The sequence below is a fragment of the Strongylocentrotus purpuratus genome, unplaced genomic scaffold, assembly GCF_000002235.5.
Source record: "Strongylocentrotus purpuratus isolate Spur 01 unplaced genomic scaffold, Spur_5.0 spur5_scaffold_4, whole genome shotgun sequence".
In the NCBI taxonomy this organism is placed as follows: domain Eukaryota; kingdom Metazoa; phylum Echinodermata; class Echinoidea; order Camarodonta; family Strongylocentrotidae; genus Strongylocentrotus; species Strongylocentrotus purpuratus.
Genome location: NW_022145610.1, coordinates 27,873,192 through 28,017,370, shown reverse-complemented (window position 1 = coordinate 28,017,370; position 144,179 = coordinate 27,873,192). Strand labels below are relative to the sequence as shown.

The window sequence follows — 144,179 nt, the reverse complement described above, 5'->3', positions numbered from 1 at the left end:
AAACCTGGTTTGAGCATCTCTAGAGATGGATATGTTGCGCTTTATAAATATTGTTATTATTATTATTATAACTTTGTGACTGGCAAGTGGGGATGAAAAAAAAGCTGTGCACATCTTACGTGTACTAACTCTCTACGTGTTATAAGATTAAAAAAGTGGAGTGCTTTATGTTGAAGTACACTTTATAAATACGCTGCAGTTATTCTTGCCTGTTTACTTTACTTGACTAATGGCTTTCCAGCTACCTGTCAGTCTGCTAAATCGTATGTGTGCTTGTGATGTCACAGGTACTGTTATGTACACATGTAGTACCAGTCTACATTGCTTCAAGTAGAATTAGATTAGCACTTAGCTTAGGAGATGTCCTTTAATTTACTTGATCACTAATTTGTACAAACTTTGGACAAGCTTGCATCGAGTTAATGTGGAACATTATGAGTTTTTCTAAACTTCGTAGCATTGCATGAAATATATTTGCATGAATAAATTATTAAGCAACATCTTTTAATTTGTTTGAGAATTTATGTAGATTAATTTTGAGTTCATTTATGTTAGCATCAAACTTTGAGGCCAATATTTTCCCAAGAGACAAAATCATGGCATACTGCAATAAATCTAAATTAATTTCTCATAACATTGATGGCATTATTATTGTTTTTTTGTTTTTTTTTTAATTAGTAGGCTTGGAGCCTTTAGAAGAGAAAGAGAGTGTGCAGGAGAGCGAAGATATGTGCATTTCACCACCAGCTACCTCTTCCTCCAACACACCTGAGAGAGGGACAGAAACCAGACTGCTAATTAAAAACCAGGGAGCTAGGCAGGAGATGGGAGAGAGAAGGGGAGGAGATGGAATGGACCATGTGACCTTCTGCGTTCTTTCATGCTTCGAAGCCGTCTACACTGTACTGAAATACCATAGGTAAGAACATTACAGGTTCATCAAAGGTCATGCTAAAGTTCTATTTAGTCAATTTCAATAGAAAATGATTGCACAAGTGTAGTGGTGGTTATTTTACTTGACTGCCAAGAAAGTATAAAATCAATGCTTGTTAGTAAGCAACCAGAAAACCGACGGCTTTAGGTCCTCTCCGACGGACCTGGTAATGAGGATTAATTCCTTACCAAGGGGCACTAGCGCATCGCCTTGGTTTCGAACCCGGGTCACCGGATTACGAGACCACTGCTCTACCAACTGAGCTATCGCGCCAAGTTTTTTCAGTTACAGTCTAACATGTAAAAAACAGACTAAGACTTTCTTGTCAAGACAGTCACCCTTTGCTTCAAAATAAGTGTTGGACTGAGCGAAGAATACCAAATGCAATATTTTGAATACTCTATCAGAATTGTGGGAACAAATTCAATACGATAGCAGAAAGAGTCTGATTCTGTTAGGAAAGTTGAGGCTACTCTGAAATTTTACCTATTTTATTGAATGATATTATGATATATGCATAGCAATGATTTCCTGCCTCTTGTATTTCTTTTTACTTATCTTTAGATTGCAAAATATCTGTACTTCATATTTTTAAATAGGATTATCTATTTTAAAAAATAACTTTTTGCAATCATAGATTTGGTGTTACAACTTTTTTCAGGTTACTTTTTGGTAAGTGCTGTGGAAGTCACAATATTTTGGAAAGGGGCTATACCTTTTAGAAAACTCAGGCCATAAATATGACTTTATAGCCATATTAATATTTATATATAGTTTTATACATAATTGTCTCACCTGCGTAGCAAAAAAGCGAGACATAGGCGCCGCTTTTCCGGTGACGGCGGCGTCAACATCAAAAACTTAAAGTTTAAGTTCTTAGTCAATGAAACTTGGACTATGGGTTATCAAGTATCCCCAATCATGTGAGTAGTATTTCAGGTCACTAAGTTAAGGTCAAAGGTCATTTTAGGTCAATAAACTTGGACTTTGTTGTGGCATCAACATTAAGATTTTGAATTTTTTAGCATATTTTTAAAATTGATTGTCCAATTCCATGAAACTTGTACCCAAGGGTTATCAAGTATCACAAATCATGACACAAATTCCAGGTCAGTAGACTTGGATTATGTTTTCACAACTTAATATGAGAATTAATAAGTTTTTTTTATTAATTTGTTCAAAGTTATCGATCGTGGTACATTTAATAGTAAATAATTCTTCTGATGATTCTTTGTCAATATTCACTTCAAAATGTGATTATATTTAGAGGATTTCATTTTTGGGGGCCTGCTAATGGGCCACCCTGCCTATGAATAATGTTCCAACCTCAATTTTTCATCATATTGAATTGCGCAATACAGGCGACACCGCCGAGAGCGTTTCCCTTGTTTTGTTGTTTTATAATTCTCTCAAATGTTTAGATATTTCTCTAACAAAGTTGTAAATTTTATATTGTATAACAGGGCCCTGCTTACAAGCAATCTACTTATTAAGTGTATCCCTCCAGTTTTATGTTTAATTATTATTTTAATACAATGTGTCAATACTATGTTATATTTGATTTTTTTTTTTAAAGATGGAAAAATAAAATTCAATTGAAATTAAAAAATTATTAACCTAGGTCCTGTCTGTTTTGACCTTGTAGGGATGTGATCGTATGGTCCTTCAAGCACCTTGCCAGTGGCTGCCCTATAGAGGGCCTCCCAACCATAGGTGCTAGCCTGAACTACCTCTCTGTGGCGTTACCTCTCGTTGAGATCATCGTCCAGTCTCTTCTAAGGTACATAGTTTAACTCTTATCATGCCACAGGGCTAATCCCCATTGTGCCAAGCCCAAGGTACAAGGCACAAGGCACTGAAGCAATGGCTCTCTCGCATTTACAAAGCACTATAATGGTAGCGTACATGCAGCCTTATGGCAGGCTACTTGTAGCTACTTGCTCCCTCTATATAGAAAACAATGCCTAATCGGTGACCATTGGTCCCCCATGATCATTTTTTTTTCTTATGTTAATTGAGAGCTGAGTTGATGAGATAGCCACCTGTCAGTGACCTTCCTGGGTGGTCTAATCCCTCCTAGCCAAACTAGTACAGATGGGCTTTAAATGAATGCGGTAGAATACAGTGTTAGAGATATATAGGAGTGGGTTCTCATGGGGAATGTGACACCATTACATTGGGACTGCTGGTCTTAAAACTGGGGGTGACATGCTTTTGAGAAATAGCAATTTCAATTGCTTTTGTCACCCCTGAGGCCCTGACCAGCAGATTGTGTCCTTCTCTCTCTCTCTCTCCTCTCCACTTTCTTAAAACTGCTTGCATGTATTATGAAATTTCTATCATGTATTATCTGATTTTTATACTAACTGTATGTTTTCCGGTTGGTCAAATAAAGAATAATAATAATAATAATAATTCTTTAAAGTCCACTCCAAATTTTATTAAACCGAAAATGGAAATTCTTTTTGCCCAATTGATAGTGAGCCCGGCAGCCACCGAGCAGCATCAGATGGTCTTTGAAGGTGAAATGTTTCATGGTGGTGTAATTAACATTTATAAAGTTTGTGTTAAACCATGTGGGTAGTCCTGAAAAGGAATTTGTTTTTTTTCAAGGGGATAGAAATTAATGAGATAGTGAGGGAGAAGCGTCTTTGGTGTTATGTCCTATTTAATTACTTGAGATTGTGGGAGAGAAGTAGAGAAATTAGGGGAGAGATATATATTCTTCCTTGGGTGAAGTTCTGAAAAGGATTGGTGAACCTGGTTGTGAATGTACAGAGAGAGAGAGAGAGACAACATTCTGAACAGCTTGTTTGTAATCATGAGTCATCAAGAAAATGCTTGTTGCATTAAACATGTATTACAAGGCTTTATCAATCTCTTTTAGGAAGTTGCTTAATACATGAACCTTTTAATACTGCTGATAATGATAGAGGTATAGATATGAAGCCGGGGTAATGATATGATCGCAGGGCCCTCAGGGAGAACAGGAAATATCAGCCCTGATAATTACCAGATTTAAATCGGCTTCCTGATTTTTCTCCTATTTTCTCTATTTTCCCCAATTTTCCCCAATTTTCTTACTCAAAATGGGGGGTGGGGGGGGGGGGGGAGGGAATGTTGTTAGATGCCACCACCCCCCCCCCCCCCCCCCAAAAAAAAAAAAAAAAAAAAAAAAAAAAAAAAATTCCCTTTTTTTTTTTGTTCTCAAGGGGGGCATGGTTGAGGGGGAAAATAAAAACTTTTTTTTTTTTTTAGTGCTCACTATCATCCCCTGATATATACTGATTAGGCTATGCTGGGTAATTCATGCTTGTACAGCGCATAGAGAAACTTTTGTTTATTATGCACTTTATAAATATTGTATTATTATTATTATCATTGATTTCAGATTGATAGGTAGCTGCATCCCTGTTCCTCTGTCACGCTGTGCAGAGGTCGTCCAGTCTCTACATGCCTATGTACAAGCTCTAAAGGTGAGATCAATTCTCGTATTTAGCCGTAGGCCGTCGGGTGGGGGGGGGGGGTCAAGTTCATGAAACCTGAACAATATTTTAGTAAAGTTTTGAATTTGTTGACTTTACAGTCTCAATTCTCGCTATCACCACTACCGTATTTGGCCGTAGAGGGCAGCACTGGTCGGGTGGGGGGGGGGGGGGGGGGGGGGTGGGGGGGGGGGGGGGGGGGGGGGGGGGGGGTCAAGTTCATGACACCTGAACAATATTTTAGTAAAATTTTGAATTTGTTGACTGTACAGTCTCACTTGAAGCAGGAAGTGGCCTTGTGTAATCTTGTTCCCCGATATTGTATCTGTACATATGCTGACCTGTGCTGTAAGGGAGAAAGGTGGCCCTCTGCTGTCTAACATCATTTAGGTGGGAGGGTCAATTGAAAGAAGCCAATTGACTTGAGTTGCACTTGGAAAATGAGAGCTAATAATATTAGCTTTCAAAAAATACATTTAGTCCTGAAAATTGAACTTCCATTTTACTATCGTCTCGTACAGGTCCCATTCAAGAATAGATTCATGTGCCATAGATCTTGATGCTGTGTCCATCAAATCTGATGAATTTTGCTATAGATATCTGTGAGGAATCCTAAATTGAACCTAAATATCATCTTTGACATCTGTGGAAAATTCTTCACAGCTGCATTCCAATACCAGTAAATAATCAGAAAGTTTTGATAAGATAAAAGCCCAGCAATGGTCAAAGGGTAATTGGATAGAAAATAAGAAGATAAAAAGATGAAAATACACTTGTTACATAAATTGATGTTCCCTCGACTCAATTTTGGTGAAGAGAACTGTGTGTGAACAAGACCGGTACTCTCCATTCATACACATATGTAAACTCACCGTGTGCAGCGCATTCTCCGTCCCTGGATTCTGTAATCCATTCAAATATTTCGAATATTTCCCAAAGATAATCACATTTGCTAATGTAAACGATATAATTTTGCAAATATAAACTGCAAAAACTTAATGAAAACCTTGTCAGGGTGAAAATATTTTGAAAAACGGGCAGTCAGAGGGACCATTAAACAGACTATGCTATATTAAAGTACACTGATCTGTGTAGAGATCAGTGACTCCATACCGACAAGACTCGTATAATTTCTTGTAATTAAAACGTTTGATGAAAACATTTCTTGCATTGGCAATGCAATGGTAGTTTAAGAATAGGCCTACAGAATTAGAGTCCCCTAAATATTCATTTTAATTATAAAGAACAATATACTGAATGTCTTTTTTTATTTCCATTTCTGTAGTAGTGCTTACATTTTTTCAGAAGTTTGATTTGATTTTTTTTTTTTTTTTTTTTTTTTTTGGGGGGGGGTACTCGCTTTAAATTGTGGCCTACTCATATTCTTGAACTCTGATCTTTTCTTCTTTTTTGAAAAGATTATACCATCAATTTATCATTTGGCAGCGGTGGATGGGGGGGGGGGGGGGGGGGGGGGGGACATTGGAGAAATTAACTGACGAGCAAGCCGAAAAAGTCCTAGGCTTTCTCAGTTGACTGTTTTACCCCAAAATTCGCTGACATTTATTTTTTATTCAAACTTTTAATCATCATCAATGATATCATTGTGGCATCTCCCTTTCCTGCTAGCTTTTCTGTGTATTTATTGTTTGATAGATTGAGTAGATTTTGAAGCCTGCTGTTTGTAACCGACAAGTCACCACATTCATGTAGAATTGAACAAATCAATCAATGTCAAAGAATTGATTTATCATTGCTCTATAATTTATTATTCTTTGTTTTAACATTACCTGCATTTGTTTCCATCACTAATGAACATTTAGCAGATATACCTTAAATGTTTGTTTTGATTAATTACCTCCTCATTTCTGTCTCCCTGTTTAATAGCGTTAAGATATTCAATTTGTTGTAATCAAAGCCCAATATTATATTCATATTTTATTTATGCAAGAGAGAGAGAGAGAGAGAAAATACATTAACTAACAATTCTCATGAACAACCATGAATTGAATCCTTTTCAAGATGATTTCAATTCGCTGCCAATATTCGGATCTGAATATGGTTAATGCACTTAATACACCACAATGTAAACCGCATCCATTTTTCAAACCACATCCCATATGCCCGTAAACCATCTTCATCAAATATGGAGGTTCCCAAATAAGTTTGAATTAAAAAAATCGAATATACCATGCACTAAGAGGCTTCAGTTAAAATTATAAATTCTCTGTGACTGGCTTAGCACTAGTTTCTGAGGAGCCAGTCACCAAAGATTCCAAATTTTACCGTTTCACGCTCGTCACATGGTGCGTTTACAAACGTGTACGAACGGAGAGTACCGGTCTCGTTCACACACACAGTTCTCTTCAGCAGAGTGTCAATTAAAATTACATTTTATACTAACATGCAATCCTTCCACCGGGGAACAAGCTGATTTGGGATTTGTGTATTTTTATCCTAAATTCTGGCTACCAAAAAATATGTACCACAAATCCAGTCCAAAATCAGAAAATTTAAGCCCCAAATCTCGCTCGGCCCACGGTCTACTAGACAATACCGGGTATATGTCATTTTGTCTCCTGTTAAGGCACTTTATTAGAAACTTTTATTGATTATTATTGTTATTACTATCGTTATTATGATTATTATCAATATTATTAGTATTATAATTTTTTTCTTATTTTTTAAAATATTTTTATGCAGCTTGATTTGGACATCAGTGGGTTTCATCCAGAAATTTTGCACCAATTCCTCTTGACAGAAGACAACAGAGAAAGAATTGTGGTAGGGAGCCAACAATTTTCAGAAGTGTTGCAGCAGCTCCATGAATGTAGGGTAACATTGTGTCAGTTCTGAGACAAAATTTGTGCTGTAGGTTGTAATCAAGACTGAAACTGTAATTCCTTGTATATTTATTGTATTCAAACTGTGTGGGAGATTTTCCCTGAGCCACTCGCCCATTTTTTGTCTTTATTTCTGATTGATCTGATTGAATCAACAAGCGAGTTCGTAAATAGCCACTGGAGTCGTATGACCTCAACGTGTTATAGGTCACATGACCATAAACTCGCCCATTCACTCACACGCTCTGCGTAACATACATAGGGCTACGTGAAAATTTGTGCGTGTGTTCGTCCTTCACTGTTTAGTGTATGTTTTACCGGCTGTTCGCCATGCTTTCTATCTTTTTATTCATCGAAAATTCTTACAACAGTTGTTGAAATGGATTGTGGAGGCTCCTTCGATACACGATAAACATTTGTGGACCGTCACTCAAATTTCTCATAGAAGGGGACTCGGATCACGAGGAAAAAAGCGAATTCTCGTCGGAAGTTTTTGTACAGATATCAAAGTTGTATGGATTTAAAACTAAAAGCTTATCTGTCTGTAAATATTACTACTTTTTTAAATCTAATTTTGATCTGTTATTCTTGTATGTTGGAAGCATGGCGAATAAAAATCAATCAATCAATCAGGAGTATATTCCTTGTGGTGCAAGTCCCGTCCTATGGGAAATTTGATGATCTTAACACGCAAGGGAGACTCGCACCACAAGGAAAATATAAACAGTTTTATAGTATTTTTTAGTCAGATTCTTTTGATGTTAGTGATAAACTATAACAGCAAATATTCATTTAACAGCTCTAGGCAACTTCAATATGATCAAATAATATGACTCTAAACACTATAAAACTGTCTATGAATAAGCCCAATAAATCATTCGTATATGTATAGAGAGATATATAGTTCTCCTATGCAAACTTACCTCTGTGACAATCGTTTTCGAGGGTTGGCAATGAATATAGAATAAACAGTAGAAACAGACCATGAATAAAGAAATAAACAGCTTGGTCCATTGGTCCGACAGCTTAAACCGTATTATCCTTTAAAATAACTCTGAGATGGAATATAATACCAATACGAATTGCATTATGCAAGGTCTAGACATAACAGTCGAATCTCAAATTTATTTTTCTTACTCTTCTTTTACATTTCAAAGCGTTGCATGGGATCTCAATCCTATTTTTCTACATACATCAATGCCCCCATTTAAGCATACTCTGAATTAGGTCATGCTTCGAAAAGTCAATAGTGAAGGACTTTAATAGACCTACTAAATTGGCTTGACTAAATAAAGTAATAATCCATTAAACATGAACTTTGGTGGATACAATTTTGGAAGTTAGGAAATGTTTTGTCAGAGTAAAAAGTGTCCGTGGATCCGAGTCCCTGGGGACTTGGTTCACGATCATCCCGATAATACTTTACCGATGATCAGATTCCAAGTAAAGTTTACTATAAAGAACCAATTCCGACATTCAGAACTGATATTCAGTGATTGACATGTCAGATGTGACCATTCACAACGGAAAGGCCAGTACACAAACAAATTACAGTTCCTCTCTCAGCTCATTTTATGTTCATGTGACCTTTGAAAAAGTCGTTCCCGATTTTGGCGCATGCGCAGTGTGCAATTACGAACTCGCTTGTTGCAAGTAAACTTGAGACGGATGGCGTAGTCAACTCTGTAGATGAGAAACTGGAGATTGTTACGTTGTTTTTATGATTAATCGTAAAGGTTTATTAGACATTGCCCTCCCTGGTGATATATTCATCAATTGCATTCATGCAGAACATCAATTCTATATGAACTGAATTTATGGTGTAGACATTGCTTGTTACTATATCAAATAAATCATAACGGGTTATGAATTCAGCAGGAGTAAATCATTCAAGATGCGCATTCAGATTTGAATAAGTCATGTTTAAGATTCTGGTAAGTGGTATTATTTTTCTTGATTCTTTAGAGAGAAATTTGGCTCAGAAGTGCAATGTTGCAGTCAGTACATTATTATTGTCACCCAGTAGAAAAGCCCTTAGGATGAGAACTGTAGCCTAGGTCCCCATGTGCTAAGTTGTAACTATTTATGTGCTTGGATAGAAAGAGCACTCAGTACTTGCCATCAGTCTATGAGAATGAAGATACACTGATGAGCACATTCAGGAAAAAGTTACAGTGTGTACCAGTATATTGTAGGTCATTTTAAACCACATCTTAGGTACAATAATTTATATGTGGTGTTGCTTGGCTGAAACTGAAATTTATTATGCAACTCAGGAAAGTGATTTTAATTATAACTAACATCAATTGGAATATGCAACTTGGTAGAATAAGAGCGATAGAACAAAGTGCCTTTATTACATATACATGTACATGGATTTGAAGAGTATTCAGTCAGCGATGTACCGGTACTTTCAATATAAAGTTACGTTCTTTGAGAACTATTTTGTAACACAAGCAGGACATACAGGTGAGTAATAAGGGTTGTAAGTTTGTTTGACCCTGAGTTATACAAGACTCATGTTAAAAAGTTTCATGAGCTATGTGTCGGAGTGTCATGGTCGAGTGTTTTAAGGCGCTTGACTGGAGATGTGAAGGTCGAGGGTTCGAATCCCGACACGGCATTAATATCCTTTGGCAAAACCCAGGTGTTAAATGGGTACCCAGTAAGAATGGATGCGAAAGTTTGTGTGGTTGGACGAGCAAGTGTGCGCTTGTAGAATGGCGACTGGCTGGAAGGCTCCCCAGGGAGTGGAAAATGGGCACACATTGTGTGCGGGTGAGCCTGAATCTGACGACCGGGATAATATATCTGTAAAGCGCTTAAGCACATCGTTGGATTGATGTATTGAGCGCTATATAAAACAGAATATTATTATTATTATGGATGAAGTTTTGTTTGTAAAAGTTGGGTACATTATTGTTGCATTGGAAGTTTTATTTAAGGGCAATCCAACATCTGTAAAAAGCTCATGTGTATGAAAGCATACAAATAAGAGAAACAGAAGTTTGAAATAAATAAATAGAAAAAATAATAAGGGAGTTATGGATGTTTGAAATATGAAATCACTATAGAGAGCTATAGGATTTCAAATTGGCTATTTAGTCAGTGGATTGTGATGTCGTCATGGATACATGTAACTCTCCTGTTACACCAAATACATGTACATTCAGTTTAGTGGGAGGAATAAACCTTCCTCGTAGTTGCTAGATTAACTGATTATAATTAGGCAGTTTTGTCAGTGTACTATGTAAACAGTGTACATTTTCAGCGCATTTTCAGTACTGAACTGTTTTGAAGCGAGTCTCTGCCTTCTGAGAGAGTCTTGTGTTACATTGTTATCTCAGGGCCAGGAAAAGACTTTGTTATTTGTGAAGCTTTTTTACATGTACCGGTATATAATTTCTTTGCTTTCTTCCTTATGTAGTAACAAATTGACCAAAGCAGCTGAAATATTTCTATGATAAAGAAACAGATGTTCTATAAGTCATATATATGTGTGACAAAGTCATTTATTAGAAGAAGAAAATGATATGATACAAAGTAAAGAAATAAAAGAGATAATTGCACAAGTCTAAAGTCTGGCTATTCAATTGGTAACATTTTATTAGAGTATGTGTGCATTGAAAGTCACATAGCCCCAAACGACATGAATGTGCTAAAGAAGACTGCAGACGAAAGTACAGTACAAAAAAAAATCTATAAAATTGTCTTCAGAGAAAAAGAGAAGTTATTTTTTAAATGAAATGAAGTGAAAGGGGCTATGTGACTTTCAATCACGTAAATCTGAAACTCTCTCTCTTTCTCTATCTTCTTCTCTTTTACATTATTTTCACATTTTTCTTCTTTTCCCATTTCCTTTTTTTCGGCCGCCATAAAAGGGAAGGCCGCCGCCCCCCCCCCCCCCTCCCGATCCGCCACTGATTTATACGTTGATGCAGGCTATACGAATAAATTGCAGTATCCTATCCAATACGTTGCCGACCTTTTACTCAGAGTAGCGATATTATTTTATTAGTTTATATTAATTTTTTGCTTTCCTCTCTCTCCTTCCTTCTCCTCTCTTCTCTTCTTATTACCTCCTTTTTTCTTTCTTTTCTCCTTTTTTTTTCTCTGTCGCTCTCTCTCGTCCCCCTTTACTCTTCTAGGCCACCATAATAAGGGGCCATGGTCGATTCGGCTCTCCCTTGGATCCGCCACTGTTTCTTAAGCTAAACAATGATAAAATAGTGATAATGCTCACTTTCAGTAGTTTCAGTAGTACATTCCTTTAGATTTTTTTAAATTTCCTTTAAAAAAAAATTGACACGTTCAAAATAGGATCGTAGTCAGATCGTACAGTGTGCGGTGGAAATTATAAATATCTTATTATTATCATTATCATTGCTCAGATCAGGAAACAATTCATTGGTTCAATCAAAACTTCTTTTTACCAATATTCTTTCTATTTCCAAGTTTCCCACGAGCCCGTCTTTTGCCATAAAGACCACTCCTAAATCAAATAGTTAAAAGTCTAGACCAGTTTTGGAACCCCCCCCCCCCCTCAAAAAATGAAATGGAAGCTCTTATTACTTCTACGACGATACTCGGCAGGATCCATAAGTCAGGATGTAGTGCTGAGGAATAAACTATCTAGTTCTTGGTCTAGATCCTGGGTGGAAGCGCTCCCTTGAAGCCCTCCAGTGAAGTAGCGTCAAGGGTGATCTTCGAAAGTGCATTCCACGCAGTTACTATCCGAGGGAAAAATGAGTTCTGGTAGAGTTGGGTGCGGGATGGGATAGCCAGCAACTTCTTTGAGTGATACTGTCGTGTGTTGCTGGCAATCATGGGTGCTGTGTAATGGTGTGCATTGATGGCTACTATGTTGTTTTGGATCTTGTACATGAGTGGAGGCTTGCAGCATTTCTTGCAGCATTTCTAGCATTTCTTGCAGCATTACCAATCGTATGAAAGAATATGTTTTGACTAATACGTGATAGCCAAGACTGGGCCAAATTTCTCATCATGTTGATGATTCCTGAACCTAGCAGTACACACCAATACTTATATGCTAGATTTTTTTTTATTTTCATAGGTTTTTATTCATTATCAGGATTTTATTCATTTCTCTCATAAAGAAAAATTGTACATAATTGATAACATTGTATACAAAGTAACAAAATAATTTTTAGACACCTGTGGGCCCAGGGGCAGAATATAATGTCTTATCTTTGTTTAACTGTAATCCTGATATTTCATAAAAACCTTCTAAAGCATGTTCTATTTCCTTAACTGAACTCATATCTTTGATGAAGAGTGTTATATCATCAGCATACAATACTTGCTTTATTTTTGTATTTCCAAAATAAATTCCTTTTACCAATTGATTATTTCTATTCATATGAGCTAACATTTCAATGCATAAAATAAATAAGTATGGAGATAATGGGTCTCCTAGATGATGAACCTTTTCTGATCGATTCCACAACGTTTCTTACACATTGCAATCGCATGACCACAACTAGTCTTTACCTTTAAAGGTTTAAAAGGGGATTTTTGCGCGTTATGGGAAACCCCGGACCAGACCAGATGGTGTTTCACAAGACTAAGACAACGGACTCGAACTATGTCAGGCCATTAATGCCACTTGTTGCTTTAACCATTGGTCTCTGAATTATAATCTTTAGATGATAATTTTCCTTCAATAATGAACTATCAAAAAATGTAAATTCTGTAGATTTGAGACCCCAATTTGTAAGTCCCAATTGAGAGACCAATGCAAGGAATGGTGAGAGCAACCAGTGCCCCCCCCCCCCCCCCATTCAGCGTTATTTAGGGTACGCATATGCTTGTTCCCTCTCTTTGAAAGCACCCCCTATCTGAGGACTGCCAACATTTCTGGACCCCCTTTCGTGGGCTTTTCGCGGGCTTTTCCTGCCTTGGAGACCGCCCTAAATCCGGAACACTACCCCAAAGAACTCAGCCTGCATTACGTACATACATTTAGCATACACAATTTCTGTGCCCTTGTTTTCATTTATACCTTGTAAGAATAAACAAAGTCTGCAAATTAGTTCTATGCTCACTTATCTGCATAATATATACAACCCGAATAATTACTTTAGTGCCTGATATTGAGACTTAGTTAGAAATAAACCTTCCATTTATCTTAACTGACTTCACCTGCGCCTGCATGATGTGTCCTTTCACATACTAATGTACCTGTCATAATAAATGACTTATGTAATCAAACTCTGTAACTTTGTACTTTATCCTCGTAAAGATACTCTTTAGATTTAACGAATCAGAAGTTGAAAACATAGCATAGCATAGCGCGCTCCCTAGGGGGGAGGGTGAAGGGAAGGGAAGCGCGAAAGCTTTGAGGTTTCATCAAATTATAAGAGAATGAAGACGATTCGTGGACCATTCTCGACTCTTAATCCTTATCTAAATTCGGTTTCTGTTGATGTTTCATTAGAGAAAGAAGACGATTCGCTGTACCGTCACGGTCCTCGACTCTTAATCCTTATCTGAATTCAGTTCCCCCCCCCCTCCCCTCCCGCGCGAAGCGCGGAAGCTTAGACGTTTCATTAAATTATTAGAGAAAGCAGATGATTCGTTGTACCGTTCCCGACTCTTAATCCTTTTTCTTCCTACGTCCTCTTCCTTTCTTCTTTTTTTCTCTCTTTTTTTTTTTTTTTTTTTTTTTTGGCCGGCGTTTTTTTTGGGGGCGACCGCCCCACCGCCCCCCTGGCTACGCGCCTGGTGTCATCAATTGCCACTAAACTAAAGTACCGATTATGAGTGAAATCAGTTGAGTTTTGTACAATGATGTTTGAAATGAGTAATACAGCTGTGTGTGAATTAGGGTAGACTACAGTACAAAACTAGTCTACATTAGTCCCGGGATTTGATCAATTTTTCTATGTTCAAGATATTTTATAATCCCCTTTTTTAATTTCCCAGGAGTCCAAAGAGATAATCTTGAAAAATAGCCCGACTTTCAGGAAAATGTACGACCCCCTTTTCTAGGAAGGGGCCTCTTGCCTTGAATTACCGATCCCCGATTTTTTTAGCAAAGACCCCCCCCCCCCTACTCTCTCTCTCTCTTTCTCATTAGGGACTTTTAGATTTACACGACGAGAACGTGGACCGCACAATGTCACACGCGGCAGTCCACGCTCTTGTCGTGTAAATCTAAAAGTCCCTATTACCCTATTATATAGCTCAACCCAACCGTGTCCCTCTTTTTTCCGTTCAATGTTCAATCACACATGCATGGTCTGTAAATAGTAAACGTTCCAATCACTTCTCCAAGTTCGTACTACCAACTAGTTTATGTTCTCTTGATCCTCTGAAACTGCATGCCCAACAATATGGACAACTCCAGCGGAGAAACGAAGGATCAACCAAAGTTTGGACAATTAAAGGTAAGATCTCCCATAAATCATCATATTTGGCTTTTATCAATTAAGGGATGATAGGCAGATAGGCAGCATCATTCGAGGAATTTATTTCGCCTTGCTGAGTTTGGATCGCACTATACAAAAAGATGGGCGTGACACTAATAAAACGCGTCGATATGCCCCAGCGACAATCGCTCCGGCCGGCTTTTTTAGTCTAAGGTACTGGATTAGAGTGCGAACGGGTTTTAAATTTAAGATGAGCGTTAATGCCAGGCATAGGTTAGGTTAGGTGTTGGGTCCATGGTTGCAGTTAGGAATTTGGTTAGTGCAGAATAGAGCATTTGTACAAAACCGTAATAAGCCATCAAGACGAATGATGGATTCGTGTTCATGAAAGATATGTAAGCATTAATCGTTTATGCACCATCGGAACATTTATGATACACAGGAGGGAGTATTCTTTTCAGGAGGCAAAACAAAAGGTATTTGTGAAGCATCTCCATCACTTTGACAGTAATATTTATAAAAATGCACAAAGTAGAAATTATCCATATTTAAAAGCAGGGCGTCATTGGATTTTTTTTTTCAAACTGAATGACCTACCCTGCTTTTTAATGAATACATGAATAAATAAATAAATAAAAGATTCGTCGATGTTTGGGGGTCATTCGTGCAAATACTGCAATTAACAACTAAATTATTCATACCCCTTTGTACATTTGATTTTTTTTTTTTTTGGGGGGGGGGGTGGGGTGGGTGTGTATGTGTGTGTGATGATCGTAATGTATTTGCCAGCGTTACATCGTATAGCTGGAAAATGTGGTTTATACGGCCAGGGGCGGCGATCCAGGGGGACACGTCCCCCCCCCCCTCGATTTTTGTAGGGGGGATCGTCCCCCCCCCCCGGAAAATTTGAAAAAGTGCAAACAAAAATAATGTACAGCAAATACTGACTAAAGACTACAACACACTATTGGGCTTGGGAGGGCCCAGAGTGCAGCGTTTAGACAAATAAAAATGGAAAAATCTTCTGGCTTGGAAGCTATGCTCCCTCGCATAATATCCTTCAAAATGTTCAAGTATATATTGTAAAAAAAGTGAAGTGTGAAAAAAAGTATATTGTTTCTTTTCATACTATAGTTTTCCTTAGGAATATAATTTTGTAATACAACAAAACTTCAAAACCTGTGGGGCTAGTTACTTTCGTCGCCTTCACCCCTGTCGTTCACTATGCTCACTCACTCGGGCTTGGGGCAGTTCCCCCCCCCCCCCCCCTCGATAAAATTCAAACGTGGTTTATTTCTAATTCGATACCAGTGACTAATTTACAAATGTTGCTGAAATGGCATGATTTTCTCTGAGCTTCCGGGGCTCTGCCCCACTTATCCCTACCAAGGGCCCTAAGACGAGCCTCTGGTTGCTCAGCTGACCAAAATTAAATGCCTAAAACGCCTGAGGTTCCGGGGCTCCGCCCCCTGGACCCCACCAGGGCCCTAAACGGGCCACTGGAAGCTCATCTGACCATATTCAAAAGCCTAAAACCCTGAGCTTCCGGGGGCTCCGCCCCTACATCCCACAAAGGGACCTAAGGCGACCCCTGGATGATCATCTGATTATAAGTTAATGCCTGAAACCGCTGAGTTTCTGGGGGCTTCGACCCTGGACCCAACTCCGATTAGCGACCTGCATGCAAGTGTCACAAAATAAGATATCAAATATGCTAATCTGACCCTTATTAAATGCCCCAAAACTCTGAGTTTCACGCCAATTTACGCGCCACTTGCTTTGCTCTATTTGATCGCAAATACTTTAGCCCCCCCCCCCCTCCCTCTTTGAAAAACATTTCGCGGGGCCTGCATGTAACATGTAAGAGCGGTGATGATTTGGATTTTTTCTCCCCCCCCCCAAAAAAAAAAAAAAAATGTTTTTGCTCATTACGTCACTCTTCCCTCGTTCCTCGCATTTCGTTCCCCCCCCCCCCCCCGGTCATGAAAAGAAATCGCCGCCCCTGTATACGGCAATTAGTGGTGAACACTAATTGTTATCCGGCATGCGTGATGAAATTATTTCATTCCATTACGTCGAAAATGTTTAATTTGAATATGAAAAGAGGGATGCAAATAAGGGTGTGATGTGTAGGGGAAGTCATTCATGCTTTCCAAGGGCCGCTTACTAGGCTACATGCACGTTTGTTAATATGGAGTTCTTTTTTGAGGGTGAACTAAATAATAATTGGTTGGAGACGTTGTTGCGTCTGAGTTTAAGTTGCGGTGACCATAGGGTGTTTTCAGAGTTTAGTGCTGATTCAGTTTTATCTCTAATTTTCAAACCCGGGCATAATCAGGGGTAGGACATAAAAGTTAAATTAATTATGATTTAACATGATTAATGTTAAGAGGTGTAAAAACATTATGTAGGCCTATGTATTATTTTCAGGCAGGATTTTTGGAAGTTGTTTTCATACTTTGGAAAATGATCAAGTAAAGTGTTGATAAATAATGTAAAATAAATGCCGTATCTACGTCCCGGATCTACGTGATAGTAGCTCGGCATGGCTATATCCCAAAATATCGTATATTTTGTTATTTTGTCAGAGTGACATCTGAATGTGATGGATGCTATGGGCAGCCTGGCTATGGGTGATATAATGTGGTACACGATGTTAGATTGAACCATGAACTTAATACGGATGGACATTCAACGTGATTCTTTCTTTGATCCAATCATAGTCACCGCCTTCTGATTATGTGCATCTTAATAAGAACATTCAGCTGTTTTAACAATAACGACTGCGTAAGCATTTTCGGTCATTGACAAAGGAGCAGTTTCCCTCTCTTGGGTTTTATTTGGATGGTGTGCTAAGAGTGTGTCTTAAATAAAAACATCCTCAATGGCACTACGAACATGACGGACAAAGAAAGCGGACAAAATATACAGTTCCTCAGGTCAGTGGCCTACGGAGGATTTTTTCAAAGGGGGGGGGGGGTCTAACATTTTGAAATCGGGCCGAAAATTTCGCGCTGAATAAGCGGGGGGGGGGGGGTTGGGGGGGTCTCGAAATTTGAAGATTTTATATTTTTCTTCGTTGGGGGGGGGGAGGGGTAAGGTCACCTTTTTTAGGTCAGCCATGGGCATAATTTTTTTTTATTTTTTAAATTTTATAATAAATAAAAAGGAAAGGGGGGGTAGGGGATTTTTCTTTAAAATACACACATAAAAGTGGGGGTTTAACCCCCTAAACCCCCCCCCCCTCCTGCGGACTCGTCTGCCTCAGGTAGACAAAGAAACATCCCTTCACTGTTATTATGTAAAAATGTGTAGAACAGGTGAATATGCATGTGACACCTGTTCTACACAATTTTACATAATAACAGTCAAGGGATGTTCCTTTGATAACCTGTGGAACTGTATTATATTGTCCGCTTTCTTTTTCCGTCATGTTTATAGTGTGGGGAGCAGCAAAGTTGAAAAGCAGACGATTTTGGTGATATGAAAATTGTGTAGGTATTCAGAAAAATGAGATATAGTCCTACCCTTTGATGTACAATATTCCTTACGAAAATGTACAAGAGATATATAATGGCATGATGTGATGCCTTTTAGCATGATATGGGCGCAGCCATTTTCTTGAAAATGTGACGTACCAGTTGAAGTTGTACATGTATCATTCACCAAGTTTTAGTTGGAAATAATGTTTAAATCAATAACGAAACCTTTACTTTTTAATGAGGAAAAATCATAACTGAGAAGATAGAAATTACATTTGGTGAAAAGGTAAATAACAGGAGAACAAATGCAACTAAATTCATTTTTAAATACTACACTACAGTAGTTGACAAATCTATTTCATTTATGAGAAAATTTCACACCAAAAGAGCACCAACTTATTTATGAAATTTGTGTTCTGGCAATTGTAGTACAAAGTATACGTCTGGGAAGGAAGCATCCATAAATTTGAATACATTTACTTGATAAACGACTTCGCATAGTACGTCACGTTATCAAGAAAATGAGTCGACGCAAAATTTTCCCACCCAAAATGGACCAATTTTTTTTTTTTTTTTTTTTTTTTATATGTGCTCTTGCCCCCTCCCCCCCCCCCCCCCGCTCATTCGCCGTTTGCCGACTGGCTGATTCGCCGCTAAGTATTTTCTCAAGATTTGGGTGTCCCCTCTTGCCGCCCACTGGATCCGCCCCTGGTCAAAATCCTCTTGTACCAAATTTAGGTTGAAGCAATGAATGCGGGTCAAAAGCCATTATGTATGTGTGTTATCTTGTTCCCCACCAAAACAAAAAAAATGTTTGGTCTTCACTGTTACACCATATCACAAACACTGATTACACGTAGGGCCATGCATCTCAGATTTGTAAAACTTGAAAGTTAACGTTAAAATCACCTCAAACTCGAGGAAATGCTTATAACAAGCAAAATTGATGATATTCGTTTAGTTATCATGATTACAATCTTGACTTTATTCGCATCCCTTATTTACAGTAACCCTTCATATTGAGTGCTTCAAAATGAAAGTTTATTTGGGACGTTATCTTTCTTATGAAAGTCTACTTATCACCATATGTGTTCTTTCTTGCATTCGACTCGCTTTTCATTCGTTATTCGAGATGAACACCATATGCTTCTTACGCGTGTGAAATAGCGCAGCGGACGCGTGAGCATCTAGAGAACGATAAGAAGTTAGTAGACTGTTCAAAATAATTAAAGGTAATCCTCTAGATTGGAACAAGATTATGTAAAAGCCTTGATTCATTACATCATTTTTAAACAATGAATCTGAAGCACGAGGCATGATTTAATCTTTAAAATGATTTAAGACCAAAGAAGCAAATTGCCTGATCCATCAGCCCAAACTTGATACAAGATGATTTTGACAACTCTTTTTAAAGCCCCTGGTCTCCAGTCATCTTTGGAGAGAATACTTTGAATAGGGTATTATTGGACATTATAGTGAATCCAATTTGTATTCATTATTACTCAGGAAGTATTCATTATCTTTTTCTCGAAAAGGCTCCAAATAGACATTTACACCATTCCCAAACAGTGGCGTAGAGTAGATCCTGCCAGCCAGTATGAGGAAAGTGACGTCAGTGGGGGAGGGGGGGGGGGGCGTGGCTGTATGGGGGTATCAATCTTACTCAGTAAATTCAATGCACATTTCGATCCCACGAGGTTGTAGGAAAGCGTCCTGTCAGTCCGTCACCTTTCTTCTTTAAGGTGTATCCGTATCCGACACATGTCTATGATTTAACCTTTTCCCCTTTTTTGTTATAACAGTTTCTGCTAGGTCTGAACATTAATTATGATTGTTATCATGTATTCACCTATTAATTCCTGGAGTATTTTGTTGATGAGGAAAAAGGCCAGGGGGATACTCACATATATAAGGACATACGGGGTGTGCCGCTCTAATGGGTAACTTTTTCACAAAACAATCCCTAATCCTGGGTCATACTTTTAACAAAAATACCATTAAAATAGGTCCATTTTTTTCAAAATTCACAAAATTTGCGATGAAAAATGCCCCATAATAATGGGTAGGGTTTCTCTCTCTCTCACTCAATCCCTCACCCGCTTTTTAAAATTTTTATTTATTTATTTCTAATCATTTGTCAGGGTAGCCCATTCACCAATAAGTAGTGGTCTTTTATGGGGCCCTGAGTAAGTACAAAAGATGATACATTTCATCGGTTGGGGATAATCATAAAATGTAATTTCTAAAGCTTCTACCAGCCTTGAATTTTGTGGGCAAGCTTTCGTCCACTCCTGTGGACTTTCATCCCGGACTTTCTCAAGCTTTAAATATTTTTAAATTGTTATATGATATGATAATTTTCACATATTGACTACAGTTTTGTTTTGTGGGGCTGTTCAGCTAAGTGTCATTTGGATAAGTTACAAAAGCTTCACAATCATTATGCCCGTTTGATACTAAATGTAGATATTTTGACACCTCGTAGTCCCGCCCCTCCCTCCCCCCCCCCTCACTCCGAGAACGGACGGACCCCATGCGTGTTGCCAAAATGTCCTTTTCGTAACAAAAGAAAAAGGTCGACCCGTATTGACTTTACACACCGGACTTTTGCTGAAAGGGGGGGGGGGTGCTGAAAAAGGCTCGTATACAAAAGAAAAAGGTCGAGCCGTATTGACTTTACACACCGGACTTTTGCTGAAAAGGGGGGGGGGGGAGGGGGTCGGTTGGAACACGCATATGCGTACCCTAAATAACACTGAGTGGGGGGGGGGGCGGGCGGGCTCGTAGTACATTAGTATCCTGTCTAAGATGGCAATCAGTAATGTTGATGAGAGAGTGCACCACCAATTTAGAATATGGATGTATAAGGTGATAAATAATAAAATGGCGAAATAATATATTAAGGATATCGTGTGCTATCGAACGATAAACGTTCATCCTAGGTATGCAACTACCTGTCCTCTATACATTGAAAAACACAGAACCGAGTACTTCAAAATATTTTACTGTTATCAAGGCTCCGTTGTATGTAATGCATTACCCCCCCCCCCCTTCTTTACGTTTATTAAACTCACTGGATTCATTAAAAAAAACACCTGCAAACTCCTTTCTCTTACATACTTTAAAATTTACTTATTACTTACATGAATATTATAGTTCCCCCGCCGCTCATTTCAACATTATATCTTGTTTAATTTGTGTGTTCATTACAACTTATGTATGTTTATATGTTTTGTAAATATGTTTTTGATTATGTTGATACAGGGCCCCTTGGTCGAGCAGTTTTTATAACTGAAAGGGCTATCCTGTCAAAATAAAACGACAAATAAATTATTTAAAAAAAAAAATACACTATAGATACCGAATTCTGAGGTCGGGCTCAACTTAAACCGCGGTCTAAGTGTGATTTAAGAGCAGTCCAATCCCAGTCTAATTATTCCCTTTAGATTGGACTGGAGTTCAATTAACTCGATCAATGTAAAGTACGGTACATTATGCCATTCCTCGATCGGACATACGCAACAATCCAAAATCGATAAGTTCAAGGGCATGTCGGGCGGACGTGTCATTATTTCCGGACTCCAGTATGAACTTATTTACATACAGCAACTAAGAGCTCATCTTCTCAATGACAAGCTACGAAAGTTTGGAAAGAGGTCACAAACAATTATACTTTGATTATACTGCTTCCATTTAATTTTGTTTAATGCAACTTGAATTCGGCGTAAATAATCATGAATGAATGGTACACACCAATAAGAACTCAAACAACAACAACAACATTGATTATATTGAATAAATATTGAATACTGAATAAATACTGAAATTCGAACCCACAACGTTGTATTACGCTGTCCTTTATATACCGATTGAGTTAACGATGGGTTGATGACAGGTGGGTTTGCATGCTTATTATAACCCTGTCGCTAACCCTAACGGTTACCATGTGCGCATGCGCAGGTTGAGCTAGCTAGCTGGACCCTTCGATCGCGAGTTCATACTGGGGTCCGACTTGCGGGACGGGGAACGGAAGGTGACCAGTGAAGGCAGTGAGGTGCAATGTTGTACTCCAGAATTCCCAGAATGCCAGTCCCACATGGCCTCTATTTATTATATTTGGGCACATCTAGAAGGAGGGAATGAATATTCATGGCCTCCTCCGGTCCTGGATGTGCCGAATAGGGGCTACGCTGGATTACAAGGCTATATTGCTTTAAAATAAGTTTACAGAGGAAGTTAGTCCGACGTATAAATTTTCTTTTCTAAAACGCGATCATTGACCTAGTCCAGAATCTGCCCGGTCCTTGATTTAAGTCGTCGAAGATGGCATTATCAACAAACTCATAATTATGCTGGGATTTTTTGCTAGAGTGTAAAAATGCGTAAAATCTAATCATACGTTAGGCCATGTAAACAAAAAAATATACATGTTTAGCGTCCCCGCCCGCTTCCTTTTAGGGGGCCGCTTTTTTTTTTCTTTTTTTTTCTTTTTTTTTTAAAGAAACATGAACAACACTGCTAAAATGGATCTATTTCTGATTTTTAAAAACAAAAATATGCCGGCGGCCATCTTGAAAAAGGGCCTCCTCCTTCCTATTTTTCAAAAAGGCAGTACGCTAAACATGTTTGTTTTTTAATATTTGGCCTCATATACTAAGACTGAATTGGAATTGTATGATATTACAAAACCAGTTAAGCTGCTTACCAATAATTTCGTTGTCATGAGACCCTATTCCCGAAAAACCACAAACGTGCATTCCAGATGTTCTTTCCCCGACCTGTCAAAATGTCATTTCCGGCTCAATGCATAATTATTTGGTTTTCTCTTTTGACATTTCTATTTCTAAATAGAGGTAGCCTATTCGTCAATGAAGCTAGTCTTCGGTTGCTTTCTTTGCCTTTCTGTGCGGTCGCTCGTTTGCAACACATGCAATTTTGCACAAAACACTAGGCGCCAACATTATTGACGGAAAGATTGCTTTGTGCAACACAATGGCATTGCACAATTAATCTTGATAACCTCTATGACAACCCTTTAACACCGGCATATATTAATCATGCACTGGAAACTGTTCAATAATCCTGAAGCCTTTGGTATATCTATCCTATGATAAATATAACGTATCACAGGGAGCTTATTAATTATGTGTGACATAATAAAGAGTAAAAGTTAGTCCTACTTGAGCTTGTGACCACCCTGGTTAGAATTCGATTATTCAGTCAGAAGAGAAGGTTGTATTATTTTTTGGGGGTAGTTGTTTGCTTGTTCGTTTGTTGATTTTAACTATTCCTTTATTTCTTCCCAATCAGACAAGCGTTTCAGAATGTATAACAATTATATCTTTTGATTTTGTTTGTATGTTTATTTTATTTTAGCACGTGGCAAACTTCAGCCAATTATTGCTGTTCTTCAGCATGGCCATGCATATAAAAAGCAATCACAATTTTACAAAGAAACATATATCATAGATTAACATGGTTTACATACAAAGTTAAATACAAATATATGTATATTTACAAATGGGTTAGAAGGCGAGAATCCAAACAAGTCCTAATTCAGAAAAAAAAACAGAAAAAATAGAAGAAAAACATATCAATTGTCAAACATGACATTACAAATATTTATAAACTCCTTTTGAAAGCATAGTGAGTTGGTTTATATTTAGTTTCTACCGGCAATTCCTTCCATAGTTTTGCACCATAATAACTTGAACCTTTCCTTTTTAAGCACGTTTTAATTCTTGGTAAAGTAAATATATTTAAAATTAAATTTACTTAAAAGATAACCCGGGGTTAATTGGTCTGCAATTTTATACATTATACATAGAACATGTATGTTACCATTGTTACGTCTCTCAACTAAGGTATCCAAACACAAATTGTCATACAAACGTCTTGTTGAGTGTCTATTTTCCACTCTTATTACTGTTTTAAGTAATCTATTTTATAAAATTTGTAGTTTTTGAATATTTTGTTTCTTCGTATTATTCCAAACATTATCACAATAATCTGATTTACTTTGAGCAATTGACTTATAAAAGAGTAAAGCAGTTTTTTGTGAGATGCAACGTCTTATTCTTTTTAACAAATACAAAATCTTCACAGTATTTTTGCAGAAATGTTTCACGTGTTTATCCCAATCTTACGAGTTATCAATGTATGACCCAAGGTATATATATATATATATATATATATATAACACAAGTTTAAACGTTTTATGCTTGTAATCGCAGTTTAGTTTTTCTACACTCAGACGTTGTCTAAAACGACCTTATGTTTGGCATTACTTACATATTGGGTATAACTAATTACCAAACTATATTAGAGGGTATACATTATATTTACATCACCCCCCCCCCCCCTCCCAGGACAATTACCCCCTGGAAAATTACCCCCTGTTTATCAAAGAGGAAGTCTAACCTGATAATAAGTAGGTTTTGATATAAGCGTCCACGGGGACTAATTGTCCTGGGGGCAATTTTACGGGGGGGGGGGGTAATTGTCCCACTGCTAATTGGCCGGGGGCTGATTGTCCAGGGGGTAATTATTGTCCTAGAACTCATGAATAGGTGGGGACAAGTTGAGGTAGAAAGTCAATTGGTGTCCTTTGAGAGAGAGAGAGAGAGAGAGAGAGAGAGAGGCGGCCGCGTCATACCAAAAGACGTTAAAAGATGGGAGTTGTTGCTACCTTGTTTGGCGTTCAACAATAAACTGGGATAGAGCAACGTCGATCTGGCGCTGCTCAGTGGCTGCCGCGGGCTCACGATGAATTCTCGCTACCCCAAATAGCGATTCTGCCGAGATCCGGGGAAAATCCTGAAAACGCGCATTGCATTATGGGATAGCTTTTCGACATTACAGCTTCCTGTGCAGGCGTTCGTGATCACAACCCTCTCTTTCACGGTAGAGTTTAACGGCCTTTTGTGCTAAAGTCACTAATTCTGCCCGAAGCTTTCCATTGCATATTATAATCTGTACAAATTACACTGATTGGCATCGATTTTAGCGTGCGTGAAAACTCTGCACAGCGAACACAGGCGCTAGCGCCAGCGGGATGGGACTCTATACCGGAAGTTGTAGTGACGACCCGAGAGAGTGAAAATTACCTCGTCTCGCGAATTTCGAGATTTTCGTACCTATTTAGGGTAGCGAGAATTGGGCAAAAAGAATTTCCGTTTCGGTTTAATAAAATTTGGAGTGGACTATTAGGCTATTATTAGATGAACATATCCCTTGAATCACTATTTCACTGTTTCTGCTCTAATTAATATATTCAAACTCGTTCTTTCTACCATCTAGGATGCAGATGGCCGCCGGGATGATGTCAAAAGAGAAAACTGGGGCGGTCGTTTTGACTTCGCGATATCTTGCCTGGGCTACGCCGTGGGACTCTCCAATATTTGGCGCTTTCCCTACCTGTGCTACAAAAACGGAGGAGGTAATGAATGACACGACCAAACGAAAATGACCGATACCCTAGTGGCCTAGTCTTAACCTTACTACTAGACCGAGATCAGGTAGCGTTTCACGAAACGGTCATCAGTGCAAGTTCGCCGACTTCCCATAGAAACATTAACACGCGTTTCAATGAGATGTACTCGAACTTGTACTTGTGATCGTTTCGTTAAACGATGCCCGGACTGATAATAGCCCCAACAGCACAAATGTTATACATTACTTTAAACATTGTTAACTTGCCGAAACTTTGTAATTATCATGGTTATTCGTCGATTGGCGGCAGGGCTATGTGGTGCCACTTGTTCTTGTCTCTTATCCCCTCTCTCTCTCTCTCTCTCTCTCTCCCTCCCCTCTCTCTACCTGCCCCTCCCCTCTCTCCCTCCCTCTCACTCCCTCTCCCTCCCTCTCTCTCCCTCTCCCTCTCTCTCCCTCCCTCTCCCTCTCTCTTACTCTCCCTCTCCCTTTCTCTCACTTTCCCTCTCCCTCCCTCCACTCTCCCTCCCTCCCTCCCCTCTCCCTCCCTCCCCTCTCCCTCCCCTCTCCCTCCCTCCTTTCTCCCTCCCTCCTCTCTCCCTCCCTCCCTCCCTCCCTCCTCTCTCCCTCCCTCCCTCCCTCCTCTCTCCCTCCCCCTCCCTCCCTCCCTCCCTCCCTCCCTCCCTCCCCTCTCTTTCTACACACACACCCTTACACACCTTTTCTCATTTCATGTTTAATAGCCATATTCCATATACATTGTTACCGGCAATATCACATTTATTTAATATCCTTTCTACAGCTAGTATCACACACACAAAACAATAAAGTTTAATACACAAGATGGCAATATTTATGTTCCTAAGTCTCCAAAACTTGGTAGCATTATTGGACGCAAAATGACCCCAAATACTTTTTTTGGGACTTACAATAGGGCCTATATAAATTATTGTTTTCCTCTTTGATTGCTCACCACGATTATACAATGTAGATTATTCTCACATGCATCCGATATTTGTGAACATACATACGTCTTTAAGTATATATTTAGATATATCAAATCTTTAAGTACATTTTGGACAAGTATCATGAAGTATATATTTAGATATATCAAATCTTTAAGTATATTTTGGACAAGTATATTGAAGTATATATTTAGATATATCAAATCTTTAAGTACATTTTGGACAAGTATCATGAAGTATATATTTAGATATATCAAATCTTTAAGTATATTTTGGACAAGTATATTGAAGTATATATTTATATATATCAAATCTGTAAGTACATTTTGGACAAGTATCATGAAGTACATATTTAGATATATCAAATCTTTAAGTATATTTTGGACAAGTATATTGAAGTATATATTTAGATATATCAAATCTGTAAGTACATTTTGGACAAGTATCTTGAAGTATATATTTAGATATATCAAATCTTTAAGTTTATTTTGGACGAGTATCTTGAAGTATATATTTAGATATATCAAATCTTTAAGTATATTTTGGACAAGTATCTTGAAGGATATATTTAGATATATCAAATCTTTAAGTATATTTTGGACAAATATCTTGAAGTATATATTTAGATATATCAAATCTTTAAGTATATTTTGGACAAGTATATAGTATGAGAAGTATGTCTTTAGACAATTTTTAGATGTGGTATTTCTTTAGTGTATACATTATAATCATTCTCTAATGCATCAGCCTAAAAGGATTCCAATAAAACATACTTATGGAATTGTGGACTTGTTGAATATAAAAGAACTAAACTAAACTGGTTTAGTACGAAGCCCTTCCCGCATGAGTACTCAATCATGAACCAAATAGGCCAAGCTGAAGGGTATTAAGGGCGAAATAGCCTTGGGTTCAATACACAAAGAAAGCAGGAAGAATGGTTCTCAGATGGTATAGAAAACGCTGCGGGTGATATAGTGGTATCGAAGAAAATATGTCGTGTTTTGTATACACTATTTGATTTGTACAAATCAAACTCTATCTCCGAAGTGGCTAAACTCCGCACCTTAAAAGAGATTACAAAACCACTGATTATCTTCTTTTTTTTTTATATAAAAAAGACCATTGTGCTTATGTTTATTTTCCGGTCTGTTTTTGGTCTTTTTCTGGTCTACAGCATTTCGTAGAGATGCAGTGATCCGCTTTTGTAACTTTTATAGGAAAAAAAGGGGAATTCAACCATAACAGACAACTACTGAGAGAAACTGCAAAAAAAGCATTGACCTAATTTCCAAATTGTATTGCGATTTCTAACTACTGAGAGAAACTGCAAAAAAAGCATTGACCTAATTTCCAAATTGTATTGCGATTTTAGTCATAGCCCCTGGGTTGTTCAGACTTTCCCACGCTAAGCCCAGTTGATCGTATTTTCACGCGACGAAAAGATGACCGCGCTCGTTGCTTTCAGGAAGCCTAACATCATTTCATTTCAAAAAGCTGATAATCGTATTACAAAAAAAAAAACGAGTTCTACCAAGTGTTCAAAAGAATGACAAGATGGCCGCTGTTTGCCTCGATGGCTCTAAATGTACAATACTCAGTCATTACGTAACGTCCTGTCTATTCTATACAGGTCAATGAACTATATACTACTCTGACAGCAGTCGGTATAGCCACAATCAGGGTGCAAAACCATTTGCAGTAGGGTCCAAAATGAAGTATGCAATAGTCTAGAGCAGTTTCATCAACCCCAAATTGTTCATCCATACCCTAAATTGTTCATCCATACCCTAAATTGTTCATCCATACCCTAGGGTTAATACCCTGTAATATCCTGGAGGAAACTATCTTAGTTATCTTTTTATGAACAGCAACACAACAGGGGGTGGTAGGTGTTACGCCACCACACAAAGCTACTGAATTTTGCACATCTTTGGGGAATTTCTTGGCCATTTGTGAAATATAAAACAATTCACACTCACCTCACGCCATAAATTAGACGCAGTATACACATCAGAGGTAACACAAGGTCAAATTTGATAAATGCCATTTTGTTTCCAAACATGAAACTTTTTAAAAAGCCTACCAAACATTGGTAAATGAGTCAAATCCTAAACTTTAGTTCTATCTGTATACATATAAAAACAAATCAAATTGCAAGGAAGGCTACTTTCATATCATATGTTGTCCAAAATAACTTGTGCAACAAATTATTACAAGCATCTGCCGTTTTCGATGGTTGCACAATAGAATATACTGGTGTGCGGTTACCTCTGATGTCCGAGGTTCGAAGCCGCTAATATCATTGGAAAGCTTGAATAGTGAATTTTGTCACAAATAAATATTCTTAATATTTCACTTTTTATTTGAACTAACAAGGGGAAAATCGAACAGATGATAAAATAATACAAAAGCCTAATTGTGTCAAAATTTCCTTACATTGTAAAATAGCAGCTTTAATTTGTGAAAAAGAGAAACAATTCACAGTCCTAAAACCTGCAATTTGACACTTTTCCGATTACTTGCGGCTCACGAAAATAAAAAGTGATTATGTACAGTTCTTTATGATGGTATATGCCAGATTAGTACCCACACATGCCCAGTCGAGTAATTTTGATTAATACTTCAGAAAAATTTGCTCCATTTCCTCTCGCTTGCCTCCTGCAAAGGTAAGCACTGTGTACTTGCTCATATTGTCAGACGAGTAGTAGCGAAAAGTAATTATCATCACAAAAGAATATTTCCCTTTGAAAGTGGCCCGTTAGTTCGCAGCTAGGCAGGAATCTTTTGTCTACGTATCTGCAAGGAAGATCCAGTTAAGCACATGCCTAACATATTTTCTCCTGGCGGCATCGAAGATGGTACAAAGAGAATGAGCTAGATAGGACTCCATCTCTTAAAACTTCTTGGATATACAGTGCGTCCCAGAAAAAACGAAACCGAGAATATCAATGTTTTATCATAACTTAGTCACATTTATAATTACTAAATGACACATATTTGGAAAGCTTAGATCCTCCTCTTTCATTTGATGCAACTCATTATGATGCATATTCCACGCATAAGTGATTACAATGAATTTGAAGAGAGGAAACCAAAAAGTCATTTGGCGGACGGTATCTGAATTTCAAAGAGGAAATCACATTTCTAGAAAGTTGAGGTTTTGCCCTTTCATATGACACTCGATCAGGAAAAATGAGCAAGGAATGGCAAAGTTTTGTTTGTTTAAAGTAGTGCTTGCATTTCCATAATTTTATCAAATGAATCTGTTATCACTGGGTGCCTGCCGTAGCAACAAACAAGAGTTGACAACAGACTCAACTCTGTTTCGTTGACAATCAACCGTAGACGAAAGAATTTATGCATGGCTGATTGTCAACAAAAACGGAGTTAAGTCTGTAATTTCTGTATTGATCTCGTATTCAAATTCAGAATAGGAAACCACACCTACAATGATGGTCTTAAACATTTGATGTTAACTTACTTTCATTAGGAGTGATATATCAGTAATCATGATGTTGGAATGTAAAAGGAATACTATTTCATCCTTTCTCTTTCGCCCCCTCTCTCTCTGTCTGTCTCTCTCTCTCCCTTTCTTTCCTCTACTCGAATATAGGTGCATTCCTGGTACCTTACTGCACACTGCTCCTCTTTGTTTGTATACCCCTGATCGTTCTGGAGTTTGCCATTGGTCAGTACAGCTCTAGCAACTTTGCCAAGGTATGGCGAGCATTACCAATCATGAGAGGTAAGTCCTTTAGGATTTTGTTTTTCGGAAAAGATAATAATTATTTGGCTGTGACAACAATAATTACACGTGAGTCCATATCATACCAATTTTCTTAAGCTTTACGAGATGTTGGGGGGGGGGTGTTTGTCCGGACGCTTTACACAAATAAATAGCCGTCACTTTTGCCTTTCGATTTAACCCAAAGTATCCATCAACTAGCACTAATCTCATAAAAATCGTTCTTCATAAAATTGTCTAACATGTTAAAAAAGATTTATGAAATATTGCATGTTAACATCTTCAAATTACTGATGGAAACTAACTGTCGATCTGGATAAACACTTTGTCCGAACAGACAACGTCCGGGAATTTTAAGGGGGGTAAAATACCAAACATTATTTAAGGGGCAATATATATTCTTTGTGTACGCCAAGTGGGTAAGGGGGAAGGGCATGGGCCAGCATACCCCTCCCCCCCCCCCCCTGCACTCTCGAACTTGCCACTGAGCTGTAAAACCATATTATGACAAAAGGTGATGCTTATTACATTAACCAAGGTTTGGTTGTAGTAAATCTAGAAGATGAACTTCTTTAACGTTCAGTTCAAGTTGACGACTAAATGAGGGGCTGGGGGGGGGGGGGGGGGGTAACACTCCAGTCCATGGACCTTTATTAATTTAATTGGATGCCAAATCCTGTACAAATTGCTATGAAATTGTTTATAACGAAATTAAGAAATGAAGATCGTTCTGTCACGTAATTGATATTTCCTTTGAAGGTCCAGTTGTAAAAAGGTCAAGGAAGCCGAAAGCCCACTTGATCGAAAGCCCACTTGATCGAAACTAGACCTAACCGTCGATCCCGAGGACATTCGGTCTCGTCGCACTCGATATTATTTGTAATGAGAAGGCCTACGAGACCGACACCTTTGGGCCTTCGGTCTCGTGAAACCTTTATCAAGTGTGACATGTACGACATTGCAGCTTAGTAAGAGATAGCGAAATGATGGATCTTTCACATTCATTCTTTTGTTCATCAGGGATTTGGTACTGTCAGATGCTGTCATATATTGTTGGAAACGGCTATTACGGTGTTGTAATATCCTATGCCGTCTACTACTTCTTCGCCTCTTTGACGTCTCACCTGCCATGGGTTGGGTGTGGTCACAAGTGGAACACGCTCTACTGCAGCGAACTCTTCGACGACTGCCTTAATCAAGACGGGATTATAATTTCCAATGGGAGTTGTGCCAACGTGACTCTACTGTCCGATGAAGAACTTGCTGGGTACAATGTCACAGTCTTTAACGACACTTTTTTGGATTTCAGCAACTATACGGATCCTATAAAGAACATGCGCGTTCTACCAAGCGAGGAATACTGGACGTGAGTATAATAATAATAATACTAATCATAATAATAATAAGAATAATAATCATAATAATAATAATAATAATAATAATAATAATATCTTTTAGTCCACTCCAAATTTTATTAAACCGAAAATGGAAATTCTTTTTGTCCAATTGATCGTGAGCCCGGTAGCCACTGAGCAGCACCAGATCGACGTTGCTCTATCCCCTTATTGTTGAACGCCAAACAAGGTAGCAGCACCTCCCGTCTTTTAACGTCTTTCGGTATGACGCGGCCGGTGTTCGAACCCACGACCTCCCGGTAGTGAGGCGGACGCTACACTGACTGAGCCAACACACCCTTAATAGACATAGTTATATAGTGCCCTTCGCATCCGAGGCGCCATTTTCCTAACGTAGATCTGCGTCAGCTCCTGTTGCAGCTTTTGACGTCTCGTGTACAACAGCCATTATGTTAGAAATGTTCCTGGAATAAGGGGCGGATCAAATAAGGGGGGGGGGGGGATGGCTGAAATGTGGAAATTGCTTTTTTGCCCCCGGAATTGTGGAATTTTCCAAAGACTGAAACTGACTATTTTTCTTTCTAATCCAGACACGAGCTGTTAAGGGAATCGTCCAGCATTGAGAAACCAGGTGGTGTTGTATGGCAGCTCGCTCTCTGTAACCTCTTCGTCTGGGTGGTCATCTTCCTCATCATCGCCAAAGGTATCAAGACTTCTGGCAAGGTAATACATTACGTACCAGCACTATCTGTGGTCAGTGTTCTAGGGGGTGGGGACAGCTCAACCCCCCCCCCCCGATTTTCTCGAGGCACATGTAGAAAATGAATGCAAGAACCCCACCTTTCCTCCCCCTCTTCATCCGCTAAAATCTTCAAAAGCCCCGAATATTTTCTAGAATCGCTCCCGACTGTGTAGTGACAGCAGCCCCTCTGCACTTGTCCGAGAGTCCACGAAATCGAAAGTCAACGAGATCAAAGCTCGGTGAGACTGAACTTACATGAGGCCAATCGAATGAATTTGTCTCGTAAACCTTCGATCTTGTGGACCTCTCCTTTCTTGAACCATCAGACTTCTACAGACAGGCGTTGATTCATTAATTGTATTCTAATTCAAAGTTAAATAAATAATAATAATAATATTGGATTCTTATATAGCGCACGTATCGACCTTGCAAGGTCCTCAAGGCGCTCCAACATTACCCGGCTATGCTAGGCTGCCGATTTCGACGCTCACAGCATTTTAAGGAATTCCTTCCTCCCTGTTGTATAATGAACTTTATAGGAAATTAATTGGTTATTCTATATGATTTAACTGATTCTATTACTGGCAATTACCTTAATGTTAATTTGTCAACTCAAACTGCCGTCTGAATATGCATGTACTTTTCATCCCGTGTTTTATTAATGTTGTGTCTTGGGAATCAGGATTTGCAAATGATTGATAATATACTTATGTTGTAAAGTTATTATAAGTTGTGTCACTGTGAGGTAGAGGGTATGGCAGTTAATAGAGAAATGAGTTCTAGTCGTGGTTTTTTATATTTTTTAACCATTGTACTTTTAATGTGTAATATTTGTATTTGTATATGGGATTGTGCAATATCTTTTTATCTTTCTACATGGTTACCTATGAAGGCTCGCATGCCTCTGGTCAACAGTGAAGCATTTCACTTTTGCGAACCCTGGCCCATTTGTAACCATTTCTTTCCTCTTCTCCTTGCTTCCCATTTCTTTCTCCTTTTCTATTATTTCTAAGATTATTGTATTTACTATGTTGACTTTGTATATACTGGGAATTTCTGATTTTGATGACCCAATAAATAATAGTAATTATAAATAATAACTACTTGTCATCGTAGTAAAAAAAAAACATGAGGTTCATTGTCAAGAAAGCGCGATCTAGTGAATCTTTGATCTCGTGGACTTTTGTAATCTTGTTAGCCTTCAGAATAATTGCCCAAAAGGTTTATGAGACACAACTTTTTGCTATTCTGTCCCAGTCCACCTGGGAAGTTCCTTAGGATAAATATGGATCAGGAGCTTTCGCTCTTAGGCACGTAGTATTTTGTCAAATTTTTGTTTCATCAACAACTATGCCTACTGGGTGAAGTGTGGTCCAAATTACCAATTGTGTTACTTAACTCGCTATCGTTATATAAATAGTTCTTTAAAAATCTGGGAATACATCGAAATAGAAATTATATCAACAACCCTTTTTTTAGGTGGTGTACTTCACGGCACTGTTCCCGTATGTAATGATGACAGCTCTGCTTATTCGTGCTTTAACACTGGACGGATACATGGATGGAATTCGCTACTTCGTGAAACCTACATGGAGTAAGATTGTACACCCACTGGTAATGCTCACTTTATTATCATATAATTACATATCTTTATTTCCAGTTTACCATATAATATCACAATTTGATTACAACAGTGTTAATTTCTACCTATTAACATTTTCTGATTCATACTTTTTTAGTATACATTTGTTTATTTAGCATGTTGATGCAATGTACCTGAATAATGAGTTGAGTTTGTGTATTATGTTTTAAAAGGTCTTTACGACATGTTTATTTGTATGCATATTTCTCCTTATAATATGGAACAAACGGCAACCTTTGAAATAAACGTCAGATACTATCTATTATCATACTTAGAAAAATAGTTAAGCAAACCTCAGAACACCTATCTGTTTGTCATTTTCTCAGCCTTGGAAGGATGCAGCTCAACAAGTGTTCTTCTCATCGGGTTCAGGAGGTGGCAGTCTTGGTACCATGGCCTCGTTCAACACGTTCCACAATACATTTGTCAAGTAGGTGACACATTTCAAATTAAACAGAAGCGTTTTGTCCCATACGCCACAGACCTTATCAGTGCGTTGTGGCGTGCGCCAGTAATCCAGCTAACAATTGAAGTTACAAACTGATTCAGCCGAGGACGCAGGTTCGAAACTGAGTCACGTCTTTCGCATGGTGACGTTAAAAAGGTCGGTCCCCAGACGTATATAATCATGTCTGATTGATACACATCTGTAAAAACTCAACATACACTGTGCCTGTTTGATAAAACATGTTTACAATAACAAACGCTAATTTGCTCTCTGCCTATCAAATGCCACCATTTCAGTAGTTTACAACAGTCATCGTACCTTGTTCAGGTCATTTTAAACTCATAATTAATTAGGCTAAATTAAATTCACTTTGAAAAACTGCCATCTTTTACCAGTTGACCGACACAAATACATCTTCAAACGCTAACGTTATTGTCTCCCTGTGTAGTGATGCGTTGATTATGGCCATTGGAAACAGCTTGACCAGTCTCTACTGCGGGTTCGCGGTCTTCGCCATCTTAGGGTACATGGCAAAGCAGATTGGAGTTCCAGTACAAGAGGTCGTCAAAGGAGGTAGGTCTTCAAGAATTCAACATTAATCTATACGAAAGCTTTGTCAAGTTTATCGGTTGTCATATTCCAGTTGTCATTTTAGTCAGATTTATGTGTTTGTACATATTTTCTGTATTTTATTATGTCTTCATCTTTATTTGGCGCAGAAATTTTTTGGTCTAAGGCTGATGATGTACATCACAAGAAAGTAACTGTGAAGCACAATGAAAAAGAAGAATATTTCATCGAAGAGTGTGGAAAAATGACAGCATTTATCCCTATTTTTAGATTAATGTTTCAAAATTAATGATGGTCTCTTTACAATCATGCCAATAACAACTACAGCTAACGATGAAAACAAAAGCAAGACAAAGTGAGCCCAACACAATTAACCTTTGAAAATTTCCTTTGTGCACGGCCACAAGACGAAAGAGAATACAAGTGTACAACATTAGATACAGGTTTATAAAATGGGTTTTCAATTAATTTGATTCTTGACTCTTCAGCCATCACCACAACCGATTGAAATTATTCTATGATGAAAACGATATTCCTGTCTGTTTCCTCCCCAGGGTTTGGTCTTGTCTTTGTGGTTTGTCCTGCAGCCTTGGCTAAGTTTCCTGGTGCACCTGTTTGGTCAGCTTTATTCTTCGGAATGATTTTCCTACTAGCATTAGACAGTCAGGTGGCTATACTTTCCCTTTTATTTCGGTTTATCATTTCATTATGTCTCATGTTTTACAGAGTAAAGGTCCTCTTTTACCGTTTGATCTTGTCGATTATTTTTATTGCGATTTTTTTTTAGTATATAAATTTTGTTACGACCCCAGAATAAATTATTATTTAAAAATTTTTTTTTTTAAATCACATTTTTAATAAAATCAAAGTTCCATGGATATTCTATGAAACTATTAAAATAAAATGATGAAAAACACCTGTCATATTCACACAACCTAGGCTTTTGACACATCCTTCTTTTTTTTTGGAAATTGCTTATATACGTGTGAAAGTCATAGAAATTTGTTTGCGCTAACAATATCATTATTATTATCATGCCCTTTTGGTGTTGTTGTTGTAATTATAATTATTATGATTATTATTTTGTCATTATTATAATCGGTATTATTATCGGTATGATTATTATCATCATTATTTGCTATTATCATTGTTATCATAAATATTATTATTCTGAGTGTTCTTATTGATATCATTCCTTCACGGCAAACTTTCCTTTAATTCAAATCTTCTTCTTATTCGATAGTTTGTGTGCATTGAGGCGATGGTAACTGTCATCTTGGATGCGATGCCGCGGTTAAGAAGATGGCGGGTCTTAGTATGTGCATTCCTCTGTTTTGGAACATATCTCACAACCTTCTCCTACGTCACGAATGTAAGTGAAGAGTCCAGTTCCAAGTTAAATTTATTTAAATTTCATAAATTTCTATGTACTCAAACAATATCTACTGAAATTTGACATGCTGGCTGACACATGCACCGGAAACAGAAACAAAACAGCTGTTTGATAATCATGGCAACATTATGTCACACGTATACGTGCCAGGGGATGCTCTAGGCGCCTACAAAGTACTACAGTTTGAGAAAAAGTAGTATTTTTGTAACAATAGGCCTATTGAAACTTTAATGGAATGATAATTATTATAATATAAAAAAGGCAGGACAATTCGCTTACGACATGTTAGCTAGGACTCTAAATAGTTTTAAGCCTCTCATGTGAAGTAAACATAATCTTGAATGAAATTAAAAATAATTGATGAATTAACACGATCGAAAAGATCTCTGATTATGACAAGCGTGATAAGGGTACGTTGTGTGTGTGTGCGTGTGTGTACGTGTGTGTGTGTGTGTGTGTGTGTGAACGCGCGTGTGCGAGTGTGGGGTCACTGAAAAGATCCCAGATCTCAAAAAGTATGATTATTGGGTTTCACATCACAAATATTAGTATGCTTTTGAGAAAACTCTTTAAGTGTGTGCGTGTGTTCGTGTGCGTGTGTTCGTGTGTGCGCGTGTACGTGTGTGTATGGGTGCGTATGTGTGTGTGTATGTGAGTTTGGGTGTGCGTTTGTGTGTGTGTGAGTGTGGGTGCGCGCGTGTGTGACTGGTACAGCTTTACGTAGTCACTGAAAAGATCCCAGATCTCACCAAATATGATTATTGGGTTTCACATCACAAATATTATAATGCTTTTGAGAAAACATTTATAATAAACTTCTAGCCTAAGATTAAGTTTTTATCCTTAAATTGTTTTTCTTTTCGATAAAGGCCGGGCCGTATTGGGTTGCCCTCCTTGACAACTACTACGCCGGCTGGATATCAATGATAACCGGAATCGCCATTCCGATCTCCTTCACTTGGGTTTATGGCTTCGACCGCCTCAAGAATGACATAAGGGCCATGCTAGGAAACAAGACTGTAGACCACTGGACATTCTATTACTGGAAAATAAGCTGGATGTTCCTGACACCGGGTATACTCGTGGTAAGTGTCTTTAAACATCTCACAACGTTTCCAGGAGGCATCAAGGAACTTCATATTGTATGAGATGACGCCTTTGAGTGGCCCTCCAACCCCGATCTGACACTATAGCTGCAAAACATCACAGAAAGAAGTAGCACCTTGAGCGGAGAGAAAAATGGTTCGGGCAGTTGCGTTGTCATCTCTTAGTCCTCGTACTCTGGTTTAATCGGTGATTCTTGTGTGACTTGTTGATCAGACCCAAAAATTAGGTATCTTGAACCTGTGATAAGTTGAACCTTTGATGTGCTGGGCCTTTGGTGTCCAGGATCCTTTCGTAACATTGATCTTTGGTGTTCCGGGCCCTGTAACACAAAGTTTAGCACTGGGTCATACGATTGACCTTTGCTCTGACTGCATTGAACACTATGTGCAATCAATCGCAAAAGTAAATCGTAAAAGTAAATCGTACGATGAATTGCTAAGCGTTGTGTTTTGGGACCCTGAACCTTTTGTCTCCTGGACCTCTGTTCATTGACGAGGACCTAGTTATGGTCTCCTGATCCTGTACACCTTTTAATATGTCGATGAAGCGAAAAGTACCCTTTATGTTCGTTGTCCTTCGTGTAATTCAGGTAAAAATAAAGGAAAGGTTATCTGACATTCGATCAGGAGACGACCACCTGCTCTATTTAGTAGAATTCACCTTCAAGGTTTGACATAAGGTTGCCATTGTTTATTTAGATAATGTGTAGGTTTGCGTCGGGTTTGGGTTGAACATGTAGTCTAGGGTTGAAGTTCGCAATATTGAAAGTGTGGCTGTGGAGCAATTTATCACCGATCACGTGTCGTACAACAAAGAATATATTCAAAAGTTCCATTAAGTGCATTCCAACTTGATTCTCTACATTGCATTCCAGACTCTGGACCAGAGCCAGTTTAGCAATGTTATCACCCTCTTCCTCCCGATGATGTTTCCTTGTCAAAGTTTTAACAATTCTTTTAAATTGCTCGAAATCAAAAGGCGAAGAAAATAACACATTTTGTCCAGGTGGTACGTCTAAAATTTGATTTGATTTGATTTATTCATTTCTGTTTGATTTTCTTTTTCTTTTGCATTTTTACAAATATATAACAAAACTCAAAAAGATAATCCTCAATTTCAATAATTAATCATTTAAAACCCCAATCTAACCACTATGATATTTCATGGGCGTGTTTAAGGTGATTTCGTGCTGTCCTGTAACACATTACGTTCTTTTTCCACATAATTATTTCATGAAACAGTAAAGCGTTTCTTGATATGACAACTAAATTGTGTGCTCTGTCATATTAATGTCATGATTAAATTATGTCATACGGGACATATTTGCCCTCATGATAACGTTAGATAAACGTCGATATTTTTTTCTTGTATTTCTAAGGTCATCCTGATATATAACATAAGTAATTGGTCGCTTCCAGAGTACAACGGCCCTTTCCCTGCTTGGTGTCACGTGATTGGTTGGTTGTTCATAGCGGGTACGCTAGTCTTCATACCAGGTGTTCCGATTTACGACATGCTGCGTTCATCCGGATCATTTCGCGAGGTTTGTTTAATAGCAAGTAGCTACAAGTAGGACAGTGGGGCTTTAATAGCAATGACTATAAGAAATATTATTTATGGTACGTTAATAAACACGTTATTTTCATGCCTCAACAATAACTCACCATCTTGCAAACTTCTGCCTTTCATGTTATATGGAATATATACCAAAGGATTCAAGATTAATTATTGAACTGTTTCAAGTGCAAGATGCCGGGTTAAAACCGTTGTCATCATAAGAAAAGCCTGGAAATTGAAAAGGCCGAAAATGCTTAATTTCGCAAAGCCATTGTGTTGCACAATGCAATATTTCCGTCAATAATATTGGTGCTATTGTTTTGTGGAAAAATTTACGTGTGACAATTAAGCTAGGTTATTAGAGATTGTGCGTCAATGGAATACTTTTGGGGGACATTGGCAAACATTGAGTTTTTGCAAATTTCAAAGAAAGAAGAGTAAAGGTAACAACTATCGCGAAACTTCCACGACTTGTGAATGCGTGTAGTGTTTGTGAAAATAGGGTACTTGCATTAATGTGTACACGATATGGTTACATTTAGAACCCGTGTTGTATATGTTTTAAGCATCTAGGGTCCTATTTTATGGACAATGTTATTTGATATGCAAAATAGAGGGATACTTCGGGCACTGCTAACGATCACCTATAAATATAGAGTAATACAATCGGGTATTTAATAAAAACTAATGAGTGCTATTTTTTGGACTCTGCAGCGTCTTCGCCGGCTTTGTCAAATCGATCCCAGCTGGGGACCCTCCCAGCCCGAGGACCGCCTGCTCGCTTACAGGATCCACGAGGAGTATGGGACCACAATGGGCGGAGTACTTGATATCGATGATCAGGAGATGACAGAGAAAAAAGGCAATATCGACTTCGAGTTAGAACCTTTCAAGACTGATGTGAGCCGAAATCATGGCAATGAAAATCACGATAATGGGCAGTATGGTCGGTTAGATCAATAGCTTTTGTGATCTTGATAATGACAATGGCAGATCTCTCTCTCTTTCTCTCTGCTTCTCCTCCCCTCTCCCACCCCCCATTCTCTCTTCTCTCCCTGTATATCTGTCTCTTTCTCTCTCCCCTCCCCCTCCCCTTTCCCCCTCTCCATCTGATTTTGGAGCCGCGTTTAAAACGTGACTTTTATTTTCCTACACCATTTATACTTTTTTATCATAAATCAGGCAATTGATTTTTGTGATTGGAATTCGCCGTGCTTACATTTTGGGAACGCCTTATAAATATATTTGTTAATGTTTGTTGTGTCAAATTATTGGTGCTAAGTAAATTAACAGGTAAATCGCGTATATATGTTGGTACTGTAAATAATATAATACTGTTTTCGTCTAAAATCGATTATCGTACAGCTTTAAACGATTGCTTCCAGAATTGTCTTATGGTGACCTGAACGACATTATTACCTGTCAAGAAATTTCTAAAATAATTTGTATGACCATCAAGGTTATTCTGTTATTGTAAAAACACTTATTATTGTACATTTTTGGTCTCGTTGAAAATAACTTCTAATAATTTGTAACACGAATTAGTTTAGTTGCAAGAATAAAACTAACTTGGTGTATTTATGACGTCGTGTATGGTGTTTAAAATTTGTGAGTGTACGATTTTCTTTTGTTTGTTTGAGGGGAGGTTTAAAAAATATATAACATTGTTATTAATCATCCAAAAAATTATTTTCTATGAAAAAAATTTAAAGGGCAATGGCGATTCCGCATGGTGTTTGATATTGCAAATCTTAGAGAAATATAAACACGTAATTATATTTGGTAAGATCATTGGTAAAATCCAGAGGAACGTGGGGAAACCGCCCTAAATAAAATGGAAGGGTGAAAACGACATCAAATGCCGAACCTCCCCTTAGTTATCTTTCTAATAGATCTCAATATGTATTTTATAATAATTCCTCAATTTTTTTTCCATTACACAAGGCGTACCACAATGTTCTATCCTAGGTCCTCTACTGTTTTAAATTTACATTAATGATCTTACACATACTTCTGAAAAATGTAATAACATTAATGATGTACGATGACGATAGCATTTTAATTTACACTGAATTAGACAAAGTAACAAAATGGTTCAAATCAAATAGATTTTTGATAAGGTTCCATTAAATAAGGTTAACAGTGTTAATTTTCTTGGTGTTTTATTGTTTATAGTATGCAATGGGACAATCATGTAAATTAAGTCACTCAAAAGGTATCTAAATATATTGGTATATTTAAGGATGTACGCTGACGATACCATTTTAATTTACACTGAATTAGACAAAGTAACACAATGGTTCAAATCAATTAGATTGTTGATAAGCACTGGCGTACTAGTGGTTGGGGGGGGGGGGGGGCTTGTGGGCGCCAGCACCCCCCAAATAAAAATGATATTTTGATAATGTACTGAAATTGTTTTGTCGGTGGGTGTTATGTGTACATGTGTGTGTATGTTCACGCTCGCTGCGCTGATTTCTGCTCTCATATTCAACAGCGAATTGCAAAATAAATACCAAAATAAATACCAATATTTTTGTTTAATATATGTAACTGCTCGGAATCTGTTATTGTGTTCAAATGGTTGGAGTGGTATCAACTGTGAATATCTTGTTTCAACCATACTTTTTCCACGGGACGTCCCTCCCATTCTCTCTCTCTCTCTCTCTCTCTCACTCTCTCTCTCTCTCTCCCTCATAACTCTTCCTCATAACTCTTTCATCTCTCTCTCGATCTCTCTCTATCCTCCTGCTCCTTTTATTTGTATGAATCGCTATGACGTTTGAATATTATATTAATTATTGAGTGGGCTTATTGTGCTTTCTAACGGATCCCTACAGCATGGCAGATCCACTGAGGGGCCTGGCAGAGCAGGATCCCAGGATGTTCTCGAGTTTATTTGACTTTCAAGAGAGAATTTTTTTTTTTTTTTTAGAGAGAAAAAGAGGTTATTTCTAAAATAAAATGAAAGGGCTCTTGAAAGTCAAATAGCCCTTTCATTTCCTTTTAGAAATAACCTCTCTTTACCTCTAAAAGACAATTTTATGAGGTGGAATGTTCAATCTGAGGGCTTTTAGTGCTCTTCAAAAAGAGCACACAATGGGGGCAGTGCAATTTGAACTTCATGAGTATGAAGGCATTTATCCAGACCTTCACAAAATAAATTTGTATGACTATAAGGGGATCTGTAAATGTTCATTGAAATAAAATGCGACACCCCCTCTTATTTCTCAGTGATCTAGTCTGATCAATGTGTAATTTTGCAAGTTAAATAATTTTGCAAGTTAAAATCTATATTGTGTGCCCGTTTGATAAATAAATATAGGAGTACTTAGCTTTCGTGGATGCTCGCGGTTACGAACAAGAAAAGTTATTTTACAAAAAGGTAATGGGTTTCGTGGAGAAACCTGCGACTGGAATAACATAAGGCAAACTCCCTGAACTTGATACACGTAGTGCACTGTCTGTGAATTTTAAGCCAAAAATAAGGAGTACATAATGTATACTCGTTTTTAGGCAAAGGGTGTTCTTGAAAATCAACAAATGGGGGGGGGGGGTCATTTTTTTTCTCCACTAACGGCACCCCCCCCCCCTCAATACGAAGTGACACATCCTGGGGTGTCAAATCACCGAAATATTTAACTTTAAACCCACATGTTCCTACACGAATATGGGGGTAACTGAGGCCTTACAGCCTAGTATAGTTAAATTATCCGTGTAATGTTGCCTGAATAAGATGTTCGGGAATTACAGATGTTACGCACAATGGGTATTATACTGTTTTGAATACTTCTGATTGTAATTTTTTTTTTACTTGACTAGTCAAGAAGTGCGACGGAGCAGAAGATTTGTGACGAAAAGGTCAATATTTTTTGTAAACGTCAGCGTTTAAATCATTTAGACGATTATGTTGTGACTCTCCAAAATTGAGGACGATCCCTTTTTCTAGAAAGGTGCCTCTTGCCTTGAATTACCGATTCCCGAATTTCGTAACAAAGACCCCCCCCCCCCTACTCTCTCTCTCTCTCTCTCTCTCTCTTTCTCATTAGGGACTTTTAGATTTGCGTGGACTGATACGTGTGACGTCCATTCAAGGCAGTGCATTAAAAGGACGTCGATCGTAGCAATCCACGTAGTCGTTGTGCAAATCTAAAAGTCCATATTATCTCTATAACTAGTGTAAGCACACTATTTAATATCTGCCTTTGTGATGTTTTTCAAACAGTTAAAGATAAACTCGAGTTCTGGTAAAAACAAGAAAATGAATTCCCACAAAATCATACGTAACTTACACTGAATATTCAAGATTACAAATAAATGTCATTTGTCAAACAATTATGGTAGAAAATGTATACTGGCTGAGTAATGAGCATAGAAAGATGGGTAAATCAAGGTAAGTAGGCCCGATACCATTTGCGTAGTCCCGTATACATCTGTCTGTATACAGTGCTTGTTACTTTATCAAGACTGGGCCAACTTTATTATGACTTTGATGACTCCATAACCTTGCAATACACACCAATACTTACATGGTACATGATCAACTTTTTTCTGATCCACACCTTTTCTTCAACAATGCAATCGCATGACCAGAACTCAACTTTATCTTTAACGAATCTTCTATAACTCTATGAAGAAAAAAAATATAGAAAAGAAATGTATGTAGTTTTCATAGTTCGGGCACTGCAGAGCTGACCTTTTAAAAAGCAGACAAATGATAGAAAGAACCGCCCGAATAAGAACTGTTGACTGGATCAGGCTGTTCGCTCATTCAAACCATGAACCACCCAACCGTGCCCCTCTGTTGCCTGTGCAATGTGTCACGTATGGTATGTAAACAGTGAACGTTCCAATCACTTCTCCTAGTCCGTACTACCAACTAGTTTATGTTCTCTAGATCCTCCGAAACTGCATGCCCAACAACATGGACGACTCCAGCGGAGAAACGAAAGATCAACCAAAGTTTGGACATTTGAAGGTAAGATTCCCCCAAAATCATCATATTGGATTTGTATCAAGGGATGATAGGCAGCTTCATTGGAGGAATTTGTTTCGCCTTGCAGAGTTGGGATCGCACAAGATTTCTAACCGAAGACAAAAATGGGCGTGGTATTAAAAAAACGCGTCGAAATGCCCCAGCGACAGTCACTCCAGGCATCCATGGTTGGGGTGCGATAGGGTTTTAATGTTTAGATGAGCGTTAATGTTATAAGCATAGGTTAGGTAAAGGTATAGACCAGTTCTGGTCATGCGATTGCTTTGTGACAGAAACGTTGTGGAATCGATCAGAAAAGGTTGATCATGTAGCATATCAGTATTGGTGTGTACTGCAAGGTTCTGGAATCATCAAAATGATAAGAAATTTGGCCCAGTCTTGATAAAGTTACAAGCACAGACACAGAAAGATGTATATGGAACTACGCGATATCTATCCAGTCCGGATAGATATAATAATTTACCAAATATATCAATGAGTAGGCGGTTTCCCGACAAAATGTGTATCATCACGTATTAGTCAAAACATATTCTTTCACAAGTCATGATTGGTAATAATAGCTTCCATTTCAGTTTTTGAGAGGGGGCGTTTTCAAAACTGGTCTTTACCTTTAAGTGTTGGATCCATGGTTGCAGTTAGGAATTCGATAAGTGTAGGAAAGGGAATTTGTACAAAACTGTAATAAGCTAGGAAGACGAACGCTGGATTCGTGTTCAGGAAAGATATGTAAGCATTATTCATGTATGCACCGTCGGGACATTCTATATATGAAACACAGGTGGGAGTATTCTTTTCAGGAGGCAAAACAAAAGGTATTTGTGAAGCACCTCCATCACTTTGGCAGTAATAATTCTAAAAATGCACACAGTAGGACTTCTCTATGTTGAAAAGAAATGTCAATGTTTTGGTGGTCATTTGTGCAAGTGCTGCAGTTAAAGGTAAAGACCAGTTATGATCATGCGATTGCATTGTGAAAGAAACGTTGTGGAATCGATCAGAAAAGGTTGATCATCTAGCAGCATCTGCAAGGTTCTGGAATCATCAAAATGATAAGAAATTTGCCCCATTCTTCGTAAAGTTACTAGCACTATACACAAAAAGATGTATATGGGACTACCCTATATCTCTCACAGACCATGAGAGAAACAAATTTACCAAATATATGAATTAGTAGGCGATTTCCCGGCAATTTTGTTATCATCATGTATTAGTAAAAACATATTCTTTCACATGATTGGTAATGAGAGCTTCCATTTCATTTTTTGAAATTGGGGCGTTTCCAATACTGGTCTTTACCTTTAAAAACTAAGGTATTCATACCCCTTTTTTATAGGTGATTAGGTGTGTGTGCGCATTGGCGTACGCAGGATTTTCTCGAGAAGGGTGTTTGAAAATGTGAAAATCTTGCCGACCGATATTTCGCTAAGTGGGGGGGGGGGGGGGTAATAGTTTTTTCCGTTTTTGCCCCCCGAAATTTGAAAATCGCGCCTCTTGATATTTCGCGCCGTCAGGGGGTAGTGAGTAACATTTTCATATTGCTCCGATTGTCTCATTTTCGCTCGCGTGAACATTGCCAGCACAAACCACTGACCTCTACTTCCTGTACGGATCATCGCCCATTCCCATTCATTATACGTTATGTACTAAAAGGCTGTATTGTCTGACTGTTCATGAATATTCATGTTTTTGCTTACCTCGGCTAAATGTTTGCTTTTACTAAATTGAAAAATTACGGTGGGGGGTTGGATGAAATGGACATAATGAAATAGGCAGAAGTGATCTATGATAATTCATGCTTTTTATGTTTCGTGTGCTCGACCTATAATCTTCAAATCGCTTGGCAAACTGATTCCAAAGTTAGACTTGTTTCACATGTGTATTATAGGCAATGACGAGCTTGCAACCTATTTTGAAAAATTACGGTGGGTGAACTTTCAAAAGTCAATGAGACATGAGGGCTCCAATGAAAGAGCTAGTGATAACGTACGTCGGGGTGGATGTGCTTTTCGTTTAAACAAAAAATGAATTTTTAACGATTTTAAAAAAAAACGTCCATAGGCTAACATGTTATCTGACCATGCTCTGACTATAGGGGGCGTTGTGAAATGAGACTAAACGGAGCAATATGTGCTTTCTTTTTTGCCCCCCCCCCCCCGTTATTTGAAAATCGCACTGACAGTTATTGCGCTCAGTTGGGGGGGGGGGGGTATGGAGCATCATTACATGTTTATTTGGCATAGGTAGACATTATTGAACGTTTGAGTTTGGTTTTAAATGAAGTAACATTAGTGCTAAAAATTACATCAGAAGGAAGGGAATTCCATAATTCGAGGACCGGTAGATTTAAAGGCAATTTGGATTTCATGAATATCAAAAATTGTCAATGTGTTTAATTTTGCAAATATTGGGCGTGACGGAGCTAATTAAGGGGAATCGGGGAAAATAAATATAGGGAAGTATTAAACAATTATAAAGCATTAACAGGTGCTTTTCTGTAAGGTTACTACGTAATTGAGATAATATACCTATGTTCCTTGACGTCTTATTACTTATAAAGAAACGGTTCCTTCAATGATAGATTATCATCAAGTATAAATCCTAAGAGTTTGACAGAGTTAACCAAATTTAAAGTTACATCTTTCATTTTCATATGAAAATCTAAAGGATTGTGATACAAGAGGTTTTCGAAAATATATAACATTAGTTTTCTCATAATTAACAATCAGTTTGTTGGCGTCGAACCAATCGGCTATTTTACAAAATTCATTTTTTTTTCCATCCAAAAATGAAGTTGCTATTGGTTGAAATGATAATTGTATCGTCTGCAAATAAGACATAATCAAAACATACATAAATCTTTAATATAAATTAGGAAGAGGAGCGAACCCAATATGGAGCCTTGGGGGACACCATATTGGGCTGTCGAGTATTGTGAATTATAATTATTACATGAAGTTTAGTTACGTCGATCAAGTAAGTAGCTCCGGAACCATTCGCACACTGCTCCCCTGATACCATAATGGGATAATTTATATGAAAGTATGTTATGGTCTATGAGGTCGAAGGCTTTTGACAAGTCTAGAAATATACCAAATGAGTGATTATTATTATTAATATTAGATAAATGAGTGTAATTTAAATCAATCAATGCATGCTGACAGGAATGTCCTGCCCTGGAGCCATACTGACAATTATTTAATATTTTATTTCTATCCAAATAAGAAATTAGTCTTTTATAAACAATTTTTTCCAGGATTTAAAAAAGACATGGTAATAATGGAATTGGTCGATAATTATAATATATAAAGTGTCTGTCGCCTTTTTAAATATAGGAATGATCTGTCCAATTTTCAAATTATTAGGTACTACTCCTGAACATAAATATAGATTAAATATATGGAATGGATTACATAGAATGGATTACATCTGCAACTGTTGACCGGGTGGTGAGACAAAAGGGCGCATGAAATATCCGGATTTAGAATGCCTACATCAGAAAATGGTATCGCAGCAAATGTTTGCTGTCCCTTTCAATGATTTCTCATCAATTATTGAATGTGTAATGAGTTTGAACAAGCGAACACAACTTTTTTTTGTAATTTCATACCTTTTTTCTAACTGTAAAAATACAAAAAGCACACTAAAGAAAGCATTAGCAAACTTTAAGTTATCGAAGATTGTAAATCATGGAATAAATGACGGGAGATTAAAACGTGCAAAAATAATCGGATTATCCTAAAATATTGAGTTTTTGTCAGGATCTACTTTTTCATTTACCAACGCTGCCACACAAATTATAGGAAGGGCGGAGTACTTAATTGAAAAATTGTTTGATGAACTATATATTCCCAATACAATTCTATTATTAAGTTTATAATTGACACTAAAATTTTGCCGGTAATTTAATAATTGTGAAACTGGTGCCTGGCCTCCGAAATTCCCTGCAGTGGAGTTCGGCGCATGGAACTTCAAAGCCAAGAGGAATCTTACGCTTCCCATTGTTACACTTTAGAACTTACACATGCGTTTGATTAAATTAGAAGAGTGTCCACTCCTTCTCTATCACCTCCCTTGTCAAAGGTACGCAAGACACGTTCCTTGGTGGGCTTTTCAACTGTGCCAAGGGGGGTTTGCTTGTACAGAAGTTGTAAAAAATCCATTACCCTTTCTTGTGATGCCAATATTCCTAATAAATTCATATTTTATGAATGAAAAGTATTGTAAAATATAGGAATGAGATTCCTTTTGACTTTTTACGATTCTGTTCATGGTTCGTTTACCATTGTTAAAATTGGATCAGATCCCGTATAAAATTTGGAATTTCCTCCAAAAGGTCCATAATAAAGTAGCATTATGATAATTCATAGATATTGCAAAGGCTTGATACATGCTCTCAATAGTGATATGAATTGACCATAATAAACATATTTCTAGGAATGGCAATGTGTGATTGAAAATATCTTGTCTGTTATTCACATGTAAGTACGTTGGCACATCAACAGTTAAAGGGCAATTTAGCTCTTGCAATAGGTTCATTTGTATGAAAACAAAATGGTGAAAGTTTGAAATACATCTGACAAATAATATCGGGGTTATGATTGATTGAAAAAACGAGATCACTAAATCTATGCGAAGCTAAATTTGGCAAATTGGTCAGTGATTTTTTTCTGTAGTTTCTCCTAGAGTAGTTGTCTGTCATGGTTGGATTCCCCTTTTCTTCCTATAAAAGCCACAAAAGTCACAAAAGCGGATCACTGCATCTTTACGAAATGCTGTAGACTAGAACTAGACCAAAAACAGACCGAAAAATAAACATTATAAAAGAAAATAGCTTATCGGTGGTTTTTTAATATGTTTGAAGGTGCGGAGTTTAAGCCACTTCGGAGATAGTGTTTGATTTGTATAAATCAAATAGTGTATACAAAAAACGACATATTTTCCATGATACCACTCAATCACTCGCAGCGTATTCTATACCATCTGAGAACCATTCTTCCTGCTTTCTTTGTGTATTGAACCCCAGGCTATTTCGCCCTTAATACCCTTCAGCTTGGCCTACTTGGTTCATGATTGAGTGCTCATGCGGGAAGGACTTCGTACTAAACCAGTTTAGTTTAGTTCTTTTATATTCAACAAGTCCACACTTCCATAAGTATGTTTTATTGGAATCCTAATAGACTGATGAGAATAATTATAAGGTATACACTAAAGATATACTACATCTAAAAGTTGTCTAAAGACATACTTCTCATACTATATCTAAATATACTTCAAGATACTTGTCCAAAGTATACTTAAAGATTTGATATATCTAAATATATACTTAAAGACGTATGTATGTTCATAAATATCGGATGCATGTGAGCAAAATCTACATTGTATAATCGTGGTGAGCAATCGAAGAGGAAAAACAATTTATATATAGGCCCTTTGGCAAGTCCACAAAAAGTATTTTGGGTCACTTTGCGTCCAATAATGCTACCAAGTTTTGGAGACGTAGGAACATAAACATTGTCACCTTGTGTATTAAACTTTATTATTTTGTGTGTGTGATACTAGCTAAAGAATGGATATTGAATAAATGTGATAACAACGGTGACAATGTATATGGAATATGGCTTTTATACATGAAAAGTGAAAAAGTGTGTGAGGGTGTGTGTGTGTGTGTTTAGAAAGAGGGAGAAAGAGAGGGGGAGGGAGAGAGAGGGGAGGGAGAGAAAGGGAGTGAGAGAGAGGGAGTGAGAGAGGGAGGGAGGGAGGGAGGGATGGAGATATATATATGGAGAGAGAGAGAAAGAGAGATATAGAGAACGGGGGGAAGAGGATAAAAGGCAAGAAAAAGTGGCGCCACATGTTGTTATACATGCATTATAGTCCTGTCGCTAATCGACCAATAATCATGATAATTACAAAGTTTTGGCAAGCTGACAATGTTTAAAGTAATTATTGTCTTGTCAGTCTGGGCATCATTTAATGAAACGAAAGTACAAGTTTAAGTACATTTCATTGAAACGCGTATTAATTTTGATTCACATATCTCTATGGGAAATCGGCGATCTTGTACTGATGCCAGTAGCGACGTTCATCTTATAGCTCATGAATAGTGGGGCAAGTTGAGGTAGATATAGTCAGTTGGTGTCCGTTCTGAGAAAGAGAAAGAGAGTGAGAGAGAGAGAGAGGGGGGGAGGGGGGGGAGAGATAGAGAGATAGAAAGAAAGACAGACATGGACAGAGAAGGTAAATGAACACGACCTCTATCTCCCTTGAATCACTTTTTCTGCTCCAATTAATATATTCAAACTCGTTCTTTCTTCCATCTAGGATGCAGGTGGCCGCCGGGATGATGTCAAAAGAGAAAACTGGGGCGGTCGTTTTGACTTCGCTCTATCTTGCCTGGGCTACGCCGTGGGGCTCTCCAATATTTGGCGCTTTCCCTACCTGTGCTACAAAAACGGAGGAGGTAAGGAATGACACGACCAAACGAAAATGACAGATACCCTAGTCCTAACCTTACTACTAGACCGAGATCAGGTGGCGTTTCACGAAACGGTCATCAGTACGAGTTCACATAGAAACGTGTGTATTCAATTTAAACCGCGTTCCATTGAGATGTACTCGGAATTGTACTTGTAACCGTTTATAGTCTCAACAAGACAATAGTTATGCAGTACTTGAAACATTGTCAATTTGCCGAAACTTTGGAATTATTAGGGCTGTTGGTCGATTGGCGGCAGGGTAATTTAATGCATGTATAACAACATGTGGTGCCACTTGTTCTTGTCTCTTATCCTCTCTCTCTCTCTCTCCCCCTCTCCCTCCCTCCTCTCTCTCCCTCCTTCCCTCTCTCTCTCTCCCTCCCTCCCCTCTCTCTCCCTCCCTCCCCCTCTCTCTCCCTCCCTCCCCTCTCTCTCTCTCTCTCTCCCTCCCTCCCTCTCACTCTCCCTCCCTCCCTCCCCTCTCTCCCTCCGTCCCTCCCTCCCCCTCTCTTTCTCCCTCCCCCTCTCTTTCTCTCTCTTTCGACACACACACCTTTCTCTTTTTATGTATAAAAGTCATATTCCATATACATCGTTACCGGCAATATCACATTTATTTGATATTCTTTCTACAGCGAGAAACACACACACAAAACAATAAAGTTCAATACACAAGATGACAAATTATGTTTTTAACTTTCCAAATGTTTGTAGCGTTCATTGGACACAAAATGACCAAAAATACTTTGTTTAGACTTGCTATAGGGCCTATATATTGTTTTCCTCTTCGATTGCTTTATGCATTTTATATTTGAAAACATACGTATAGGCCTATATATATAAATATATATATTTAGATATAGTATTATATATGAAATATGTCTTTAGACAAGTTTTAGATGGGGTATATATTTAGTGTAGACATTATAATCATTCTCCAACACATCAGCCTAAAAGGATTCCGATAAAAAATACCTATTGAATTGTGGACTTGTTGAATATAAAAGAACTAAACTAAATTGGTTTAGTGCGAAGCCCTTCCCAAATGACCACTCAATCATGAACCAAATAAGCCAAGCTTAAGGTTATGAAGCGCATTCATTTTTGTCGTTGGCAAGCCATGTGAAAAGAGATCGGTTGGTTGATTTCCAATGCCGCATGCGACAAAAATTGTAAAGAAATCTTTAATTCTTTGAAGCTTTGAAGCTTTATTCCTTTGAAGGAAATGAAACCCTCCCCCCCCCCCCCCAAAAAAAAAACGCACCTTAGAACGACGGATTAAATGTCGCATTTTATGTATTATTTTAGCCATTTATTGAAGGCGTCGTGGCGTGGGCCTGTAGTCCAGCTAACAAAACTGATTCAGCCGAGGACGCGCAGATTCGAAACTGAGTAACGTCTTTCGGATGGTGACGTTTAAAGGTCGGTCCCCACTCCCCAGACGTAAATAATCATATCTGATCGATACACCTCTGTAAAACCCAATACACACACAGGAGCTCTTAACGAAGCTTCCATTAGGCCCCAAAAATCATTTGGTTGTCCTCGATTGCTTTTCTGGAGAAGGGACGGGCGGGCGTTTTTTTTTTTTTTTTTTTTTTGGGGGGGGGGGGGTCTTTTTTTGATTTTTTTTTTTCCCCATTTAATAAAAAAAAAATTATAAAATTGTTTTTCAATAAAATGAAAAAATCATCGGGATGTCAAGCATTTAAACAAACGAAGTCAATAAAACACTTGAAAATGGTAAAAGACTATTTTAATGTACAATGAATATCAAGACCAACACAGAAAGTATTTTTGGCTTTGAAATACATCACATTTTAATTCCCCACTGTACTACTTACAGCTACTTGCGCCCTCTATATAGCAAACAATGCCTAATCGGTGACCATTAGTCCCCCGTGATCCTCTTCATCTTATGTTAACTGAGAGCTGATTTGATGAGATTACCACATGTCCAGTGGCCTTGCAGGGTGGTCTAATCCCTCCTGTAAACTAGTACAGATGAGCCTTAAAATGAGTTAAAGAATGCTCAAAACCTGATTTGAGTGAAAGGCATTTTTTCATAGAAAAAAAAAATGGCAAGTTTAATAATTTTTATCCTTGCAAAATGCATAAAATGATGTTTTGCGTTTAAGATTGCTCCCCCCCCCCAAAAAAAAAAAAAGACGAGCGGGCGGTCGAGGACAACCAAATGATTTTTTTTTTTTTGGCCTTTAAGGAGAGAACTCTCTTCTTCACAAAAGCTGGTGGTCATTACTCTGGTTCGAAAAGAGGAGAAAATAAGGGCCATTACACATTGCGAATTATAGCCCTATATCCCTAATAAATGTAGACTGCAAAAAGTTCTTTTAGCAAAGAATTAAGCCTTGAGTTTGACATGAAATAATCAAAGTAGACCAGGTAGAATATTTGACATACATTAATATTGGTGAGGCCATCAGACTTATAGATGACCAAATTTTTCATAATTATAACGCACAAGAAGATTGCTGGAAATTTGTTGGCGATAGATTTTGAAAAAGCTTTCGACTCCGTGTCCATTGTTTTTTGTTTTTACAAGAGGTGTTTTAATATCCCTTGGATTTTGACCATCTTTTAGTAAAAAGGGTAAAGGCTCCAGTGTACTACAACTCAAAGTTGTGTTTTTAATGGCAATGTATAAACCGGTTATTTTGATATTTAGAAAGGATTAAGGCAAGGGGACCTATAATCCTTTACTTTCTTTTGCATGATCGTATTAATAAAGTGTTTTCACATTCTGTTTGTATTGTAATAGTTACATTGTACTTTCATCTGTGTAAAATAAATATTACGAGGGAAATTCGTGAATAATAAGCTTAAAGTAGATATTCATAGATTATTGCAAAGTTGAAACTTTGATTTGACAAGGTTATCAAAATTCAATGCTTGGAAACATTCGAAGTAATGATTATTATAAATTACAAAACGCTTAAATACAGCCCCGGCATAGCACCTGAAGAGCTCTCCGAACGCTGCTGAGATGTGTGAGATCACAGTATGGACATGATTTGCACAAGCAGACCATGTCCCATGACATCTCACACATGTTCAGTGCCTGTGTTTTCATCTTCTCTTAAGTTATTTCTCTTACTTCACTACCGTCAGGCTAAATGAATAATCTATTGCCTCACTCTAAACCCCGCGCATGGTTTTATTTTGATGACAAATGCAGCGATACAAAAATAAAGGAATCTGTCGCTTGTAAACAAAATAAGACGCCATTGTATATTCAACTGCACACACCGGGGTATGTTCGGCGTTTCAAGAGGAAACAAATGCCGTCCTTAATATCATTCCGGGGGGTTTTCAATTTGAAAGTCTGGTTTCTTTGATTGTTAATTAACCCCTATCCTGTGTATTTACAAGCAAAAGATTTTAGTTATCAGAATCGGGTCATATCCCCTTTTGAATGGTTTGACATGCCATTACATTTACATACACTAAACTCATTATAATTTGAGAAATAATAGCTTTGCAATTATGTTCATTCTCTAGGGGATGTCGTCTGCTTGGGCAGTATTGGTCCATAAAGTGACGTCATTAAAACATCGTTATTTTTTCCGGCGAATCTCTCGTATATCCCAGCTGCTATGGAGGTGGATGCGTTTGTATTTTTATAAATCACCCGATATGTAGTTGACCTAAAACTTGTACGATGGCCATCTGTTAGCTTACCAGTTTCTAGTAATACATTAGTTGACACATTTATGATTTTCTTTGAATTTCACCTTTAAGGTTTTGAAGGGCGAAATAGCCTTGAGTTCAAAACACAAAGAAAGCACCAAGAATGGTTTTCTGATACAAAGAAAGCACCAAGAATGGTTCTCAGATGGTATAGAAAACACTGCGAGAGATTTATGGGCATCAAAAAAAATATTTTTTTTTTTGTATACACTAGAAGAAAAATGGTTTTATCCTCAAACTTAAACTTGATTATGTATTTATGCATTTGTAAAGAATCGAGTTGAACAAGGGTCTCACTGGGTCGGGTTTGACTGAATAGACCATTTTCGTATGTAACGTATAGTGAATGGAAATGGGCGATGATCCGTTCAGGAGGTAGAGGTCAGTGGTTCGTGCTGGCAATGTTCACGCGAGCGAAAATGAGACAATCGGAGCAATATGAAAGAGAGAGAACGGAAGAGAAGGGAAAGGGAAAGAAAAGAAAGGTACGGGAGATCAATTGTGATTTTTCCCACCACGCGGTGTGGATCGGGGGCGAAAGGCCTTTGCCTGCCCTCCCCTGGCAAACAAAAAGAGAGAGAGAGAGAGAGAGAGAGAGAAGGAAGGAAAAGAAGGGAAAGGGAAAGAAGAGAGAAGAGGAAGAAAAGAAAAAGGAGAAAAGAAGGAGATCGGGGGGCGGAAGGGCCTTGCCGCCCATGCTGTTGCCTCACCCCCCCCCCCCGCAAAACAAGAGAGAAGGAAGGAAAGGGTAAGAAACAAAAGAAGAAAAAAAAGAAGGGATATCAGTTGGGAAAGAGGAGAGCTAAAATGGAACACAAAAGAGGAAGAAGAAAAGAAAAGGGTGAAAAGAAGCAGAGATCAGTTGCGATTAATCCCACCAAAATCGTGTGGATCGGGGGGAGGGGGCGAAAGGCCCCTGCCACCCTCAGCAAACTTAAATGAGAGAGAGAGAGAGAGAGAGAGAGAGAGAGAAGTAAGAGAAGTGAAAGGGAAAGAGGAGAGAAAGGGACAGAAAACAAAGATGAAGAAAAGAAAAGGAATTAGGGAAGATCAGTTGCGATTTTCATTGGTTCTTCTATCATCATTTTACAATTATCATTGTACAAATGTATTTATATATTCATTTATTTATTCCTGTTTGATAACAAAAATATGAATATAAACTCATAAACTCATAACAGCAACAAAATTAAATGTAGGAGGAAACTATCTTGCTGGGAGCAAGAAGCGCAAAAATTATCATGCATTTGCATGTACATGTCAGTGTATCATTAATATAATTCATATTGTTTAATTACATCTTGTGAAATAGTATGCATTCAAGCTTTGGGGATTTTTTGTTGGTGTATTTGTATGAAAGAAAGCGTTTGGAGCTTATAATGCACATGTTGCAATTTCAGGTGCAACTTAGTGTTCAAATATGGAGCACGCACGGCCAGGCACTAGTATAGGAAATCTTCAAATGTTAATCAGGTATATGACTAAATTACTTGTCTGTTGCCTTACGAAAAAGTTTATATTTAGTCAGGCCTGAATTGAGTCGCAAAACAATTATTATGTTAAAAGGAAAAAAACATATTTGATGACATTCGAAATTCCCCAATAACCAATACGATTGGAGAGCGAGTACTCGTTTTTGTTTTTCTTCAAAACTTACTCAACTATAAATAGCTGGCCCGGATACTTGAGCCTCTCACAAAACGCAAGTATAGGCCTGATGTGTCGTCAGTGGCGTCGCTAGTCCTTTTTCAGTGGGGGGGGGGGGGGGGATAGAGGTCAACGATTCCCGACAAAACAAGCCACCAATTAATTACCGACAAAATTAAATGTTCCAATATCTACAAATTTAACCCTATAAACCCGGGGCCAAAGGCTAAATTGTTATGCGCAAATGGTCATTGTCGTCGACGACATCAATATACAAATTATTTCGTGAACTTAGTAAGCATCATAGCTATATATTTTAATGCAGGCGCGTAGCTAGGATCTTATTTCAGGGAGGGGCGGTATTGAGCAAACGAATCACTTAAAGAGTGCGCAAAGCGCTCCCTAGGTGGGGGAGGGGATGGGTGAAAGGCATCCCGCGCGAAGCGCAGTAGCTTAGACGTTCCATTAAATTATTTTGAAAAGAAGACGATTTGTTGTACCGTTCTCGACTCTTAATCCTTGTCTGAATTCAGTTTCCCCATCCCACACGAAGCGCGTAGGCTTAGACGTTTCATTAAATTATTATAGAAAGAAGAAACCGTTCTCTACTCTTAACCCTAATTGTCTGAATTCAGTTTCTCCCCCTCTCGCGCGAAGCGCGGGAGCTTCGACGTTTCATTAAATTATTAGAAAAAGAAGACGATTCATTGAACCGACTCTAAATCATTGTCTGAATTTTCAAAAAAAATTCTTTGTCCGATAAAAAGTCACAGTTCTAAGGGGAACAAATTGCTGGCCGACCGACATAAAAAAATACCACCGACTTCAACCCCACACCCCCCCCCCCCCTTTAGCGACGCCCCTGAATGTAGAGTGGCCTGAGCCGGCAGGCACAGGGCGTGGTTCTAAACTTACAGAGACACTTCGATGAAGACACCTTGTTTCATGATTGCGTGTGTTGAACTGCCATGGGCTTTACAACTTTAAACCTCCAGGGTTTATTTTGCATATATAGGGATTTACATGATCATTTACATAATAAAAGGAAATAATGAATATTCAAATATCATAGGTAGCAAATAAAGGATGACTAACAGAGGAATGAAAACAAACAGATAGGAGAGGATGATCAAGCATAATGATGTGCACCAATCTATGAATGTGAATTACTAAGTAACCTGTTCACACTACAGCTCTACAATAACAAAGCACTTGTAGCTTTACTTTTAAGCAGTCGAAGAAATTAATAAAAGTAGGCCTACTTGAAGAAATCGTTGAATTATAAGATTATTATCAGTTTATTTTATTAAGTATGACAAAACACACATTTAACACCTTTGGAAAAAATAATACCCCAGGAACGTGAAAAACAAAACTTTTATTGTCACACATGCCTATAATCGGACATATTTAAAAACAGAAATGTGGCACCACCCAAAAATATAATTCTGAGATCCTTCTTTGTCTTTAATTTGCACCTGAAAATAAATTCTTTGTTCCTCGTCTATGTCATCGCGGCGAAAAATTTCAGACTTTTCTTCTTTTCATGCAGCCTCAGACAAATGTGCCAAAGAAGTTTTGTCTTCTTGTGTTCCTGGAAACAAAGTTTGGGCAATAGTTTTCAAGTTCAGTTTATCTTTACGAGATTTATATATGTGTAATATTTAGCTTTGGTTGAGATTTATTTGGGTCATTGTACTTATCAGAGAAGTTTTGATCCGTTTCAAGACAGAGGATGTTCTCTCGCAAGTTGCCGTTGTAACCGGGATTGTAAGGTAAATGAGAAGAAGGATGTGCACCTCTGAGAATGATCTCTTATAGATTGGACTGTTGTTGAAAATCTCACAGATTGTTTTAATGTATATTTGATAGGTTTACTCTCTTCGTCGCACACGTCTTGGAGGCTTGTTAGCTGCCGAGTTAATGCTACAAAGTCAATATCTCCGGCATACACTTCCCTCAACTCATCAGCACGAACAGAATATTGGGGAGGGGGCTCATGATAACCGAGCCCGGCCGATTTTTTTTTTTTTTTTTTTTTTTTTGGGGGGGGGGGGGGGGGTGGCTCAATGATATCCGGGCCCCTCAAAAATATCGGGGGGCTCCGTGATGTTATCCGAGCCCCACACAAATATCGGGGGGCTCCGTGATGTTATCCGAGCCCCACCAAAAACACTTGAGGGGGGGGGGCTTATGATATCTGAGCCCCACCAACATATGGGGGGGGGCTCAATGATATCAGAGTCCCTCCAAAATATTTGGGGGTTTAAATAATATCCGAGATCTACCAAATATATTTTTTGGGTCAATGATATGCGAGATCCGATGTCTGAGCCCCCCTCTCTCCTCCCTAAATAGATATTTATAAAATGTTTATATTTGAATGGTACGTCTGTAGATTATAGGTATACATGAGTTTCATGCCTAGAATATAATAATTGGGGAGGAGGGGGGTTCATGATATCCGAGCCCCGCAATAAGTCTCGGGGCGGCTCAGTGATATCTGAGCCCCACTTAAAATATTGGGGGCTCAATGGTATCTTAGCCCCTAAGGACTCAATGATATCTAAGCCCCACCAAAAGATTGGGGGGCTCAATTAATGATATCTATAAGCCCCGCCAAAAATATTGGAGGGGGGAGGGGCTCAATGATCTCTGAGCCCCCCCCCCCCCCCAATATTTTTTTTGGGGGGGGGGGCTGTGCCCCCTAATCCCCTCCCCCGGTTCCTAAGCCTAATTACAGTTCAATGAAGTCTATTTTTTGAAACTTAAAGGGATTGGGTAACTTTGTTTTAGGTTCTGAAACAAAAAATCCTGGAATGATAGTTAGGGCTAGTTCTGATCGGAAAACGACCCAAATATCGGAGTATGGCTAGCTGCCTTTTCCTATATACGGATCAGAGAAAAAATACTTTAAACATTTCGGGGGTTACTTTTATGACTTTCGGGGGCTCTTTTTGGCATTTCGGGGGCTAATTAACCCCGAGCCCCCGTGTATTTTTCCTCCTGATACGGATAAGTGAGTGCCCTGATGGGTCTACTTCTAACTCGTATTTTTAGCCCTTCTTTCTTTACTTTTTCCTTTCCTTTCTTTTTTCTTTCCTTTCCTTTCTTATTTTTTCAAGGAGGGGGGGGGGCGGGTCCATCGCCCCCCGTATATCCGCGCCTGAGTGACACCCACACAACTAACCTTATTTATTACCGAACAAAAAAATGAAGAAAGAGCCCCTCGACACCATAGGTGTAAGTATTCAGCCAGTTCCTTCCCCCCCCCCCACCAATATAAACTTTAAAAGTGATTTTTTTTTTTCTAATTTGACCAGTGATATACAGATGTTGCTGAAATGGCCTAATTTTCCGGGATTTTTCCTCGCTTTTTAGTAAATTATACTTTTTATGCGTTTGTTGGAGAATGACATATATCACAATGTACAGTCAGGCAAGAAATGTGCTTATTTACTAGTTAGAGGCCGACATGTCAGGTCCCGCGGAACGGCGGGCTTGGGGGCTTAAGCCCCCCCCCCCCCCCCCCCCCCCCTCCTACCCCCACACTTTTGAAAAAGTATATTAAAGAGAATTAAATAGAAAGAAATAGAAAAGAAAGTATGCTCATGTAACCGTAATTAAATGCCCATACCCCTAAGCTAATTCCGGGGGCTCTGCCCCCTGGACCCCATCTTGGGCCCTAAGGCTGGCCCCTGGATGCTAATCTGACCTTAATTGTAATGCCTAAAACCCCTGCGCTTCCGGGGGCTCCGCCCCTTGGACCATACGCCAATTAGTGACCTGCCAGTGTCATGAATATGGTATTAAAATATGCTCATCTGACCGTAAGTACGAAGCCACGTACAATCGATTACAACAGTAATTGTGGGGCCAATATCACGAGTATGCCTTCATAGAATAAATGTTTTAAAGAAAATATTCACTTCTACTTTTAAAAGGACTGGCCCATTTGCTTTAAAAAATTGTAGAGAGTTATTATTATGTAATTTCTAGAAAAAATGCCAACCACATGATTTACAATGAGTCTAAATACATTGATTTGCCGAGTTTCTTCCTTTTATCAAATATACACGTAAAACAATGGGGGGACAGACTGCGCGGATAGCAATCCGCACGGATCGTCCCTCGGACGATCCGTGCGAGCAGAAAACCCGCATATTATGTCCGACGGACAAACGAAACTGGTAGGACAAACGGCGCGGTCACACCGGCGAATGCCAATGCGCGGACCGTGGGTCGCGCTACGATAGCGCGATCCACGGTCCGCCCACGGTCCCCCTTGCTGTGTAAACATGCCCAAAGACGTACATAGAACTGTTAAATGATTTCACCTGTTTGAGATGCTAGAGTAACAAGATGGTTGATGTTTGCCTCGATGGCTCTTAGTGTACCATTCCCAGTCATTACGCAACATCATGTCCATTCTATGCAGGTCAATATACAAATGATGCATGCGCATGAGTTCATTATACGATCTATCCGCACTCGAGTTGAGGCTGTGTATCTATTGCACGAAGCCGTTAGATACACACAGCATCAACGAGGGCGGATAGATCGTATAATAAACGAAAGGAAACATGCATCATTTGTTTTATACAACGAAACTCCTAGATCCTTGTTATTTGATGTAAATAAAATTAATTCAAGATTGTTTCGTGACAGTATATGGCTGACAAATAAATCTCAAGTTTTAATACGTCTCAATTTAGTGCGCACACATAAGTATATAGATATAGCAAGCGCACTTACCTCTACACCCATTTACGCATAGTGCTGCGCAAGAATAGGCCCATGCACACACAGTATTAAGCGCTCTAACCCCTACGCGCACTCCTGCGCGCTCTGAAAACGAGTTCAATAGTACTGGAAAATATTGCACTCCTTTTCATGAAAACGAGTGCAATAGGCTCAGTAATTGAATCACACGTGACCGCGCATGACCAATCATTTGACTAGGATCTGGGAGTGAGTTGTATAATGAATTATGTTCTACGCTGACATCACTTTTTCAATCAAATAAGAATAATCTAAAGATGGGTGACAATTTTGAATAAGATTATCAGCTCACTTTAAAAAAATATATGTTAGGGTTCCTGAGAGAAATGTATACATTTTTTTAAAGTTCGTTGTTGTTGCTTGCACCCAGCAAATAAAGACCGTGTGCTCGATCTCGTGATTTAAAACAAGTCAGAAAGAACTTGGGCCTGGAACGAGCGGGATTTGAACCTGTCATATATTGCTTGCCAGGCAGCGACACAGCCACGATGAACTAAAAACAAATACCTCGGCTCGATCTTTTCAAAAAATTATCAGCTTATATTTATTGGATTTCAATCTCCAGTTGAGAGTTCAGTTAGTGTAGACTACTGACCCCAAAAACCTGGTTACTAATTAATTTCAATATATAAACGTTTCTTTTCATAACCCTTATTACTACTACTCTTTTCACATTGGTTTTGCTTAACCCCGTACTTTGCTTAGCCCCGTACTATCCTTAACAACGGATTATTTGTTTTGGCTTTTCACACACGATGTTTTTAGTCCCGTACTAGCGCCTATTCCGGAATAAGAAAATTCATGCTCTTCTCACTGCAATTCGTTAACCCCGGATATCGTGAATGTTATGATTTGAACTACCTCGCATTTGGCCTGCTGCAATACGCTCTATTGCGTAGTACCGGACTATTTTTCGTTTTTGTTCTCATTCATTTGCTTGGCACCGCAATTGCGGGGTTAGCCCTGCTATTTTGCAGGGTTAGTTAACCCCGTACTATATGTGGGGTTAGCCAACTTTAGCCCACTTTGGTAAAAGCCAGAAAGTGGAATAGCCTTAAACCCGTACTATAGGTGGGGCTGAGACCCCTCCCCCCTTAACCCCACCTATAGTACGGGGTTAAGCTAATATTGCCAGTGTGAAAACAGTATAATTATCTTATAATTTACCTGCTATAAGTAATGGCATCTTTATAGATTACATACATTGCAAGCTTCTGAGTAAGAATTGTTCAAGAAGCATGCATACAATTAGAATTGGAGAAGTTTGTTGGTTTTGTTACTTATGATAATTTCGGAATTTCGGTATTCATCTCGTATTCAAACTCAGCATGGCTCGGTGTAAAAATGTCAGAGGAAAAAATGTCAGAGGTAAAAATGTCAGAGGTAAAATGTCAGAGGTAAAAATGTCAGAGGTAAAAATGTCAGAGGTAAAAATGTCAGAGGAAAAAATGTCAGAGGTAAAAATGTCAGAGGTAAAAATGTCAGAGGTAAAAATGTCAGAGGTAAAAATGTCAGAGGTAAAAATGTCAGAGGAAAAAATGTCAGAGGTGAAAATGTCAGAGGAAAAAATGTCAGAGGTAAAAATGTCAGAGGTAAAAATGTCTGAGGTAAAAATGTCAGAGGTATAACTCTACTCTCTATATATATACATCTCTCTCTCTCACTGTCTCTCTATCTCTCTGTCTCTCTCTCTGTCTCTCTCTATCTCTCTCTCTCTCTCTGTCTCTCTATCTCTATCTCTCTCTCTCTGTCTTTCTCTCTCTTTCTTCCTCTCCTTGAATACAGGTGCATTCCTGGTACCTTACTGCACACTGCTCCTCTTCGTGTGTATACCTCTGATCGTTCTGGAGTTTGCCATTGGTCAGTACAGCTCTAGCAACTTTGCCAAGATATGGCGAGCATTACCAATCATGAGAGGTAAGTCCTTTAGTCCTTTAAGACTCCATAGACCTACATTATTGTATGGGACGCCAAATGTCAAAGTCTCAATCTCGTACAAATTGCTATAAAATTGTTTAAAAGGAAATATCAATTTCGTGACAGAACGATCTTCATTTCTTCATTTCGTTATAAAGTCCACTTGAAAAAATTCAAGAAAGCCGAATGCCTACTGGATCGAAATGAGACCTAACCGTCGATCCCGAGGACATTCGGTCTCATCGAAAGCGATTTTATTAGTAATTAGAAGGCCTACGAGACCGACCCCTTTGGACCTTCGGTCTCGCCAACCTTATTAAGTGTGATGTATGACATTCTAGTTAAGTAAGAGATAGCGAAATGATGAATATTTTGCATTCATTCTTTTGTTCATCAGGGATTGGATACTGTCAGATGATGTCATTCTTTGTTGCTAACGGCTACTACAATGTTGTAATATCCTATGCCATCTACTACTTCTTCGCCTCTTTGACGTCTCACCTGCCATGGGTTGGGTGTGGTCACAAGTGGAACACGCTCTACTGCAGCGATCTCTACGACGACTGCCTTAATCAAGACGGGATTATAATGTCCAATGGGAGTTGTGCCAACGTGACTCTGCTGTCGGATGAAGAACTTGCTGGATACAATGTCACAGTCTTTAACGACACTTTTCTGGATTTCAGCAACTATACGGATCCTATAAAGAACATGCGCGTTCTACCAAGCGAGGAATACTGGACGTAAGTATTATGCCCTTTATAGACATAGTTATATAGTGCCCTTCGCATCCGAGGCGCCATTTGCCTGACCACTGGCGTACTGACGGGAGGGGGATGTTGTGAGGACAGTGCCCCCCCCCCCCCAATAAAATAAAATCGTGGTTTATTTCTTATTTGATAACATGATTTTCCGGGTTTTTGTCTCATTTTTGCCCATTATGCCATCTGGTGGTGATACATTTTTTTCTGAAAATTCTGGACAATAAACAATGTCGTATTTCCCTTTTTGCTGTGTATATAGTAGCGACACGTATGATGTCTTTTGGATCACCTTGGTATTACAAAGATCTCAACCATTAAGTTGTTCCCTATCATGATTAATTTTAATTTCCAATGAATACATAGTTGGTATTTATTTGTGAAATTACGGACGAATATCAAACCTTTTAGAACTTTTCTAAAGACTGAAACCAGCCATTTTTTCCGACCCAGAAACGAGCTGTTACGGGAGTCGTCCAGCATCGAGAAACCAGGTGGTGTTGTATGGCAGCTCGCTCTCTGTAACCTCTTCGTCTGGGTTGCCATTTTCCTCATCATCGCCAAAGGTATCAAGACTTCTGGCAAGGTAATACCAGCACTAACTGTGGCCAGTGGTGGTTCTAGTGGGTGGGGACGGCTCAAGCCACCTCCCCCAATTTTCGCGAGACACATGTAGGAAATGAATGCAAGAACCAAGCCCCTCCCTCCCCACCCCCATCTCCTAAAAGCGTGAAAAGCCCCCAATACTTTTTTCTAGAACCCCTCCCGACCGCGTAGTGACATCATCTGCTCATGATTATTCGGAGAAGCGGGCAACAACCCATCTACACTTGACTGAGAGTTTTTTTTAACCATCAGACTACTACTTGTTCAAGGTTCATGGTCAAGAAAGCGCGATCTATAGTAAGTTGTTGGTGGTTATTTTGTACCTGACTGCTAAGAAAGCATAAATGCTTGTAAGTAAGTAACCAGATGGCCGACCACTGCTCTACCAACTGAGCTATCGCACCTCTAGTGAACCTTTGATCTAGTGGACTTGATAGTCTTGTAAGCCGTCAGACTAATTGCCAAAAGGTTTATGAGACACGTTTTTATGTTTGTTCAGAGCTTTCTTCTTTTTGCCATTCTGTCCCAGTCCACTTGGGAAGTTCCTTAGAATACACATGGATCAGCAGCTTTCGCTCATAGGCACGTAGTATATTGTCGTAGTTTTTTCTTCACCAACAACTATCCATAATGGGTGAATTCAGTGTGGTCCAAATTACCAATTGGGTTACTTAACCGACACTATGAACATGACGGACAAAGAAAGAGGACAAAATATACAGTTTCTCAGGTAGATAAAGGAACATCCCTGCACTGCTATTATGTAAAAATGTGTATAACAGGTGATGTGACACCTGTTCTACACAGTTCTACACATGGTCAAGAAAGCGCGATCTATAGTAAGTTGTTGGTGGTTATTTTGTACCTGACTGCTAAGAAAGCATAAATGCTTGTAAGTAAGTAACCAGATGGCCGACCACTGCTCTACCAACTGAGCTATCGCACCTCTAGTGAACCTTTGATCTAGTGGACTTGATAGTCTTGTAAGCCGTCAGACTAATTGCCAAAAGGTTTATGAGACACGTTTTTATGTTTGTTCAGAGCTTTCTTCTTTTTGCCATTCTGTCCCAGTCCACTTGGGAAGTTCCTTAGAATACACATGGATCAGCAGCTTTCGCTCATAGGCACGTAGTATATTGTCGTAGTTTTTTCTTCACCAACAACTATCCATAATGGGTGAATTCAGTGTGGTCCAAATTACCAATTGGGTTACTTAACCGACACTATGAACATGACGGACAAAGAAAGAGGACAAAATATACAGTTTCTCAGGTAGATAAAGGAACATCCCTGCACTGCTATTATGTAAAAATGTGTATAACAGGTGATTATGCATGTGACACCTGTTCTACACATTTTTACATAATAGCAGTGAAGGGATGTTCCTTTGTCTACCTGAGGAACTGTATATTTTGTCCTCTTTCTTTGTCCGTCATAATCATAGTGTGACTCCCTATCGTTATAGAAATATCTTTTTAAAAACTGGAAATAAATCGGAATAGAGATTACATCAACAACCCTCTTTTTTTTTAGGTGGTGTACTTCACGGCACTGTTCCCGTATGTAATGATGACAGCTCTGCTTATACGTGCTGTAACACTGGACGGATACATGGATGGAATTCGCTACTTCGTGAAACCTACATGGAGTAAGATTGTACACCCACTGGTAATGCTCACTTTATTATCATATAATTACATATCTTTATTATCATTTTACATATCTTTATTTCAAGTTTACCCTACAATTTCACAATTATTATTACAACAATTCCTACCTATTAACGTTTTCCGAGTCACGCTTTTAAGGATAAATTTGTTTATATGGCATGTTGATTTATTGTACCTGAACATTAAAGACTTTGTGTATTATGTTTCAAAAACTTACAACAAGTTTATTTGTATGCACATCTGTCCTGATATGTAAATTAGAAGTAACGGTTATCTTTGAAATAAACGTCAGATAACATTTATTATCATACTTAGAAAAATAGTTAAGCAAACCTCGGAACACCTATCTGTTTGTCATTTTCTCAGCCTTGGAAGGATGCAGCTCAACAAGTGTTCTTCTCATCAGGCGCAGGAGGAGGCGGTCTTTCTACCATGGCCTCGTTCAACAGGTTCCACAATACGTTTGTCAGGTAGGTGACAAATTTCAAATTCAGCAGAAGTAATTTGCCCCCTACGTTACAGACCGCATCAGGGCCCTTTTTTGTAAAACATGTTCTCAATTAAAAAAAAACTAAATTTCTATGACAAAGTTGCTCTCAGCCAATCTAATGCCACGATTTCAGTAGTTTACAACATTTATTGTGACTTGTTATTAATAACATGTTTTATGAAACAGGGCCCCGAGATTGATTTTAAGTATATCTGATGAATGTACCAAACTGATAGCTTAAACCGGACAAAAAATTAAATATATTGACATTCATGTGTATATCTGTAAAGTGCTTAGAGACATTTGTATTAAGCGCTTATATAAGCGGAATATTATTATTATTAATTAACGTCTGATTTACTAAGGTGTTAATCGTCATTACCAAATCATTTGGAGGCGACTTAAAGCCGGCGGATTTTAAACTCATAAATAATTAGGCTAAATTACTTTGAAAAATCTGCCATTCTTTTACCAGTTGGCCGACAGCCCGACACAAGTCATTTTCAAATGCTAACGTTATTGTGTCCATTTGTAGTGATGCGTTGATCGTGGCCGTTGGAAACAGTTTGACTAGCCTCTACTGCGGGTTCGCTGTCTTTGCCATTTTAGGGTACATGGCAAAGCAGATTGGAGTTCCAGTACAAGAGGTCGTCAAAGGAGGTAGGTCTTCAAGAATCCAACATTAATCTATACGAAAGCTTGGTCAAGTTTCTCGGCTGTCACATTCCAGTTGTCATTTTAGTCAGATTTATGTGTTTGTACATATTTTCTGTATTTTATTATGTCTTCATCTTTTATTCGGCGCAGAATGTTTTTGGTCGAAGGCTGATGATGCACGTCACAAAGAAGGAACTTTGAAGCAAAATGAAAAAGAAGAATATTTCATCGATGAGTGTGGAAAAATGACAGCATTTATCCATATTTTTAACATTAATTTTTTAATATTAGTGATGGTCTTTTTACAGTCATACCAATAACAACTACAGCTAATGATGAAAACGAAAGCAAGACTAAGTGCAAAAAAAGCAAAACAAAATTAATCTTTGAATATTTCCTTTGAGCACGGCCACAAGGCGAGAGACATATTAGATACATGTTTATAAAATGTTCGATAGGGTTTCAATGACTTTGATTCTTGACTCTTTGACTGATTGAAATTATTCTATGATGATTCAACGATATTCCTGTCTGTTTCCTCCCCAGGGTTTGGTCTTGTCTTTGTGGTTTGTCCTGCAGCCTTAGCTAAGTTTCCTGGTGCACCCGTTTGGTCAGCTTTATTCTTCTTTATGATTTTCCTACTAGCACTAGACAGTCAGGTGGCTATACTTTCCCTTTTCTTTCTGTTTATCATTTCATCCTGTCTCATGTTTTACCAGGTCTTCTTTTACCGTTTGATTTTTCGTCTTTTCGATCATTTTCATTTCGAATTTTTAGTAAAAACATTTTGGTTACTGAATATGAAGAACGACCCAGAATAGATGATTTTAAAAAAAATCAACAAAAAAAAATCACATTTTAAGTAAAAGAACAAAGTCCCATGGATATTTTATGAAACTATAACAGAAATTGATGAAAAACACCTGTCATTTTCACAAGACCAAGGCTTTTTTTTAATATGTAAATTGCTTATATACGTTTGAAAGTCATTGAAAAATTATGCTGCTAACAATATCATCATTATTATTGTGCCCTTTTTATGTTGTTCTTAGTAATATTATTATCATTATTGTTTATTATCATTGTTATCGTTATTACTAGTATTATTCTGAGTGTTGTTATTGATATTATTATTTCACGGCAAACTTTCCTTTAATTCAAGTCTTCTTCTTATTCGATAGTTTGTATGCGTTGAAGCGATGGTAACTGTCATTTTGGATGCGATGCCGCGGTTAAGAAGATGGCGGGTCTCAGTATGTGCATTCATCTGTTTTGGAATATATCTCACAAGCTTCTCCTACGTCACGAACGTAAGTTAAGAGTCCAGTTCCAAGTTTTTTTTATTTTATATATTTCCATGTACTAAAACAAAATCTACTGAGCTGTGACATGCTGGATGACACATGCACCGAGAGGGACCCGACAGAGTACAGACCTACGACGTGGCTCTTACTTTTGCTAGATATTGGGAAGTAGCCATGCGATGACCCGAACTGACTGCTATACAGAAACAAAAACGAAACCGGGCTGACCAGATTAAACTTTTTAAAAAAGCAGAAACACGAAGTTGCAAACCATCCAGAGACTCCTAATAAATTGCGTTACTTATCAATTAATTATTTCATTACAAATCTTTATTCTCAGTTTTCTTAAGAAGACTATAACTGATTTTCTTATAAAATTGAAGATATTTATGGCGTATATATTCAATACTGAATGAACGCCGTAAAAATTTTACCAACAACAACAACAGAAACAAAACAGCTAAATGATAATCATGATAATATTATTTCACACTTATCCGTGCCAGGGCAAGGTCTAGGTGCCTACAAATTTGAGAAAAAGTAGTATTTTTGTCACAATAGGCCTATTGAATTTTAAATGGAATGATAAGTATTATAACATTTAAAAGGCAGGCCAATTCGCTTACGACAGGTGCACATGAGGAACTTACTAAGAAACTGGAACTCTAAATAATTTTAAGCCCCTCTTGTGAAGTAAACATCTTGAATAAAATGTTAAATGATTTAAAAAACACGATTGAAAAGATCCCTGATTGTGACGAGCGTTATAAGGGTACGTTGTGTGTGTGTGTGTGTGTGTGTGCGTGTGTTCGTGTGTGCGCGTGTACGCGTGTGTGTGTGTGTGCGTATGTGTGTGTGTGTGCATGTGAGTTTGGGTGTGCGTGTGTGTGTGTGCGTGTGTGCGTGTGCGTGTGTGTGTGCGTGTGTGTGTGTGTGTGTGTGTGAGTGTCGGGTGCGCGCGTGTGTGACTGGTACAGCTTTACGTAGTCATTAAAAAGGTCCAAGATCTCACCAAATATGATTATTGGGTTTCACATCACAATATTATTATGCTTTTGAGAAAACTCTTATAATAAAGTTCTACGCTAAGATTAAATTTTAATCCTTTAATTGTTTTTCTTTACGATAAAGGCCGGGCCGTATTGGGTTGCCCTCATTGACAGCTACGCCTCTGGCTGGATCTCAATGGTTACCGGAATCGCCATTCCGATCTCCTTCACTTGGGTTTATGGCTTCGACCGCCTTAAGAATGACATAAGGGCCATGCTGGGAAACAAGACTGTGAACCACTGGACATTCTATTACTGGAAAATATGCTGGATAGTCGTGACACCGGGTATACTCGTGGTAAGTGTCTTTAAACATCTCATAACGTTTCCAGGAGGCATCTTGTATCAGATGACGCTCTTGGGTGGCTCTCCAACCCTGATCTGACCCTATAGCTGCAAAACATCACAGAAAGAAGTAGCACCTTGAGCGGAGAGGAAAATGGTTCGGGCAGTTGCGTTGTCATGTCTTAGTCCGGATGATCATAAGTCCACAAGAACGAGATTTTTTTTTTCTTGCACCTTTGTCTCGCTCCTCAGTCTTAATGGTTTAATTGGTGATTCTTTTGAGACTAATTGATCAGACGTTTAACGAGTAGACCCAAACATTAGGTATCTTGGACCTTTGATGTGTTGAACCTTTGATGTGCCGGGCCTTTGGTGTCCAGGATCCTTTCGTAACATTGATCTTTGGTGTTCCGGGGCCTGTAACACAACATTTAGCACTTGATCATACGATTGACCTTTGCTCTGACTGCATTGAACACTATGTGCAATCAATCGCAAAAGTAAATCGTACGATGAATTGCTAAGCGTTGTGTTTTGGGACCCTGAACCTTTTGTCTCCTGGATCTTCGTTCATTGACGAGGACCTAGTTATGGTCTCCTGATCCTGTACACCTTTTAATATGTCGATGAAGCGAAAAGTACCCTTTATGTTCGTTGTCCTTGGTGTAATTCAGGTAAAAATAAAGGAAAGGTACTCTGACATTTGCTCCGGCGACGACCACCCGCTCTAATTAGTAAAAGTCACTTTCAAGGTTTGACATAAGGTTGCAGGTTGCAATTGTTTATTTGGATAATGTGCAGGTTTGCGTCGGGTTTTGGTGGAACATGTAGTCTAGGGTTGAAGTTCGAAATATTGAAAGTGTGGCTATGGAGCAATCTATCGCCGGATCATGTGTCGTACAACAGAAAAAATATTCAAAAGTTTCATTAAGTGCATTCCAACTTGGTTCTCTACATTGCATTTCAGACTCTGAACCAGAGCCAGTTTAGCAATGTTATCACCCTCCCCCCCCCCCCGATGATGTTTCCTTGTTAAAGTTTTAACAATTCTTTTAAATTGCTCGAAATCAAAAGGCGAAGAAAATAACACATTTTGTAAAGGTGGTACGTCTAAAATTTGATTTGATTTGATTTATTTATTTCTGTTTGATTTTCTTTTTCTTTTGCATTTTTACAAATATATAAAAAAAAAATCAAAAAGTTCAAATCCTCAATTTCATTAATTAATCATTCAAAACACCAAACAATCAAACCACTGTGATATATCATGGATGTGTTTAGGACATTGGTAATTGTAACAGGTTATTTCGCACTATCGTGTAAGACATTACGTCTTTTTTCCACATACTTACTTCATGAAACAGTGAAGAGTTACTTGATATAACCACTAAATAGTATGCTCTGTCGCATTAAAGGGATCCGGTAACTTTGTCTCAGATTCTGAAACAAGATCCTGGATTTAGCTCATGCTGCAATGATAATTATAAACCTTTAGGTCAGTCAAGACCCCATGACTTTTACAAGCCGATCACCTGTCTGATTATCAAGATATTTATGATTGGAAATCGAAACCAAATTTTGCGTTTTCCTAACGGTTTTCATAAAACTACAGTCTACCGGGGAAAACGAGTATGGTAAAACCGGTCACTCAAAGATTTTTACTTTTTTGAGGCACTTCTTGATTATTTTAAAGCGCAATTTGTTTAGGGCTTCAATATTACACCATATCACAGACACTGATAACACGTAGGGTCGTGCATCTCAAATTTAACATTGTTTAACGATGCCTTTAATACCATTTGTAAATTGAGTCATACGGGACACATTGAGCGAGATCGCCCTCATGATTCCGTTAAAATTAACGACGATACTTCTTTTCTTGTATTTGTAGGTCATCCTGATATATAACATAAGTAATTGGTCGCTTCCAGAGTACAACGGCCCTTTCCCTGCTTGGTGTCACGTGATTGGTTGGTTGTTCATAGCGGGTACGCTAGTCTTCATACCAGGTGTTCCGATTTTCGACATGCTGCGTTCATCCGGGTCATTTCGTGAGGTTTGTTTAATAGCAATGACTATAAGAAATATTATTTATGGTATATTAATCTAAAAAAAACTTTATTTTCATGCCTCAACAATAATTCACCATATTGCAAACTCTTGCTCTTCATGTTATATTAAAGGGATAGTTTTGTGAGATAATGAAAAACTGAATGTCAAATTTGAAAGAACATACAATTTAAATGACAAAATCATCTTTTTTGATCAAAATCGGTTCAGAGACGGCTGAAATATCCATAAATATAACGACGATAATTTGAAAAAGCCATTAAAAAAAAAGAAATAGCGCCTTTTACGTTGTATTTCAGCCAATGCAGATGTTGGCTTTTTTGTTGGCTTTTTCGTGTTGGTTATATTACGCACAACCAGCCGGCACATGTATTGTTATTTTTAAATGATCAATTAATTAATGGTCATCGTATTTTTGAAAAGTGCAGCTGAATTGAATATATACAATGTACGAAAGGCTTCAAGATTAATTATTTAACTGTTTCAAGTGCGATATGAATCTATAACGAGTTAAAAGCGTTGTCATCATAAGATCAGCCTGGAATAGGAAAAGGCCGAAAATGGTTAATTTCGCAAAGCAATCATTCCGTCAATAATATTGGTGCCTATTGTCTTGTGGAAAAGTGTACGCGTGACAAATAGGTTGCCTGTCTTAATGTGTACAAGATAGGGTTACATTTAAAACCCAAGTTGTATAATTATGTTTTATGCAACTGATGTTCTATTTTATGGACGATGTTATTTGGTATGCGAAATAGGGGGAACCTTTGGACACTGCTAGCGATCACCTATGAATATGAAGTAATAAAATCGGGTATTTAATACAAACTAATGAGCGCTATTTTTGGACTCTGCAGCGTCTTCGCCGGCTTTGTCGAATCGATCCTAGCTGGGGACCCTCCCAGCCCGAGGACCGCCTGCTCGCTTACGGTATCCACGAGGAGTATGGGACCACAATGGGAGGAGTACTCGATGTCGATGATCAGGAGATGACAGAGAAAAATGGCAATATCGACTTCGACTTAAAACCTTTCGAGACTGATGTGAGCAGTAACCGCAATCATGGCAATGGAAATCACGATAATAGGCAGTATGGTCGGTTAGATCAATAGGTTTTGTGTTCTTGATAATGACAATGGCAGATCTCTCTCTCTTTCTCTTCTCTTCTTCTCCCCTTCTCCCCCTCTCCCCACCTCCTACCCCTTCTCTCCCTGTCTCTCTGTTGGTCTCTTTCTCTCGCTCCCCTTTCCCCCTCCTGTCTGATTTTGGAGCCGAGATTAAAATGCGACTTTTATTTTCCAACACCATTTTCACGTTTTTAACAATATTATATCAGGCAATTTATTTTAATTGGTGAAAGGAATTCGCCGTGATTACGTTTCTGAAACGCCTTATGAATAGATTTTATGTTTGGTTTTCAGTTAAAATAACTTATGATAAGTAAATTAACAGGGAAATCGCGTATATATTATGATACTGTAAAGATTATAATAATTGTATTCGTTGAAAATCGCTATCGTACAGCTTTAAATGATTGCTTTCGGAATTGTCTTATGGTGACCCATAACTAAAACTTTTGAAATAACTTGTATGTTCTTGAAAGGTATTCTTTTATTGTAAAAACGCTTATTATTGTATATTGCTTTTTAGAACGCCTTATGAATAGATTGTTATGTTTTTTCAGTTAAATAACTGATGATAAGTAAATTAACAAGAAATCGCGTATATATTATGATATTGTAAATATCATCATTATTGTTTTCGTTTAAAATCGTACAGCTATAAATGATTGCTTTCGAAATTGTCTTATGGTGACCCATAACGAACCTTTTCAAATAACTTGTATGTTCGTGAAAGTTATTCTTCTATTGTAAAAACGCTTATCATTGTATATGCGTTTTTGGTCTCGTTAAAATTAATTTCTAATAAAACTTAAAACGGATTAGTTGCAACAAAAAATACCTTGGTGTATTTACGTCGTGCATGGTGTTTGAAATTCGTAAGTGTGCGGTTTTCTTTTGTTTGTTTGAGGGGGATTATGAGTGTGGCGAAAGGTTCTCAATAAGTTTTAATGTGGGTAAAAAACAGATAACATTGTTATTAAGCACGCAAAACATTATTTGGTATGAACATAATTAAAAGGACACTGGGCATTCCACATGGTGTTCGAAATTGCAAATCTTAGATAAACATAAACAAGTAATTATATTTAGTACGATCATTGGTAAAATCCAGAGGAACGTGGGGGAAACCGCCCGAAATAAAATGGAAAGGTGAAAACGATATCAAATGCCGCCGCTCCCCTGCAATTTTGATCTTTGTAAAAAATAACTCCTTGCATCTTCCATAAAGGCACCCCAATTATTGTGTCGAAAAAATATTTTTAAATTAGGCAATTTACAGCTATATGGTACTTTATTAAAGTTTATTTAATCATGCGATTACTGGGACAAAACAAGCAGAATAGAAATGAAAGGTTCACACCAAAATATGTTTCGTGCTTAAATTTGACTTCAGTTTCTTGATGCACTCTGTAGAACCGAACATTCCTTGCATGATTAATACATATTAATGCTGTCAATATGTAATGGGTGTAAAAGATGATTCGACCACTAACAAGCAATGGTCAAGTTCACGCGATTTTCTTCCCCACGTTACCGACTACATGATGATTGTATCAATTTCCAACCTCTACTAGAGCTTGTAATCAGATTATTTGACCAAATATGAAGTTAAATGAAACAGTATCGATGTTCATATATAATGCACTAATACAGGCTTGGTAAAGTATGGTACGCAAACGATCAAATATCTCAGACCGACCATAATTATTATTATTATTATTATAATTATTATTAGACATTAAGCTACGCTATGCATAGTACACTGTATCACAGCGCTTACAATAATATGCAATATAACATTATAACCACAAATCTTGACATAACAGTGAACAAACAAAAATAATAGCGAATCAAATAGGAAATGAGTAGGTTTTAAGAAGTTTCTTAAAAACATCCACTGATGGAGCAGCTTTAATAGTGGAGGGAATTTGATTCCACTCATAATGTTTTGTTTTTTAAATGAACAAGACACACATAAACATGCTAGATACTTTACACCAAGAGTGATTCACACAAGGAATAACAACACGACTGCAGAAATTGTATTGTTATGCTTATGCTATTTCGTGACACGATTATGCAGGTAAAACATGTAAACATTAATATCACTACATTTCACGGGTTCTTAATCCTGCTCTTTCACTGAAAATGTAATACAAATATAATATTTAAACTAATTATTTAATTAACACGATCGCAAATATTTCGAGAAATCAACTCGGAGAGCATTTTCAAAACATTTTCTATGTTATATTGTATATCACATATATACCACTTTGGAATACGTAATTCTTTATTGTTATGTTCGAACATTTCAAAAGGTGACATATAAGGATACTGAAATTACCTTTGATTAATTGATTTTATTCGCCGAGCCTTCAACATACAACATAAAAAATAACAGATCAAAATGAAGTCAGCTTGAACAAGAGAACCTGCAAAAGCCGTGGGGCTTATTTCCAGTGGGGTCTCCGACATACATGTCGAAAATAAGTAAATAAATAATAAATAATAAGTTAAAATTATATTATTTTCAGACAGGTAAGAAAAAAAACTTATTAAAGATGATAACGATGATAATAATAACAAAATTAAACTGATAATAGAAATGATAAATGTAGTAGAAGAAGAAGAAGAAAAGGAAGAAGAAGAAAACTTTGATAATCTTGGCTATCGTGTTAATTATACCACTCTGCCGTCTAAAAAGTGTATACATAGTAGGAAGGAAGAGAAAATATAAACTGTAGAGAGACAGTGTACAGCAAATTAGCATATGTTCGTCTATTACTAAATGTATAGATGACGATGTGTCACGCTTGGAAGAACCAGATGCATTGTTTGCATTTTTATATTAAAAGTAATACAAATACAAAGGTTTGGGTTCATGAATTTGGTTCAAATGAACATATTGGAAGCATATACGATCCTACAATATTCAGTGATCGTTGTTGCGGTTGAAATCGAGTTTAAAGTTATGAAATTGTAAATAATAAATTCTTTATGTTTTATAGCTCCCTCTCAAGGTCAAGATGTTAATTAAGCTATAAAACAATGTTTCTTGACTAAGATCGACCGATTAGCTAATCCCGTTGGAAATTATATTTCACAACTACATATCCTGAAATGTTTATGGTCGCAGCTGCCATTGTACGGCCATATGCGCTATTTGAAATTTTTCAAAATTTACCGGGAGCACCTGTAAATTCTGATATTCAATTTTTCTCGAAAGCAGAACATTTTTAGGGGCTAAATTTTCTATTGCTTATAATACATCCACATAGGCATCCAAATATATCAAAATTGTAAAAAATCACTATCCACCCAATTTTCAAAATTTCCCAAAACTTTGTATTACCTTTAAATGGGAAATGTGCGATTTTACAGAAATATTCATTACGTAATAATGACTTGGCTGCGTGTATTTTTCATTTATCTGATTCTGCGAGTGCACGAAAGTGTGTCTGTTTGTGCGTGTGTGTGGGTGGGTGTATGTATGTATGACTGACTGACTGACTGACTGAGTGTGTGGATCTGCAAAGACCGAATTAATACCCAAATCCAAATTGTTTTATTCGAACATCACATAGGCATCAATTTGGCGCAAGTCGATTTTTGCACTCTCTTAAACAATGTCTCCTGTTCGTCCAAGCGTGACCACAAACTACACAAAAATGATACCAGATGAGTTGGAATAAAACACTTTTTTATAAGATGTATAATAATTTACTTTTCATGAATTATTGTTAAAATAATTAGCAATTTTCTAGGTGAAAACTTTTTTGGACTCGCACTGTAAATGTTTACTCCTCCCACCCCTCCTCCAGCGTCGTACCTGTTCTATTTTAGGTTTTATTTAGAATATGATAGAGGAGTAACCACGACGCCTCATCAATAGGCAAATCATTCAACACAGAATCGAAAGGAAAAAGGTTAGCGCAACCAGAACCACCACAAGAAACTTCAGAACACCAAAATCGAGACTTCCGTGACCTCCAGCGGATTTTGGGACCATCCTGGTCTTAGTGGCATAGAATGTGTTGTTCCACACGTCCATAATGGCGTCACGTGCACCGGACCAGGCGTGGGGGCCAACAAGTCGGAAGGTGTAGGGGAGTGCTGGTCCCAAGAAAGTACGGTAGGCAAGGACAGGATCTGTTAACACCATGGACCAGAACTTGGGCTTGGCACCGATGCGATCTGCTAACATTTCTTGGTACGGGATAGACGGAAACTGAAAAGAATAATTAAAAACAAATCATATTCATATTTTGATTTTAAAGTCCAATTATAAATATCAATGTTATTAATAACCACTACCATGTCCAATAAATGTTTAAATGTACCCGGATAAAGTAATTTCAAGTTTTTCATTGTTAACAATTCTTAAATGTGATTATTATAATTTGGCTAGCTCAATTTTCTCTCAACTAAGTCTTTGAAGTTATTTCTTGGTTGACGTCCGTGTGAACTTTGATCTAATATCATTCCCTTTTATTTGATAACCAGTTGAATATCTCACAGTATTTGGGAAAGATAACGCCATACAAATTATCTTTGTCGATTGTGTCTTGTTTTGTATTATTTCAAAAATTCTTAGAATATACACGATTGCAAAGACATTCCAAAAAATCATATCCAGACAAGATAGTAGCCTTGTCCAACATCTTTAAAAGTGTACAAACTTTACAATGGCGCATCGCGTTAAAATGCATACGATTTCTATGGAATACAATAAGTTTTTGAATTTGCCCTTGCTTATAATTTTCAGTCTTTGCAATCAACTTCATTATGGACTTGAAAAGGAGAAAACGATTATACATCTCTTCTTACAAAGTTCTTGGGTTTTCCAAACCGGTTCTGCATAAAGTTCTTTCTTCTCTTGATGTCTGCGAACATGACCTCTTGGGGAGGGATGCTAGCACACCCCTTGAAGACCCGTGTGGCGTAGCGTGCCTGCATCTCGAAGACGGGGGCGTGAGCTCCGATCGTTTCTACAAACCCCACGGCGGCGAAGGTCTGATGTTTCAGGCGAGGTGGGAAAATGTACAGGTACAATTCCAAGTCTTTCATACCATCTGGAGAGAAAACGACAGCATCAAAATGATGCAAGTTGACGACCATTGTCAGGATTGGTTTTACAATTTATCTTGAAGGTTTCGGAGTAAAGGGGTATAAACTGGGTAAAATAAACCAAACTAGAATTTCGGGGAGGGGAGGGGTTCTATATAGGGATCTATCTCTGTAGCATCTACGGTACCAAACTAGTTATTTTTGTCACAATTTACTTGAAAATCTGGCAGAGCTCATTGGATCGTTTGACTCGTGGGTCGCAATTTAATAGAGAAAAGTCATGGAGGAAGCCAAGGAGCAGCAAATAAAATAAAAGTGATCATAAAATCTCAGTGACCACCATTTCAAAGAGGATTGCCGAAATTCGCATAAAAACCAGAAATATTAAATATAAATCAATAAAACTTGAAATATGAGAACGGGGTATGTGCCAAATCAATCGGATCCCTCAATCACATACACAAGCACACATACACACACACACACACACACACACACAAACAAACACATGCAGGCAAACGCACCCCACCCGCACCCACACACATACACTGTAACCCACATACACATGCATTTTTACTCTGTACATACCGCTGATGATATCGTTGTCCACAATGGGAGCTCTGAGTTGGTAACCCGTGGCGTACACCACAAGGTCCAGATCATCAACGCTCGTCCCATCGGTGAAGACCACACCCCTCTCGGTGAAATGGTCGATTCCAGTCTTGCACACTACTGCACCACAAAGAATTCTAGAACCAATATCATCATTGACCATAACCTGTTGGGCAGAATCATACAAACAACGATAAGCATTTCTTAATGATGATAATAATAATAATATAAAGCACTTCATATTGCGCCAATTATCTAGTAAAAATATTCTGGGGCATGTTATGAAATTATGAAAATTAGGAAGAAGAGCAAAAAAGGAAAGAAAAAAAGAATGGAAAATGTATTCCTAATTACATTCACGTACTGTATCAGTGTATGCTTTCGAAAACAGGTCTTGACTTCAGGTTTAACTTAAAAGAATCAACAGTTTCTGGAAAACGTATATGAGCCGGTAATATTGCTTCCATAAACAAGACAGGTGATAATGATGAGAATACCAGCAATTGTTTAAAGGACGACAATAGCTGCTGGAAGAAATTGCTCTATAAGTTGGTAAAAACGGCTTCAATAAGGCTATGCCTAGCTAGACCATTTCGATTTGGAGTACGTGTCAGGGACTGTTAAATTATAATTCCTTTAAACTCACGGAAAAGTCCGATTGAACGACAGGGGGATGGGTCTACTTCGACTTTGAATATCCTAACAGGGTTAAGAACTGGTCCTGAGATATCACATTTCCAGAGTGAAAACTTTTTTCCTGTCATATTAAGAGTGTCGGAAAGGGATCAGCCTAATCAAAATAGAATAATCACTCTTACTACAGACAACAGGTCTACCACAGACATACTGAACGGATAGCCGAATTAAAACATACCGGAACATTACAAAAAACAGGGTGTGATCTACAAAGACCTCTGATTGGCTGCCACAATCAATTAATTAATTAAACGGAACATGGGCCTTTGTTACCAGCCGGTTTACAAACTCACGAAAAACTTCCATATGCCAATGTTCATTCTCCCATTAATTGTCACATAAGAGTCTGTACCAGCAAACTAAACATGGCCTACCTCTGAGCAGAACATTTTATTGACAGACTTGAGACCAAGGTTGTCCATGTTAACCCTGGAGTAGATATGGTCGACGACCTTCTTCCGCCGGAGCCACTCGGGGATGAAGAAGTTGATACGCCGGTTGACCGCCATATCTCGAGGCATTCCGTCAGGTCCCATCCGCTGGACGACCCAGGTTCCCTTGCGCATGCTCAGATACGTCTGTAAGTAGAGGGAGAAGAAGGAAACGGTTCACTACGTCACGTATCAACTAGAGATGACAATAGGGACTTTTAGATTTGCACGTCGACAGCGTTGACTGCAACGTTTGACGTCATTTTAAGGCACTGCGCATGCGTCACGTCGTCTCAGTCGGCGATCGAGAATGCGTCAACCTTGATTTTCCTAAATCTAGTACGGTACTAGTATATGCCGCGTGCGCATAAAATATACAGTTCCTCAGGTAGACAAAGGAACATCCCTTCCCTGCTATTATGTAAACATGTGTAGAACAGGTGTCACATGCCTATTCACCTGATCTACACATTTTTACATAATAGCAGTGAAGGGATGTTCTTTTGTCTACCACAGCAATTGTTGAGGGTAGAATGAGGAACTGTATATTTTGTCCTCTGTCTTTGTCCATCATATTCATAGTGTTACTTCCTGCATGCATGTATATCATCGAGTGCAATCTAAAAGATTTCTATTTGTAGTCAACATGGGCAGCTGAGTAAGTTGACACGCATGATCAGTCAGAAGTTTTAGAACAATGTCATTTTACTAACAATGTGTTTTGTCAGGGCCCTACACACGCAAATTAATATTGTTCAGCTCCGTTTAAGCAGGGACGTGATAGAGAAGGACTGGAATCATGCCGCTCTTCTTTGACCCCATGCTCCAAGCCGCCGAACAGTTATGCGCCAAACTGTTGACCAGGTGGTGAGATAAAAGAGCGCATGAAATTTCAGGATTTAGAATTCCTACATCAGAAAATGGTATCACAGCAACTGTTCGCTGTCCCTTTCAATGATTAGTCTCATCCATTGTTGAATGTGTAAAGAGTAGAGCAAGCGAACACAAACTTGTGTAATTTCATCCTTTTTTTAACTTCAAAAATACAAAAAAAACGCGAAAACACGTATTGGCAAACTTTAAATAATGTTATTGAAGATTGTAAATCATGGATTACACAACGGGGACATTAAAACATGCACAAATTAACGCTTTATCCTAAAATATTGAGTTTTTGTCAGGATGTAATTTTTCTTTTACCAACTCTGGCACAAAAATTATAGGAGGGACGGAGTACTAAATTTGAAAAACTGTTTGATGCACTATTCCCAATACGATCCCATATAATGTTTTTGATTTACACTGAAATTTTGCTGGTAATTTAATATTTTGTAATAAATGTAAAACTGGTGCCTGGCTTCCGAAAGTCCCTGCAGTGGAAGTGTGGTTCGGAGCATGGAACTTCAAAGCCAAGTGGAATGATACACATCCCATTGTTACGCTTTAGAACACACGAATACGTTTGAATAAATTCCAAGAGTTTCGCCTCCTTTCTTTCACCTCCCTGGTTTAAGTTAGATGCTATACAGTGCGTCCCAGAAAAAATGAAACCGAGAAGTATCGATGTTTTATCATAACTTAATCACAACTATAATTAATGAATGATACATATTTGGAAAGCTTAGAGTCTCCTCTTTCATGTGATGCTATTCAGATAATGCATATTTCACGCATAAGTGATTAAAAGCAATTTGAAGGAAGGAAACCAAAAAGACATTTGGCGGGCGGTATCTGAATTTCGAAGAAAATTTCACATTTCTAGAAAGTTGAGTTTCTGCCCTTTCATATGACACCTCAATCAGGAAAAATGAACGAAGAATGACAAAGTTCTTGTTTGTTTAAAGTAGTGCTTGCATTTCCATAATTGTATTAAAGTAGATATTCATTGCCGTCCTTAATATCAATCCGGGGGCTTTTCAATTTGAAAGTCTGGTTTCTTTGATTGTTAATTAACCCCTATCCTGAGTATTTACAAGCAAAATATTTTAGTTATCAGAATCGGGTCATGTCCCCTTTTGATCGGTTTGACATGCCATTACATTTATATACACTAAACTCATTATAATTTGAGAAATAATAGCTTTGCAATTATGTTCATTCTTTATGGGATGTCGTCTGCTTGGGCAGTATTGGTCCCTGTTATGACGTCATTAAAACTCTCGTATATCCCAGCTGCTATGGAGGTGGTTGTATTTTTATTTTTATAAATCACCCGATATGTAGCTGACCTCAAACTTGTACGATGGCCATCTGTTAGCCAACCAGTTTCTAGTGATACGTTGACATATTTGTGATTTTCTTTGAATTTCACCTTTAAACGAATTCGTTTTCACTGGCTGCCTGCCGTATCAATTGACGAAATTAACAAAAGACTTAACTCCGTTTCGTTGAAAATCAGCCGTATACGAGAGTCTTCATGAATGGCTGATTGTCAACGAAACGGAGTTAAGTCTTTTGTCAAATCTGCTTTTTGCTACGGCAGGCACCCAGTGAAAACGAATTCGTTTGTTAAAATTATGAAAATGTAAGGGTCGTAATGAAAGTAAAAGATACCGCGTAATATGCGGGCAAAAGCGTTTAGTGTTGACTTAATTTGTGTTCATTATTCACATTTTTGTCGAAAAGGTTTTGTCCATGTGGCACATAGAGCAACACAATAATCACCTCCTATTCTGGCGGTTGGACAACCTATCATCGCCTCGATGATCTCGGGGGCTTTTATCATATTCCCTATCCCGACGACAGGTTGTCCCAGCGCGAGAATAGTCGGTAATTATTTGTTAAACATCTTTTGTCGTTAGATTAAGATATTTCTTCCAACAATTTTATTAAATTCTACCTCTCTATTTTGTTGTTTGTACTTACCTTCTTTGAAACTCGACTTGTATCGACTGCACAATCGCCCGCTGAATGTGAGCCACCTGAAAACACAATATAAAGGGAAATAAGAGGATAAATGTTTAGTATTTCTCATTCCTTTTGATTGTCCAGTCAAATACATACTGCGCACTCAATGCAGCCTTCAATAAGCAAAGGGGGAACAAAATAACTGTGGTATATCTATCGAGAAGTGGTTTTTCTATCCAAATCGTCAAATTTACTTATTTATATATTTATGGTGATTTATGCAAATAAGGTCATAAATCACATTTTCCCCCATAGATCATATATTATTCATATTTAAGGATTCTTTTTCACTCAATATATTCATTAGACCATTTAGAATAATAATACGACAAAAAAAATTGGAAGAGCCAGTTTATGTTTTGATGATTTCTTATGTATTTCATTGTTTTCTTAACTTATGTATTTTATTGTTTTTGTTGTTTTATTTCATTTATAACTATAATTCAACTACTTTGACTCCCCAAACAACCACCTAAACTTTAAACAAGACCCAATAACCCATGTTTGATTTATTTTTAGGAAAAATGACATTTCCGTATGTTTTGTACACAAATCACGAAAATGAGCGATTTTCGGGCTGACATGCAAAGACAAAGGGTCACATGACCTTCTAACTGTAGGTCCGATTTTCAAAATAAATACTTTTAAAAGATGCGCAAGACTCGAAAGGAAAAATTCAGCGAGCGGCGGGGCGCCATCCATGTGCGTTCCCGATCGAACAATCGAAAAAATAATGCCCCCCCCCCCCCCGACCTTATTAGGATTAATGGCCTGTCACATAAAGCCGATGTGCATCGCCGGGACTAAACGGGAGCACTCAATATATTATTAACAACGGCGAGAAAATCTGTCCTGACGATGTCATACCGTTCTTAGCGAATTGATACCGTTGCGCCTCCGTACCAGTACCGATCCTCATTTCAATGAAAAAGGCTCATCAATCAAATATGAGTCTAAACTAATAAATTATAGAGAGGGATTATTCTAGGGAAATGAGTTTTATGTCTTTTGGTAATCTGTATACCATTACCAAGGCTTTGGCCATTGAAAAAGCTGGGAATGGGTTTCTATACTAAAAGCTGGGCAATATAATATTCGACTCTTACACTTATATCTACACTATCTTGAACTAAGACGTTACTTGTACTTATACTTACACATACAGGTACATGTAGGCCTATACTTTATATTCGTATTACAATACCTCTATAGTTTACTTACATTTTCACTTATTAAATACTATCAACTTATACCTAAACTTATCCTTATTCTTATCCACCATATACTTACCGACGACGAGGACATTCTTGCCATTCGCCAGCCCGTCAGCCTTCTTGTACTCGTTGCTGTGCATGATCTCTCCCGTAAATTCCTCTTGCCCGGGGTACTCCACCATGTTCCGATCGGAGTAAAGTCCTGTGCAGACCATCACCGCATCGAACGTCTCCTGCTTCACCTCCCCGCCGTTACAAGCAGAGGTGATTGTCCACCGACCTGTGATGTCATAATCAGTGGCCTTCTCCACGCGCTTCACGTCAGTGCTGTACCGGATGTGACGTTCGAGGTCAAAATGATCGACATAGGCCTGAATAAACATGGAAACAAGACTTCGCAATTTTAGTCTTCGATATAGAATAATGTCCAATACACAATATTTCATTTGGAATTCTAGTACAGCTTATATTTGAATGTAATGCTACCTAGAACGTAAAATATTTCGTTAAATGAATAATGCTTCTGATTTCAGCTTGTGTTTGTTATGATCATACGTATGGAACATAACTTTACATGAAATATGGGCTATCCAAAAAAGAATTACCACCATCATCTTTAACTCGGATAATCATCATAGATGTGTACTGAAAGACTGAGTAGCACACTGCTAAACAATATGAAGACAGGCCGGATCTCGGATAGTCTGTGAAGGGATGTTGGTTGATTTCCATTATTTCCATTATCCCGACGCCTCCGGCCTTTTCAAGGTTCTCTCATGCAGTGAAGGCGTAGTCCCCCTCCCCCTCCCCTGTTAGACAATGGAAGGTTTGCGTACTTACCTTGATATAGTTGATGAACTCCTTTCCTTGGATGTACGGAGATGATGCCTTTTGGTATGGAAAGTCGCTGAAGTTGGTCATGTTCTTACTGGAGTTGAGAACCAGGCAGTGATAAAGAGAGCCTCGGTTATGCGTCTTAACAGGCTCATCATGAAAGATCCACACGCCGCCTGTACATGATGAAGAAAAAGAAGACCTTCGGGTTACAGTTATTTAGTTAATCTTTTTTCTTCCCGGCATCCATGCGACTCTTTTCCAAATATACTCTTGTTTTGTATTCAATGATTTTCTTTGTTTTTGTCGAATAAATAATAATAATAATACAAATATAGCGGTTTGCAGATGTATGTTGTGTGCCCCAGGAATCTAATATGTATTCCTTGTGTTTATGTTGTATATGAATGAAGATCCATAGGCCAAATACAGATATCAATAACTGAAAAATAATACTTAGAAGCAGGAATGCCCTATGTTTTTTCTAAAGATCTGGAAAATGATCTTCTACTTTTGAATCTTTCCAATAGATCTAGACTTTAGTTTCGAAGCAGATGATATTTAAATTTACCAATTCTCGCAGCCCGAGGGCACACGTTTGTTGCTGTGGCTTCGAGCATATTTCGAAGACAGTCAGTACATTAATAATCCATCTATTCGAATCCTTAATCGAATTAAACATTAATGAATAAGAATACTTTAAAAAATCACCTTCAAGCTTATTAAAATACAACAGTACGTTATCAGATACAAATCTATATCGATATTATACTACTTAATCTAATAGATAAAACACTTTACTGACCAAATGACGACTCTCTTTCGAAGCACACAGGTTCGAATCCCTCCTCCAGACATTGCTTGAGAGATACCAGGCCGCTGACCCCGCTTCCGATGATCGCCACCGTCTTTACACCCATGGCGAAGTCTGATCAATGTTGACGTCACAACAGCTCTCTGACAAGCAACGAATCTGAAAGATAACATAATGCATATCTTTCATGTAAACCGCTCAGGTTTTAACCCAACACAAGCTTCTTGCTATGGAAAAGCATAGACCGTGTTTCCATGTATTATGGCTAAGAGGTAGAGCGACGGTCTCATGATAGGGAGGTCCTGAGTTCGAAACCAAGCCGATGCGATGATACCCTTTTGTGACATGTATATCATCTGAATCTCAAATATTTCGAGCGAGCGAAAAAATATTACTTCTATTATTGCACAAATGTTATTTAGCGATCAATAGATACTAGATAAAAGCTTTATATTCTGTCAGTTCGGTGCCAGGAATCATCCCAATGTATCACTTTTTCGAGAAGTGAAGAGAACAGGAGGGGGGGGGGACGCTTTGTTTTGGTATAAATTTCATTTATATATCAAATACAATAAATATGGTTATATTCGAGGACCTCGCTGACTGAAACTATCCCGTTTCTAAATTTTGCGAGTGAGCGAAGCGAGCGAGGGAAAAATACACTTTATCATCTCTGAAATGTTACTTCTTCATCAAAAATACCAAAAAGTTTATAATCATAATTTGGCATTTTTCGGTTACTAATACTTTGTTTCTATGAGGATGACGATATTCTAAAAAAACTTTTATGAATATAACTAAAATACTCTTCGAGGCCGCCCGGTTGAAAAATAATAATAATAGTATTTAGCTTTTATATATCGCTTAATACAATTGTCTCTAAGCGCTTTACAAATATACTATTACCCCGGTCATTGAATTCAGTGCTTGCCCGCAACACTGTCCTAGACCAGGCTTGTACTAGACGATCGAAATTTTAGGGAGCAGAATTAGGCCGGTAGGGGATTAACCCCTTACCCCTTTCGATAGGGAAAATGTTGCATGTTATAGTGAAATGGACACACATTTCTCGAAACAGGGAACTGTAATTTAAGAAAGGGTGCGGGTACCCCATTCCGGAATTAGGTCAAGTGCAATGTGCATTGCCACATAGAAATAGTCTTACCTTCAATAATATTCAAATTGTCAAATGTGATCAATTGCCAAAAATGCAATTAAACTACTTGTATTACAATGTTTATAAAATTGTTTACAGATGTAATATCTCTTTAATTTGTTATATTGTCTGTTTTCTGTATACGTTTGAGCATATGAAATGAATAAATTCAAATTCAAATTGACATTTAAATACACTAATACAAAATTGTATATAACTTAATAGCTAAATTAATAGATAAATAAAAAATGAAAATATATAAATAAATGAATATAGATATAAATAAATGAATAAGCATTTTGTGTGGACATGAAAACATATATAATTGAACCCTATGAATAATTTTGATACATTTGACTTTGAAAAATCGAAGAGAAATCGAGGAGCATGGATCGTTAGGAAAAGGAAACATCCAGCATTAATAATAATAATAATAATGTTAATAATGAAAAAAATATACGAGATTTGTAAGGCGCCGAATCCGTCTGTAATCAAATGCTCAAGGCGCACTTCTGCAACATACATATCAAATTACATTTCGGAGATATAACATAAATCGTTGAACGTGTACATGATATAATGATATTACAATGTTGACATTAAAATAAAATTTAACTGATAACACACCCCAAAAATGTGACCTCCCCCTACCCCCCCCCCCCAAAAAAAAAATATATATATATATATATATATATATATATGATATGTATATAATATTTTTATAACATTCCTTACAGAACAATACCCGATTAAAGAACAGAATTTTACAGAAGATCGCTCAAAATTATTATATTAAAGGAGGCATATCTAAACGATAACTTGATAGCGTAACGTATTCACTAACGGCCTAACACAAGTATTGAACAATTATGTCTCCTATTGAGTGGGGAATGTATAACAAGAATAGTTAAAAAATGAGATAATATATAAGTTATATAAGTAATACGATTATATAAGATAATATCAGTTATAACAGATTTTTCTCAAATCCATTATGTGGAAAAACTTGTATAATTTCATGTGGAATTTAAACAAAGTAACCACTTCCAATTGTTATTGATCGCTCTTTCAAAAGAGACTCAAATGGTCCGGCATCAATTTTTTTGTAGATTTTGTTGTTGTTGCATTTTCTTCTTCCTTGATTAATGAATTTTTGCCGCCTATAAAACCGGTATAGAACAATCCCCATTGCAGGTGTTTCAAGAATGCTAGAACATATTAAATATCATATCAAATGCTAATCATGCATTACACATAAAAGCGAGAAGAAAATAAACCTTATAAATGCCACAAATTATAATAATTCACGCAACTCCCACAAGAAAATAGAGTGTTCACACAACGTATCCTGAAGCAGGAGTTCTTGTATCCTATGTGCAGATGTTTCAAAAAGCCTTGAGATTGTTCAGCACAATATGAAAATGTATCGACAAATTTATACACGCAAACAGAAAAAGAGCATTATACAGGCAATGTCATTCATCTAGCAAGCCATAAAGAAGGGAAGAACGGTAGTCAAAAACCTTACTCTGGGGGACATATTCTACATCATGAAGCCACTCTCTTAAGCAGATAACTACATACAAAGGCTTTAAAGGAGGACTGCACTATGTGTAGCTACTTGTGCCCTCTATAGGCTCTATACATCGTCCAACAATGCCTAAGTGGTACCCGTTGATCCCCCACGGTACCCTTTTTCTTAGCATTGATTTGATGAGATAACCACCTGCCAGTGACCACGCAGGGTGGTCCAAGCTCTCCTTGCCAAACTAGTGCAGATAGACTTGAAATTTTCATGACCGTTTCCAATAGAATCATCGCAACAAAGAAAAAGAGAGCAACAGAAGCATGGGTGTCGATCCCGGGGGGGGGGGGGGGGGGGGGGGGGGGGGGGATATATCCCCCCCCCCCCAATATTTCAGGTGGGGGGGTGGCCTGTACAATCACCCCCCCCCCCCCCAATAATTCACCATCAAAAAAAAATTAATGATGAGAGCCCGATGAGAGTAGTTAATGGTTATTACTCGCAAGATGACCATCAATATACATATTTTGCTATCTCATTTTCATAATACATACATGTAAAAATAGAAAACGAAGTGAATGAGACGACCGTATATGAGACAAGAATGAATTGAATTCTCGCTCATACGGCTTCATCAGGAATTGGTGAATTTATTCAATTTATTCAATCAACAGCATCATAAAAATGCAGTGCGCCAAATCAGTGCAAAGCCGCAGCGTTAAAAAGCAACGAGCTTAGTAAATGTTAAGTGCAAAAAAGAAGAAGAGAGTGGGAGAGAGAGAGATAATGAGAGACAGAGGGGATAGAGGCGCGTAGCCAGGGGGTGGTGGGGGTGGTCGCCCCCTCCCTCCTCCCCCAAAAATGAGAGAGAAAGATATAAGGAAGAGGACGTAGGAAGAAAAGGGATTTAGAGTCGAGAACGGTACAACGAATCGTCTTCCTTTCTCTAATAATTTAATGAAACGTCAAAGCTTCTGCGCAAAGCGCGGGAAGTGGGGGGGGGGGAGGAACTGAATTCAGACAAGGATTAAGAGTCGAGAATGATACAACGAATCGTCTTCTTTTTCTAATAATTTCATTAAACATCAAAGCTTCCGCGCTTTGCGCGGTAAGGGGGGGGGGAACTGAATTCAGCATGGATTAAGAGTCGAGAATGGTACAAAGAATCGTCTTCTTTCTCTAATAATCTAATGAAACGTCAGAGCTTCCGCGCCTCGCGCGGGAGGGGGGGAAACTGAATTCAGACAAGGATTAAGAGTCGAGAATGGTACAACGAATCGTCTTCTTTCTTGAATAATTTAATGAAGCGTCAGAGCTGCCGCACTTCGCGCGGGAGGGGGGGGGGAACTCCCCTCCCTGCACCAACCCCTTGGAGGTGCTCACTACCGCCCCCCTGAAATAAAATCCTGATTATATGCTTGATAGGATAATAACCTAGGTAGCAAGCGCATGTGGGACCCACATGGATCCCATATTCTCTAAAATGTTATCTTTATTGAGGGTGACTTGAAAAATTTAAAAACTTGGAAGGGAGGGGTGCAACCTGCCACACGCCTCTACCTCTTGGTTGCTTTGATCCATTGCCGAAAATATTTTGGCACCTATCTTCCCCCCCCCCCTCCCCCCCCCCCCCCCCAACTGAGGATACAAATCGACACCCTTGAACAGAAGCATACTAAAGCAACAAATCTATTATCATTCATCAAGCAAATTTAAAAAATGTATTCATAAATTCGTATCTTGAAGCTAAGCTCTTGCACTGTTTTTACCGCTCCCTAATGTTATTTTAAAGGTTTGAAGACATTCAATACCGAAATATATCGTTACAACGCCACACATATAAGAAGGGAAAGCTTGAATATCCAGCAAGCATGTCACGAAAAAGAATGAAAAATGAAATCACTTACCGTACCTTTGGACACTAATATGGCTTCGTGTACTTGTATCCTACAACTTCTTTTATTCTTACTAGCTCTAGGGGAAGACAGTGTGTGCCTATAAACATGCCGATCAACGAAGAATGACAATATTAGAAGATGACCACATAAAATTCACAACGAGAATTTTTTACGAGAACTAGATACGGGTATAAAATATTTAATTCCTGGTACTCTACTGGGAAGGGTACCCTCTCTTTTCCCATTTAGTTTCATTTGTATTAGATGTCACGTTATCGATTAAAGATAATAGTATTAGGGGTGGTTGACGACCTTGCGGAACAAAATAAACGAGATAGATTAAAATTGCATTTATATTTTAATGTAAGAAAAGAATATCACAACCGTTGTGATTTTCTTTTTCTTACATCAAAATTATACTGTATAATTATTACATGCTTTCTTTAACACACTTGGAATTAAATAGCACGAACATTGAGCTGTAGCAAGTAAATTAAATTATCATAGTTCCCTTCAAGTAATTTTACCCCCTCGATATTACATTTTTAATCAGTTTTTTGAACTCATCGGTTCGCGAAAGTTTGTACGCGAATGTCGTCGAATGGAGAAAATTGCCACTAAAGATGAGGATTACCGCAGGGTCCTCGCTCGCTGTCTATATAGGAAAAACAATCTCGTCTATTTCGTAGTCTGCTGCAGTGGCGGATCCACGGAGGGGGCCCGAGCCCCCTTCCCCTTGGGAAAAAACTGATAAAAACACGTTAATTTTACCTTTATTTGAAGACGGGCCCCCTCCCCTGGTGCTCAAGGGGGGGGGGGGTGCCATCTTCAATATTTGGGGCCAAAATTATTCACCGGCTGGCTGTTTCGCCGCTAAATATTTTCTCACGAATTGCCCCCCCCCCCCACCCCCCCCCCCCTGCCGCCGGCTGGTTCCGCCCCTGGTCTGCTGGAACACCTTTATCTCAAGTCCGCGTACGGCCCGGATACGGTATAATAGTTGCTTGTGAAAGCCCGTAATATACCCGGGGAGAGCCCTAGTGTCAAAAGTGGTAGATCCGCTTGGATACAAATCGGGAAATTGTCTGGAAATCATTGAAAAACCCATTGGAAAACGGTTGGTATCTGGTCAGAAGATGGAAACCTCCTGCGCAGGGGCGTACGCAGGGGGGGTGTTTTGGGGGTTCAACCCCCCCTTTGGTATTTTTATGTATGTAAACCCCCCCTAAAAAAACCTAAAACCCCCCCCCCCCCCCCCCCTTTGTTTTTTTGTTTTTTTTTTTGTTTTTTTTTTTTATTTAAAAAAAAAAAAAAAAAAAAAAAAAAAAATTATACCCACGGCTAACCTAAATAAGGTGACCTTTCCCCCCCCCCCCCAACGACAAAAAATGTCAAATTTTGAAATGTCGAGACCAAAAAAAGAAAAAATGTGTCCTCTTACCCCCCCCCCCCCCCCCCCCCCCCCCCCACTGAGCGACTTTTCGGCTGGCTGAGTCGTTGCGATTTTTTTTGACCTCCAAAAAAAAAAAAAAAGTGTCCGCTTACCCCCCCCCCCCCCCCCCCCCCCCCCCCCCCCCCCCCCCCCCCCCACTGAGCGACTTTTCGGCCGGCGCGATTTTCAAATTTTCGGGAGCAAAATATTTTAAAACCCCCCCCCCTTGAAAAAATCCTGCGTACGCCCCTGCTCCTGCGTAAAGGAACTGGCTTTACATCGCCAAAAATAACAAGCGCGGCTGCTTCATACCCGGAGATGCATATGAGCTATATAGGCAAAACCTGTCTTTGCTCTTTGAAAGCTAGCTGCAATCTGCCTAAATATGACTGAACTGCAAGGCATGGCATTAAAACTTAATATATGCAAAGGCTGCTCTAAAGAAAAGAAAGGCAAGTTTCACTGCCACACACAGTAATGAATTCCGACACACCCATTGTTAATCTTAATGAATTCAGGACTTTTTTTTTAGTGTTTTGTTTTTCCCGGAATCCATATACATACAAGTTTTAAAAACATACATGTAAAACACATTTCAAATGATAAGAAAGTAAGTAAGTAAATGTGTTACGTATATAGACAAACGGTTGGATAGCCCAATTCAGGACCATTTTCAAAATGGTCCTGTTCTTCCATGGGGTCCAAAAGCAAAAATTTATATTAATTTACACACAATATCAATTTTCAATCATATTAATTTACCAATGCATTATCACCCTCAACGATCCCCTCGCCTTACCACCCCCTCCCGCCACCCTCTCGATACCGCCAATCCCTCCCGCTACCCCCTCCAAGTCTTCAAGGGTATATTACAAGGAACAATAAACAATGTTATGTACATTCATAATTGGTATTAATATTACACATTTCTCTGTCATAACATTTCGAACTAAACTTTTAATTTCTTTATTAAATATAGCCAAACTTCTTGATTGCCGAGTGAACGGTAATCCATTATACAATTTACTTCTGCGATACAGAAACGTACGCTTACAATTCTGTGTTTTCGGTTTAGGCAACACTAAATTAGTACTTCTAAGGGCATAGGTTGTAGTCTTAACAATAAACTTCTCTTTCAAATATACAGGTGCCAAATCGTGAAATATTTGATACATCAAATAATAATATGCCTAACTTGTCTATTTTCTAAAATTTCCCAATTCAAAATATTATGAATTTCACTAATTGGTTTATGTTCAGATGATTTAAATTTAAAAATAATTCTACCAGCCCTGGAGGTTGTTTCACAAAGATCCTAAGTTGGACTTAACAATTATGGAAAGCCGTAAGCATCTTTGAAAATACTATGTAAAGTTTTTTCAAAAGGCATAAAATGTTCATAAAACTGTCATATTTTCTATTATCAAGGAGATTTCATGTTCTTTATGTGGAAATTATGAAAAGTCTAAAAAAACTAGAATTTTTGCTTTAGAATATATTTCATCGTAAGGCTACAAATTGCTCTCTATAATGTTTAAGTCCAACTTAGAGTTAGGTTCGACTTAGGATCTTTGTAAAACACCCCCCCCCCCCCTGTTCTGTAGTTTTTTGTAACATATCTACTTGAGTCCAATGCCATAACAAGTCACCGTAATCTGGAGTTAATGTATTCAGGATCCCACAGTACCCTGGTACGATAAATGAAAAGAACTATCCAAAATATGGGCAATATTGTGACATTAGGTCGTATGTACAGTTGTACATAATCTTCTCTTATGTTCGTCTGATCTTTTAGTTTTATTTTGTGGTTCACGCTATTGTACATATCAGGTCTTATATTTGTGAGAAATTTGAAAGTTGGCACAATGGTAGACCCTATTGAGGACTGAAAACGCAAAACTTTTCAAGGTCATTTACTTATTTAAATATGACGTCTTCTAGGCGCTATTTTGTAAATTTCGCCATACCCAGATGGCGTAATAATATCAAGGCACTTAAACTTATTTACAACCTATCAGATTTTTAAAAAGGTTCCGGTCATTTTCAACCTTTTTTAAAGGTACATGCATACCGGAACCTATACCAGCAAATTAAAAAAGCAGATCAAAAATTGACCGGGTTCGGAATTTGATGCAACAATAAAATAGCTGCACCGTTGTATGCTAGACACATGAAACAGGCAAATTTAATGTATAACTTGTAATCTTAAAGGGATAGTTGATTGCCATGTAAAAGACCGCAAATGTCTTCAAAGCTCATGTTTGTTGCTCTTATTCTTATATATTGGCATTGGCTGGAATAAATCGTATAAGCACTAAATCTCGTTTTGCAACGGCTGTTTCGTATTTACCGAATATACCAACTTCTTCTTCTTCTTCTTCTTCTTCTTGATTTGTTTTTGTTTGGCAATCAGTCACAGTTGACTATTTTTGCCACACACTATTTATTGAATTATTTATATATATATACATATGTACAATTTCATGTCATAAATGACTATTTTTAGGATTAGGGTTAGTAAAATTAATATGAGAATTGTGATTTAAGGATATTTCAGCCGTCTCTGAACCAATTTTGGTCAAACAAAGATGATTTTGTCATTTCAATTGTATATTCTTTCAAATTTGAAACTCAGTTTTCAATATCTCACAAACAAATTATTTTGTGTAGCGCCCTCTGCAACAAAACTCAACTATCCCTTTAAATTGAAAATAATTGGTGAATTGAAAGGAGGCTAATAATGGCGTAACAACATCAAGACGTACACTTCAACTTAAAGGGACTGTAAACTGACGAGACTGCGTGTCTTTCCCGTGGCCTCACTCGCCGGCAAAGCGGTATACGACTAGGGACGACGCAACCGCAGCAATCACGTTAGTGCAACATACGCGAAATCGACGCGTGAGGAGAACTTCGGTCTGTTTCGCGAATGTTTACCATGTAGAGATTAATTGTTATATTTTGGCTTTAATGGCGTTTTCCATCGTCGTTGGATGATTTTCGCCAGGCAGAGTGAAAAGGCGTAGTTTCTGGTCCTCTCTTGATATATTTGCTATGTTGGGTCGACGATAGCCTGTGGCGTTGTGTTTATGAAATTAATAATGTTAGTAAATTTGTAGTAGTTATTTCACCTGTGTTGTTATGCAGCTAGTTATTTTAAAGAATTAATTAGGAAGGAACGGATGAAGTGGTTGAATATTAGTTGCGTTCAGTTTTAATTTTAAGACGTATCGTTTGAAGCCTCTCTTCGTATACCAGCAAGTAACACAGTCACGTACGTCCTTAATAATAAATATTTATTATGATGCTAATGTTGCAGCGTAGAGTATAGCTGAGCATCACAGTTCGTTGTACCTTCCACATCCTTTTAAAAAAGCTACCACATTTCCTATATATTACTTTCCTAGATTTTGATTAGGGGTCTTTTGTGCTCTGTACATTCCCCTTCTTTGTCTTTCATATTTTGGGCATAATAATAAAAAGAGCTTAATTGTTTCTATCGCCTGGCATTCTTCACATTTTTTATTTTATTGAAATATATTTAATCAGGATAACAAGAATCAGATATACATTGTAGATAAAAAAATCTGTTTTACATCATGGTCCTGAACAGGATCAAAACACGGAAATATAAATAATGAATATCACCAAAGCTCACAGGCAAAGGTAAGAACAGTAAAAAAAACTAACATATAAGCATAATACGCATTAAAAATAGTAAAAAGCACCCCCCAAAAAAAAAAAAAAAAACGACAATGTAATAAATGAAATTAACAGCGGAAAGAATATCAAATCACTTTAATAAAAGGCATAAAAATATCACCCTAAAAAATAGAAGAGGAGAGAAGATATAAGGAAACTGGTAAAAAGTAAAGGAGGAAAGAGGGAAAGAAAGAAAGAGGGGAGAGGGAAAGAAAGAAAGAGGGGAGAGGGAAATGGAGAGAGAGAGAAAGAGAGAGAGAGAGAGAGAGAGAGAGAGATAAGCCATGTCAAAGCAGTAAATGAATCGGCATTGTATTACACAGGTTTAAAAATTTTGTCCTTGTACATACGTTTAAAAACATCGATAGATTTAGCATTTTGAAAAGCAGAAGGTAAACTATTCCAGATTTTACCTCCAGCGTATCTAAAACAATTCTTAAAACATTCAAGATTAGGCTTAGGTAAAACAACATTCAGCGTATTGGCAAGTCTAGTGTTAAAACCATGTCTGTCAAAAATCATTTCCACTTCATTGCATAATCGTATTGGGGCTTTTCCATGAATACAGTTGTACATTATACATGATAAAAAATAGTCCCGTCTAGTATCAATGGATTGCCATTTTAATGAATTCATTATACTCAAGCTATTTACATCATAATCAATATTCCCTACGACAATACGTGCAGCTCTTTTTTGCAGTCTTAAAAGAATATTTCTGTTTTGTAAAGAACAGTTTCCCCATACGGAACAAGAATAATCTAAGATTGGCTGTATGGTACATTTGTATATTTCATTCAAAATGGAAGAGCTTAAAAATTTACTGAGCTTTCTCAAAGTAAAAATCTTATAACTTAATGATTTGGTAAGAGATTTAATGTGGATATCCCAAGATAATCTATCATCAATTTCAATCCCTAAATATCTGATACTTCTTACTTGTTCTATTGTTTCAGTATCAATATGTACATTCAGACTTAATTCATCGTTACCTCGTGTGTTACTACTCAACAGCATAACATTACTCTTATTAGTATTAATACGTAATCTATTTTTACAATACCATTCATTTATAGCATACAAATCTGCTTGGAGCTTAGATGTAATGACATTAATATCCATATCAGAAACATATAAGACAACATAATCAGCGTATATATTACTTAATACTTACTTAATACTTAATCGTACTTAATCGTAAGCAATCAGTTATATCATTTATAAAAACAAGAAAGAGTGAGGGGCCTAAAATACTCACCTGAGGAATTCCTATAGTTATGTCCTTTGATTCGGACAGTTTAACATGAAAATAAACTGCTTTTTCCCGACCAGATAAAAAACTAGAAAACCATTTAAGTTCAGTATCTAAAATACCATACTTATTCAATTTGGACAGCAAACGTTCATGGTCAATACAATCAAAACATTTAGAAATATCAAGAAAACATGCACCAACTTTTTCCTTTTCATTAAAAGATTCGTACCAATCATCAATGACTCTATGTAGACATGTATTAATTGAATGATTTGGCAAAAAGCATATTGGTCAACACTAATAAGATGATTAGTCTGCAAGTAAGATAAAAATTGAGACTGAACTTCCTTTTCAAGCAGTTTAGCAATATGACATACAACTGAGATGGGTCTATAATTTGAAATATTATTTTTATCGCCTTTACCTTTATAAACAGGCGTAGTTCTGGCCAATTTCCAATCATTAGGTAAAAGTCCACAATTTAAACTTTCATTAAAAAGACAATTAAGAGAAATATTAATATAAGGAGCTGAGATTTGAAGTAATTTTCTATCAAATTCTAAGATATCAAGGCTACTCTCTTTCGACAATAGAGAGAGATTATGTTTAGTTTTCCCGGGACTAATTGATTTCAAGACGAAGGTATGTATACTTTATTTATTACTGTCTAAATCAGATGGTAAAACAGAGTCTTCTTTCCCCCTTCCAGTAATTTTGCTTAACTCCTTCCATAACTTCTTACTATCATTACTGTATCTCTCAGATACTGAATCAAAATATTCTCTCTTCTCTTTTCGTATGAGCTTGGTGACTGAATTCCTGAGATTTCGATATTCAGTCAATAGATATGGAATTTTTAATCTATCATATTTTTTCTTTAAGTAGTCTCTTTTATAAATGAGTTTAATAATATTAGAATTTATCCATGGGCAGTGCCTAGTTTTAACCCGACATTCTTTTACAGGAGCATGTTTGTTACAACAAATTAAAAAAGCCTGTTTCCATTCAACCCACTTTTCTCGTAGGGGAATACAAGAAGTACAATTATTATTAAGTACGTCAGAATGTTTTAAATCATCAATAAAAGCATTCTCGTTAAAATTCTTATAGTCTCTAAATCGTACTACATTATGAACATTCTTAGAAGTATTGTTGACATTTATACATGTGTATATAAAGTAATGATCACTTAAGGATATCTTAGCTACGTCACTTAGTATAATTATGCTTATCTGGTACAGAAGTAAGAATACGGTCTAAACATTTAGAAGAGGTGCCTGTAACCCTGGTGGGTTTATGGATCAATTGTGTTAATGAGAAGAGATTTTCAATCATATTTCAATTTTCAATTTCAATTTATTTTCCATCTTTAAAAAAGAACAAATATAACATAGTATTGACACATTGTATTAAAATAACAATATAAACATGAACATGGAGGGATACCCTTAATAAGCAGGTTGCTTGTAAGCAGGGCCCCGGTATACAATATAAGACTCATAAATGATAAAACAGCAAATTAAATATAAAGTAAGATTATCACTAAAACTTGCAGCATCAAACTTATAATCACAATTAAAATCACCCAATATATATCCTTATCTTCAGATGCTACTTTCTCAAAATATCCAGCATATTATCAAAATAAGAAGAGTCAGAATTCGGTGGTCTATATAAACACCCAATGATAAGTTTATCAGATTTCGATGATAATTCAATCCAAGTAGCCTCTACGTTAATACTTAACAAGTTATATCTTTCTGAAAAAACAATGGTATGACGAACATATATACAGGCACCACCTCCTCTAGTGTTGTTATTCCTGTAAGTGATAACCATCAATTTTAACTACGCTATCATCTATCATGTCACGCAACCATGTCACTGCAGTCTAGTCACACCGATGAAAATACCGATTGAATTTTCCTAATAAGGAAAATTCAATCGGTATTTTCATCGGTGTGACTAGACTGCAGTGACATACCGATTGAATTTTCCTAATAAGGAAAATTCAATCGGTATTTTCATCGGTATGACTAGACTGCAGTGACATGGTTGCGTGACATGATAGATGATAGCGTAGTTAAAATTAAAATTAAAATTAATTGTACATAATATGTAAACAAAGGTGAAACCGCAGTTTTCCCCCTGTCGGTTTCTAACTGCCGGTGAAATTCACTCGCTGTGGCGAGCCCTTGCCGGAAGTGAAGAATTATTACGTAATAATTAAGCCCGCGCTCCATCTAGCTAGCATGCAGCATGTTCAACCATAAGTCAACAAACACAGCTGGTTACGATAAAGCGCGCGTATACTGCGACCTTTGACCATTTTAATCGCTGTTTTAATCGCTTTTTCTCCCGAGCGTTTTCTAACTGGCAATTTCATCGGTGTCACACCGATAGAATGAGAATTTCTCCTGCTCTTGAGCAGGAGAATTTTACCCTTTTCTAACTGCACCGATTTTCATCGGATGCATCCGGACGCATCCGATGAAAGTGGCAGTTAGAAAGCAACAGAGGAGAAAAAGGCGATTAAATAGCCGATGAAAAGAAGAGAAATAGGCGATTAAATTCTCCTGCTCAAGAGCAGGAGAAATTCTCATTCTATCGGTGTGACACCGATGAAACGTGCAGTTAGAAAACGTTCGGGAGAAAAGGGCGATTAAAACAGCGATTAAAATGGGCAAAGATCGCAGTATACGCGCGCTTTATCGTAACCAGCTGTGTTTGTTGACTTATGGTTGAACATGCTGCATGCTAGCTAGATGTAGCGCGGGCTTAATAATTACGTAATAATTCTTCACTTCCGGCAAGGGCTCGCCACAGCGAGTGAATTTCACCGGCAGTTAGAAACCGACAGGGGAAAAACTGCGGTTTCACCTTTGTTTACATAAGGAAAATTCAATCGGTATTTTCATCGGTGTGACTCCGATAGAGTGCAGTTTTTGATCGCCTATTTCTCTTCTTTTCATCGGCTATTTAATCGCCATTTTCTCAGACATTATTATATCAAGATTGATCTTAGAGGTCCGAAAACGAATTTCGTCTATCTTCCCATGAAGACTTCGAACATGACCAATTTTTAATCCTTTTACTTTGGAGAGTTTACTAGCACATTTAATTGTCATGCTCTTTAGGAAATGAAAGTAAATCACTTTGCTTCAAAGATACTTCGCTCTCAAAGGCACACTCTTCCTGGCCTGCAACCTAGTAATGGCACATTTTTTCTTTGTGTCCGTATTGTAAGCATCGTCGGCATTGAAGCTGGACACCACGTCTGCATTTATGTTCACGATGGATGAGTTCGCCGCAATAAGTGCAGCTCGCTGAAGCGTAGTTGTAAAAGGTGGGCGGGGCTGCTACCGAAGCGTAGGAGCGGCGTTGGCTCTGGTTGTATGGAGAGGGGGGAAATGCGAAACCTTGATTCTGGTAGAGGTTATGGTTAAAGAATGTAGATGGTCTGGGATGATGGTGGTTGATTGTCGGTTCATTCAGAGGTGGTTGCATAGGACGCGAAGGGGGTTGTAGAGGCGGCTGGTAACGGGATTGGTCCAATTGTGGGTTCAGTCTACGTTGAGGGAAGGGTGCTGGGAAGTCTGAAGTGGGCGGGACAAACTGCATACGTTGATGAGGAGGAGGGGGTTGCGGTGGATACATGTATTGAGACTCAAAAACCGGCCGATGATATCTGATCTTGTTGACGATCTGACTTCTGGGCGGGTGGTGGGGTTCTCCGCTGCTTCTAGGGGGAGGGGTTGGTCTTCACATTCTTAGGAGCATCGAGAATAGCTTCAACTGCATGTTGGACTTTCCTAAGATCTGATGACAGCTGGTCGATTCGTTGATTTATGCATTTACACTTCATGCAAATGCGTTCTTTCTCATCACATTTCAATCCACACAATTGGCATTCCTTTGTTGCGTCATCAGACAAATTGATGAATGACTCATCACAGGTAGAGTTATATAATATAGGTGATGTTGGTGACGGTGCTTGAAGATCTTCGGAAAATTCCGTAACTTCTCGGGTGGCAACATACATAGTCCAGTGTAGTGTTTTCTATTTAAATATTTATAGTAATTTAGGTTACATTTACCAAGTCTGAATTGGCGAATTAATCTTTCATCCTTTTCGGTTCAAACCTTTGATTGTGAAAACATTATTTACATTTTTGTTGATGCTAATTATACAAGTGTCTCCCTTTCTTTGCTTTTTCCCAGAGGTTTTGCCACATGGATTTGTAATAAATGTCTGGTTCTCTTATATTAAAATTCACTTTTGCTTTGGTTTACTATGATATATGTGTGTTGTTTGTTCGAAGCTTGTTTTGCCAACAAATCAGCTCGTTCGTTTCCTGCTAAAGGCCGCAGTGGGCTCGTACCCATTCAAGGTTTAGGTTAATACCGAAGGAATAATTTATAGCCAGTAATTTTTCGTATAGCCTATCTCAAAAACTATGCTGGATTCTTCCACATTCTTGATGGCTTCTAAAGCTGAGACTGAATCTGTCAAAATCACAACTGCATTTGGATGATATTCATCTATCCATTCAAGTGCCATTAATATAGCTCCCAGTTCTGCTCTCAAGATGGATATAAATTATGAGATTATTTAATTATATTTATTTATTCGGTCTTCTTTAAAATACAGGGCAGTCCTTTCAGAGCCACAAGGCCTGCTTTACAAAGGAGCCATGTAGGTGAGTGACAAATTACATGGTAAAAATTACAACAACAACAACAAATAAAAACATATACATAATACATAATACACAGTTATTTACTACTAGATATAGAAATAACACAGAACACGTTTTAGTTTGAAAAAAAAACAACCTACATAAAATTCATGCTTGGATTTAAATGAGCCAAATAAAGCAAGGGAATATACTTATATTTATGAACTAAACGAAACAAGTTCACTTAAATTGATTGCACTGGTACGATAAAATCAAACAACTTTAAAACACACTAAAAGATAAGTAAATTTGAAGTCAGACTGAAGAGTTTAAATAAAAGTGTGGCTAAAAAGAAAACGGCAGATTAAAGTGGATTGCACAAAAGAAAGTATAAGCACACAATGGATAGTTTAACGAGACTAAAAGATAATTATACAATCAAACAAGCTAAAGAACAAACACAATGTGTCAAACGGAAGGCAGTGTAAGCACACAATGGATAGTTTAACTAGACTAAAAGAAAATTATACATGTTTTAAAGCATCATTAAAAAAAATGAAAATATACCTACCAGCAGATAAAAAATGAACATGATTGAACTATCATACAGTAATATAATAGCTGCACCGTTGTATGATAGAAAACATAAAAGTACTTTTTATTGATAAATTATCTTAAATTGAAAATGAATCGGCGAATTGAAAGAGGAAGGGGGCACACCCCGCCCGTGGCCTCTTGAAAGTGTGTCTATCTTTAAAGTTTAGATCCAAAAATTACCTAGAAAATGTTCTCTTCTCCATTTACCCTTTAAAAAAAAAACTTTTGCCCCCTGTATACACGAGCCTGGATCCGCCCCTGATTTAATCTATCGGAACATGTTATGACAAGCTCCCCCCCCCCCTGAAAAAAATCCAGAGGGACCGCGAGGGCTTGTGTCCATCGTGTCCCATATATTTGCACTAAAAATGCAATTTGATTTGACAGATGAGGCATATTTCTTGCGATTTCTTGTAATCCTTTTACTTCTTCTCTGAGTAATTTTCCCTTGAATGCAAGCGCGCCCTCTATTTTCTTCAAAGTCAAAGGTAACATCATTTGTAAAGGGGGGTATCGATGTATCTCACTGAGCGGCAAATGCTTACGAACGTAGCGAATTGTGCTTCGTAAAAGGTTCGTAAAAGGTTGCAAGTAAGTTCGCAAACAGTTTTCATTGTCGCAAACAGTTTTTGAACATGTTCAAAATTTCTTTGCGAATTTATTTTTCCGCAAACAGTTGCAAGCCTTTGCAAACGGTTGTAAGATGGTGTCGCTGAAGTCTTTCTGATTCGCCAATGCTAGCGACCACGTGACCATACGGTTCCTACATAAAATTGGCCCCTGGAGTTAGCAAAAGGTCCCAAACATTCACAAATAATGGCAACAGATTGGCAAATAGTTGAAAATATCTTCGCAAAAACTGTCGCTAACATTTGCTTACAGTCGTATATTGAATAGTCGCCAACTGCCTCTCGCAACACTTTCGCAAACAATCGCTCAAATGTTGCAGTAGCTTACCATCGCAAAAAGTCGGTAAATGTCGCAAGGCGAACCTTGATTTTTGGCAACATTCGTCAGAAAAGTTGGCAAATCAAAAATTTGCAACGATGGTTCGTAAACATTCGCCACTCAGTGATAGAAAATATAATTCGAAAGGGCAAAAACTATTCCCTTTTTACCGCTATGTCGCTTTTCCCTTTCGTAAACTGTCACTGAGAGGAAACATGTACTATCTCTCTCTCTCTCTCTTTCTCTCTCTTTCTTTCGCTCTCTCTTTCTCTTCGCACGCTCGCGGATGACGAAACAATAGGGACTTTTAGATTGAGTGGACGAGAACTCGACGAACGCCGACTGATCATGCGTGCCCATGCTGACTACAATTAGAAATCTTTTAGATTGCACTCGACGATATACATGCATGCAGGAAGTAACACTATGAACATGGCAGACAAAGAAAGAGATCAAAATATACAGTTCCTCATTCTACCATCAACAATAGGTCATTTTCGTAATGTAACCAAATTTAATGCATAAGTCTTTGTGAAGTGCCCCAATACAAATTATTTCATTCACCTGATAAGAATAATAGTAATTCAATAGTTAGAATGCAAACTGCATAATCAAGTGTTGCTAGGTAGGTCAAGCCATAATGTTTGTCCAACCTGGCAACAACTTATGTATGCAGTTTGGATTCTGTCTATTGAAATACTATTATTCTTATCAGGTGAATGAAATAATTTGTATTGGGGCACTTCACAAAGACTTATGCATTAAATTTGGTTACATTACGAAAATTGCCTATTGCTGTGGTAGAACATCCCTTCACTGCTATTATGTAAAAATGTGTAGAACAGGTGAACATGCATGTGACACCTGTTCTATACATTTTTACATAATAGCAGGGAAGGGATGTTCCTTTGTCTACCTGAGGAACTGTATATTTTATGCGCACGCGGCATATACTAGTACCGTACTAGATTTAGGAAAATCAAAGTTGACGCATTCTCGATCGCCGACTGAGACGACGTGACGCATGCGCAGTGCCTTAAAATTACGTCACACGTTGCAGTCAAAGCTGTCGACGTGCAAATCTAAAAGTCCCTAATACTGTTCAAATGACATCACGGGGATGCCCTTTTCCCGATGTGTGTTCTAAGCCTTTTTTCAAACCAATCCGGTCCAACTTAGACCCCCCCCCCCCCCTCCACATATACAAAAAAGAATAAGAACAACGGAACAAGAAGAACAAGAACAAGAAGAACAAGAAGAACAAGAACAAGAAGAAGGAGAACGAGAAACAGAAGGAGATTTGAAAAGCTTGAACCGAAAAAAGTAGTGGTTCCTTCAATAACAAAACGTTCAGGTAATTTGCTCATTCTACGACTTCATTTCACATTGTGGTTATACATGTATTATGTACCCCAAGACCCAAGTTAAAAGGTAAAATATTGTTGAGAATGTAATCTTGTCATGAAATTGCATAGCTTCTGGTAATTTTATTTGTATTTTAATTTTAATTTTATCACGCTAGGTAACTTTGTTCAAGTATTCCCAGTTAGGTTTGTGTCGTTGGGATTTCTTTCCTAGCTAGTACCCTTCCCAGACCAGGGTATAACGAACACACTTTGAATATGAATCTAGTTAATAGGGCTCTGTACAAACGATCCCCTCCCAGGCTCCCACTCACGCCAATGACAATAACCTAATCTCGAATAAAACGAAATAAATAAATAAATAAATAAGTAAGTAAATGATAGCGTGGACTAATTCTCGGGACTTGAAATTAATGGTGTGACCCCGGCCCCCCCCCCCACTCAGTGTTATTTAGGGTACGCATATGCTCGTACCCTTTTTTTGAAAGCACCTCCTATCTGAGGACTGCCAACATTTCCGAACCCCCCTTTCGCGGGCTTTTCGCGTGCTTTTCCTGCCTTGGAGACCCCCCTAAATCAGGAAAAATGCTCAATGTACCCCCCTAAATTCGGAATAATTTCTCAGGAGTCCAAAGAGATGAGAGAAAAAAAGAAAAACACCCCCTTTTTAAAGAAATCTCCGGGTGAAAAGTCAAATACACCCCTTTTTTTACAATTCTCGGGCCGGACTTTGTCGCACGAAAAGTACCCCTTTACCGGACATTTTGGCAACACGCATGCGGTCATTCCGACCTCTGAGTGGGGGGGGGGGGGGGGGGGGGGGCCGGGGGTCAAAAACTGTTAAATAAGGAGGGGGGGTGGGGATGTCGGCAAAACTAGACTCTCTCTCTCTCTTATCGGCAAATTGAAATTGGAACTACCTGTTCACTTTCATCACTTTAATTTTGTCTTTTGAATTATTTGTTTTCTTCTAGTGGAAATTCTACATGCATCTTGCCTGTTGGATTTGCTTGAAAAGCTGTAGTAAAAATTAAAGGTCTCCACATCATTAGTTTTCTCGAAGGTAGTCTCATGATTCAGGCTTGTATTTTATTACGACTCAAGAGGTTAACACTATGCACCCCCAAATGAATAATATAACAATTTGATTAAATGTGAAGTATTAGGAAAGTATTTTTTTTTAATTACGGAGGATTTTGATTATCATTTTTTAGAAATCAAATATAAAAACATTATACAAATAATAAAATACTTGTAAGCATAGACTACAGTAAAACCGGCTTGTTATTCGCTGATTCCGAAGTAGATCGCTAAAATCTACTCGTGTATGTAGCGTAGGAGCGATCAAACTACGTAGCAGCTAATTGCAATGTTGTCAGATATCTACGTACGTACGTTCAGATCGTAAGCTCAAGTGGACACTGGTCTGCATCTGCATCTGTATGATATTTCAAAATGGGAGATTAGCAATCAAACGATATTATTTCTTTTCCATCACTCTCTGGCCCTAAACCTCACAGCCGAGTGGCAGCATGAAGAGCTCTGTATCATTCAATCTTTGTTTTGCCTTCCTGTTGTTTGGAGAATTTGCGACTGGAACAGGAAATGTTGATAAAAAGGCTCGCAGGTAAGACAACACAATTCACAAAACAATTTTCTCATTGTCATTGGATCTTATTGATGAATGGAAATTCAATTTAAAATACAGCTACTTTAAAAGACTAGGATACTAGGGGGTGGGGAGGCTACTGCTCCATGTGCATTAATTCCAGGGAGCTCTGATGCCGAAGGCGTCGGCGATCCTGAGCTCGTACAGGAAAACAATTCAAACAGCGGGTTGGACGGGGGGTCACATTTTTTCGAAATGTGAAAAGGTAACAGCCTAATTACAATTTTGACTTCCAATGTTTCTCTGGGCATCATTCCAACCACTAAAAATTATAATTTGAAGAAGTCTTTGATGGGAAAGAGGGTGATTCTTAGCCTTAAGGGCTCCCTCGAAATGTTTTTTATGATATTGATCGAGGGAGCCTTAAACTAGGGTGTCTGATCGCGCACCCGATGTTGTGTGCTAAAATTCTTCCCATAGAGATTACACGCATCCCTATGCAGCCTACGTGCATTGCGCGACCATGCAAAAAAAGTCAATTTTTTTTTTTCAAATCGAGATTCAAACCTTTATCAGTTGTGATCCTGAAGGTGATAATCAATGAATGAGGTGTCATATGAAAGAGCAGGTGAATTCCAATATTTCCAAAGGGGCGTAGCCCCCGAAATTCTAAAAATATCTTGGTCAAAACAGCAATTTAAACATTGTGTCCTGGCTAACTCTGAGGTTTGTCACTTTTGAGATATGACGCCCCGATCGATAAGTAGTCCCAGTCCTAAGGAACAATTCTATGTGATTATATTTTCGCTAGCCCCCAGGGATCACAACTGATAACAGTTTAAAAATACCCTTCTCGCTATTTGGTGGATCAGCTAATTAGGAGGCGTGCGCTCCGCTCAGTCCAAACCATGGTTACATCGCGTAACATCTCCGCGCACGAACGAAACCCCAAATTCATAGTGACTGAAATTATGGTTGGCAATTCCCTCGATAAACCCGGAAGTGAATACACGTTATAGTCAATGGCAATATCGCGGAGACAACGTGCGTTGTCTCCGCGATATTGCCATTGACTATAACGTGCATTCACTTCCGGGTTTATTGTGCGACGAACGCCAACCATACTAGTCAATCGCACATGTCGCGGAGACAGCGTAGCTCAAGCTGCAAGTCGCGGATTGGCTTAGCAGCATGCGTACGATATGCATACGCTTGCATATCGCGCGATACAGCTGTTTGGCTAAATTTAGCAAAACAACATCACTCTGCGTGGACGTCTTTTTCGTCGATTTTGACCAAAATGATATGAATATACCAGCGTGTTGGAGGGGCTGTAACTTTTGATAGAAACATCGGTGAGACTTGAAATTTGAAATGTATTATTCTGATAACATTTTTTATTCAAATATCAAACAAAAATGGTGAAAAACGATCCCAAATTGAAAATTGAAAAATCGTTCAGACACCCTACTTAAACGGCACCCAGGCATAGGGTCCCATGGACAGGTAGGTAAACAACATCTCAAATGTGTCCAAAATCCCACTTTCCCGCACCCGCCCAATACTGGACAGTGGCTTTGATGAATTTTATGTTAGGTGTAATCGTAATGATATCCTGAATTTACAAATCAGAGGTAAAAATAAGCTCAGCTCCGTTTTCACGTGTACCGTGTGAATTCACGATCTCTACACAATGGTGATGACCTCTGACTGGCACTTCGTAAATGTTCTGCTTCCGTATGATGCGCTGAATAACACTCATACAGCGCATTATACGGAAGCAGCACAATCACGGAAGTGCCAGTCAGAGGTCATCACCATTGTGTAGAGATCGTGAATTCACACGGTACACGTGAAAACGGAGCTGAGCTGCATCGGTCTGGTAAGAAAATTGCTATTATTTCCTTATTTTTACCTCCGATTTGTGAATTCAGGATATCATTACGATTACACCTAACATAAAATTCATCGAAGCCACTGTCCAGTATTGGGCGGGTGGGGGAAAGTGGGATTTTGGACACATTTGAGATGTTGTTTACCTACCTCTCCATGAGACCCTATGGGTGCCGTTTAAGGCTCCCTCGATCAATATCATAAAAAACATTTCGAGGGAGCCCTTAAGGCTAGTGATTCTTCGTCCTTACCCAACGATTCATTGATGTTGTATCGTATTGTCAATGTTACATGGCCAGAAATACATCATGTTTATGCGATGATTACCAATTTGATGGTGACAGCTGAGTTTACGGTAGGCCCCTATTAGCAATTAATTTAGTGTCCTCAGGTGCATGTGGGGAGTAAACTTAATTTAGCCCCCCCCCCCTTCTGCATGCACCTTTTTACATTAATCCCTATGTTAGAGGTCAGCATTTTACCTTTTTCGGAAAAGGGAAAAAATGGGGGGGGGGATGATCTACCAAAATAATGGATGGGCCTTTGTCCCCAGAGAAGCACAAATTTGGCTGGTAAAAACTGCAATGTTGTTGTCTTTTGTTAATATTGTAGTAAGGATTCTGAAATGAGGTTCTGGTAATGTTGATACGTCTACGTCTACACATGTACATCTATGCTTGAATAATAATAAATCTTAATTAGAGTCTATCTAGGATTTTTTATCCTTAAATAAGAATTAGAATTTGAAAGGGCATGCATGAATCCATTCATCTTGCAAATTGAAATAAATTTAACCATACCAATTGGCATAGACTATGTACCTTGATATAAATCTATTCATGTACATTTTCCCCCTTTTTTCTATTTGGATATATCTTGTTTCTTGAATTTCCATTCGTAATCAATATTTTATGCGTGTTTCTCACAGGGAAGAGGTTCTGGAGATGTTTAGCCATGCCTATGACTCCTACATGGTAAGTTAATGATGTTCTCCTTGATAGGGTCAGTGCAGTATGGTATGTCAATGAAAAGTTAGTTGCATGTAGGCCTACTGAACATGTATGCATTATGCAATGACCCTTATCCCTGAATGAAGCAAGCTTTAAACTTTTGTATTTTCAAATTTATATGTGAGCTGGTTGGAAAAAATACATCTTTTAACTCTCAATTGACTTGTGTTACATTTCAGAATAACATTTATTTTATAGGTTAGCACCTTATTAAACATGTACTGCTTCCCTCATCATGCAAAAGCCATATTTGTTCAACTTGAATTATAAGTGTATTTAGAATACTATCATGTTTAGTACCTTGTTGGCTTTGAAACTAGAAGAGAGAAACCATGCCCAACTTTGTCATTCTACTACAGTAAAAAAAAAATAATAATAACAACACTAGAATAGAAAGTGCAGGATGTCAGCTAAACACATGTCCATGTTTTTCTTTTCTCCCATAGACATATGCCTACCCAGCGGATGAATTGATGCCACTCAGCTGTAAAGGCCGGGTCAGAGGTCGCGAGCCAAACCGTGGGGACGTGGACGATGCACTCGGAAAGTGAGCATTTTAGTTTCAGAAAACAGTCCAGAAGCAAAGACTCTAAAGGCCCAGAACCTGTTTCACACAGCCTTTTTTCAATGACAAATAACAAAAATCAGTGACAAATCTGCTGATAACCAATCAGAAGCAAGGATTTCACTAGCTTATAACAAAAACTGTCATTTGTCACTGATGACCAGTATTGTGAAATGGGGCCTTGGCCTCTTATACTGTTTTCACACTGGCAATATTTTGCTTAACCCCGTACTATAGGTGGGGTTAAAGGGTATCTTAACCCCACCTATAGTCCGGGGTTAAGCTTATTCCACTTTCTTTTCACACTGGCAAAATGTTGCTTAACCCTGTACTATAGGTGGGGTTAAAGGAGGGGTTTTAGCCCCACCTATACTCGGGGTTAAGCCTATTCCACTTTCTTTTCACACTGGCAAAAATTTGCTTAACCCCGTACTATAGGTGGGGTTAAAGGGGGGGGGGTGTTTAGCCCCACCTATATTACACACTGGAAAAATTTGCTTAACCCTGTACTATAGGTGGGGTTAAAGGGGGGTCTTAGCCCTACCTATAGTCTGGGGTTAAGCCTATTCCACTTTCTGTTCAGACTGGTATTTACCAAAGTGGGCTAACCCCACCTATAGTACGGGTTAACTAACCCTGCAAAATAGCAGGGCTAACCTCGCAATTGTGGTGCTAACTCCTGCTAACTCCGCAATTGCGGTGCCAACCAAATGAATGAGAACAGAAACGAAAAATAATCCGGGACTACGCAGTGAAGCGAATTAATGAATTCCATGGCCATGGCTAGTACAGGGGTAAGGAATTGCAGTGAGAAAAGAGTTTTAGTTCACTTGTTTATAGTGATCATCTACATGTATGTAGTTTCCCTCTAGAAAGCAATGTTATTTAGAACCTGTCTAGAAAGGCCATCCTTTCAGAGTGGTGTAACTTTTTTCTGTTTCCACGAAAAGCTGAAAAAACAGGTTTAGCTGTTGCAGGAAAAAAAGACAGTTGTTTCTATTTTTTAGTGTATTGGGGAATTAGGAAATAGTTTCATGTAGAACTACACATTCCCTTTTATTTTCTCGATGAACATCAATATGTTCCTCATTGATAATCTACATGTATATGAGCATTCAGAAACTGTCTGATAAATTATTTTTGAAAATTGAAACTGACAAAAGCATCCTAGGTATGATACTCCTTTACAGCAAATCAGATGCCGTTTAGTGGTTATCACCAATGTATTTACATGTATGTTTTAACTTGTATCTTCTCATTTTTGTATTTCTTACATGTAACATGCACATGTACATGTAAGTATGTGGAAAAAGAATTTTCTGTGTTTGGACAACAAATGCTGTATTATTTGTGTGTAAAGTACGGTAGTAGTATGTTCCAACCTACTACATGCATAATGCATAGGTATATAGCAGTGTCTAGATACATTGTGATACAAAAAACACTCCTCAAAATGTCCACTATCCCTAGAGAATTTGATTAATTGCTTAGATATATGTAATGTATAAAGGAGTAGAGGTGTTGTGGCCTAGTGGATAGGTTACCGTACTGCAGATCACAAGGTACAGGGTTTGAGTCCCTGCCGTGGCACTGATGTCCTTTGTGAAGACATGAATCTACATTTCCCACACTTGACCCTGGTGAAGTAAATGGGTACCTGGCAGGAATTCAATCTTTGAATTGCTGGAGTGCCATGATAGTGCATGCTTAACACTTTGGAGACGACGGGCTTCTACAGAAGCCGAGATATATTCCTAATATGTTGACAAAGTTTACCAGCTTATTATTGGCTATTATGTGCTAAAATTCTTTGAAGTATTATTTAGATACATTCATTCATCTCATCGATTAAAAAAAAAATATAGTTATGTAGAAAAAAATCGAGAAAAAGTGATATCATTTCAACTTTACTCTAAGTTAGCGTTCGGATCGAAAAAAAGGGCCCCGAAATACCCGTACAGCTGGAGATGGACGCGTACGCGTGTGTCCGTTCTATATTCTTGCCAGGATTCTTGCTTTATGCACCCTTCCGCATTTCAGATATTCATATTACGGGTCGTATTATCAGTTCGATTTCGACCCTGATTACTCATTTATATTTATCTACCCTGCCGGTGTGGCATTTTTTCATCATATACTAATCTAAGCCTTATCGACGTAATACATGACAATACACTTTTCATTTTATAAACTTGACCAATTCAGCGAATCATTCATGTATGGACCTCTTTTATTAGAGGCTTATACCCCACCCTAAGAGGAACAAAAGAATGTAAAGAAGTTACTACTCTGGACGATTACCGTTTTGAAAGAAGAGGATGTAGGCCTAGACGTAGGTCAATAGGTCAATCTTCATGACAATACAAACAACCACTCTAACTTATATACCTTTACGAGGGCATGTAACCATTTTAGAGCAGGATTGAGTGAAATATCTTGATCAACCTAAAGCTGGTCTTGGTTTGAGCGGGCATATGAAATGTTCAAATGTTATGTTCTGAAAAATGACCCCTTACTCTTCCTCTCTTTTCCCATGGAATATCACAATATGAGCATTTTCCTGGGCAAAGATGCTACCATTGTTGAAGAAAAAAGCAAGGCAGCATAAAAACAAGTTTTCTGGCAATGAAGAAAAAGGAGCACAAGATGAAAAAATAATTTTTACTTTCATGATTACTATTTTATTATTACAATATTGTAGTTACAAAATGTGTTGAAAACCTGTGTGAAACGAAGGTTTAGGCCTATTATTTATGGCTCGGTTGGTAATCTGCCGAGCTTTAGCAGACGACAATCATTGACAATGGGGAAATGAATGGAGGTATCGACCAATCTGCGCATGCGGCGGTGCTTACGCAATTTGTATTGTGAGTGTATTGAAAAGGAAAGACGTGAAGCTTCAGCAAAGTAAGACGGCAATTCCCCTAAAAAATAACAGACCTTATTGTTTGTATTGATAAACAAAACTTATATTTTTAGAAAGGTAAAAGTCTGATCTTTCATTATTACATTTACTAAAAATCACGAAAATGACTGTATGAGGCGCAATGAGCAATGAAAGTAGAAAGCACCGACAATTTTTCCTTTACTGGCGATGCGCCGAAAACGCTCCGTCACAGAGGAAACAATCGCCTTGCGCGGGCTCGCTCTCAAAGGGTTAAGCTGGGAAAGCACCAGGAGTGCCGAGTGTTACAGACATGAGCATTGCACAATAACCTACAACAGGTATTATTATCATCATCATTAAACTATATTTTGCCTTATTCTTTTTGTTTAGCTTCTCTCTAACACTGATCGACACCCTGGATTCTCTAGCCCTTCTTGGTTTACTTGATGAATTTGAAGATGCCGTCAAGAAGGTCATAGCCGACGTCACCTTCAACTCAGATGTTGTGGTATCTGTATTTGAGACTAATATCAGAGTTGTTGGGTAAGTAAAATGTCTGTACAATATATGGCCAGTCTTTTAAAAATTGTGCTACCTTTAGTCCAGGTTTAAGCCTGAAAGGACAGGGACAAACTCCCCTCCCCTTTCCTAGATAGAAAAAATACTTAAGTTTTATTCTTAAATTTATGAAAATAAAGTCATTTTAAGAAAAAGACAGCTCACTTTTATCTCATGACTAAAGTCTAAAGTTAATTTGTATTTCATATGTGTTCTAAAATTGCACTAATTTTTATTTTATGGACTTGTTTACATTCCATGTTTCATAAATCAATGAATTGAGATGAACCAAGTTAGCCGAGTCTGCTTTTTAGAAATAATGGGCTTTGTGGTTTCTTTTTACCATTTTAATATTTTTAACACTTTTGCTATCTGCGTGAAATGTGAGGTGGTGTAAACTTAATTGATCTTGTTTAAGTTATGCTGATTTAAATGCCTTCTTTTGGTCATTCCCTTGAATTAAAATTTTTTTGTCAAAAAATACTGTCATCTCCTAGTTTCAATAATATGTTTTTCATTTACAATCAATATCATGTTCTGTGAAAACATATCATTACAGGATATCCTTATTGATAATCAACACTTTTCAGTGTTGCTTTATAAGTGAAGAATTGTAATGATATACTATAAAGTGCTTTAGTTAATTAGTTACTTGTAAATTGGAGATGATACGTGGAAAAAAATTATAATTCAAATTTTTATTGTTTGTAATTTATAAAAATGTATATTTATATCCTGTGGAAAGTAAGTTGATTTACTTGGTTTGGGTAGGAATTTTAGGAAAGGCTAATGTGAGATGAAGAAGGGAGATGCTTTTTTTTAAATGCCTTTGAAGTTTGGGCTGTATACATATAATCTGAAAGGGAATTAATCTATCATGCCGCAGATTGAGGTCACTTTACATTGCCTAGTTGTACTTGTAAAGATGGAGCAGTTTGTTATAAAGAAGATAGTTGAAAGTTTCCAATAAAGGTAATCTTTTGTTGTGAGGTTTTGAATTTGCTGACAATGATTTGAAAAGGATCATCATGTTTGTTTTTTCCCCAGAACTGAAATTTGATACTTTAAAAAAAAATGGCAAGGCCCCTCCGTATAGCGAATGAATTGGGCAGGTAGCTTTGAGTTATTCTCGCAGAATCCCAACAATTTTTTGGGGAACATTATGGACTGTAAAGAAAAGGTAAATGCCAAGAAGTACTAAACACATTTCTTAAGGAATTCAAAGAAATTGATCAGTTTAGTAAGAATTTAAAAATTAGACTTAGCCAGTTAACATAGGACGTGTAATTTGGTTTGTATCTAGATACTGATTACCAATAATAAATTTGAAGCTTTGTAGGATTTTTAATACGACAAGTGATTTTCCAAATCGTGATAAATCTTTCCTTCCATCAGGGGTCTTCTTGGAGGGCACGTGGCAGCCTTAGATCTTCAGGAACACCATGGTGTGATGGAGTGGTACAAGGATGAGCTACTTCAGATGGCCAAGGAAGTAGGCTACCGTCTCCTGCCGGCCTTCAATACATCCACAGGTGTCCCATATCCAAAGGTAAAGGTTCCGGAATGTATTCAGATATATCTTTCTCAGTTGTAGAGCAGCCCCAAAAGCCTTTAATGAAAAGAAAGCAGTCACAATTACTGTTTACAGCTCTAATAACGATGTCCTTTGTACTCCATTTCATTGTGATTGGATTAGGGGAGCATTATGTTAAGACTGAAAATAACCATTGGGTGGGATTATTATCTTTTATGTGCACTTGAAGGTGCAGATTTGGAGTTTAATTGCACCTGCTTGTATGGATCCAATGCACTTGTCCCAAAGCTCCATGTTTACACTTGCATGTTAATATTTACACTTGTAAATTGGATGTGCCTATTAAAAAACGATATGATTTGTGTGTTTAAAGCCAGAAGGGCATTAACTCTGTGTTTAACGCCCTTCTGGCTCCAAACTGATGAATGAAGGTTGAAGAATAAAGTGAACTGTTTTGATGGTTCAGAGTAATTAATTTAAATCCCTGGATATTTAACACCATCACAAAGACTTGCACTAAACCCACTCTATGGCAATATCAATAGATTTGAGCATTTAAATTTGGAATCCTTACAACCATTAAGTTTGTAAAGTGAAAATTCATTCTATAGGAAATGCAATTACATGCTTACACACTGCAGTGTTTGAGCATAGCACAGTCATTTAGGATATTTTACAAACAGGAATAGGAATTATGAAAATGAAGGAACAGAGTGAAATACTTGTTTGTTTGTTTTTGTTTTAATTCATAGCTTTGTTAGAATGAATTTTACAAAAACATTTAAAATCCATATCTCTTGTGTACATTTTAAAATTGTTTACTCTAACATGATGATACCTCTTGCATTGAATACTTCCATCATTGTTTGCTACATCAGGTGAACCTGAAACATGGCCTTGGTAAGGGGCGTCCTGAGAGAGACACCTGTACGGCCTGTGCTGGTACCATGCTCCTCGAGTTCTCTGCTCTGAGCCGCCTCTCCGGTGACCCCATCTTTGAGGTGAGACCCAAAACATAAATCATGTCAAGAGGGAGGGATATATTTGATAGTAATTGAAATTAATTAACTGTGGCAGTATGTGATGATCACAGTGGTTCTTGCTTGTTCAATTATGACACAGCAAAACTGAGTTGGACTCTTTTATGACATCACTTTTATCCATATCTGAACAAGCCTTTATTCATGTTTTTTTATGTTATATTTCAATTAATGTTCAATACTGTGATTAGTTTTTTTTAAACAACATAAGGTTTCAGATTTAAAATATTGCACTACTATTACATTTCCTGAAAATCTAATTCTAAAGTTCACATGTAGATCACTTGGTGGTTCTGTTTGTACAAGCCACTGAGCTAATATTTGTAAGTTTTCAATCCAAGACCTGCATGAAAAAAAAAATCTACAATGTACATATACATGTACCTACAAAAAGGCATTGATCAGAAAGATTTTATTTATCAACACATTCTACATGTAGTGCTGCAGACAAAATATGAGAGTGTATAAACCAGCAGATCATGCAACTCTCCCATTTCAGCTCTAACATGTTCTCTTCTCAACTTGACAAACACAATTCTTAATTCTGGAGCCCCGTAATAGCAGCCATTAAAGGCCTGGGTAATAATTGCAGAGCGCCAGGAGTGTCAAGTCTGACAGATATGAACAAGAACCCATAACTATTATTATTATTATTATTATTATTATTATTATTAATCATTGGTGAAAAAAGAAGGAAAAGAAAGAAACTAGGAGTGAAATATTTAATAAACAGCTTACAAAGGATCTGTGTTTTAGTCTGCACATGGGTAAAATGCTAAGAACTTACAGAACCGTACAATAAATGTCATCCGTATGTTTGCATCTTATCTATTGAATTTCAACCAGCTGCTGTTTGTGTTTGGGTTCTCAGAGACTGCAAATGTTTACATAAACCCAGTCTGTCATACTTTGAGTATGATTTATTTAAAGATATGCCATCTGGTGTACTTAACTGAGTGTGCATAATTAATACTGTACTACCACCTCATGAGCTTATTTTGCTTTTGTATTTGCTATTTCTTTTTCCTCTCTCTCTCTCATCTCCAATATGTTTCTACCTTTTATTGATAACCTCTGTATTTTGCGGATTTATTTGTTTATCCCCTCTGTCTCTCAATTTATCTTTCTATCTGCTCATCTCTCTCTATGTCTCTCTGTCTCTGTCTCTCTCTTCCTTTGATATTTTCTTTCTTCATACCAATCTCTATATCTCTGTCTCTCTCTCTCTCTCTCTCTGTGTCTCTCTAACTCTCTCTCTCTTTTCCCTCTCTGCCCCTCTCTCTCTCATCATTTCCTCTCTCTTTTTTCTATCTCACTATATCTCACTCTTTCTCTTGTTTTGTCTTTCCCTCTCATTCTCATTCTGTGTTGACATATCTGTCCTTTCTCTCTTTTGCTCTCTCTCTCTCTCTCTCTCTCTCTCTCTCTCTCTCTTCTCTCTCTCTCTCTCTCTCTCTCTCTCTCTCTCTCTCTCTCACTATCTCTGTTCTTGCTCTCTCTGTCTCTGTCCTCCCCCTCCCTCTATCTTCCTCTTTATCTCCCTCTCTGTCCCCTGTCTCACCCCCCCTTCTGTCATTCCCACTGACTCCTGGCGGTGTTATTCTTACACTCCCTATCTCTTTTTGTATCTCTCTCTCTGAGCAGGAGAAAGCGAGGAGTGTAATGCAGACCCTGTGGTCTAAGAGGCAGCGTACAAGTAACTTAGTTGGGACCGTCATTAACATTCACACTGGAGATTGGGTCAGGAGAGGTAAGTCATATGAGATTGATTTAACCCATTGACTGCAGAGTTCTCTGATTACCATACAGTTTATACATGCACAATCTGGTTCACCTAGGCCATGTGTTAATGATTATTATAATGTTGATATTACTAATCCATGAATATAAAAAGTGTGATTATCATTATAAAATTTATTTAAGACAGTGGAAATAACAGAAAAGTACATGAACAATATAATACAAATATGCAATCCCAGATGATACTGAATATAGGAATAAATAGAATGTATTCTATTTCGCAAGCCTACTGTAGAATGTATTTAGTTTTGGATTCATTCATCAGGGTTTTGAGATTTTGCAACATTCCTTTTTATATTTTTGATAAATGAATATTCTGATAATACACAATACAAGGCTGTGAAAATTATGTTTTTTTTCTTCTTAATCTGTCAAAAACGAAAACTGCCTATTTTTTTTAAACCCTAGAAATTTGTAAGTGTGCCAAACAGTGTGCAACTTGTAATTTTCTCAAATTCAATATACATTTATTTGGATAAACTGTTCACCTAGTGCACTATTGCACAAGGCCTTTTATCCTTTGGTATGATATTACAGCATTTGATGGAGATGATGGTAGGAATAAAATATTCATATTTCATTTTATACTACCTGTATATTTTGAGATGCTACTTTACTTTGAACCAAAATAATGTTATCACTATATATTATTTGGACCATTTCACATGTACTCTATATTCTATATTTTTTCCTCCTTTAAAAAAAAAAACAGAAAGTGGAGTTGGTGCTGGCATTGACTCCTACTATGAATACTTGTTAAAAGGTTACATTCTGCTCGGAGATGACTCGTATCTTGACAAATTTAATACAGTGAGTTCTATTCTTCTACATGTACATTCTCCCATTCATGCTTAGAATACAGGTTGGCCTCTTGACATACACTTGTGTACACATGGTTCTTCAAAAATCACAGAAAATTGGTATTTCTCAGACCATTCCTTCTTATTTTCTTGCCTGACTGTGTTTCATCTAAATGTACTTTTGTAACTCGATCCACGAGATGTGAATATTAAGGGTGTGTTTTAGTACACACAATTTGTTTTATGAATAATAAAGGAAAATGGGGGGGGGGGGGGGGGGCGGCGCGCTTGGGAAGCATTGTTGAGACTCCTGGAAACACAAAAAACAAGGTTCCTTTATATAATTATCCTTGAAAGTGAGCCTGCTATAAAAAAGAATGTTTTATGATCTCCAATTAAATTAATGTTGCTACAGATAGGAAGGTATATTGTGTAGAAAAGGCTTGGTTCTTTTAAATAAAAAAAAAAGGTTCCTTTATCCTTGAAAGTGAGTATTCTTGAAAATGCTATAAAAAAGAATGTTTTATGATCTCCAATTAAATTAATGTTGCTACAGATAGGAAGGTATATTGTATAGAAAAGGCTTGGTTCTTGTGGCAAAAGAGAGTTTTTGTTACACCTTCTATATACATGTATATTATACATAATCTTTATCATACATAATGAAGACCCAATAGTCTTATTCTAAAGGTGGGGTAATAATATGATTACATGGCCCTCATTTAGAACAGTATGAATACTCATGAGGCTACCCTGTGTAAACAAGATATTTTATCATCATTTCCTACTTATATAATCCCAAGTTAGTTATAACTATTTACTGTCTAAGGTCAACCAATGGAAACAAATAGTTTAATATCAGTGTCAACATTTTTCACACATACAGTAAACATGTTTAACCCCTTGCCTATGGGAAACCAGGAGGTCCCTGTATAAAGCCTATGGGAATGGGAGAATTCAGTAACCAATAGCTTAATATACTACTCCAAACAATGTGGCAGTCCAGGGCCCCATTTCACAAAACTTGTCATCAGTGGCAAAGGACAGTTTTTGTTTATATAAACTTGTGAAATCCTTGCTTCTGATTGGTTATCATCAGATTCGTCACTGATTGTTGACATTTGTCATTGAAAAAAGGCTTTGTGAAACTGATCCCAGGGTGTCAGTCCATGGCAAATACAAAGTTACACTACATCAAGAGTTCAGTGACACAAAGATGTAACTCCATATTTTGCCAAAATGAGTATTTGATATCAAAATGTTCATACAAAATGTGAGCTTTCCAGGGAAACACAAAGACTTAACTCCACCCAACACTCCATTAAAGTCAATGGCTAGTGAAACATACACTTAACTCCTTAAGGCCCAAGTGGACCTCTATCTTTAAACCACTTTTTCTCAAAATGGAGTTACATCTTTGTGTCACTGACCCCTCGACATGATAAAACTTTTTCTCCTCAATTATCTCGTGTGAAACTCTCTGACATATTATTCTCTGCCTTGATTGACAGCATTATGAAGCTATACAGCGCTATATAAGCGACGGTCCACTCCTCATGGATGTCCAGATGCACCGCCCCCATGCAAGGTCAAGAAACTTTATGGACTCTCTCCTTGCATTCTGGCCAGGTCTACAGGTCAGTTTTGATTATAAATACTTATTCTGTTTTATTTTCTAATGTAAAGCGCTTTGAGCATGTTAATGTAAAGGCGCTATATATGGTTGTATGTATTTTTATTAATGTATCTCTTACTCTTGAGTTTTGAGTTTGAGTTTATTGGTTTCACATTTCACATATATTTCACAAATATAATACAGATAACAAAATATACATAAAAGACATATTGTTTCATAATTAAAAAAAAATGATTATAGTAATTTAACAAAGTTACATGTCATCACAATTGTTTGACAACTTATATCATTTAAAGGAAAACCCAGACAAAAGTACAAACTGTAAAATGTGCAGGAACCTATAGAAAAGCAGAGCTTGTAAAGAATAGGTTCCTGGGAGACTTGAACAAATGACAGGGACAGAAAATGTTTACTGTAGAGAGAAGTACACAATCAAAATTACGACGGCAGTAATTTGATGAATAATTGTTTGGAGTTCACTAAAGTAGAATACAGAAAAAAAGGGAGAACAAAAAGAAAAAGAAATACACTAAACGAAGAGAAGTAACAAGCCAATAATATGCACCTATTTCCACCACCTGTTTTCACCACCTGAATGTTTACAAAAACCGAACACTAGAAGTCATAAATTATTAATTCCTGTTAAAATTCTCTTATGTCACACAGGCAAAAGAACGCCTAAAATTGAAAATGAATTGTAAAATGAATTTTAAAATGGATTGTTAAATGTTACACGTTATAAGAGAAAAGGACATTATATTTATAAACTAATGCATCGTAATAATGAATAGTCCCTGCTTAAATAGGCAGTCATGAGAATAGGCCTACTCTCTTTTTTCTACTTTCCTGCATAACACTTTTGTTGTACATTTTTACAAGTTTTCTGCTGTTTTCTTTCTGTCTTCTTTCATAGACTTTTATATCTATCAAGTATAAAATTATTTAGTCATGTTTTGTTAACAATTGAATGCTTTAAAGTTAACAGTGTAGTGTCATATATTTTTATGATCAGCGATATATGTTGAATGAGAGTAAAAAGTTTTCATAGTTCTTCTCTGACCCGATTGCTTTTCACTTTCCCTTCAGGGAAATTGTTTTAGCCTCATTTGCAAACACTGATGTTGGGAAGGCTGCTGCTGTTTTATATCTGATCCAATTTACTTTGAAGAATACCTATTCATAATTATTGTGTCAATAGATTTGACAGGGGAGTTTGTAATTGTTTTTTTTTTTTAATTTCAAGATGTAACATTTTTTTGTTTTGTTCAGGTTCTATTTGGTGATATTGAGCCAGCTATAGAGACACATGAAATGCTGTACCAGGTCACACAGAGACATAACTTTCTTCCAGAGGTAAGAAAAAACTGACAGTGTTTGTTGTTAATCCTAATTGGTTTATACCTATAATCAAAGTAACGTTGTTATCTTATAACTGCCCGTTTGATTTCATCACAAGTATTAGTAAAAGGCTATATAATGAAAAACTAAAATGATATCGTCTACTCATTTAATGAGCTGAGATAAGTGACAACAATATTAATGATACAGTTGGATAATCCTTCTCAGTTGTGTTCTACCGAGATTTCCAAAATGATTTAATGAACTGAAATGTCTCATATACTGTGTTCTATGTTCTGTTTAATGATTGCTCATGAGATTACCATCGATCAAATTTATCTGAACTTTTGTTTTCTTGTAGGCATTCACTCCACAGTATGATGTTTATTGGGGACAGCATCCCTTGAGGCCAGAGTTTATTGAGAGCACATACATGCTATACAAGGTAAGGTGCTTGGCGTTAACCATCTTGATGTATGCTATATGTATCTGTAAGGTATTGGGAGGGGGGGGGGGGGGGAGGAAGAAAGAAAGAAAGAAAGAAAGAAAGAAAGAAAGAAAGAAAGAAAGAAAGAAAGAAAACGAAAGAAACGGAGGGGTGGGGAGGGGATGTGGAAAGGAAGAAAGAATAAAGGAGAGAAAGAAAATAAAAGAGACAGAGAGGGGTGGAGGTGGCAATGTGGAAGGAAGAAGGAAAGAAAGAAAATAAAAGAGACAGAGAGGGGTGGGGGAGGCGATGTGGAAGGAAAAAAGAAAGAAGGAGAGAAAGAAAATAAAAGAGACAGAGAGAGGGGTGGGGAGGGGGGGGGGGGGCAATGTGGAACCCCCCTTCCATAACATCGTCTTACATTGTAGCTTTGTCTTCTCACATGTCAACCACCAAGTAAGACCATTGTTCCATGTTAATTTACTTCAGGGTATGCTCGTAAAAATGTATGATGTACCTTGATGGGTGTGCAGCGTCCCTGGGCCACAAACTTTTTCAGAAGATTATACAACCTATGCCTTTGCAAAAGTTGTTCTGGATTCAATCTCCCTTCATGCGACAAATTCCCATGTTTAACCCTGGACCTGACACTATACCTGTGATCAAATGAAGCGTGGAGTAAATGTTGGCAGCAAAAATGTCAGTTAGCCTTTCAAAAATATCAAGTGTCGGACAAGCAAAATCAATGCTTGAGCCAAAAAAATGTTATTTGAATCCGCTACATATATGTTGCATCCAACACAATAGATCCTGTTGCTCCCTGTGGCATCAATTGCTGAAATTCTGAGGGACTTGTTTTCCATTGTAATGTCCAAGGAATGTTCTAAATGTTTCCCACCAGGCCACCAGTGACCCATACTACTTAGAGGTTGGAGAGAACATCATTGAAGCCCTCCAGAATCATGCCCGTGTCCACTGTGGCTTTGCAGGCATCAAAGATGTACGGACAGGCAGCCATGAAGATAGGTAAGATAGAGGGGTTGTGGTCCAGTGGATAAGTCTTCGGACTGTGAACCACAAGGTACTGGGTTTGAATCCCTGCCAAAACACTTATGTCCTTTGTACATTCTACCATTGCCACACTCTGCCCTGGTGAGGTAAATGGGTGCCTGGTAGGATTATTCCTTGAAATGCACTATTCCTTGAAATGCACTGTGCGCTGATACGGCTGCCGGAGCTAAAGCTAGAGTAATAATTTTCAACGCTCTTTGGAAGCGCATAGAGACGTTATATCATAATGTGTTATGTGCTATACAAGAACGGATTATTATTATTATCATAAGACATAAAAAATATTGTTCACTTCAAAGCAGAAGATGAATTTCAATTTTAAGTCCAGGAATGAGTAAATAGTTGAGATACAATATGACAGAGTGATGTAAATCATGCTTTGTTTCGAGACATCACATACTGAATTTATCTAACACCTGTAGAGATAAGAAACTTGATGAAATAAGTCACTACTACTTTAACATCTATCCAAGCATTTGACATTACTGTGCTCGATCTCAAATTATTTGCTCCATATTTACAACAGTTTTTTTGTTTAATATCTTGGTAATGTTTTGTACACAATGTTTTGAAAATCAAACTCTTGGTTTTTAACAAAAGTGCTTCTTTTGCCAATGGCACGAAAAGTCAACATTTCAACTGAATCCGGTCCCTGTTTCCTAAACTTATTTTCAATAACAGATGCTAAATTTCATGACAAATTTGCTCTCAGCCAATCAAATGCCACGATTTCAGTAGCTTATAACAATTATTGTAACTTAATTTAATTACAAGTTTTGAGAGACAGGGCCCTGACCACAAGATATACACAACAAAGTGTATGTCAAAATAACATATCTACATTTATTTTAATACCTGCTACAAATGAAATTTAGAAACAATAAATGCAAATACATGTTCATTTGGCTTCTTCCCCATATATTTTCAGGATGGATTCCTTTGTGTTGGCTGAGACATTCAAATACCTCTACCTGCTGTTTGCAGAGCCTAAAGATCTAGCCATCAACGTGGACAACTATCTCTTCACCACCGAGGCCCATCTTCTTCCCCTCTCACTCTCCAAGTTCAAGGCGGAGCAGACCAATACCAGCGTGCAATTCAATGGGGTGAGATTCAGGTGGTCAGAGACCTGTTTCACAAAGCCTTTTTTCAATGACAAATGACAAAAATCAGTGACAAATCTACTGATAACCAATCAGAAACAAGGATTTTAGTAGCTTATAACAAAGACTGTCATTTGTCGCTGATGCCAAGTTTTGTGGAGCGAAGCCCAGTTCGAGGGGGGGGGGGGGGATCCAACATATAGAAATTTTGGGTTGGGGCTTCAGTGGGGATTTCGTTTTTTATGTAGGGTTCAGGTTAGGTGTGGGGTGAGATTTGGGGGATCCCCACATTTGCTCCACTGACATAAGCCATGAGAGTTATATCATCAGAAATGTAGGGTTAGGGCTTTGGATGTGATATTGGGTTTTTATGTTGGGTTATGGCTAGGTGTGGTGTTTGGTGCAGGGTACAAGTGAGGAATTTAGTCAAATGTTAGATAATGCTAGTAGACCAATTTTTGCCCGATTATGTTTCATCATTCTTCCATGTAATCAGGAATTGATCACAAATTGATGGGGAGAGGGGGCAGCAAAGGGGGCTATGGCTCTCTTGCAGATGCTGCAATATCATTTTAGAACTGAAGGGAGTGAATAAATAATATGCACACATTCCTTCCCTTATGGTCTTGGAAGTGAAAATGAATTACACCATTCACTCTGTGATTTACTTTGCTTGTTTTGTCCTTCCTCTTGTCATATTATTATTAAATCATGGTTATGCCACTGGTTGTGATTAATATCGTGTTCATTTGGACATTGTACTACAGTCAAACCTGCCTTAGTGACCACCTGTCTACAAAGACCACATTTTTTTTGTCTCCCATGAAAATGTTTCTCATTGAAACATGTACTAAAGGAACCTGTCTACAAAGACCACTCTTTATGTTTCCCTTGGGTGGTCGCTATAGACAGGTTTTTACTGTATATGCATTGCTGGAATAAACAGGCTTTTGATTATAGCAAATTCAAGCATGACAAAATAGTAACAAAGAGATGGTGATGCTCATACCTGTATTGCAGAACCTTTTAAAAAAGATATTTATTTTATTTTTTATAAAATGTTATGTTGATATAGATATACCATAGAGAACATAGCAATGTTAATTTACTGGTATATTTTTATCATTCTCCCGGCAGACATCCGAGACCGATGATGGCCTAACAACGTCCGTGGTGCTGGACCGGTCCTGCGCCAATCACAAATACCTCTTCCCAGGTGGAAGCACCTACGCTCAAGCTCTCAGGGATCCACTCAAAAAGTCCAAAAATGTCCAGAGCTCCCAGTGCCCCAGCAGTCAGCAGCCAGCTACTCCTGTGTAAGTCCCTGAATCGTATTGACTGGAATGGAATGGTTGCACCTTTTGAAGCTATACTTGAGTGAACTTACAATTGATTCAAATAATAAATGGTATATTCATGGTACAGGGCCTAATTAGCGAATCCCTTTTGATTCATTAACCAGAATTTACAAAGGAGGTTTAAATCTTCATTTACATAACCCATGTTTTAACGTTCGCGTCATTCATCGCGAACACAGTCAGAGGTCCAATATTAGATGCACGCAAGGCAAGGTTCGCTTATTTTGCACTAATTTAAAACATGAGTTATGTAAATGAGGGTTTAAACCATGGGTAAAATTTAAACCTTCTTTGTGAATTGGGATGTAAAATTTCATGGCATAACAAATTGAGCTTCATTATGATTTCTATTTTTTTCAATGAAGTATGTTGCAGGAATTTTCTATTTATAACTAGACTTTATCATACCTGCCAACCCTTACAAATAATTCCTGAATATTCCGTTTTTGTTGATTTCTAGAACCTGAAAATCCAGAATATTCTGTTTTTTCAAAACATTGATCTTTTTTTTTTGTGCCAAATTAAGCCAAATTAAGCTTGTTTTATCATGTGCCGCGATTTGATAGTTCACGTATTGTGTGCTTTGAATGGCTGCATGATCGAGCAGCAAATTTCTTCTCGCTTTTAGGTACAGATTTACCGGGTATTGCCAGTTACGCTGCCGCTGCAAGTGCGATTTCTTATTTTCGAAGGCATATCGTGCTAAACATTCCTAATTGTTATTTTCAAATGTTGGCAGGTATGCTTTATGAGTGTGGAACCTATTTCTTTGTTTGAACTTAGTTCGGATGCACCGCGTCTAAAAGCTGCCGAGTTTGTGCCAGGGAACCCAGATCACATGCAGCAGCTCAATAAGATGGGTATTAGACTACTCACTATGAAAGATGGGCGTGTTCAGCTCATGCACACTGCTACCAATGTAAGTCTTCTTTTTTCTTCATGTTTTTCTTCATGTCTTTGCCCAAAGATAGAGTCATCTGTATGACATTGGAGGGGGGGGGGGGGGGAATGCTCAGCTTAGCTCATGCACATTGCTTCAAAAATGTGTCCCATTATCATAAATTCAGAAGGAAATAAATGTAAAATATATATGTACTATCCTAAAGTATTTGTAACGAGAATGATGAAAGATAGGGGCTGGTCACATCTATTGTCAATACACTAGTCTGTTTTGCTTCTGTATACTGTACACTTTATTTTACTTTTGGCTAGAGAATACTGGATCAAACTTGATTTCTGAAGTTGATGTTATTATGAGACTAATCAACAGTATAATCCTTTTAAATGCCTGCTGTTATACTTTTGAAGGTCCCTAGTCTTGGCAGTTATAAATTCTACACTAAATGATATATCCATTTCTCCCTTGCTTTATTTTCTGTTGTCTTATATATTTTTAAAATTATTGTTATACATTTATGTCTTATCTGTCAGTCGTCGTTGTCTCTTTTGACCTTTTCAGTGTTCACTACATTATATACCGTTACATTTATGTGTCGTAACAAGTTTTAAAATTACAGATTTATAATTGTATTATTATTCTGCCACGTTTTTGGTAATCTACATACACTATTTGTCCAAGTCAATATATTTACATGTTACAAAAGTTATGTTTGTCATTATTTTGAGGGATCCACATTTTACAAGCTCAGCTTTTCAGTGGATCCCTCCATTTCCACAGGTTTATCTTTAAAAAACTTTAAAAAAAAAACATTATACTGGATATTTATGTATACTTTCTATTTCATAACTTTAAACCATGTAAAGTGTATTATATTATTGAATTTTGAATTGTATGTCCGATTTCTTGTCAAAATTACTGTTCTGTTGGAAATGAAAATAAAACTGAACTGAACTATTTAATTACAGGCTGTGACAACACAGGCAGCGGAGGAGGGTGCTCTCTTTATGCAGGAGATGATAGAGCTCTCAAAGAGTCAACAAGCAGAAGGTACAGTATGGACAAAAGTACTGGTCAAAGAGGTTGTAATAAAATATAATTTTTCATACCTGAGCCCGAAGTTAGTCCCCGACATCTCTCCATTTAAAAATAAAGTTGAGTTCTGGTCATGTGATTGCAAATTGTGAAAGAAACGGTGTGGAATCGATCAGAAAAATTTGATCATGTACCATACAAGTATTGGTGTGCACTGCAAGGTTCTGGAGTCATCAAAATGATACAAATTTGGTCCATTCTTGGTAAAGTACATGTAACAAGCAATGTACACAGAAAGATGTATATGGGACTACACAAACATTTGGCATAAAAATCGGGCCTCATTTTTAAGCTGTTACTTGTCATATTTAGAATATGGAGGCTTTTGTAGATAATAATAATAATAATAGGTCGTCCTTATATAGCGCATTTAGGACCGCAGGCCCTCTCAATGCGCTTTACAGATATATATTATTACCCCGGTCATTGGATTCATGCTTACACGCACACAAGGTATGCACATTCTCCACTCCCTGGGGAGCAGTCCAGCTAGTCGCCATTTTACAAGCGCCATTGCTAATCAAACCAAATTAGCTTTCGCATCCTACCAGGTACCCATTTAACACCTTCAGAGCCATGCTGTTCAGGGAACATTTTTCTCTGATGTTTCTCCACACTTGCATGATAATTACAATGATAATGCTCACAATTTATTGTTTACCTCTCCCCAGAACTCAACCTTCTCTTTAAGACCTCCCATGTTTTATATGGTACAGCACATATGGGACTCTAAACATGCCAGATTCTCTTTTTCGGGCTCATTGAGTGAAGCTTATTTGTTTTGCTAGGTGGTACATGCACATCTGTCTGTTTAACAAATAATCAGTTTTACCCTTGACATGTTCTTTTTTTTTAGATTGCCAGAAAATATAGAGGGGAAATGAACATGTCTGTACTAGCAACAAACTGTCCAAAGATTGTAGGATTTTATTTTAACAGTGATGAAGTGAAGATACGGTGATGAATGCAAAAAGGCTTATAGAGACTCAGATAGAATAAAAGAGATACGATTGCCTGCTGATGATATACATTACAAAGATGTTTTTTTAATTCCAGTTTGTATTTTGTTGTATCTTCTTAGTTGCTGAGAACCATCCAAGGGTCGTCCAGATCATGGCTCCATCCATACTGAAGAACATGGTGCTAGCCGCTGGACCAGCTCAGTTTGGCATGGATCTCAATGAAAACTTTGCTGTAAGATTACTACTCTTTCTTTATTTTCTAGAGTCCATTTGTGTGCATTGCTATATCACATCATGTGAGGGCTTCTCATCTGTTGAGAGCTAGTAATAATAATAATAATACATGAGATTTATATAGCGCCATTATCCGTTTTAATTAAATGCTCAAGGCGCTTCAAAATATTAGGGAACACATTACTTCATGACAAAGAATTGTGTACATTTACATAAGAAAGAAAATGCAAAAATGCAAAAATGAATGAATGTCTGTCTTCAAAACGCGAAATTGAACAAATGGGATTTAAGGTTGCTCTTAAAAGACGTTGAAGAGTCAAGAGTTCTTCAGCTCATGTGGAAGTGAATTCCATAGGGCTGGTCCGGCATGAGCAAAAGCTCGTTCCCCCAAAGATTTCTTTGAAAGCGGTATGTGTAGAAGACCAGAGTTGGAGGATCGGAGGGTACGTGTGGGTTGGTAGAGGTGAACTAAAGACTGGTTGTATTCAGGAGCTGTTCTGTTCATGATTTGATGAACTAAAAGAAGGATTTTGAAAATTAGTAGAGCATCTATTTCAAGTGATATGAGTTATTGCCCTTCTAGTTATTAAAAAAAAAAAGGCATTTAAAATGTATTTATGGATGAGACAAGATACTAGGGCGAGCTTCGTGTTAAATCTAATGGGCTTTGAGGCATATGGATGAATTAATTTTGAGCATAGAGGCATTGTCTTTGACATTGCTCTAACCTGATCTTCATGTCTACAAATATTGAAATATGGTTTAATTACATGAAATAGAGATTGATTTACGAACAAATTACTTTACTCTCTTTTCTTCGAGACTATATTTTTTTTAAATAGAAACTAGACATTACTTCATACTTTTGAAATACATTTTTGATCATAAATCAGCTGTGATGGAGCTGGATGTGAAAAGTATTCAATTTTTATGCAGCTGATTTTCACTAAATTAGCTTTGAATCGCATCTTGAATTATACTACATGTGCATTTGTTATTTTGTTTCAGGCTGTGGGAGAATTGGTTGTAGCAGATCCGTTCACAGCGTGTAGCGGTATCACCAATGGACATCTCATGCAGGGCAAGATTATCATCATGTCCAGAGGGGAATGCATGTTTGTTGATAAGGTCAGTGTTTGAACTTTTGTTTTAAAAAAACATGCTGAATAAAAAATCTGGAGACTCGTACAATTCAGTTTACAAATTATATATTCATACAAGAATATAATTGATCAGTCATCCAGGTACTGCGCTAAAGATATTAAATACACTGATTTATTGCACCACTTGGAAGCCTTATATAGATAATAATACATGATATTGGCCAAAATTAGATTGTCAGAAATAATGATAGTTCTCAGGGTTCAAAGTATTCATATAGATTGTTTGCAAAGTAATTAGAATATACCTACTTCAAAGTATTTTTGTAAATATTAGGATATCATCTTCACATTCACTTTAAAGTATTACCCTCCTGAAATGTCTTCTATTACTACCTAAGCAACTGCTAAATGTATTTTCCAACTTTCACCACATCTACAACTATATTCAGTTCTAGTTTTATCAATATTGTGCCATTCAAATATCCAGGCAAGCAACCTGCATGAATTCAGAACTTACAGTGGCATTGTTACAGACTATAGTAGAACTTCATCCATAATACTCCAGGGGGGTGTTTCACAAAGATCCTAGGTCAAAGTTAGCTCTAAGTTGGACTTAAAAATTATGGAGAGCCATCTGTAGTCTTAAAATAAAATATATTCAAAAACAAAAATTTAAATATTTAAGAATTTTCATAAATCCCACATCAAGAACATGATATCTCCTTGATCACAGAAAATATGAATGATTGAAATCAACATTTCATGCCTTTTAAAATATCTTTTACAAAATATTTTTCATAGATTCTAATGGCTTTCCATAATTGTTGAGTCCAACTTAGAGATAAGTTCAAATTAGGATCTTTGTGAAACTCCCCCCTGTTCTATCAAAGTACAAAGATTTTTGATCCACCGATATTCTAACCAATAAAATGAATACTCGTCCACCTCAACATCTTTATCCACCAGGCAAGGCACCTGCAAAAGTTCGGCGCCCACGGCGGCATCGTCATCGACAACGTCCCCGACACCAGCAGCGACACGGCGGCCATGTTTGCCATGTCTGGAGATGGGACGGACGATGTCAACATCCCCATGGTGTTCCTGTTCTCCAAGGAAGGCAAGCTACTCCTCAATGCTATCCAGGAACATGGAGTGGTCGAGGTGCTTCTCCTGGACAAGGCTAAGACCCTCAGTGAGTACAGGGGTTTGGGTCTTGAATTGATCATTTATTTATGAACTGTTTTTTTACATGAGAGTTAAAGCCCCACTGCACTACTTATAGCTACTTGCGCCCTCTATATAGCAAGCAATGCCTAAGCGATACAGGTTGGTCCCCCATGATCTTCTTTTTCTATGTAAATTGAGAGCTGATTTGATGAGATAACCACCTGTCAGTGATCTTTCAGGGAGGTCTAATCCCTCCTGGCCAAACTAGTGCAGACAGGCTTTAAAGCACTGTTTAGAGTATCGTAAGACACATACTCCCACAGCAATTACTCTGCTCCCACAGCAATTACTCTGCTCTAACACTTATCAATTCCCAACCTCAACCCTAACCCTAAACATAACCTAAAAACGCGATAGCATCCTTAAACCTGTATTATTAATGAAGCGAAACCTAGAACAAATGTTGCCAGAACAAATTTTTGATTATTGAGCAGATGAACTTTTTGGAATTATATTCTGTAGGTGGGGGGAGGGGAGGGGGGGGGGATGGGCAACTAATTGAAATGATTTAACGTCAGTCTGTACTTCTGACATGGGAATAACAGACTTTATAACATTATTTTGTTAGTAAAAACTTTTTAGCATTTTTGTGTTGTGTTGGGCATCATGATTCACTGTTGAAAAGGTTCTTGTTTTTATTTTCAAAAAGAATGAATGAAACAGTTAATTCCCATCTTCCCTTCTCTTGATCAATTTTTCTTTCCTTTTTCTTTCATCGGGACTTTTAAACCATCTTTTTGTGAATCTCTTCCTCATGATATAACTATTCCCATTCTTTTTACACACTGCAGATGAATTGAATGAGATCAGTTTTTCTTTCCTTGGGAATTTTAAACCATCTTTTATGTGAAACTCTTCCTCATAATATAATCATTCCCATTCTTCTTACACACTGCAGATGAACTGAATGAGATCTGGACCCACTTTCATAACAAGGAACCAGACAGCTCTCCATTCCAGATCCGAGCCAAGGTGGAGGAGGGCGTCGCCCAGGCGTCGTCTGTCGGGGAGGAAGAGCAGGCTCAGTTCATCGACCTTGATGATGACACCTACGATGAGGACGGTGACGAGGAGTACGAGTGTCCAGCCCGGAATGTTGTTGACCAGTCAGTGGATACCAGCCAGCAGTTTTCCAATTACCTACAGGAGATCACCCATTTCGCCCTTACCAAGAGCGATATCGACAAGGTTTTGTCCCAGCTGCAGAACGTTGAAGGTCTCGGGGAGGACTTCGCGGAGGTCGTGAAAGCCAAGTTGGAGGAGATCATGAAAGAGTACAAGAATGTCAATGGGGAATTCCGAGAGCGTGTAGAGCAGAGTGGGAATGGAGCCATCTTCGAATCCAGTGCGTCCCCAAGCGTACTGCAGATGGCCTTTGACACCATCTGGAAGCAGTACCTAGAGACGGAGGAAGGACAGGTCCTCCAGGGCCAGAGAGCAGACAGTGCCTTCAAGCACAAGATGGACTCCTACAACAACTTCCAAGTCAATGCTGAACTGCTGGATGCGCTGGGAGACGTACCCAAAGAGACAATCAACAGAGTAGTGCAGGATTACATCAAACTTGAAAACATCAGGTTACAGTATGATGCTGTAAATCCTATTCATAATGTGGAGGATGACCAACATATAGCCCAATCAGTGACGTTAGATTCAAACCAAGAATCAAGTAGGACTAAGCTTTCAAGTGGTGGCAATATAGAAGAAGAGGTTGATATGGACAACTCAAATGCTGCTGCCTCTTCCCATTTAGGTTCCACTTCAGACAGTCCACAAAGTGGCAGCCATATATCACAGCAACAGGAGACTGTTGTAGATCCACAGTCTCAGCAGAGAGAGTTGCAGCAACGGATGCAGCAACTCCAGCAACAAATGGAAGAAAATCAGGAGAACGTTGACAGGACTCCAGATGACTCTGAACAACCATCCAAAGTTGAGCTTTAAAACCAACATAAAGAATTCATCATTTTATCTTCTATCATATGGAAGTACAGTGTATTTAGTGAACATTGCCAATAAATTAATTTGAAGAGTTTCACTCATGATGTATTTGCCAAGTATTCTCTGTTTATTGTGTGGGCGGATATACAAAACAACCCTGATGTGTGTTACCACGTCATATGTGGACGAGCTTCAAAGGAGAATATATTAAAAGCCTGGAATAAGTGAGCAATGGGCTTCCAGGCTTAGTCAAGTTCTGTTCATACATGATGCTGTAAACCGCTACCAAGAAACCTGGGGGGGGGGGTGTTCCACAAAGATCCTAAGTTCAGCTTATCTCTAAGTTGGACTTAACGATTATGGAAAGCCATTAGCATCTTTGAAAATATTTTGTAAAATTTATTTTTAAAGGCATAAAATGTTGATTCAATTCATTCATATTTTCTATTATCAAGGAGATTTCATGTTGTTGATGTGGAATTTATGAAAAGTCTATAATACTTTAATTTCTGCTTTTTGATATATTTCATTTTAAGTCTACAAATGGCTCTCCATATTTTTTAAGTCCAACGTAGAGTTAAGTTCTATTTAGGATCTTTGTGAAACACCCCCCTGCACTGAAATACAAATATTACTTGTCACTCATGGCAAGAAGCAATTGTGTAGAGCACAGCTAGTAGAGTAGAGGTAATTCCAATTCATGTCAATGGAAGTTGCATTCGTTCAGAGGTCATATTCAGGGAGCATCTAAATCGTTTCCTCCCATTGAGATTGTATGTGGGAGGAAACTATCTGGAGCGCCATGGATCAACCTTCCAGCGTGCATGTGTGCTTGTGTCACAACTATCTCTTTCAATGGGCTATGGTGTGGGGGTTAAAAGGAATAGCTGCATGGAACACTGGACCACTGATGTGTTTGTTGTGATATATACCAAGATGTGTGATGTACACTACAATAAATATTGCTGCAGCATTATAAATTGAGTGGTTTACTGCATCATGTTAGAATGAGGCTTAAGGAAGCACCTTAAAGTACTTGCCCGCCAATTCATGTCATTTGTATTTAATCTTCAAGGGGTGATATTCAATTCAACTATATACAGGTACATGTAAGGTCACACAAGGAGGTCCAATGGCTTAGTGGTAGAACCATGAGGTCCCAGGTTCGAAACCAAGTCAATGCGCTCGTGCCCTTTGGTAAGGCATTAATCTTCATTACCAATTCCCTCGGAGAGGACGTAAAGCTGTCGGTCCCCTGGTTGATTACTTAAAAGCAGATAATGCTTTCTAAACAGTCGGGTAAAACAATCATCATCATATTGCATATTCTGTTTGTAAGGAGGTCCGATGGCTTAGTGGTAGAGCAGTGGTCTCAGAACCGGGAGGTCCCATGTTCGAAACCAAGTCGATGCGCTCGTGCCCTTTGGTAAGGCATTAATACTCATTACCAAGTCTCTCGAAAAGGACTTAAAGCTGACGGTCCCCTGGTTGATTACTTAACAGCAGATAATGCTTTCTAAGCAGTCGGGTAAAACAATCATCATATTGCATATTCTGTTTGTAATACCACCAGTCACACCAACGAGACCAACACCAGACCACTAAAATACCGAACAAACAAGTACATTTCCTTCAATGGTCAAGAATCGGTCACTTTTCAGTGGGTATGGAGTCGCTTTGGCGATGTGACTATGGTATAAAATTGCTTATAGAAGTGGCAGAGGAGAAAATTTGTAAAACATTTCTACGGAGCATCAAGTTGGTAGAGGTTCAAATAACTTGCAAAAATGAAGAGTTGGTGTGCTATCTTGTCGAATTGTCAATTGAAAGGATGCGGAGGAGTAACATGTATGTCTTATTCTTTCTAAACAGTTTTTTAGTTGTTGGAAAAAACATAATATTTTGAGATATGTTGAAAAGTCTAAATATATTCATCTTGAGAGAATAATTATCAATAAGCATTCTTTTATTTGATACATGAAGAAGATATTTTCTGTCTCTCACACTCAAAATAATAATTTTTTAAAAACTGTTTTGATTGAGATAGATCATTTTTCCTCTCATTTATTCAATCTTCTGTTTACGTTCAGTATTCTTATGAAGTGTATGTGAAACAGGTTTCCAACTTACAAGGAATATATGTATTTGCATTTATTGTTTCTAAATTTCAAATGTGAGCAGTGTTTGAAGTAGCAGGTATTGAAATGAATGTAGATATGATATTTTGACATACAGGGCATTTGATTTATCCACATAAATGTGGTTATTTTTCAATTTTTAAAGAACTTTTTAATAAAAACTATAGTCTTTAAGTCTTTGCTTCCAGGCCAGGCATGATACCTGACACTTTTTTCATATGAGCTAATTATTTCCAAAATAGAAAAACAAAGTATGTATCTGGCCACCTGGCTCTTCCTTAGATTGTATATTTGACGTAATTTATGTTAAAAGTTGCCTTCTTAGTTACATTGAGGATAGTTACAGGAAGAAGAAAATCATTCCAATGTTTTCCCTTCCATCAGAAATCATAGAAACAGAATAAAAGATATTGTTCAAATCATGAGAATGAAGAATTTTGAAATGATTAAACCCAATTTATTCTTAATAAATGTTATAGTAATTCAACCAAAACAATAAAACAAATAGTAAAATTCTAGGCTGATTATCTAACCCTTACAATTCAAGCACTCGCAAATTCCAGTGTTTGAATGTTTAGGTACAAGACCTCTAAGAGTATACTATTATTAATCAATGATATACATTTTGTGTTGTTAAATATTGTACATAGCAGATGGAATATACTATGATCATAATAATTTAAAATTTTCCTCTCGTCAGGATAGCATTCTTATGATTTTATATGCGTGAAGCTGTACAGTAACTAGACAGTATTTTAGATCAAATACTTTATTTTTACATTATGTTATGTCGCTATTATTTATTCTATTTTACTCAAATTATTATGAATTATTCCATTTAGATTACATTTTTATTGTTGTTTTACCTTGCATCAGTTGCATGATATTGTTCATTTTAATTTAAGGTACTGGCAAGTGCCCAACTCTTGGCTTTTCCTTATTGATTTTGTGGACATGGATATTCACTCATTTCATCATATGACATATGTGTTATATTTTAGTGCAGCAAGACTGTTGATTAGGGGAGAAGGAGAGAGGGAAAGGAGAGAGAGAGGGGGGGGGGGGGGAGGGGAAAGTTGTTTTAAAATGTTTAAACATAACTTCGACCCAGCATGAAGTTTAAATCAAATAGTGGAATACAGACCATCAGGGGTATTCCTTAGGGTATGCAGTTCACATATTTTTGTATCTTATAATACACAAATATGTGAGTATGCATAGGACGGTTATGTGTAAATGCCCCGTAAGAAGTTGTAAATTATGCTGTGGGAATATTGGTTTCAGGACTTTGCTCATAACATGAATTCAGTTTAGACTTTGTTTAGAAGGAGACAGGAAATTACCCAGGAAATTTCATTCTCATTATCACTTTTAATATCTTTCATGTGGCAAGGATAGGTATCTTGCATGTACCTTGACATGGACAGCAGATGTCTTCCAAATAAGCGCATAAGGAAGCTGTGAGAGTTTCCATTTGCAGTTTCACTTGGTGTTCCCACCATACAGAGACATTTTAGAGACACAATCCCAAGCCTATTTTGTCTGCTATTCATTGTTCTACATTTAGCTATGAAAGGGAAGTGATATACCGGTTGTTCTTTGGTTTTAAATTCTCATTTGATAACTGTCGTCAAAGAGCACTTTAATTCCATTATTTGTTTCTTTACAACTGTCTCTTCTTCATCATCATAAACATCATTATCATTTATTTAAGTCAGCATTGGAAAAAGGGTACTTACGAGGGTTACTGACTTATGATATATATATTTATACAACACCCACGTGGATCCTTGTCATTTGATTGGAGGATTGTTGGTCACGTGATATTCAATAGATGTTATATTGCACGACCGTGCATTTTTGGTTATATGCGTCGTGCATTTTTGGTTATATGCAGACTGTGTACCTCTCTGCCGTGTGCGTATACCTGTGTGTATCCCTGCGTGTATCTGACTCGAAGGCAATCTGAATGTAATCGAGAAGGCTTGACTCCAACTTTAATTTATCTTTAATATAAGGAGTAAAGCATAAATCTGCTTCAATGTTTGATAAAACAAATAATGAATGTTTTCATTCGTTCAATAGTGCGAATATTTTCATGAGTTGAAAGATTAATGTTAATTCTATTCAACTCTGCTGACGCCTCGTTGAATAGAATGTTAATCTTTCAACTCATGAAAATATTCGCACGATTGAACAAATAATCATTCATTATTTGTATAATATTGGTTACAATATATATTATACAAGTATATATATATATATATATATATATATATATATATATATATATATATATATATATAAATATATATATATATATACCTACAAGTATTGTTCCCAGGTAGCGCTTTGTTCATAGACATGATATTTTAATATTAGACATTACTTTTTAATTCAATGTTTCAGAAAGGAAGAATTTATTTCTATAAATCTTGCCTCAATTATTGCCTTCTCTTTTCAGCCAATAATGTATACATTTTGCTCTCTTATGTAAATAAAGGGGACAAATTATTTTGCTCTTTTGTGTAAAAAAAGGGGACAAATTATAAGCGTTCCTTTTATTTTACTTTGTTTGATAGGGATAATGTCAACTGTAACCTTTGACCTACTTTAGGGTTTCTGATATATTTGTGGCACCCCCGGTTTTCTGCTGTCAGCTATTATTTATTTGTATTGGTCAATATTCAATTTATTATATATTTGAATGCCTAAAACATTTTATTTCAACGCCAGTATACTCTCTATACAGTATTAGTTTTTAGTATATTCTTTAATTGAGCACATGCTTTTGTTTTATGCTTTTACATCTGTTTTAGTAGCTTTTTAAGTCCCAGAATATAGCCTCTTTCTATTTTTCAAAATGTTATGTTCTAGAATTCATAATTATCTGTATTAACACTGTGAAACCACAATCAACATGGTTCCTTCTTTAGGAGGTTTTCTTAACTTGAGGTAGAGAGAAAAGGGGCATTCACCTTTTTATGTTCTTTTTTAATTATTTATTTTGGGTTTGTAATACTATCATTATATCACCTGTGGTTGGAATTATGTGTAGCCCTTTTCAGACAAATAGTCTGGCTTCAAGGCAAAGTGGTTGGTTTATACATCCTCAAAATGACAAGGTCTTGAAGGAAAAATAGGTAAAGTGAGAGAGAGAAAGAAAGAAAGAGAAAGGAAGAGAGAGAGATAATTGAAAAGGGAAGGTAAAGAGGAAATAACAAAGAGAGGGAGAGCATATCTTTATTCAACCCGAGGTGAAAAAAGCTGCGAAGGATTGAAAAAAGGCTACTCCCCGTTTGAAAAAAGCTTTGACTACTTAGAGTGCTATTTATATTACCGGTATGTACTATGTTCAGCTATCTATTTGCTGCAATAACTGTTTTATAGGACCACACTGATGGGGCACTGCAGATACACGTTTAAAATTCTTTTATTTTCATTATACATGTATTATCTTTTGCTTGCTTTTTCTTTAGGTAGCAGTGTTATTTTCCACTCTATTGCAGTCAATAATTTGCAATATTTATGCTACATATCTGCAATTGTTACAATAACATATAGTATTGTATGAGCCAATGACAGAGACGTACATTTAAATTTTTGTGAGTTGTATTTTTTGTGATAGTTAAAACAGGCTACTTGCAATACATGTTTGTACAGGCAATAGCAGCTCAATTTCTTGTCTTGTTGGATTTGGTACTTACAATTTGCTTTAAAATATGACCACTGGGTTGTATTCTTGAAACATTGATTACTTTTATGTAAGTAAAAAGATGTGCATTATCTACTAAATCTTACTTTTGATAAGTCATTCCATAATTTCTGCACAAAGCTTGCAGTGAACCTATCAGTATGCATACAGATTAGAGAGGTATGTGCACAATCCCCAATGATAGTTGTACATGTATGTTCCAGCAGATTTTAATTTGCTGTGACAGTTGACCTACTTTTTACTAACAAATGAGATATCAAAATTTTCAGAATATGGTCCTCGGTGAAAATAATGGTGTATTCCTTATTAATCATGACTTCATGTATGAATAACAGCAGTGGGTATATAGCAATTTTCCTCACATTGTCATTTTACGAGGGAAATATTTCACCCTCTTCTGGTTTCTTTCCATTCCCCTTATTCCCCAAGCACTTTAGATTAATATTTGCAGTAGTGTCATTAGTATAGTAAAAACATAAAATTATTGTCTGCAAGAGAGCCAGAAGGGTGTTAACTCTATTTTAAAGCATATGAGTTAACACCCCTTTGGCTCTTTAGAGTTACCGGTATAGGAGAAAAGTTTAATGAAAACTACAGGTTGCGACTTAAAAAATTATACATCGTGATGATTCCTCTTTGAACCCTGTGCCGTGTTGTTTAGATTAATTTGATTCATCCCCGATATATTGTTGCATATTTTCAGTAATTTGTATTTATCCTCGTAGGTTATATTCTCTAGACTAGTAAAATGTATAATGTGTGCAGAGATTTGCTATTGTGACCATTCCTATTCAGTGTCTAATAAATGTCACAATCTACAATTTCTTTCATAATTCTCTTAAATCATGATAGAAAAAGAAAAGTCCTCACTTTAGTAATCATGACATATTTAGAAGAGCCTTTTTGAAGTTTCAAAGCTTTTGATGATCTGTTTGTGCCTCTTATTTGTGCAAGTCATTTTGTATTCTGTACAGGCTTTATTCACAATGAATTTCACAATGGAATGAATGAATGATGATGAAATGAAGGTGTAGAAATTAAAATCTTATGAAAAGTTGATCAATTGTCTTGATGGTATTCTTTGTTGCCTATACTAACTTCCCCCACCCTCTCCTCCCCCTCCCCCATGTCTATCTCTCACCCTTCTCTCTCTCTCTCTCTCTCTCTCTCTCTCTCTCTCTCTCTCTTTCTTTCTCTCTCTCTCTCTCTTTCTCTCTCTCTCTAATAATAATACTAATAGGCATTTATATAGAGCCCGCTATCAAGACAATTCTATTTGGAGTACTCTCTCCCTCACTCTCTCTAATAATAATAATAATAATAATAATAATAGGAATTTATATAACGCCAGCTATTGAGACAATTCTATTCAGAGTACTTCTCTCTCTCTCTCTCTCTCTCTCTCTCCCCCCATCTCCCTCTCTTGTTCTCTCTCTCTCTCTCTCTCTCTCTCTCTCTCTCTCTCTCTCTCTCTCTCTCTCACCCTCTCCTCTCACTGTACAACAAGTTGTACAGTCTTCTGGGCCTGACAACATCTAAAGATTGAAAAGGTTGCCAAATAAATATATATTCAACATCCAAATCATGTTGATAACTTCATATCTATGAAAAACTGAAATACCACAGTGAGTTAAAACTAAATTATGTACCCCAAAATACACGATATAAAAGGATGAAGACAATAAAATATAGGTACATTGGAGATTGATAAATAGGGAAAAGTTGTATTATCAAGTTGGGAGAAAGAGATCAAAATTACAGGGAAGGTGAAATACCGCAGTGAGTTAAAACTAAATTATGTACCCCAAAATACACCATATAAAATGATGAAGACAATATAATATAGGTACATTGGAGATTGATAAATAGGGAAAAGTTGTATTATCAAGTTGGGAGAAAGAGATCAAAATTACAGGGAAGGTAGGATTACTTGAAAAATGAAACAATATAAAAATTATTCTGTAAAAGATTGTTTCCATTATCATTGATGGTGGTACCATCATGGAGGCACCATCTAGTACCAAGTACCTGACACCATTTCACATTAATTCATTGTACCAACAAATATGTACCAACAAAAACATCATCTAGATTGATTAAGAGTAGATACATCAGAGATTGATGAGCTAAGTTGTATAATCAAGGTGGGTAGAAAGAGATCAAAATTTCAGAGAGGGAAGGAATACTTGAACCCCCCAAAAATCTCATTTTTTAAAAGTTTCTTCTGCAGTTCCATTGATATTGGTACCATCATCATACTTTCTAGAACTATAGTATCTTCGAAACGAATTATGTGAACATACACATTTTGACAAACCAAAACGGCTAAAATAACAGTGAAAGTAAAGAAAGTAAACATCAAACATTCAAAATCAATAGCGCCATCTTACAGGTAAGACAAGTTATTGCCGCACCTCGTCTGCAAGATAACATGGCGCTACGCACTTCCTGATTCAATGAGCTACGAACATTGACGAAGAAGGACCTAGGATTGTTAATGCAGAATTAATTCTAGATCTATATCACGAACGCTCTGTGTTTTCTGCACGCTGGAGAAGTGTCAAAGCTCTTAAATCCATCATTTTAGCCTCATCAGTTGTGAGAATTTATGCCGATTGCTAGCCCTCCGAGGATGTAACATGGGAGGGCAACAGACGAAGGAGGGGGACCAGCGGAGGTCGTCCGCAAGTAACAGTGATCGCCCAGCCAAGAAATCTGACTCAACCAAACGGAACCCGGGCAAGTTGGCCGTAGCTGAGCACAAAGTCGGTAGGTTGGCTGGGAAAACCACGGGCATGTTGGGTAGCTTATGATATCCAGACAACGTTGGTAGCTCATAATAATTTGTTTGAACATACAGCAACATAAGATAGAATTAATAATGTTATTTTAATGGGAATTGTGTGATAAAAAACAAATGAACAAACAATAATGATCAAAACTATTAGTATTAATTGTCTGTGAGAATGTCTTTGACTGTGGGAATGTGTCTGAGATGAGCTGGGTGTGTGAAGAATAAATTGAATATCTTGCGGCTTTTTATTTGGGCTGTAGTGTAGCTCAAGTCCTAGATCTAATTCTAACTAATGATGAGGTCGCATTCTAGCCTAGATTCAAGCGGTCTAGAACTAGATCTAGGTCTAGGCATCAAAAGTGTAATGTGTATTTATTTTTCAACTAGAATTTAAGACTAGATCTAATGACAATGTCATAAAGTAAAGCAGGGGCTATTTTGTTTTCAAGTTTAATTATTCAATTATTTTGTATTTTAATTGACAAAAAGACATACTCGAAGATTGGGGCAACCTCTAAATCCAAAACCGATCCTTGTTCTCAATTTAAAGATAAACTCCAGTAGAATCTAGACCCTACTGGTAAAAAAAAAAAAAAAAATTCTCACAGAATCAACGAAACTTACACTGAATGTTCAAGATTACAAATAAATGACATGTGCCAAACAATTTTGGAAGAAAATGTATACTGGCTGAGTAATGAGCATAGAAATACAAGGAAATCAAGGTAGTACTAGCCCCGACACCATGTGTGTTGTCCCATACATGTACATGTATATAGCTTTCTATGTGAGTGCTTGTTACTTTACCAAGACTCGGTCAAATTTATTATGATTTTGATGACTCAAGAACCTTGCAGTGCTCACCAATACTTACATGCTACATGAACAACTGTTGCTGATCCTTTCCACACCTTTTCTTTCACAATGTAATCGCATTACCAGTACTAAAGTTTATCTTTAATGAAGATTGATGTGTGATCAATTATATCATGTTGTGCTGTTTTAATTGTTACTACATGTATAGGGATGTTTATTTAAAGATAACATGATTCTGTTGCTGTGTCATGTGTACATGTACCATATATGTAACTACATGTAAGCTAAGAGATCCAATCAGAGAGTCTGTCTGAATCTGAAACTAATACAGCTCTGGTGGAGAACGGGTCGAACTAGACCCGTGTGTGCATGAAATAATAAAATAATCCTATTGAAAATGATGTTGCACATGGGCCGTCAATACGATATTGATGAAATGCCATCCCAGAGTACTAACCTACCCGTTATAAACAAAGTAAAACTTGAGTCTTAATTTCCATTTATGACTATAAATACCACTTTCTATGAATATTTTTAAAATGGAATTTACTGTAGGCCTACCCAAACAGCTGAACAAATCAAACAAACAAACAAATGAATCAGTGAGATCAATTTGAAAAGTAGAACACAAACTGAGATAGAAAATGTTTACAATTTTTTTCCAGAACGACATTGTTACATTTATACTACATGTATGTATACCGGTAATTGTAAATTTCTAACTGTATTTGCCTACTAAGTTTCTATACAATGCATGTACACTCGTGCTTTACATAGTGCCTAATATACGGTACACCAACAATTGTCTTCAAGTGCTTAAAGATAAACTTTAGTACTGGTAATGCGATTGCATTGTGAAAGAAAAGGTGTGGAAAGGATCAGAAACAGTTGATCATGTAGCATGTAAGTATTGGTGTGCACTGCAAGGTTCTGGAGTCATCAAAATCATAGTAAATTTGACCGAGTCTTGGTAAAGTAACAAGCACTCACATAGAAAGCTATATATGGGACAACACACATGGTGTCGGGGCTAGTACCACCTTGATTTCCTTGTCTTTCTATGCTCATTACTCAGCCAGTATACATTTTCTTCCAAAATTGTTTGGCACATGTCATTTATTTGTAATCTTGAACATTCAGTGTAAGTTTTGTTTGATTCTGTGAGAATTAATTTTTCTTTTTTACCAGTACTGGAGTTTATCTTTAACCTTCAAGCTCGTGTACACATGTACTGCATGAATAGGCAGGTTTTGTGTGTGTTTTTGTGTGTGTACATTAATTACAGCAGGATGGGAAACAGTTATTCCACACTTATCCCTTTGCCTTGACATTCACAATGAAACGACAATGATCTTGCCTTTGTTATGAGAATAAAAGACCAGGGAAGCCAGTTTAGCTCTCCTGATGAAGTGTATTGATCTCTATTCATCCAACCCAATACGATAGTCCAAGGAATCTAGGCCTGGGTAAACGTGTCCTTGCAAGGCTAAACACAGGAAAAGTTTGAGAATGTTTACCTCCGCTTGTCAGTTGTTTCAATGGTCAATGATAATTGAGAATGAGAGAAGAATTGAACATAGAAATGAAATTGAATTGAGTTTATTTATTCGTGGAAGACTTTCGGCCAAGCAGACTGCTTTTCAGCGAGTCTATTTAATTGATGTAAAACATATCATATTAAAATAATTTGAAGTGCTACTGCAGTACTTAGAGTTACTTTCTCATGCTAGTACTAAAGCCAGTTTGTTTTATTTTAATACATTTTGGAGTGGAAATACTGGTAGCTACATGTATGAACTCTCCTAGTCAGGCTAGTCTCCTTGTAGTTATAATACTAACTTGCTACATGTACCTTCAAACTACAGTGTACGTGTACATGTACATGCACTGTAGGCATATATGGAATCTAATAAGTTGGAACATTTTTTTGCCTGTGTGTGTTCTACACATACACATGTCTTGAGAGTATTTGGCAGTCATTTGGAAAATTCATACTTCTGATGTGCTACTTAAAGGTAAAGACCAGTTATGGTCATGCGATTGCATTGTGAAAGAAACATTGTGGAATCGATCAGAAAAGGTAGATCATCTAGCATCTAGCATCTAGCATCTGCAAGGTTCTGGAATCATCAAAATGATAAGAAATTTGGCCCATTCTTCGTAAAGTTACACAGAAAGATGTATATGGGACTACCCTATATCTCTCAAAGCCCATGAGAGAAACAAATTTACAAAATATATGAATTAGTAGGCGGTTTCCCGGCAAATTTTTTATTATCATGTATTAGTCAAAACATATTCTTTCACATGATTGGTAATGAGAGCTTCCTTTTCATTTTTTTGAAATTGGGGCGTTTCCAATACTGGTCTTTACCTTTAAAATAGTACATGAAGAGCTGTTTTGAAGAAGTGGTATTAAGGCCTATGGTGTCCTTAATGCTAAATGATTAAGAGAAAAAGTTGCTGCATTACATAAACTGCATGTGACAATGTCAAAAGGAAAGGCTTTTTGATATTGATATGACAGCCAATTCAAACAAAACAAAATCACAACAAAGTTTGTACATGTAGTTTGTACCGCAACAAACAAATCAAACCAAGACCAAAATGAAAACATTCAAACAAACAATGTACATAAAGAGAATAAGAGATGCTCTGAGATATTGCCCTTTATTATTAGGCTTATGGTGTTCATAATCCTAATTGTTTCTAAGAGAAACAGTTGGGATTACATGTAAATTGCATGTAAATATCCTCAAAAGGAAAGACTTTCATGGATAAGACAGCGAATTCAAAACAAAACCAAATAAAACCACAGCAAACCACAGCAAATCAAACCACAGTAAAGTCAAACCAAAACC

At 37.6% G+C, this 144,179-nt stretch overlaps 5 protein-coding genes and 1 long non-coding RNA gene across 9 annotated transcripts in view; 5 read left to right on the top strand and 1 right to left on the bottom strand.

The window, feature by feature from the left end:
• LOC115919035 (transcriptional protein SWT1-like) overlaps window positions 1-7,623 on the top strand; it is a gene marked incomplete at its 5' end in the record, with an annotated part of 16,855 nt that extends 9,232 nt beyond the window's left edge. Inside the window, 4 exon segments of one of the 3 annotated variants that reach the window (XM_030997538.1) lie at window positions 682-919; window positions 2,580-2,714; window positions 4,326-4,410; window positions 7,123-7,623. In XM_030997538.1, coding sequence (XP_030853398.1) covers window positions 682-919; window positions 2,580-2,714; window positions 4,326-4,410; window positions 7,123-7,275 — 611 coding nt within the window. 3 annotated transcript variants of the gene reach the window in all.
• A 6,906-nt stretch (window positions 7,624-14,529) lies between these two features.
• LOC589614 (sodium-dependent proline transporter) lies at window positions 14,530-40,671 on the top strand. The gene is made up of 13 exons (XM_030998206.1): window positions 14,530-14,671; window positions 25,435-25,573; window positions 30,145-30,276; window positions 31,297-31,642; window positions 32,222-32,354; window positions 33,853-33,987; window positions 34,342-34,445; window positions 34,912-35,036; window positions 35,588-35,700; window positions 36,277-36,405; window positions 37,296-37,511; window positions 38,912-39,076; window positions 39,805-40,671. Exons 1-13 carry the CDS (start codon window positions 14,606-14,608, stop codon window positions 40,051-40,053), a joined length of 2,052 nt encoding a protein of 683 aa, XP_030854066.1. The 5' UTR covers window positions 14,530-14,605; the 3' UTR covers window positions 40,054-40,671.
• Window positions 40,672-43,838: 3,167 nt separating this feature from the next.
• Window positions 43,839-73,467, top strand: LOC586383 (sodium- and chloride-dependent neutral and basic amino acid transporter B(0+)). 2 transcript variants are annotated; one of them, XM_030998204.1, is made up of 13 exons: window positions 43,840-44,068; window positions 50,408-50,546; window positions 62,485-62,616; window positions 63,014-63,359; window positions 63,831-63,963; window positions 65,517-65,651; window positions 66,020-66,123; window positions 66,679-66,803; window positions 67,347-67,459; window positions 67,982-68,110; window positions 69,236-69,451; window positions 71,330-71,494; window positions 72,366-73,467. In XM_030998204.1, exons 1-13 carry the CDS (start codon window positions 44,003-44,005, stop codon window positions 72,618-72,620), a joined length of 2,058 nt encoding a protein of 685 aa, XP_030854064.1. In that variant the 5' UTR covers window positions 43,840-44,002; the 3' UTR covers window positions 72,621-73,467. The 2 variants fall into 2 exon arrangements, with proteins under 2 accessions (XP_030854065.1, XP_030854064.1); XM_030998205.1 differs by lacking the exon at window positions 69,236-69,451 and having other exon boundaries at window positions 43,839-44,068.
• A 2,700-nt stretch (window positions 73,468-76,167) lies between these two features.
• Window positions 76,168-89,929, bottom strand: LOC589643 (dimethylaniline monooxygenase [N-oxide-forming] 2). Its single transcript, XM_789279.5, has 9 exons — window positions 89,799-89,929; window positions 85,202-85,369; window positions 84,403-84,572; window positions 83,639-83,933; window positions 82,307-82,362; window positions 79,385-79,588; window positions 78,291-78,480; window positions 77,463-77,707; window positions 76,168-76,863 (listed from the first exon to the last, which is right to left on the bottom strand). The coding sequence occupies exons 2-9, from the start codon at window positions 85,314-85,316 to the stop codon at window positions 76,537-76,539; spliced, it is 1,602 nt and encodes a 533-aa protein (XP_794372.2). The 5' UTR covers window positions 85,317-85,369; window positions 89,799-89,929; the 3' UTR covers window positions 76,168-76,536.
• LOC115929358 lies at window positions 85,313-97,649 on the top strand. Its single transcript, XR_004066441.1, has 3 exons — window positions 85,313-85,399; window positions 96,400-96,403; window positions 97,638-97,649. It is a non-coding gene; the product is annotated as an uncharacterized LOC115929358 (long non-coding RNA).
• Window positions 97,650-105,187: 7,538 nt separating this feature from the next.
• LOC579538 (ER degradation-enhancing alpha-mannosidase-like protein 3) lies at window positions 105,188-131,904 on the top strand. The gene is made up of 20 exons (XM_003727881.3): window positions 105,188-105,393; window positions 108,197-108,242; window positions 108,725-108,825; window positions 112,121-112,273; window positions 113,684-113,837; window positions 114,701-114,823; window positions 116,507-116,612; window positions 117,375-117,472; window positions 118,974-119,099; window positions 120,368-120,451; window positions 120,798-120,881; window positions 121,765-121,889; window positions 122,863-123,040; window positions 124,175-124,353; window positions 125,179-125,314; window positions 126,262-126,343; window positions 127,470-127,582; window positions 128,593-128,712; window positions 129,654-129,879; window positions 130,813-131,904. The coding sequence occupies exons 1-20, from the start codon at window positions 105,299-105,301 to the stop codon at window positions 131,856-131,858; spliced, it is 3,375 nt and encodes a 1,124-aa protein (XP_003727929.2). The 5' UTR covers window positions 105,188-105,298; the 3' UTR covers window positions 131,859-131,904.
• Window positions 131,905-144,179: the final 12,275 nt, after the last annotated feature.

Excerpts from the sequence above, each read along its gene's own strand:
- LOC589643 (XM_789279.5), bottom strand. The coding sequence starts at position 85,316 with ATGGGTGTAAAGACGGTGGCGATCATCGGAAGCGGGGTCAGCGGCCTG. Across the intron at positions 82,363-83,638 it reads CAAGAATGTCCTCGTCGTCG|GTGGCTCACATTCAGCGGGC; the intron begins GTAAGTATATGG and ends TTGTGTTTTCAG. Across the intron at positions 76,864-77,462 it reads TTGGAAAACCCAAGAACTTT|TTTCCGTCTATCCCGTACCA; the intron begins GTAAGAAGAGAT and ends TATTCTTTTCAG.
- LOC586383 (XM_030998204.1), top strand. The coding sequence starts at position 44,003 with ATGCCCAACAACATGGACGACTCCAGCGGAGAAACGAAAGATCAACCA. Across the intron at positions 65,652-66,019 it reads GTAAGATTGTACACCCACTG|CCTTGGAAGGATGCAGCTCA; the intron begins GTAATGCTCACT and ends TCATTTTCTCAG. Across the intron at positions 66,804-67,346 it reads ACAAGAGGTCGTCAAAGGAG|GGTTTGGTCTTGTCTTTGTG; the intron begins GTAGGTCTTCAA and ends TTTCCTCCCCAG.
- LOC589614 (XM_030998206.1), top strand. The coding sequence starts at position 14,606 with ATGCCCAACAATATGGACAACTCCAGCGGAGAAACGAAGGATCAACCA. Across the intron at positions 32,355-33,852 it reads GTATCAAGACTTCTGGCAAG|GTGGTGTACTTCACGGCACT; the intron begins GTAATACATTAC and ends CCCTTTTTTTAG. Across the intron at positions 33,988-34,341 it reads GTAAGATTGTACACCCACTG|CCTTGGAAGGATGCAGCTCA; the intron begins GTAATGCTCACT and ends TCATTTTCTCAG.
- LOC579538 (XM_003727881.3), top strand. The coding sequence starts at position 105,299 with ATGAAGAGCTCTGTATCATTCAATCTTTGTTTTGCCTTCCTGTTGTTT. Across the intron at positions 112,274-113,683 it reads ACTAATATCAGAGTTGTTGG|GGGTCTTCTTGGAGGGCACG; the intron begins GTAAGTAAAATG and ends TCCTTCCATCAG. Across the intron at positions 114,824-116,506 it reads CCGGTGACCCCATCTTTGAG|GAGAAAGCGAGGAGTGTAAT; the intron begins GTGAGACCCAAA and ends CTCTCTGAGCAG.